At 43.2% G+C, this 144,179-nt stretch overlaps 2 protein-coding genes across 4 annotated transcripts in view; one reads left to right on the forward strand and one right to left on the reverse strand.

The window, feature by feature from the left end:
* The first annotated feature begins 18,994 nt into the window (after positions 1-18,994).
* TNFRSF19 (TNF receptor superfamily member 19) lies at positions 18,995-101,742 on the forward strand. 2 transcript variants are annotated; one of them, XM_039873045.1, is made up of 10 exons: positions 18,995-19,501; positions 37,323-37,425; positions 39,486-39,596; positions 50,118-50,296; positions 56,201-56,286; positions 88,871-89,035; positions 89,498-89,623; positions 93,479-93,581; positions 94,179-94,584; positions 99,067-101,742. In XM_039873045.1, the coding sequence occupies exons 2-10, from the start codon at positions 37,357-37,359 to the stop codon at positions 99,073-99,075; spliced, it is 1,254 nt and encodes a 417-aa protein (XP_039728979.1). In that variant the 5' UTR covers positions 18,995-19,501; positions 37,323-37,356; the 3' UTR covers positions 99,076-101,742. The 2 variants fall into 2 exon arrangements, with proteins under 2 accessions (XP_039728979.1, XP_039728978.1); XM_039873044.1 differs by lacking the exon at positions 18,995-19,501 and adding an exon at positions 27,591-27,753.
* A 41,515-nt stretch (positions 101,743-143,257) lies between these two features.
* The window catches only part of MIPEP (mitochondrial intermediate peptidase), a 156,718-nt gene continuing 155,796 nt past the window's right edge, over positions 143,258-144,179 (reverse strand). For both annotated transcript variants that reach the window (XM_039873047.1, XM_039873046.1), the window contains one exon: positions 143,258-144,179. This exon is cut by the window's right edge and continues 1,557 nt beyond it. The gene's annotated coding sequence lies outside the window, so the exon portion shown is untranslated.

Below are 144,179 nucleotides of genomic sequence, written 5' to 3' on the forward strand. Positions count from 1 at the left end.
AAAGTCTTTTCCTAAATATTGTACATGCAAAGGAAAATTCTTACTTGTTTAGGAACGAGGACCAATTCCCATTGGAAAAGGTTCCTGTTTCTGGGTACAACATACAACATTGCGCAATCAAACAGGCTAGGGGAGAAAAAAAAGATCTCGGACTTAAAAGCTCTGAAGTGCCTTTTAAAATCCTCTGACAGTAGATGCCACCACAGCAGTCTGCCTCTCCGTGGTTTCTGTAGGAACATTCCTTTGAGAATTTCTCTGCATCTCACCGGCAACTTCAACAACTGCCTTAAGTAGCAAGGTCTGCTTTGGAAAGTTAGCCATGAAGAAATCTATATTCTCTGTCCTCTAAAAGAAGGTTTCTATTTTACTTCTTAAAGTAACTCACAGTGGCTGGTTTTAATCTACAAACATCTATTGTCCAGGTAAAAATTCCTTAGAGAGCCCCGCTTTCTCTCGCATACATTTCAAGGTAATTAAGACACTGAGCTCTGTTACTGCTTGTGATGCAAAGATCTGAACTTCGGGGAGTAGAAATTTGGTCTTGAAGAGATAGCATTTCTCTTAACAATCCTCATGCGAATTCACATTAGGTTAAGCAGGCACAATTCTGAATAATACCCAATCTGTCTTTTTTGGATCATGGAGAATAGGACTAGGCTGGTAAAATTTTCACATGAAACTGAGAAACATTATAGAAAACAGATTTGGAGAATAATGCTAAAGAATTTATGGAACAAACAAACAAACAAACAAACAAACACAGAGATAACATATTACAAAATAACGCGTAGCTTAGAAAAGAGAACACATGCTAATCCACCCATTGAAAGAGTAACAGAATCAAGGGGATCGTATTTGAGAAACAGAAATTAGTCATTTATTTAACCAATTTCTATTGGCCATCTGCTGTGCAACACCCCATTTGAGAAGCTAAGAACGGCTACCAATTTATTTGTGTATGGCATTGATCCAGTCCCCAAAGGAGCCTTAAGGGAAGATTGGCCTCAAGCCAATTTAAGAAACACACAACATGACATTTATGTTCCATTTTTCTACTCCTCTTTTGGCAATCTTCTCCCAGCCCTTTCCCCCTCTCTATGGTTAATTTTCTAATTCTATGCACCAAAATTAAAAATGTATTCTAAGAAATATATATGGTTAGTATAGTTATGTCTCAGTGGCAATTCATGTATCCAATACCACTCATATTTTAAAGCTGATCTACTTCTACTGAAATGCTTGACTGGCTGCAGAAAAACAAATCGGAAGAAGGTAGAGATGAATCCATGAGCAGAAGATGACAATAAAGAGCCCTTTCTGTCAGCCCACAGCTAATGTGATCCCCCATTTTACTATCATTAAGAATTTGAAAGGTCAGCTTATTGAACTATAAGCTTGAAATAACTTTAGTTATGGTCAAAAAGAAAGTCTTGATAGGGGTCATATATTCCAGGAATACACACTATGGAACAATAAAGAAGTATGCTCTCTGCAATCTGCTTCCCCAAAGACTACAGTTGGCCTGTGCAGAGCAGTATTTGTTAACAGCGGTAAGCTGATATAGTCGAGAAGGTCCAGAGCAAGGCACCCAAATGATCAAAGGAATGACTTGTGCATTAAGATCAAAAGACGTGGCAGTGTGTCGATTGGCCAAGTAACAATGGAGAGGAGATACCTGGGCACTCGATAAGAGTCTACAAATATTTAAAAGGTGTTAACACTGAAGAAGGCAAGTCATTTGGATTACTTGGAGGTGACATAATGTGAAATGGTAAAGGTAAAACTAAAGAAAGAATAATGTACTCAGAATATCGGGACATAGTTCCAACAAATAACGCTTGAGGTTTTTGCAAAATTAGACAATGTGAGGCATGAAATCCACTATGCCCGCAGCAGAAACTCACCATGAATAACCTCCCTCGTTTGCCGGCCTCTGTATCTTATTGGCTACCTTGCCTCTTTTACCCATCATGAAATATTTAACTAACCCACCTTCTTCGACCTGTTATCTGAATCCTTCCATATCTTTAAATGTCCCAACAATGACATTGTACCTACTTGTGGGCAGAATGTGATTTATGTAGCAAAGTCATATAGACATATACGAATAAGAAAGCATCTGCATAGCTCTCTGTGTTCCACGCGTAGCGTCGTTGTTAATCAAGGAATGCGGAGTTTAGAATCGTGAAATTTCAATGACCAGAAGCAAACTTGAGGTAACCACTCTCATCGAAGGGGCTGGGTGATGCCTCTAAAATGCAGACACCTGGTGACCGAGCAGAGACTAAAATCCAGGTCTTCACCCAGGGGGTCCTGATTCCCATAACATGGAAATGCCTTTTTCCTTCCAAAAATGCAATGTTCTCTGACTCTGTGCGAGAGTCTTTCTCTCTCTATATGTACATAGATTTTCATATTAAGAGTGCTCTGTGTGTGTATATCATACATATTGTTATGCAACTTGCTTTTTTAAAAAAATCAACAAATATCATAGGTATCCTTCCATACATATCTACCTCCCTTTTTTAAATAGCTAGAAAGTAGGTATTTCCACCATTTATTTGACCGTTGTTCCATTTTAGGACAATCGGGTCGTTTCTGATTTTTACTGATTACTAGCATAATCCGAGTCACAACTTCCCCCTTATTTTGGTCCCATGGGAGGTGTTTGTCTGTCCGTTGGACGTGAGGATGGGTCAGAAGGTCATCTTTACAGCTGCTGGAGTTGGGGTCCTTTGCTGGCCTTCCCTCAGCTCCCAACCTTCCCGAGGTCTGACATTACGTGGCCCCATCCACTGCCCGCCCCTCTCTCAGGAAAGTAGGCCCCGCCCTGGAAGGCCAAGGCTGACGCCTCAGCCGGACCTCAGTGGAGGCCCTCTCTGCCCTGTGTCATGTTCTCATCTCTGGAAAGATGGTCTAGCCCTCGTCCCAGGGAAGGAGGGGTTACAGAAATGGGCATCTCTTGGTGTCTCTCCACCAGCAAAACTGAGGCCGATTAATCTCCTGAAGTTCCTGAGGAAACATAATTTACCACTAATCTACATGAGGGGCTTCCGGTCAAGCCTGTTTCTCCTATCACCCTGACTTAGACCCTATTCCTTACAAAATAATGGCCTCAGCCAAACTATGTCAAAGGTGCAACCTCTCCCCTGGCCTGATTACTGTTTATTACCAATGTCTTCACATTAGCTGGGCATTATCTGGGCATACTTCTGCGTGAGCCATCATGGCAAACGACACCACGAGCAACCCTGTTTTCTCTGATCTCCAAGTTTCTCCACTGATCTCCAGAACAGCGGCAAAGCTATCATTTCATCTGCCACACAGATAACGTTGAGATGGATGTCTTTGTTGATGACCCTTGCGGACACAGAGGGCACATTCCCCAAACTGGAATGGATAAGTACAGTCACACTGCTCTGTACAAATTTATAATTCCACTATCCGCGTATGACAAGTACCCTCCTTCCTACGCCTCCCCAGTAGTTTATCGGTGAAGGAGGAATTTGAAGGCAGGGATGGAACTGGGTAGGAAGGAGAGTGAGGGTACAAGGAGCCCAGGAGGCACTATTAGATGAAGCAGCACAGATGAGAACGAAATTCGTTCACGCACATACTCGCTCCCCGATGGATTTGACCAGTGTTTGTCGAGTGCCTGTTCCGTGCCTCGGTACGCGCTGCCAAACAAACACAGAGTTTGTGCTGCTGGGACACAAAGTCAGAGTTGCGAAGAAGTCAGGTTTACATTCGTGCCGATGTAAATGTTATTGTGCACTGTCACTTGTAAAGAAATCATTTAGACCCTGAGATCAGAGGTTAGATGACACGTACTCACAAGAAAGCTTAGTCTCCATCCTATAGGTAAAGGGGGGATGACGCCAAGCTGTGGACTGAGTGTTTGTGTCACCCCAAATTCATATGTTGAGACCCTAATCTCCGGTGCGATGGCATTTGGAGGTGGGCCTTGGGGAGGTGAGTAGGTCGTGAGAGCAGAGCCTTCATAACGGGATTAGTGTCCTTAGAAGGAGAGACAGGAGAGAGTGTGATTCTGCTCTCCGATTCTCGCCCCTTCCCCAACCTCCATCCGCCCCCATGTGAGGACACAGCAAGAAGGCGACCAGCTAGCAGCACCCCGATCTCAGGCTTCCAGCCTCCAGAACTGCAAGAAATGAATGTTTGCTGTGAAGCCATCCAGTCTACAGTTAATTGTGATAGCAGCCTGGGCTGAGTTGGACACATGACCGTATGGGAGGTTTTAGATGAGACAGACTGACCACAATAGGGATGTAGGTTGGAGAGGGTTAAGACTTAGAGGCGAGGTGAAGGAAAACGCCTTCACCTCTTGGGAAAATGATGAGCTCGTACACTTCTGAATCAAAATTAGAGAATTCATCCCAATGTAAAAACTTACCCTGCACTGTCATACGTAAAGAAATTATTTATACTTTGAAAAACAGCTACTTTAAAAATTTCTAAGAAGGCATACAAACTCTGAAAACCCTCTGGCACCGCAAGCACAGTTCTCTGAAGGTGACTCGATAGCTTGAGATCGCTGTTAAAAACAAGAACACTCTAGTTTGGAGAACTTAGGCTCCCCCATCATGACACAAAATCCAAAAATGGAAAGACAAGGTCAAACTTTTTCCTTTTGCATTAAGACGCAATGGTAGATAAGCAGAGGAAGAGAAGGGAAAGTAAAATTAGAAATGAGGACAGAAGAGAAAACACGTAAAATAAAATGAAGTAAAATACAATAGAATAAAACAAAATAGAATAATATAATAAATTAGAAGTCTGAACACAGATAATAAATAGTATGCCACGAACTAAGAATAATCCATTTGATTGATTGTGTTCTATGCATATACGCACACAGACAAGTTTAAAATGCAAGCAGACAATTTGGAGACAATATTGGCAACGTATATAATAGAAATGCTATTATAATATAAAAGTCACTGTTTCGGATAAATTGAAACATGTAAAATAATAGAAAAAGTTAGGAAATCACAGTAGTGAAAATACAAATGGCTAATAAATGTGAAATACTGCCTAACTTCTCGTATAACCTAATAAAGAATAAAGAATGCAAATTTTTAAAAGGAGGTAATATTTTTCACCTGCCTAGTTGTCAAAACACATTGGAAATACTGATAAAATGTAATGTGAGCCAAAGGTAAAGGCTGAAGAAAACAGTTCATTTTCATATATCCTGCCAATAACATCAATTGTTACAACCTTTTTGAGAGTAATGTGGCATTACCATAACATTTTAAATGCATGTGTTTTGACACAGCAATCTTCTAGTAATCTTTGCTAAAGAAATATTAGCACAACCTGACAAAGATACTAACTATACTAACTATCATCTACAATAACAAAATAATTGGAAACAATTTAATATCCACTAATAAGGGTCTATCACTGCTAGCATTCTGAAATATTTGTGTACAAAAGTACAAAAGTAAGTATTAAAACAATACAGCAGAGTATAGCATAGCCACCTTTTTGTTTAAAAAAATTAATGGCGTGTGTATGTGCGTGTGCGTGGTGTGTATTCGTGTGAGGGGTGTGTGTATTATTATTAGCCGATGGCATACGCAGAGGTACGCTATGGCTATATTATTGTAGCGTACATGGTGAAGTTTATTGTGTGTATATTGCGTATTATTATTGTGGTATATTATGAGGGAGTGGAGATCTGATTACTTTTGTGTGAAGTCACGAGGGTGTGTGTGCCAATTGTGTATTCATGTACTGAGGGGAGTGTGTGCATGGTGAGTGTGTGTGTGTGTCAAGTATGCTTGCGTGCATGAGGTGGAAGAGGGAGTCTGGATACTTTGTGTGCAAGTGTGAAAGTGTGTGTGTAATTGTCGTCTGTGGTATATTAATGTCTGTGGCGCATGATGAAGTGTGTGTGTGTATTATTCTGGTATATGGCCAGTGTGCATGGAGAGGGGTGGAGGAATTGCAGATACAGTGAGTGTGAGGAGTGTGTAGTGTGCATCCCAACTTGGCATGTGTGTGTGAAATACATAGGTGATGTCTGTGTGTGTGTGTGTGTCTGGTATGTGTGCATGGAGAGATTGAAGTCACCCGGATACTGTGTGTGAGTGTGAGAGGTGTGTGTAGCCAGGTATTGCATCGTGGTATATGTGTGTGTGCATGGTGAAAGTGTGTGTGTGTGCACTTGAGGTGAGCTGTAATGACAACCGCGAGGGGTGGAGAATGCCCGGATACTGTGTGTGAGTGTGAGGTGTGTGCGTGTGTACCCGCGCAGACGCACGTTTAAACAGTCTCCCATCACACAGTTGGCGAAGTTGTCCCTGTGTAATGGGATTGGAACGGAAGTGACGAGGGCAGGAGTTCATTGTCGGTGCACACATTTCAGTGTCCTTTGAGTTATTACGGACTCTTGCCCTGGTGTTCTCATTTTGGAGTCATGCTCCTCCCTTCACGCTAGACCTTTAAAGAGGAAAAGGTTCCATTTCTATTCGAATTCCAACACAAGAGACCTTTCTTTTAGGAACCTCACTTGAGGACAGTGTCTTATTTTGCAATCTCTCCCCGCCCCCACCTCCCCATGTCGGAGACATTCTCAATAAAGGGAGTGATTGTCAGAAACATTTGTTTCATAAAGCTTTGCACGTAGATACATTTGTGAGATAAAGCAGCAGCAACACACTTCCTGTATCAAATATCACACTGAAGTAGCACTTAAGATACCGACCAGAGGTTAAATAAATAAAAAAGGAAGAAACCCTTGGCAGATACTAGTGTTAGCTGCCTTCTCTATTCAGGATTTGCCAGTAAAGAAAAAGGCACTCACAAGAGAGGTGGCAATGATAGTGGCTGAGCTACATTTGTGTCCTCGAATCAAAAGAATATCATTCTAGAAGCATGGTCAAGCCGTCGACAGGAGTTACCTCTGAGGAGAGGACAAGGCTTCTGCTTCTTGCTTTAATTATCTAACTCTATATTCTTTTCAAAAGAAGAGTAAGTTAGAATTATGGGTGATTTTTTTTTTTTTTTACTTCATTCTTCTGTACTTATCTTGTTTTCTATAATAAATGCATGTTCTTCGGTGACTAAAAAGAAACCGTACTTGAAATTTAACATTTTTAAAAGGAGGACCCATCAGCCTCCTGTGGCCCAAGAAGCCTGCTTAATTTACAGAGGCTATTAACACTTAAGCTGGCAGGGCTTTCTACTTATGAAAACTAAAACGGCGTTCTAGAAACATTTAATTCACAGAAAACAATAATGAAATAGTGTGAGCTTGTAAAAGAACACGGCTTTAGAGTCATATACTCCTGAGATAGATTTTAGCCGTGTGACTTTGGAAAGTGACATAGCTTTTCTGACCCTTAGTCTCCTGGCCTGTGAACTGGCGAAGTTGATTACAAAGCTAGCTGGGTGCCAGGTTGAAGGGAGAGAGTTGACCAGGAGCTATTGTTAATAGCTCCGCAGAACGCATATGAAAATTGAGTTCTGCTGTGTTCCCAGTCTCTTGGAAATCCCAAATGAGCTGTCAGATCATCAAGGCATCCTAGGGAAGACTGGACACTTTCTGCCTCTGCTCATAGAACCTCTCCTGCCAGTGTCCCATGTGCCCTTGGCCCCAAGGTCTTTCACTTCTGATCACTCTCCTGAGTTTTTACCAGTTAGACACCCTCTTTTACCAGCCGAGGTCTTTGCTCTTCGCCCATGCCATGGGCAGCCCTTCGAAATCATACCCTTAGCAGCACAGGGATTTCCGTTTCTTCCCAGCACCTCCACATTTCTGTCCTCTCTCTAGGAAACTTACCAAGCCAAAACAGCACAACCGCCAAGTGCCGCCCCCGCCCTGACTTCCAGTTATTCCTCCCTGTCTCCATGGAGACTCCTGCTCTCCCCCACACCCTGAGCCTGTGCCCTTGTGAGGAACCAAGCATCCTTCTCTGTCCTGGGGAGCTCTGCCCCACCGATGGTGGAAAACTCGCTCACTATCTAGTTGTACCTGTATATGAAAATCCCTATCCATCATTGAAGTTCACACACACACACACACACACACACACACACACACACACACACTGAGTTCACTTCTTATTTTGAAAGAATCTTATTTATTATCTCATACATTTATCTAAAGAATGATACATCCTTAACCTTGAATTCTAACATGAACATGAAGTATCCCCTGAAGACCATCATGATACCCCTAGGACCTTTTAGCTGTACAGTACTGAAACATCACAGTAGTAATTCTTAAAAATCAAAGCTGTCCATTTTCAAATGCTATAAAACATGTTACTTGCTGAAATGCAGCATATCGTTTGGTTTCAACATGCGAAAGGCTTAGAAAAAGCAGAATAGAAAGTGCCTTTCTCTTCCAAAGAGAAACAAATTTTTCTTGCCTGTTAAAGTAAATCAGGAATGACATTTTCTAAGCAATACTGGAGCTGAGAGTTAACATGTGTTTTATTCTTACGACATGCCAGCACTATTCTAATGTTTACAAAAACCCTAGGGAGTAGGTACTCTTATCGTCCTCATTTTAGAAATAAGGAATCTGAAGTTTCAAATGACTTATTCACATTCAGAAGTTCATGTGGAAGTGCCGGAATTTGAGCCAACACAGCCTGATGCAAGAGACCATCCACCCGAGCAGTATGACCCTCTAACTAGGGCATTAGAAAATACAAAGTTGAACAGGCCAGCTTTCTTTTGCAGCTTTCTTATATCCATCAATGTAAGCATCGCTTACTTGCTTTTAATGATCTGTAAAGCTGGAGAATAAGTAGAAACTAAACTCTCGGGCTCATGTAATTGGTAGGATATGACCCTGAATAAAATTAGGAAAATTCCATAATGTAATCATTTTCTACAAATTAGCAATAGCAACTGTGCCATGGTACAATCTTTATTAAAAGTTAATTTACTATCAGGGGAAGAAATAATAGCAATTCTACACAAACTCTCCTCAAAAATAAAAGAGGAGGTAATACTTCCCAATTCAACATTACCTTATACCAAAATCAATCAAAGACATAACAGAAAAAGAAAGCTAGAAATCACTATCTTTTAAACATAAACGCAAAAAAAAAAAAAAAAATCAGCACCCCGGATTGAGCAATATATAAAAGGATTTATACATCACAACTGAGTCTCAAGAATGCCAGACCGACCCAACATTCAAACATCAATCAGTGTAATTTACCACATAAACAAACTGAAGAAAAAAATGTGTGATCATCTCAATAGATGCAGTAAAGCATTTCACAAAAGTTGCTATCTATTCTACGATCAAAACTCTCAAAATTAAGGCTAGAGGATGCCTCCCTCAAGTTGATGAAGAGCATCTACAGAACAAAACAAAACAAAAATAAAAACAAAAACAAAAACAAAAAACCCTACAGCTACCATTATGCTTAATGGTATAACACTTTCTCCTTGAGATTAAGACAAAGGCAGGGGTGTCTTCTTTCACCGCTCCAATTCGGCATCCTAATGGAAGTCCTAGCTAATGCAATCAGGCAAGAAAAACAAATAAAAGACACAGAGATTGGAGAAAGAATAAAACGATCTCCAATTGCAAACAGTATCATTGTCATTATAGGAAACCTAAAGAACATTTTTTAAAAATCCTAGAACTAGTAAATGAATCTAGCAAGGTGACAAGATAAAAAGTCAGTATGCAAAAATTAATTGTATTTCTATTGACCAGTGATAAACAATTGGAATTCAAAATGAAGAACACAGTGTAATTTACGATAGCACCAAAATATTAAATACTTAGGAATAAATTTAGCACAATATGTGAATAATATTTGCTCTTATGAAACACTAGTCAAAGAGAATCAAAAGAGAGAGAGAGATACTACTATGTTCATGGATTGGAAAACTTAATATTGCTAGAATGTCAAATCTCTCAAATAAGACCTGTATAGTCGATATAGTATCAATTAAAATCCCAGGAAGTTTTTTTTATAGATTTCAACAAGCTTATTAAACTTGTATAAAATTTTATAGATTTCAACAAGCTTATCCAAAAGAACTAGAATAGCCAAAGTAATTCTGGAAAGAAATGAAGTTGAAGGATTCACACTACCTGATTTAAAGACTTATTATAAAGCTACAGTAATAAATATCATTTGGTATTGGCAAAGTTATAGAGACATGGGTCAACGGAACGTAATAGAGAGCCCAGAAATAGATACACAGGAAATAAAGTCAACTGATTTTTTAAACAAAGCTGCGAAGAAAATTTAATGGAGAAAATGTAGCCCTTTCAACAAATGGTTGTGAAATAACTGGACGGTCATAGACCAAGAAATGAAACTTAATCTGCACTTCACATCATATTTTACCTAAAATGATAGATTTAAATGTAAAGCGTAAAACTATAAAACTACTAGAAGAAAATATAGGAGAAAATCTGCATTACATAGGTTTGTCAACAAGTTTTAAATAAGATATCAAAAACAGGATCCATTTTAGAAATTACTGCCTTAGACTTTATTAAAATTTAAAATATTTCCTCTGTGAAATATACTGATAAGAGAATAAAAAAGACAAGCCACAGACCAGATGAATTTCTTTCCAAATCGTATTTTTGACAAAGAATTCTGAAAACTCAACTATAAGAAAATGAAACACCAATTTGAAAATGGGCAAAAAATCTGAACAGAATCTTCACCAAAAAATATATATATATATATATATATATATATATATATATATATATATACAAGTGGCAAATAAGCGTATGAAAAGACGTTCATCATCACTAATCATTAGGGAATTGAGAGTTAAAACCACAGTGAGCAGCTAACACTACACACCTATCAGAAAAGAAAATTTAAAAGTGACAATAACGAATTCTAGTGAGAGTGTAGGCAACTAGAACTCTCACACGTTGCCGGAAGGAATACAAAATGGTACACTGTCTTTAGAAAACAGGAAGTTTTTTTATAAACTTAAATAGCTATTATACACCTCAGAAATTCCACAACTAGATATCCACTCAAGAGAAATGAAAATTATTTCGTTCAAACAACAACTTGTACATGTATATATTTAACAGCTTCATTGATAATTGCCAAAATTTAAAACAGATGTCCTTCAGCTTGTGAATGGATGAACAAATAGCGGTACATCTATTCAATGGAATATTACTCAGCATTTAAAAAAAGCAACTATTGATCCACACAGAAATGTTCCTAAATCTTAAATGTGTTTTGCTAAGTGAAACAACCAGACTTAAAAGACAGCATCTCATATAATTCCATTTATATGTTACTATGCAAAGGCAAAAAATATAGAGAGAGATAAAAAAAGACCAGAGGGCAGAGCATGCAGAGGAGGTGTTGAATAATATTAAGGGACGGTACGAGGATATTTGGGGGGTGATAAAACCAGTGCATGGAGCTGTGATGGGAGAGACAGGATTTTGCATTCGTCAAAAACCACAGCACTATACAATACAGAGTAAACATTCTGAATAATTTCTATAGTTTATCCGATAGTATCGTATAAAGATAGTATCGTATAATTTTAAAAATCATTCTATCGTTATGTAAGATATTTATGTATAAAGAAGCTGGGTGTCGGATATATGGAAACTCTCTGAACTATTTTTGCAGTTCTTCTATACATCTAAAAATATCTCAAAATAAAAACTTTTTTCAAAGGTAATTTTATAATAAGCTGATTATGCTTCGCTGAATGGAATTTCTCATACAATTAAACTCTCTTCTGTTTTCTATCGAACATATTAGAAGACAAAAAAAAATCCAGCCTTAGAAATTTTGTTTTAAAAATGTACTACAGACTGTATTTGTAAACATTCTCTTAAGCTGTTTCTCACTGTCTAAAAATGAACGATTCTTGATCTACTCTAGTGCTTTAATTTGTAGTTCACTTTTATTTAGCAGGACTATCTATTATACTTTTTCCAAAAACAAATTTTCTCTCTTCCTGATTTTAGTCAGGAATTATAACTATTCTGCATGTTTTATGCCCCTAATTATATGTTAGATGCTTTTTCAATTTCATAAATGTTCGCACCCCTAAATATTAAATATTTTGACATTAGATCAGCATTTCTTAAAGTAGTACTTTAAAGGGCAAGCCTGTCTTTATTAAACATTGTATTTCCTGATGAAGCCTACTCTCTCTCTCTCTCTTTCTCTCTCTCTCTCTCTCATGATATTATTCTAAAGATATTTCTTACTGTCTCTTTCTGTGTTTTCTCACCATTCCATTAGCAATATTGTTAACATCGTCAGACTCTACTGAGAACCAAGATTCATCATTAGTCTGGTGTATTAATCAGCACGAGTTTTAAATAGGCAGGAAAGGAAATGAAAAACATTTAATTAGTTTTGTAAAAAATAAATTTGATGCTTATCTGAAAATCGGCCCGGGCTCGGAAAAGTTTTTGAGGATGAGGTGACAGATAAGAATGGTTTTGGAATCTCTTAAGGAAAGGTGAAGAACGCAAGGTAGCAGAGCTGCAGCCAGATGATTTGAGGCAACTGCATCGTAATAAAAGACACTTTCCGTACTGATTGTGGGTGTGTATGTTTGCATCTGCTGAATTAATTTGCTGCTGCTGTTTTATCAGAATCAGAGCCACTGTACTGCAAAGAGTTTTATCAGATTCACTATTGATGGGTCACTACTTTAGAGCCTCTTGAACTTGACAGATTGTTTAATCACTCATGGCTCTATTGTCCTGTAATTATGAATGAATACTTCTAATTTCCAACAATGGATGAGGAACATTTAAAAATTAAAGCTAACAGTGCACACAATGTAAAATAAATATAAGGCTTTCAAAACTCAGTACTATTATAAGTAAAATTAATTTTGTTGCTCTGATAATAGAGAATACACAATATTTTCCTTAGAACCATGGTACCACAATATATTTTAAAAGTCACCAAAAAATCATGATAATTAACAAAAATTGAAATAATAGTTGAACATGCATTTTTAGTATAAAGAGAATCAAAGTAAATATTACCTACCTGGAAATGATGAAATCCTTTCTTAAACCATATGTGGTTCAAAGAAAAAATCAAAACCAAAATTGTTGAATATTTAGATAATAACGATAATTTCTAAAACACTGTGGGGTTCAAAGGACTTCTGGTTTTGGCTCCCGCAAGGAGAGAGCTTGGAAGACGACAAGGAAAAAAAGTTGAAAAACAAACTGAAAAACAATGACTTTTCTAGATCCATCAGAGAATTGAGGTCACAGGGCAAACTGCCACCCCCAAATCTGCAGAGACAGGCAAATATGGAGAATCAAAACAGAGATATGATTACTTGAAGCAGAAGCCACAAGGAGCCAGTAGCTGCTGATAGAAACACTGAAGTGATAATTTTGATGAATTTCTGGAGGCTGAGTGTAGACTTGTGTGAGAGTTAAAATCTCCTGGGGTCCTGGTCCTAATAGAACTACCACATTTCTTAGATTTTACCTCCAGGAACTCCACCAGCTTCCGGCAATGATGATCCGAGAGAAAAAACAAAAATGAAAACAAACAAAACAAAAAAACCTTGTGTTTTGGGCAGAGAGAGGAGAAAAGTAACTACTTTTACATATGCCCAGAACATTCTACATAACAAACACCTGTTCTCCAGAGGAAACAGACTTATCTGACCTGAAGGAAGAGCTGTAAATCAACCCAGTCCCCTCTAGCATTCCTGTCTCACATAAAATAATTGGCTTTAAAAGACTAAAAAATGCTTCACAGCTCAAGGACTCAGGCCCATAAAACAAACAAACAAACAAACAAACAAACAAACAAAAAACTCCTGGATCTAATAAGTGATAACAGCAAGTTTGCAGGATATATGTAAAAGTCAATTGCTTTTCTACATAGACGGAGCATCGAACAATTGAAACTTGAAATTATAAACATAATATCATTTATATTAACACTCCCCCCCCCAAAAAAACCCTAAAATACTTAGGTACACAATTTTTAATGTACAAGATCTATATGAATAAAATTATAAAATGCTGATGAAAGAAATCAAAGATCTAAATAAATGGAGAGATATACCATGTCCATGGATAAGAAGACTCACTACTGCTAAGATGCCAGTTTTTCCCAACGTGCTCTATAGAGTCAATGCAATCACAGTCAAAATCTCATGTATGATACATGACATTATGCGTAGATAATCCATAGAACTGTACACGAAGTGTGAACTTTAGTAAAAACTAAGGACTTCAATAATATATCAATATCGGTTCATTAATTATTACAATTATACCCCACTAATGCAAGATACTAGTAATAGGTTAAACTGTGTATAAGGCACTCAAAAACTTGTACACAAGTGTTCATAGCTACTTTATTTCTAATAGCCAAAATTGGTGTTCTAATTCCTTTCTTTAATTACTTTCAGTAACACTCTGTTTCACTCAACAGTACCCCTGAACTAGCATTTTGATAAAAGGAAGTATGACCAGAGCAGGGGACACCCGCAGGAGCTGAGAGGGATTTTTAGGAAGCAGATTATAGGGTGCACTGAGGAGGAGAAGGTAAGCCTTCTGAAATGTTGCGTGGGGGCTCCGTAAGAGCTTGCGAGGGCTGCCGTGACAAAGTCCTACAGACTGGGTGGCTAAAACAACACCAAGTGATTGTCTCTCAGTTCTGGAGACTAGAAGCCTGCAATCAAGGAGTTGGCAGGGTTGGTCCCTGCTGAGATCTGTGAGTGAAGCATCTGTTCCAGGCTTCCCTCCGCTGTATAAGGATGGCCATCTTCTTCATGTGTCTCTTCACATCATCTCCCCTCTAGGTGTGTCTGTGTCCAAATGTCTCCTTTCTATAAGGACACCAGCCATATTGGATGTGGGCCCTAGTGACTTTTTTTTAACTCAGTTTCCTCTGAAAAGACCCTGTCTCCACATAAGGTCACATTCAGAAGTACTAAGGGTTAGGACTCCAACATATGAATTTGGGGGAATATAGTTCAACCTATAAAAGGCTTACACCATTTTCTTTTCATGAGCATGCATAGAATGGTCCCAGATGGTTTAAGAACGGTCCCAGGACTCTGGAGGGCTTGAGGACATCTGGCTTACCCTGGCTTCGGATTAACCATACCTGGGAGCTATGTGACAACCTGCCCTTCTCCTTTAGAATATAAACCCAACTCAGATTTGTGTCTGTTCCCCCGATTAGTATTGGTGTCCAACATTGTGCTTTAATTTTCACATAGAAGAAAAAGGGGGGGGGACTTAGCTTTTCTATCTAGAGTTTATTCTGCTTGATGCTCTTCTTTTTTTCCAATTTTTTTATTGTGATAAAATACATATAACATAAAATTTACTAGCTTAACCAGTTTTAAGGGTACAGTTCAGTGCCATTGAGCACATTCACAATGTTGCAAAACTGTCCCCACCATCCATCTCCTGATCTCTCTTCCTCTTGCACCTGTTACACACCTCACCGTGACCCCCTCTCCCAAGCCCCGGACAACCACCTTTCTTCTTTCTTTCTTCCTTCCTTCCTTCTGTCCTTCCTTCCTTCCTTCCTTCCTTCCTTCCTTCCTTCCTTTCTTTCCCTTCTTTCCTTCTTTCCTTCTTTCCTTCTTTCCTTCTTTCCTTCTTTCATTCTTTACTCATTAACACTCATCTTTCGACCTCTCTTGCTTATAACCTTCATTCATTCGGCTATTCATTCCTTCCTTCATTCATTCATTCCATTCCTTCAGCTATTCTTCATTACAACAACATGTTTTCTCTTTCTTTCAACATGTTTCTTTCTTCTCTTTCTTCTTTCTTTCTTTCTTTCTTTTCTTTCTTTCTTTCTTTCTTCATCTCTTCTTTCCCATTATCTAGTGGCTCTAATCTCTATTCTCTCTTACTATGAGTTCAGTGGGCTTTTTTGTTTTGTGTTGTGTTTTTTGTTTATTTGTTTTAGATTCACGTATAAGTGAGGTTATGTACTATCTGTCCCTCTGTGTCTGGCTTATTTCACTTAACATAAGTCCTTCACATTCATCTGCGTTGTCGCAAATGTCAGGATGTCCTCTTTTTTTTTTTAAGGCTGAATAATATTCCGTTGTGGATATGTATATATCACATTTTCTTGTTCCATTCATCCATCCACAGACACTTAGGTTGTTTCCTCATCTTGGCGACTATGAATAACGCTGCAGTGAACATTGGTACGATGTTCACTTCAAGATAGGGATTTCATTTTCCTTGAACAAACACCCAGCAGTGGGATTGCTTGATGCTCTCTACGTACATTTCTTGTCTCAGTCACGTGAAAAAGATGGGTGCTCTTCCCTTCTCATAGGTCAGGAAGGAAGCTCAGGGAGATTAAGTGGCTTGCCTGAAGTGTCCAAGCCGTTATCAAGTTGCAGGGAATGAGAGATGTAAACCAAGGCCTTTCTGACTCCAGCGGCCATGCTATTCCTTAACATCGAGCCATTTCACGCACACAAGTGTGTAAACGATGCAATTTCTAAAGTTATTCTTCCCGATTTATGTATAAAGCTGTGCTTATCTGATATAATCTAGGCCGTATCCTCTGAACAGAAAGTTTAGAAAAGATGGCATTAGAAAAGAGTTCTAAGTAATTCCAAGGACTTTGGAATTGAATGGGAAAAACACATGCATTTCCTGAATCTATATCTCACAATCGTAGTAATTTATACTACGTAGTAATTTATACCATCGAGGTGAAGAAACAAAGGAAATGTGTTTCAAGTGTTGGAAAGAAAAACAGCCCTCTGTGGTGACAGGGGCGAATGTGAGGACCCACCCCCTCCAAAGAACCTCAGTAAGCCCCTCTGTCCTGTGAAAGAGACAACTGAACTGCCATGAAATGCGGCCTTTAGCTGCCCGCATGGGTCAGATTGCGGCCTCAGCCCCATGACACGCCAGGTGGCTGAAATGCGACTTGATGGAGATTGTAAAATAAGCCACTTCCACTGTGACATGGCCCTAGGAAGCATCAATAAAGTACTGTAACTTGGTGTTATTAAAACTAATAAAAATTATGTAGAGCGTAGTGATATGTTTCTTGTCATCGTAACGTTCGATTTAATTTCTAAACTTCTTGGAGAGAGAGAAAAGAGACAAGCTTTTCTTTGCGGTGCTGGTCCACAGTAGCCATAGTAACCATGGTCAAGGCCACAGTGGAGGGCGCTTGGTGGCGGGGCACAGCACCAGTGAGTTCACAAGGCAGGCCTTTAGGAACACTGTTGCTTGGGACAGGTGGGTCCCTAACCTCGGCCCCCTTTCATCACACACGTAGTGGGGAGGGGGTTCTTGACCACAAGGGAATCAATTCAAAATAATTTTCAGTGACTTGATGAATAAACTCATCCACTGGAGATAACAGATATAACATTAGGATTTACTTGCTGATCCAAAGAACCTAAGCAAAGAGCATCTAGTTGTTATGCTTTAATACGTCGTGTACTGGGAACCGTTATTGCTGAATGCAGTTTGATGGAATACGGATTTCATGTTCGTTGCAGAGTTAGACTACCTCAGATAAGAAAGACACAAACGCCCACTTGGAAATATTTTGTCCTTTTTGATATTTTCTTCGTATTCAAAGGAGCCCAGGAAACATTATGTACAGGCCAGGTATCACAGGGGTTTCCTACTCCACTTTGAAGAAGTCATGGAGAATCACACCTGAGCTCTGTGCATCTTTGAGAAATGGTGTCTGAGGTAGAAAAATTATTAAAGAAATGTCGAAAAATAAACATGACAATTGAAATGTTATGCTGAACTCATTAACTGTTCAAACCGTATAACTTGCTATTAACATTTGTTCAAGAATCATAGAAATCTGGAAATAAAGACATCGTAAACTACATTTTCAAATATCACATCAGGAATAATTAGATGAAACCAATTACAGAAGGAAGTTGCATAAAGATTAACTTTGACTGTTTTCTAAGTTTTGCAAAGATATTTTTAACTGACCTTCTAAAAGTTGGCAAGTTTCCAATACAAAATAGACATTTTCCTCCATTTCATAAAAGAGTAGTCTGGAATTCAGAAATGCACTGTATCCTGTATCATAATGAAGATAAAATTTCTTATTATCTTCTATTTTGATAAATACTAAAAATAAAATCATCTTATTTTATCGACTGTCATTGTTAAGGAACAGTAGTAAGAAAATTCTAAATAATGTGTCATCGGGTTAATTTTAAATTACGGAAAATAAGATTAATGTGGTGATTTTTAGTGAGTTAGGAGTTCCGACTCTGGATTTAGAAGACACAGCAGTAAAAAGCAAAGAACAGCCTTGGGTTAAGCACAGGGCAAGCGCTTTTTTCCTCTACATAATTCTCCTCTTTTGTGAATTGTAAACTGCTCAACAGGTGTTAATGAATTACACTTATCTAAGAACTACCCTTTGTTTTAAAATCTAATTTTCAGAATCCCAAACTAAGACCAAGGCTAAGATTAAGTCTCTACTCTAGTGCTTAAGTGAGAGGGTGGCAGATATCAGTCACTGATTAACTGTTGGTTATCTGCCCATTCATTACTTTAATTAAAACACCCACTGTTTCATTGGCAGTCAATTTTAATAATGGAAGCTTCAAGGAAAAGACAGCTTATTTAAAATCCTTAAAGACTTGTCACATCTAAAACAAAAACACATTTTTGAAGTGTCATCCTCTCCAACTGGCAGTGGTCTTACAGTGATATATAACTATTCTGATTCTTTGACAGTCTTTGTGAAAACTTGCTGATTTTCATCAACGAGGAGTCCATTAAACGCTGTCATTTGGAAACTGGATGGATCAGGGATCCTATCACGCTCCAATCATCACGCAACAATTGCAGACCTTTCCAGCTGAGGAACAGATAACAGAAATTGTCCTGCCTGAGGCACTATAGTCTAATGTGATTAGAAATCAGGCAAAGTCTGGCTTCACTTGAGCTGTACTCCCCCACAGGCTGAATTATAGCTCTCCTACCAGTCCCACGGCGCTGAATGATGTCATGGGATCTGCAGTTGAGCTAGATGAAAGGGATAAAGCAGAACCCGCTGGCACTAGGCAGCTTCCAGCACACACACTCCACAACACAGCTTGGGAACCGAAAAGGCTACGGATCCAGCCACTCAGCCCAAGCTTGGGAGAACCACCGGTATTGCCTCCTTGAAAAAAAAGAAAAAAGAAAAAACAAAGAAAGAAAGAAAGGAAAACAACGCGATCCGTGTTAAACAAAAGAATTTGTGGACTAGGAGGCGGGAGGATGGCTACCTGCTGAAAGCGAACTTTCTTGATATCCATGCTTATATATAAACCTAGCCCTGCCTTTGATCCTCTGCGACCGATCACCGATCAGATTACTGGCATTTCATCTCCCTGCTCCTCTGCCTTTGATCTGCATGCTTAATTTCATTTTCCTGGATTTGAAGTTTCGTCTGGGCTTGTGCTGACATACAATTTTGGGAAGGTACAAGCATTTGGCACAGCAGAGCTGCCAAGGAGAAACTAAGTTGCCGAAAGGGTGAGTACTGGAAAGAGTTCAGCACGTTGCAGGTACAGCATTTTATATTTTGTTGTGGCTTTCGCTTCGCTTTTGCCTGTGTGTCCTCAGGGGGAAAAAAAAAAGTGGTTCTAATCCATTAGAAACAAGCGTTTCTATACTTGACTACTACATTGGGCTACATGTCTGTATCAGAGTAAATATGATACTGGATGCCATGTTAGGAGTTTGTACAAAAGGCTTTGCAATGTGTCATGCAAATCTTACTTGGAAATAAGTTGTTCAAACAGGACAAAAAGGAAGAGTGCTAACTTTAGCCCAGGACGATGCTGCAGCGCCTGTGGTCTGTAAGCTATAATTGCTCTTAAGTATTTACAGGTTGCTTCGTTTAGCAAACAGGCGGTGGGACTGGATGCCAATGCTTTCCTTGTTTTCTTATATAAAAGAGTATAGTCCATCATCTGTGGCAATACTGTTTCTTTAGTTTATTTATTCTCTCACCTCCAAGACATAAACCTATCAAATGCATTTCTTTATGCGGTCTGTATCCTCGAGGGAATCACTGAAAAGGCATTCAAGTATGATTAAAGCCTTTTATGTGTAAAACTGAAGAATTTTAAAACAGTGAGGGTAAAGTTGCCTTAAGTTTGCTTTAAAAATCCTCTAGTGCTATTCTGTGACCTTTGAAAATAGCACAAGCCTGATTTACACAAACATTTACAAGGTTAATATTCCTAAATTAACATTTACTTTAAATTTATAGTGACAGCTGTTGTAAGTTACAATTTGCCAACAGTTTATGAAAACTATCTGAGTAATCAACAGTTATTATGTGATAAAGTTTTTAGTCACATTTCACTTTAGTTTATGCTCAACATGGCAAAGCCAGAATACATTGCTGGGCCGAATTTGAAAGTTAATTATTATGGGGTGTTTTTTTGTTTGTTTGTTTTGTGTGTGTGTGTTGTTTTTTGTCAGTTTAGTGATCTAACACACACACACAGAGTAAAATCTTTACATTGAGATGCAAATATTTATTACAGCGCAAAAGTAAGAGTTTCATGTTCACATTAGTTTATTTGGGTAAAATATTTAATCATCATCATAAGTATATTTTATGCTAGGCGAACCTCAAAGAAATTATGTGATAAGACCAGTTATTCTTTAGTCTGAAATTCTGATGAAACAGGAAAGGTCTAATGAGGCTCATTGCATATGTAATTAATTTTTCAGAGCCAATTAATTAAATTACTTTCTAAACTTGTCTCCTGATATTAGAAGGAGGGTAATTAGCACTGTTTGCTTAATTATAAAACTTTGATGGCTAAGTAGAGATTATTTAAGACTACTAAGCTGACTATATTTTTAAAATGTGTCAGTAAGAATTGAATCTAAAAGACTTAACTGTTGTTTATTAGTCATGCCGGGAGAGGCATTTAAGTTTTTGTTTTACTGACAGTGTAACAAAGCATGTTCACAATATTCTGGATCATCGGTTTAGGCTGATTTTTTTTTTTTCATTTGTTTGCTTAAAATGTTCTCTTTAGATCACAAAAGTAGTATTAATGTTCACATTCAGATAAAGAAAATTAAGCTTTTAAAGTAAAGAATGGAGAAGATGCCTAAAGAAATAGTGTACTTAGGAACTCCATCATTTAGTTTAGATTTGGGATTTAAAATGTTTATTCTGTTACTAGGTTCATTTTAACAAAGTCAGGCTCTCCTCAGCACAAAACAAAAGAGAGAATTAGCAATTATCTGATTAATTTAGACTTCGTAGAAAACTAGCTTGGGCAAGTCAAGTCCTTGAAAATCCACTTCAGTGTCTGAATTAATTCAGATAATTGTTTACTTCTCGTGTCTTCGTTGAGAAATGAAAAAGATTCTATTTGATGTTAAAAGAAAGACGGCTATTGCTGAATGTACAGGTTCAGTCTCAAAAAGCATTTCAACGATCTCAACTGTGATTTTAGTAGATAAACTCCATAATACTTCTACCGAACGAAACCCTTATATTTTACGTTTCAAAGCCCTTTCCTATCTATTGCTTCAATGGCAGCTTTGTTACTGCAGAAAGTCCAACTCTTCAAAAGACTTTTATTTCTAGTCATGATTCTGTCACTGATTAGCTATGTGACCTTAAGAGAGTCACTTCACTCACTACTCAGTTTTCTCATGTGTGAAAGGAGGGAATTGATCGGATCATCTTCGTGCAATAAGCAGGGTGGAATTTTTATAGCCACTTTACAGATGAGCAAACTGAGACTAGAGAAAAGTAATTTGACTCTCTTAACTAAGTTTACATGGCTAGTTTTCTAAGTCCTAGTCGGAAGTTCTTTCTAGTTCACCATGCATAGTCCTGTTTTCGACAACTGCTAATGAAATGCACTGGGTAGTTGATCACAGATCAAAGTACATTTGAATGACAAAGATAGCCATTTCCTACTGCAGTACATTTTTTTGTTTCCAGGATAGATATGTCAGTCAACTGGATTAGTCTGGTTATTTCGCAACTGTTCTCTCTGCTTCTGTATTTCTAAGCAGTCTAAACACTCTCACTGCTACACACAATTTACCATCACAGAATAATTTTCACCAAAAATGTAATATATCAACTCAGTGTGGAATTATATATATATATTTGTGTGTGTCTGTGTGTGTGTATATAGATGTATATAATTTTGGAATCATATAAGCACATCTTCGTGTGTTTCCAAGGAATTGCTATTTTCTTGGAAGATGTTAGAGAGGCTCCATGAAAAGTAATTGTTAATTAAAGGTTATTACTCCTCAGGGGAGAGTCCCAGTGAGATTTCCTGAGATTTCAGTTTGCAAATTCGATATGGGTTTGTACATGATGTGTGTTGTGTTCTACATTTGATTACATTAAGAATCCTTGAGCATCTTTTCATGAACTCTTTCTTTTCTTTCCTTGGAAAAAATGAATCTATTTCTTGTGAATAAATTTATATATTGACCGTAAAACATACACCTATATACTGTTCTCTAAGCCAATTAACAATCTGTCTCTCGTATTTTATCACCCTCATAAAGGTCTAATATAAAGCTTTATGGATGATTACTTCGTAACATTAACTCATATTTATTAGTTTGCCAATTATTAATTAATCACTAATATTTATTGAATACTTGTGTGCAAGGCCCTCTAACAGTATTTTTAAAGCCACTATCTCATTTAAACGTATAATTAAATTTGTCATGGCTATTATTCAGATGAGGAAAATGAGTCTCAGAGAGGTTAAATAACGTATACAAAGTCACAGGACTAATTAAGTGACATCACTAGAGTATACCTGGGTCCTTTTTTTCTAGGGTTAGGGAGTTAATTCTTTCTGTTCTAAGAATTATATATAGCCGAACTCTATTAGCAAACACAGCCAAAATTTTGGCTAAAAAACGGGCTCTGTTTTGTTTTTTTTTTCTTTCTTTCGATTATATTTTGTGAGAGTTATTAGAAATTTTTGATAGAGTTTTCCATCACTCGGCCTAAGATCTTCAGCCATAAAAGACCTCAGGACATAATTTGTTCTTCCTCTGCTTCAGGACTGGACCAAATTTAAGCATCCACCATTGGTTTGGCTAGAGTCCCCTGTGATGGCAGAACCAGTTCAAAGCACCCCGAAAAACAAATAATTCGGCGCCCCTCTAAAGAGTGATTCTTTAAAAAATCATCGGCCCAATTTAGAGGAATAGGCTATGTACATGGGGGCAGAAGGAAGGTCCTTGATGGCTGTGCTTAGTTTCTCTTCTCCTGTCACATGTCATTCAGCTTTGGCTCCAAATCCACCCACTCAGAAGTTACTGAGTCTCACATCTTTAGATTGAAAAGTACTTTAACACCATCCACTGTGATTTATCTTTGCTCTTTAGCGAGAAGGGTGAAGTGAGGCGTTGAGCAACTTTATCACACCAACTCTGCAGCATAAATCACACTCCCTCTGAGATGAGTTCTGATAAGTACAGCTATCTCTATCTTGTTAAATGTCTGCAATACTCTGGCAGCCCTATGGCATCGTGTCATGGGCTGCTGCCAAGCGAGCCTGCTCCTTAATTCAGCCATATGCAGAGGAGTCTGCCATATATACCCAGAAGTTGAGGAAGAGAGTCAATACCCATTTCTTCTTTCACTGAACACATGACAGAGTCTGGCCAACAGGGGTGTCATGAACTCACACAGACCAGTGCAAGTGCTACAACTTATATAAGCTGCTCTACAAATGTCACGAGCTGGACATTATATAAACTAAATAAATAACCTCCTTGGCCTTTATATATATTGCTTTATGCACTGGTGGTATGGCGAAGGGAGCTTGGATTTTGATTCTAGCTTTATTGTTAACTTGGCGTGTGACCTTGAGCATGTCACTCACTGTCTGGCTCCAGCCCTACACCGATAGCCTATACTTGGCAGCAATGGGTATTGGGAATTACTTAAGTAGCTGGGTCTTGGTTATTTTTCCCCTTATTTTCTTAACTATATTTGGCAAACTTTGTTAATCTTTGAGATTCCTACCCTCATTTATTAATTCATTCAACAAATTTTTAATGAGTAACTACCATGTGCCAGGCACTGTGAACTAACGGACAAAATTCAGAATTTTCATGTAGCTTGCATTCTACTCCATTTTCTCAAGGAATAGTGATTCACAATAGAAATTACCAAGAAGTCAAATAATTTTCCTATAACTTTTCTTCCAGTGAGCCAGGTTATCACTGAAACTGTTTTTCAAGAAGTCTGTTGCTTCATTAATTCAACTTTATTTTTGGAAAATGTTCTAAACACATATACTTGGTATCAGCTTAGATATCACTAAAATTAACTTCAGAAAACCAACCTTTAATGCAGGGGTCCCCTGGGCCAAGGACAGGCAAGAACAGGGCTGCACAGCAGGAGGTGAGCATCTGGGGAGTGAGTGAAGCTTCATCTGTATTTGCAGCTGCTCCCCAGCGCCAGCATCACCGCCTCGGCTCTGCCTCAGATCATCAGGCATCAGATTCTCATGGGAGCACCGGTCCCTGGTGCCAAAAAGTTTGGGGACCTCTGCTTTAATGAAATCTTAGAAACAACGCTTTTACCAAGATCCTCATAACAATTTAGCTTTTACAGTAAAAATTTCAACCCATTCATAATAGTGTTTTAAAGGGAGAAAAATGCTTGCAGCCCTAATTCCAAGTATCGATTTCATTCTGAATGAGCCCAGGGGTCATATGATTCTTTTTGTACCACCTCTGGTGCTTAATTGTGGGCCTGGGTTCTCCTTCAGATACTGTCTCCAAATCATATATAGACTCAAAGTGGAAAATATTTATTGACTTAACATGCCTCTTCTTTACAGTAAGGTACACTTAATAGCTAGAGCACAGAGGTCCAATGCTTTGTCCTCGCTGTCAAACATCATTTCTATAATCATTCATATACCGATGCTAGCTATCGTCTGCCCCTACAAAAGGTATATTGCTGCTAATAATTAATGGCTGCCATTGAGTGAACACTTACCATGTACCAGGCGTTGGGCTAAGTGATCTCAATGCCTTATCTTATTTAACAACCACCAATGAAATGGCTCATTTTATAGCTGAAAAATTTTAGGGAGATTAAGTAACTTTTCCAAGGGCATGCAACTAGTGACTGGCCAAGTAGCATCCAAGACCAGATTATGGGGTCTCTCTCTCCAGTGAGTCAAGAGGCTCACTGGGAAGATCAATCACATGCGCATGAAATGTTTCATTCAGTGACTAATGAACATAATGTGTCACTGTCTCTAAGTACAAAAGCTGGCCCAAGAAAAAAGAACATTTGGCTAAAGTCGAAGAGCTAGTTCCTGAGCCAGCAGATTAAATTCCACTCAGAAAACATTTATTGAACATTTATGTGAATGTTTGATATTATCAGAGATAAGCACTACTTTGAAATCCTTGAGGAAGAAAGCTCGATCACAGATAACTCTGACACAAGCAAGTGTATCATTGTAGGGAGAAGACCACAGACCTTGGAAAGACTCAACGACAGTTGTGGCTTTTGAGTTGGTCCTGAAATAGGAGTCAGGTTAAGTATGTAAGGAATAGAGAGGTAGGGGAAACAGGTGAGTATGAAGAAGACGCTTAGAGACCAAAGGGAAGGGCAAGTTCAGGGCACTTTGAGGCAAGGCACACAGACCAGTTAGGCCAGAATATAAAGTGTATAGTCTAGATGAGAGAAAGATAAGACTGAAAATGTGGGCGGAGCCCAAACCTGGAGATCTCTGAATGTGAATTCAAAGAGTATAGAAGCCACTCTTTACCATAAGGAACCCCTTGTTAATCTTTTCATTGGGCAGTGACAGTGATGACTGGCAGAGGGAAGCAGGTCCGCTGGACAGAACAGCGGGGAGAAAGATTTGCCAGTGGGGGCAATATTCAGGTGAAAGGTGGGCAGGGCCCGGACTATGGTGGGGGTGGTGTGACGAAGAGGAAAAGAGGAAGCAGGGGCGAACGTGGGAGACCTTACAAGGAAGATGTAATAATTCAGCTTAAAAAAGATGTGCCGAGTGGCCTATGTGCTAGCCTGGCTCTGGGATATTAAGACAATAACAAGTGCCCTCAGGAGATGGATATCTATCTAGTTGAGGAAAGAAACCCGGCAAACAGATAACTTCCGTATAATAACGGGCATATCGGGCAGCACACCGAATCTGCAGTAGCACTAGGTAACAGCCGCCAGGTAGAGAAACGTACACTCACGTTGAGGTTCAAATAAGCTAGTATATGTCACCTGTAGGTCGTTTACAAATAAGCCATTATCGTGACTTACATTCTCTCCGTGTTAGATTTGAAGTAGACAACGCCGCGATGTGACACTTGGGTCGATGATATTTTTAATGTATTTTTCACAAGTGCCGAGTACAGCAAGCACTGTGGTGTTCTCAGTATGGGATCAGGAGATGTGCTTGTCAATAGTTAAGTCTAATAACTTATCCATTCACTGAACAAATATTTATGAAGAGGCTGCTGTGGTCCTTGGGGTATAGAAAACGTAGGATTTAGCTCGATCGGAAGAGACACAGCAGTCGTGTGGAGAAAACAAAACCAACACAAAGGACATGGTGGGTGCCTCTTTGTACCAAAGTCATGCGCGGTATCTTGGGTTTGAAGATATTTTGTCCATTTATTATCCACTCACTGGACAGATGAAACAATAATTACATTACTATGGCGCTCTACTGCTGCAAAAGTACATTTTTACGTACATGGCTCTTTCACTGCTTCCAGTAAAAGTGCAAAGTGGGCACCGTTAGCTACCCTTCATAAATTTGCCAACTAAAGTTTAGAAGTTTCAGTGCCTTACACAAAGTACTGACGAAGGCAGGAAGCCCAGGCCCTGTGCTCTGCCACATCGCCAGCGGCTTTGAGTTTGTTGAGTGACCCTGAGAGTGGCACGGGGCTGGTCTGGGCGTGGGGGGAGGTAGCCACGATTGACTAGGAAGCACCCGTGACCTCTAGAGGTTTGTGTCAGTGAACGAGCCTTGGGTGAGTATCTGCTGGACAAATCCAGCAATGCATGAATGAGGCGGCTCTTGGTGAGCTAGACCATCATGATGTTGATCGCCCCGAGGAAATGTGCCACACCGTTGTCGCGAGGGCTTTTTGCTCACATGCAGAAGCGGGCGCTGGGTAGACTGTGACCCTGCAAGGGAAAGGCACAAAGGTCCTGAGAAGATACGTGCCGAGTAGAAACGAAGGCTCCCTCCCTTCACTGGGGCAATTCCCCCAACACGACCCAGCTCTCGGTGGTGTCGGTGTCCCTCTCCCAGCCCCAGGTCTGCCTGGGGGACGCATTCACTGGCTCCCGCAGCCGCGGGGGGCGGGGGGCGGCCAGCGCCAGCGATCGAGGCCGGGAGCCCTGGCTGGGCGGGCGGAGGCTGCGAGGGGGCGCCGCAGAGAGCCTCCCAGCTGCGCGCGGGTTGGGGCGGAGCGGGGGCCCGGGGCAGGGCGGGGCCGGGCGGGCGGGGCCTGGGGCGGGGCGGGGCCCGGTGGGCGGGGCCCGGGAGGCGGCGGCCGTTGCCGGGCTACGGAGAGCGCGGAGCTGGCCGCGCCGGGCAGCGATCGGCGTGCGCGCGGGGAGCGGACCGGGACCCAGCGCCGCGCCCCGCACCCTGCACCCTGCACCCTGCACCCGGCCCGGCCCCGCGCGCCCCTGCCCCCTGACCTCAGCCGGGACCTGGAGGGCCGGACGCGGAGCGCCGCGGGCGGGGCCCCCTCAGGTGACAGGGAAGGTGAGTGACCCGCTCCACCCCGGGTGTGCGGTGCCGCGCGGCGGTTCGTAGCCCTCACCCCCCGTGGATTCCCGCGGAATGGCGTCCCTAATGGGGGGGGGGCGCGGCGGCTGCCCAAAGGAGGGTGGGGGGCAGGCAAGGGCTGCTCACGTGCGGAGAAGGGCGGACTGAGCTGGGCGAGGGCGACCCCCGGCAAGGAGCGACAGCCGGGGGCTGCGGGGGCCGGAGGCGCGGGAGATGCTGCGGCTTCGGTAGCCGCGGCGGGAGGGACGGGAGGGCGAGGACGCCTCCGGATCTCCGTTGGCGACAGGAGTGACCGGACTCAGTGTTTCTCTCCAGGGATCTCAGTGTTTCTCTCCAGGGATCTTAGTGTTTCTCTCCAGGGACCTCGTCGGGCAAACGGGTGTGAGTGTGTAAGTGAGTCTGCGTGAGGCTTCGCCCGGGCCTTCCCCGGTTGCGCTCACCCCGGGCCCAGGCGCCGCCATCCCCGTCCGGAGCGCGCTTCTCCCGAGGAAGCTGCCTGCAGCCCGGGACGACCCAGTTGTAACTGGGCAGGCGGAAGAACATGTACACGATTTATAAGTAGTCCATAAACATATTTATTCTGCAGGGGAAAAAAAAAGTTTCACACGTGTCAGCAGTACTTCTTAGTATAGTGATGGGTAGAGCATGTAGTAGGTTAGAATGGTCAGCTCTCACAGCCCCTGTCAAGTTTCTGATGCCGTCTCACAGAATAGAAATTAAGCTAATACTCTCTTGAAGATGAAGTTTGGAAGGATCGAAATTCAAGGATCTGTTTCGGTGGTAGGGAACTATGCATCAAACCTACATTTACCATTGTAAGAAATCCATGACACTTTTTATGCATTTTAATAAAGGGACTCAATTCGCAAACAAAACCATAAGCATTGTTGGCTATTTCTTTAATTGAAACCATTTAACTCATAATGTTTATGAAGGTGTGGTTTTCCAGTCCAGCCAGTGACAGTTTTCCTTTACTAAAAGATGATTTCTTTATGTAAACAGGAAACAGTTGTTGTTAAAGGTGGCTTATGCAAACAGGAGAATTTATTTTAATATGTTGTGGGTTTTTTTTTCATGTTCAAATACTTTATGCAAAAGGAAGGATTATATTGCATTAGTTCAGGATTTACTCAATGTTTTCTGTTATGCAGTTTCACCTGAGGCATTTTTGCCAATGCTACTTTCATGTAGTTTAGAAATATTTTTTATTGCAAGCACTGCTTATTATCTAATTTGAAGATATGTAACTAGAGGGGTTGAGATTCGAGTCCTACTGTGGAAGGCAGTTTTTGACTGTCTTCACAGAGGTATGGTACTTATTAAAAATAATTTTTCTTTGCAAATTTAAACAGCTGTGTTTTAGAAATGGTTTAGCACAAGTCTCTTAGAATAGACTGTGATGTTTGAGCCCTTCCCCCCCACACCCCATTCCCTGATGCTACAATCGTTCTGTTTGTATTTTAGGATAAACATTTTTGAATTGGGGGAAAAATATCTATGTTACAATATGCTTGTTGATTAACATTTCGAGAACACTGTATGACAGTGATTTTCCTAAGGCAAAGATGGTAGAGTCTACAACTCAGAGAAATAAAAGGAATTAGTCTCACAAAACCCTATCCTAGGTTAAGTTCTGTTAAAAGTTGTTCTGAAAATAATACAAAACGTAGAGATGCAACTTCACTTTTAAAATATTGCCTTCACCTCAATGCATGGTACGTTATCATGAGCTCTGTAAGTTCTTTTTTTTTAACCCATGAAAATGTCTTGTGACATCTACTCTATTCCCCAGGCCACGTGGCTTTACTGACTTTAGAACTTTTTTCCATAGTAAGCGCTAACTCCGGGGTAGTGTGTTAGTATTTTCTGGGACATTCATGGAAGTTATTTGTTTCTTTGACAGGAATGTCTTTTGACTCTGAGTACAGGCTGGATCTTGAATATGAAGTTAAGGACATACGGAGGCTTTTTATGCATTTGAAATTGCAATGTAAAGTGCCTTTCCTATCCAGAAGACTAGGCGGGAAATTAATTGAGACATGTAATAGTCATATGCTGTGTTTAATGTATTAATTTAATTTACTAGTTATGGCTCTAATAAATGAATCTAGGGTATGACTTTTAAAACCTAAGTGAGGAATTCTGCCAGCACTCATTCGATTCTCCTTTTTCACCTATTTCGGCCTCTGAATCCAAGCTTAACCCAGTCCCCTACAATTGGTCCCACCATTCAAAAATTAACACGACACGAATGAAAAACTGCAGGCATTTTAATATGTGATAAAGCCAAGTCCTTTTAAATCCGATGAATCAGTATTTAAAGTTATGCATTTAAAATTCTGGAAAAGGCCAGCATGCTCTGTGTTGACCACAGGTTGAATAAGAATACCCACCTTGAATAAATGTACACCTAATAAATAGACAGCTGCTTATGTGATAAGAGAGCCAGGAACAGTTAAACAGTTAAATACATTTTTCTCATTGGCAGCTGATTATTAAATGTTCATAGCCTTCTTAAAGTAAACTTCTAGCTGAAGGAAAAGAACAGTAAAGCAGTATGAACACAATTTCTTTTCATGATTTACTGGTTGAGCAGTGAGTTCATTCATCGCGTTTTATCTGTCTAAAATGTTTACATTTAAAAGTAAGATGTTTAAACAGTACTGGGTTATCTTCTAGTCCACACATCACAAAAAATGTACCTCTTAAACTGAAGTTTTAAAACGCATGTTTTAAAAAGAGAACAACCACCTATCAGCAATTAGAGAAGACAAAAGAACTTGCATATCCGAAGATGAAATGTTATATTAGTCGGCTTGGCTGGGTCTAATATGAGGAAATTCTAAAAGAATAGGGGCTACTTATACTGGAGAAGAACACTACAGACGTTGCAGAGAGTGATTTTGGAATCGATCCAGACTCGCTTCTAAGATAAAAATTTGAACAGCTGTGTTTTAGAAATGGTTTAGCACAAGTCTCTTAGAATAGACTGTGATGTTTGAGCCCTTCCCCCCCACCCCCCATTCCCTGATGCTACAATTGTTCTGTTTGTATTTTAAGATAAATGTTTTTGAATTGGGGGAAAAATATCTTTGTTACAATATGCTTGTTGATTGAACATTTCGAGAACACTGTATGACAATGATTTTCCTAAGGCAAAGATGGTAGAGTCTACAACTCAGAGAAATAAAAGGAATTAGTCTCACAAAACCCTATCTTAGGTTAAGTGCTGTTAAAAAAAAAAAAATCGAAGCCTGACAGCGAATGGCCCCCAATGTTTTTGAACTTTGAGGGAATTGAAGATATTGTATTTGGCAACAGAACGTTTTAGAGCCTGTAGAGTTTTAGTAGAAAATATTTCATGACTTGAAAAAAGGAAAATCATTCTCATTTTCTAGCCAACAACAACATATATATATATTTTTTATTACAGTATACCTTTGTGAGCGTCTTAGGCTACAGAAAGGGCGGCCAACTCTATGATGTAGGAAGAACAATTTTCAGAATAAAGTGAAATTGAAGGCTAAGATAACTAGAGGCTAGGGTTGTTCTGTTTGGAAATAGAAGTACACTAAATTTCTAATAAGTTTTTTCTCTTAGCATATGGGACTGACATTATTTTTAAGCCATTTATTATTATGTTCCACCATTAAAACGTAAAAGGCTATATGTATATAGTGCTGATTTTATAAATTGTAAGCTTGCCAGTTTACTTTAATGTTGATTTCTTTAAAAAGTCTTTCAGTTTATTGCATATTGGAAAAATGTATGAGTTGAATATAGCTTCATTACATAATGTTAATATAGTTTTACTAGAAAAACTCTTACCTGTTGCGTGCCCTGCATGTCGGATAATAAATCGAATAGCTTTTAAAGCATGGAAAAGTAAAGAAATTAAATAATTTATTGTGAAAAAAATTATCCAGATTATCGAAATTAGTTTAAGAGTCATATATTTGGGCCATTTATAAGATCAAAAATAAAGATCCTTCTCAGAAAGGTTACCGATTTGTTAAAATTAGAAAGGTGAATATGAGGTCTTCCTCCTTAGTGACAGTTGTCGATATTATAGCTCTTTATTCAAGAACTGGGGTCCTGTCCTAAGCTGTATTCTTCCACAGTGACTTATATTTCAATCTCAAGTTATAGGTGCACATATTTTTCACATATATTGTTTCAGTCCTTACGACAACCCTAAGAGGTAAAACATTATCCCTAATTGACGAATTTCTTCATTCATTCAGCATGTATTGGGCATGTTGGATAAGTTACAGTTCCAGAGCAAAATCCCAGTTCTTGTCATTAAGTCCTCAAACTCTAACCTCCAATGGCTTGGTTGGTGATAAAATGAAGGAAAGAAGCCCCGTGTGACAATAGGGAGTGGTAGACACTGGAAAGTATATGCTCTTCTGTGTAAGGGACAGCCAATGCCCAGCCTTGGCTCATGCAGGACTCATGGGGGCCAGATTCTCTAATTTTTCAAGAAAATTCTTCATTTTTAATATTGAAATCTTACTTTAAAAATTAAGTGTTTTGATGACCGAACTAAATAATGCTGCTGGCCAGATGTGTAACACGGGGGCCGCACAGAGAGAGAAGTCGCTGGATAATTATGCCGCGAGGTAGAGATAAGTCCAGGATGCTGCAGGAGCATAAAGGAGAGATGCCCATGCTACATTTAGGGAGATCCCAGAGGAACTTTGACAAATTGGGGGGCAGGCATGCTGATGGAGTTAGGGTATATAGGAAGGACCCAAGTCGAAAGCGGGAATGGCGGTTGAGGGAAGTGCAGGCTGAAGTAAGCCCTGTGATGTGGGACCCAGCATCTGCCAGGCCAGTGAGAGGTGCAGCCTGCACTCTCCCTCCTGGTCACTGCTGCCCCTGAGGCCCTGTGCCTTTGTCCCTTTGAGAGGGGACACATCCATGTAGTTCCCATTCATTTAAATGAGCAGGCTATGCAGCTTGATTTGATAGGCTGACGCTGTGCAGCTCAGCAGAATGTTTGCCGGCTCTGGGCTTAGGGCTCCTGACTCTTCCTTTCTGCTTGCCTGGTTCTCCTGATACCACCACCCTGTAGGACATTGTCGATAGTGAGGCAGAAATCCCACACTCCTAAAATACAGTAAACCAGGCATCATTAGGCTTTCCGTACGTGTTTTGCAAAAAATGATTGCTGGATCATTAATAGATGTTGTTTAGTCTGTATTTGGCAAAGGATGACAAGCCCAGTGGACCCATTTTACATAACGATAATTTGTATGTCTTTGATAAGTCATTTCCAAATAAATAGAACACTGGAGCATGTAAAAGCATTTTTCTATCTGGGCCAGACCCAGAATGCCCAGAAATTAAAACCAATTTCAATAAATACCTTTTTATCGCCTTATTTTTATTTTAAATATTATTACTTAAACACTTGTCATTTCATCAAATTTTCCTTCTTTTTATGAATGCCAAAGCATTTCTTAAGGTATTTCGGCTTAGTGCAAGAAATCCAAGGTCACCCTTGTAACACTCCACCAACTAAACTGTTCATGTCTAACTAAACCAGGCCGTGTGGATCAGTCAGGAAATGTAGTATTTGGTTACATAGTCTCATTTTTGTTGACCGGTTTTGTTGATGCAGCCCTATTATGCCAAAGGGAAGGGGCCGCCGGGTGCTGCGGCATAGTAGGATACAACCCCAGGTCACCCTGGCCGAACAGCCGACAGTTGGAGTCAGCAGGCGTGAATTTGATTCGGTTTCCACTGTTACTAGTACGTGCGTCCTTCGACCCACAGTTTTCTCTCCCACCATATGGGGGTAAACGTCTACTTTAGAGGGTAGTAGTAAGGGGGGGGAAGGGCCTTATTCTGAGGCCTTAACACAGCATTTGATATTAGTTCAAACTCTGGATCGCTTCTTAGTCTTCGCGTGCTTTCCCCAGGCCTGAGCATCTCAAAGTCTAAAACCATCTGAATGATGTCTCGCATTTGCCTAACAAAATCAAAGGACTGTCACACGCACTGGATCCTTTGATCCTCGATAATATCATTAACGATGACAGCCGTCCTTGCTGACACTTATAGAGCACTTCTGATGAGCCAGAAATAGTTTATATGAATTAACTCTCCTGTAAGTGCCTGACAGCTGTTAAAATCAATTGCTCCTCATAGCCATCCCAGGAGGTAGGTACTGTCACTGTGCCCGATTTAGAGACGAGGAGACTGAAACCTGGGTTAAGTCTCTCATCCAAGTTCACACAGTAGATAAGTGGTCTCAAGAACGACAGCAACAATAACAGTGTCAACAACCATCATTCCGCGTTCATTCTGTTCTAGGTACTAGGCTAAGTGCTTCATACGCATTATCTCAGCTAATCCTCACCACACCCCTAGGAGATAGAAGGTTCTATTTTTAGCTTTATAGATAGGTAGTTTCAAAGTGACATTGCTAAGAAATGGAACCAAAATTCTGGGTGCTCTGGTTGCCATTTTTCCCTGACAGTTCCTGATGAAACCCAGGCTGTTATTACCCATATTGGGTAACCCTGGACTTAGATCACCCTGACTGCTGTCAGGACAATCTACCCCACCTAAATTGTTTCCCAGCCTCTTGGTATAAAAAGCGAGGATAAAAGGGAAGTCACAGAGAAGAGAAGTGACATATTTCACTGGCACATTTCAGTTCCCCATGTAAGAAATCTCCTGTAAAGAACTGCTTGCATTCTTTTAAATGGATTAGGATTTTTAAAAATACATCATTGTATTATTTAATGCTTCGAAGATGTAATAAGATAGTGTGTGCATATATATGTATGAAATAGAATGTTTATTCTGTTTGCCACAGAGGAATTAGGTCTGTCACGTACAATCAAATCTCACTTGTTTTCTACACTATATTCTTTATTGTCTTATGCTGCTTCGTTCACTTAATTAATTTGCAAACATTCATTGAGCACCTTTATCCGGTGTGGTCTCTATTTTAAAGGAGCATACAATCTGATGAGTAAAACTGACACCGAAATAAGCGTGATTGCTGTGCAATATGACACATACTGCACGTGGATGTCGAAGGGGCCGCAGGGGACACAGGAAGCGACTCCCTCCCCGGCGCTTAGCTGTGGACAACAGCCAGCAGGTGACAGTGGAGCTGGCTCTTGGAGAGATTCAGTAGGAGAAAAGCTCTGCAGACCGCAGCGACAGGCTGTGCCTGTGGGCAAGGTCCCGGGCGGTCGGGAAATATGAGCGTGGCCGTGTGGCTGAGCTGGATGGGCAGTGAGAGCAGTGACCAGTGGTGGGACTGGCAGGCCGTTGGGTGAGACTGCAGAGGGCACAGGGGCCAAGCTAATGAGTCAAGGGGATCATTTGTGGGGGCAAACCTACCTCTTCCACTGGAGATTTAGGCAGGCCAATGCTGTTTTTATATTTCTCATTCAAACTGTTCAATTTTAGTACGTGTGTTGAGGGAATAATACAAGTTAGCACATAGGATATAGTTCCCTTAATTTTTCTACCCTATCATCTTAAAAACTCTTCGTGATGCAAAAATCATAGTTACTTTATTTAATTTTCTCCTTTTTTTTGATCATGTTTATGTGATTTTTATCTTATCATCTCTTTTAATTTCTAAATTTTCAGGGGAAAAGACCATGTCAGTTACCTTTGGCCCCGAGAGCATTATACATATATTTTTTCATTTTAATGAAGTATTTTGACTGTAAAGAAATTTTAGGAAAAGGAGGGGAAAACTTCATCCAGAATGCCACAATCTGAACCTAACCATTGATAACGCTTTGACATAAAATAAGTGTATCTTACGAAGTCAAAATCCTATCGCCATGACTTCTAACTAGATGTGCATTTCAATGATCGCCTTTACAAGAAGATGCTACAGTATTTGTCTGTTCCTCAGTCAGGATCCCACTAGAGTATTCTGTCCAAACTAGTTGCTCAATTATGGTACGCACTGACTCTGTCAAGCTTGTTTTTCTCATATTTTGTGTGAATGCTTTGGTATTTATATCCTCTTTTCCATATCAGTTTAATTCCATGTAGATGTCTTTTTACTTTTAAAAATTAGCACCTTTAAAAAATTTTAGGACCACATCAAGAAATAACATGAAGCATACCTTTCACAGAGCTGTGATTTTTATCTTCTGACCCCGATCCTGTGTCTACACAAGCAACGAGTTGCACAGTTGGGTCACTGCCGGATGATTTTGAGATATCCAAGGGAGAAAAAAAAAAGTTATGACCGAGAAGCTGGAAAAACAATAAAAGCTGTTTGAAGTCACTAAAATTGGATCATTCATTCAACAAACATAAAAATTATTATTTATTGCCCTTATAACTGGACCCGCTCAGGCAGCTACAATGACCGTCTGGGTCGACCAGCTCCAGGCTGTGTTCGGGCGCTCTCCTGGCTGGCCGCTCGGCTAGCAGTGGCCACAGCGGCCCTCCCAGCTCTTCTTCCTCTGTTGTTATGGTTATTGTTTTTCTTGAGCTCTCTGGCCCACAGTTCTGGTTCTCTGGTCTGGTTTCTTTCTAAGTAGTCAGATTATCTGCTCTGGGTCTGTTAGTTTTGGAAGATTCAACTCTAAAGGGAAATTGAACCCATGTTTCTCTACCTGATAGGTGAAGCCACCAGATAAGTCTTCAGAAAGAAAGAAAAGAAAAACTCTTGTCATTACGTGGATCCGTACAAAACAACCAGATTTGTTTCTATATTTTAGATCATTTCCGGTGAAGATAAAGAGGCTTGGATGTTCTTTTATTGAAATGTCAGATTAGTGTCTCCAATTTTATCACCTGTAAATGATTTTCAGATGTTTTTAAATGAGTACTTATTTTTCTGCTCATGTATAGTTTGCACTGAACTGGTTTGGGGAAGAACTCACAAATGCCAGATGTTAGCTGCATCCGCTTCTTGGTGGAGCTGAAGGTCCATGATGCAAGCAGATCGTCCTGTAGGGTGTATGTGACACAGGGACACTGGAGCCACCCCACCTGTCTCTGAGTAGCAGTGTAACCTTGGGCAAGTGACCCAGCTCTCTTTGAGCTTCACTTTCCCCATCTCTAAAATGGGGATAGCCCTAGTATCGACCTTCTAGAGTAGCTGTGAGGATGAAATGCGTCAACATGCTGAGAATAGTATCTGGCACGTAGTACTTAGCAGGTGTTAATTGTTATTTTATCACTTTTATTATCCTGTTGGCACGGAACCATATGAATGGAAGGTTTAGTAGTCACTGTTTGAATGTAATTCTCCACTGGGTGAAGTACATTGAACACGTTAGAGCCTTGGGCAGAAAATAAAGGCCTGGAAATTCAAAGCCAGTGGGAGTTTTGCCTGTGGTATTCAGGTAGACAAAGCATTACCTCTCATAACCTAAATTATAAAGATTACATATTATATGCCTATTGTGTGTTTTTTAAAAGTCATTCCTTTTAAAACCTAAGTACTGTTACCCAGTATATGTATGCAAATAGTAAACATTATATAGTAAATACCGAGCACAGTCACTAATTGTTATTAATGTTAACTGTATCTTTTTACCTTTTAGGAATCTTCAACAATAAATACATTTAATAAGAGCAATGGCTTTAAAAGTGCTATTAGAACAAGAGAAAACATTTTTCACCGTTGTAGTTTTACTAGCCTATTTGGTAAGTCAACTCTACTTTCATAAATGTAGTGAAAGAATTCATCTAAGTAGTACCAAAACTATTTTCTATGTCTAATTCCATATTTCAAATTTCTTCTTTCAAATTTCATTTTATAATTGTTACATTTAATTAATAAGTCAAAGATTGCTGCCGATTCTGGATGTTTGTAATAATCGTTGGAATTATTTTATTTAAATTTAGATGTAGTCATAAAATCACAGCATTATTCACAGCCCCGGGACTGTTATCATTACATTGGGTTCACAGGCAAACACACAGCCCATCCTAGATCCTAACGAGACCGTCAGGTCTGATTTGGAGCCCACGACGGACACAGTTTGTGAAGTATTTAGAACTGATTTTTAAAAGTGCTGTTATTTTTTATATAGTTACTTATATCCTCGGTTCCAAAAAGCATTAAGGACGGATGGAAAATTCTCATGTTTGAAAGCTTGACACAAAAGGTCTATGAAAGCGTTCAAAAGCATTGAAACTTTCTTAGTTTGAAGATATAATCATGATCTACATCCATGAAAAGAATTACTTGCTCTGAATTATTTACCCAGCCTTCTTGGAAGACAAAGTGAGAGGAAATGGGGTCCAGTTGGAGTCTGAGATTCAGGCAGATGTAAGGAAAACTTCCTTTCTTTCCACTGAGGTCGTTAGGCATCGGAATGAATGTCTAGGAGGGAGGTCAGGGAATGGTTTCCTCAAAGCCATTGAGTCTCTGGGGTGGGAGGGGATCTGCCTCCCCTCAGACTGTTAGTCAGGGGAGTTAGAGAGGCTGGAAAAGATCCTCCGACCTTTAGCCCCACATCCTGTTCTAGTCCTGAACCCCACCTTGAACTCTCCCTCCTGCTTGCTCTAGAAGTTCAGGCTTTGATTTCAGGTGAGGACGCTGGCAGACGTCATTACACATGCTCTCGCTTCAAGGCTGGGGAGTTTGTACTGAATAATTGCTTATTATTATAACCATCAAAAACAATCTCCTCTGCACTTGTGTGTGACAGGCATTATCCGTAATGACAGTCTCTGTCCCCATAGTGCTTCCGGCCTTCAGCTTTCATTTAGGAAAACAAAATTATAGGCAGGAATGTCGTCGAGGGCTTTCCTGCCAATGATAAAAGGTTGCACGGGATTTTGTCGCCAGTCTGAGATTCCATTAATTCTAACATCTTTTACAAAATACTGTGAAGAAGCAGGTAAAGACCCTTTTGTAGGATGATAGTTTGTCAGGTGAACTTACCGTTTTTAGATAAAATAAGAAAAAAAAAAGGCTATATTTTGGGAAATGACTTACAACCTTTGTTTTTGCCAAAATAGATCATCTTCCCATTGAAGTCCTATGCTGTGAACCAAAACATATTGTTAGGTCCCGCTTAAGTGGTTAAATAATAATCCGTAAGAATTAAGTTTATATTTACGTAGCACGTACACTTTGGAGAGTTCAGAGAGTTTGGCCGCTTTCGTCATTTTCATCATCATCAAGAATTTTACCGATCTCACAATTGTCAGAATTTTTTTGAAAGACGATCTCTAAATAAATGCAGTTCCACTGAAAAAGGTTAGAACTTTTATATCAAAAGTGGGTGGGAGATATGTCTGAAGGGTAGTAGCAAAGTTCCTGTAGCTGTGATTTATTTCATATACTTATTTATTCAATTCATTTTCCTTGAATGTGCTTATATTTCTCAATGATCAAAAGTAGAGTTTTGAAATCAGAATTTTTCAGCTTGCAAAAGGACCTTGGGTCTCCGCATGACTGTTCTTTTATACATTCCCTTACTTATAGAAAACGACTTAGGAAGACGGAGATGATTCCAAGACCCCAGGAGACCTCATTCAGGGAATGCGGAGAAGAATCAGGCTCACCTGATTTGTTCCACTGACTGATTCAAAAAGTGCTTTTTCTTCCTCAGATGAAAATTAAACTGGTCTCACTCCGAATTAATGTTTACATTCAGTGATTGATGTGAATAATACTGATGATATTATTTCTTTCTTGCAAAAAACGTAATCAACTTACGTGGAGATAACGTTTCGTCAAACTTTTTTTGCAGGCATGTGAAGTGCTTTGTGAAACCGGGGACTGTAGACAGCAAGAATTCAGGGATCGGTCTGGAAATTGCGTCCTCTGCAAGCAATGTGGGCCAGGCATGGAGTTGTCCAAGGTATGGTAAGCATGGTAAAGCCGTAGATCTGTGCGTTTTAAATTCATTCTTTTAAGTTAAATTCTTCTAGTTAATTACTGGTCAAGATTTGGTCACCATGACAGAGTTCTTGGTTCATACATCCCTTTAGCTAAATATGGCACAATTCTCTTTTCAGTACTTTTGATTCATGTGTCTTACTTAGATCAAGGAAATAAGTTCTAATAACCAGAACTCAAAAAATGTCATCGTTTTATGTAATTTAGTCTTTATCGTATTTCATTGAAAGAATAGAATTATTAAGATTTATTTGCATTCATTGGAAAGAATTGGTATTCTCCTGAAGATTTAAAAACAAAGCATTCGTGTCAGAAAACGGTCATGCTACCGTTTACTGGGCCATCTTTTTCTCAGAATGAGTGTTGCCTTCACTTGTCAAGTAGAGGCTGACGGAGCCTTTGGTGATGCTGGCCCGATGTGGCACTTCTTCTCCAAACTAGGGTTTCGAACATTCCTTTGACGGCACAAGTGTTATCAACCTCCCCATGTCGAGCATGTGGTACTCCCAGGAAGCATTTTTAAATGTGTTCATTTTAGCCACTGTCTGTTCAGAAAAAGTGTGCCCCAGCATATTTCCGAGTCTCACATATTCTTGGGGCCCTTCTTTTCCACGAGTGTGTTCAGAGCTATATATCCATTTGCTTTATTTTCTGATCTATTAAAGATGTTACTAGTTGTGGAGAATTGATGTATCATATTTTTTTTTTGTTCTAAGCAAAGCATCAAAGTCTTCCTGTTAGAAAAGGAACAGAAGCGTTTTCTCTTTATTTAAAGTGACTCATGAATGAGAAGTCCTCTTCCCCTACAGACTGCCATTATTTAAAGTTGAGTCTTGGCATTCATAGATTTTTGATCTATGATCAACAAACAGCAGGAAACAGGGATTTCTGCATCCCACGAGTAATTCCCAATGATGGCCTCTCCGGTTGTTGTGTTGGATAAGTGGTGGCTTTCAGTATCCTGGGCTTTCCGTCTGGATTGACACTGTCTGACCTGCGAACTCTGAGTGATGTCTAGTTAACTGTAGCCTCCCAGGTATTTTTAAACCTGGATTGTAGTTACATGCCTTTTGAGATGTAGGCTTTGCTCTAGTGGGTGTGTAAAGATTCTTTATAGAAGACGTGCATATCTAGGATCAGTGAACAAAGCAGCTAGAAGTGTGATGCTGCCCAAGAGGAAAACAGGTGATGATGTCCGTACCCCTCGAAAGTTTTTCTTTTCCCAAATCTCTGTCAAAATATGAATGAAGCTGTACAGATGCCGAGATGAGCAAATCATTTCTAAGAAACAGTTCCCTAACCTTGATCCTTTGAATCCAGAGAATATAACCTCCAAATAATTTCTAGAGAATCAGAGGATGAAAGTCCTGTCAGCTTTAATATTTTTTTTATTTAAAAAAAGCTAACTGCTGAGATCAACAGATAACAATTTCCATATTTCATAATGTCCCATGGATATCCGGAAGAAATATTTTTCTCTAGATAGCAATTTTCCCTCAGCGTTGAAATAGCTGTCACATTGTATATGGCCAAAGAGAAGCAATTCAAATAAGTCTCCTTTGTGTACTTATTTTATTTACTTTTCATGTAAAAAAAGGACCTGGACAAATTGAATGAGAAAGAATAAAAGTAAAGGTAATGATGTCACTGAAATATTAGATTCCTAGGATCCACTCAGATACGCGAATGTGACAAATGTATACAATGTCCTCATGCGCCCTGCAGTGGCCACCCTGACGGCAGGTGACCTGCTCATTTGGCTTTCATCCTTACTGTGTCTAACCCTTTCCCCTCTTAGGAAAAAAAAAATGCAGCCGGCTGCATTTTAATTTGATTTAATTTTAGTGTTAATTTGATTTTAATTTAATTTTAGTGTTAATTTGATTTTACATAAACACGCTCTTTGAGGCCAAAGCGAATCTGACTGGTTTTCAGTGTGAAAATAAAATGTAGAAACTGTTCTTGGAGTTATTTCTAAACAGAACTTGTCTCTAATCCTGATGATCACGTACACATAAATCAGATTCATCAAATGAATCTTCGGCTGACAACTGTTCAAGAACGATGTTCACATCCCGCGTAGGAATACTGTGTTTTCTAGGATTTGACATTTTCGGCCATTGAGAATGACTATATTTTGTAAATGGAGACACCACTACTAAAAACAGGATGCTGTAAATAGAATGATGTCATTTGTTTCCAAAGACTCTCGATCTACTAGAGTGATGCAGAAATACTAATAAAAGCGAGGTGTTTCGCGGCAAACTTTGGGGGTGAGGTGAGGACCGTAATCCATGAGTTATCTCGGGGCAAACACAGCCGCCAGCGCCGCCAGCGAGTTTCCTCAGGACAGATGGGAAATCTAAACAGAGGACTCAGCTCCTAGCAGACACAGGGTGTAACCTGGCGAAAGGCGTGAATGAATGAGTCAACCTCATATCGTGTAGGGGGAGAAAAAGGGGCAATTAAATCTAGTAACATAAAAGTTAATGGATTTGTTTGTGTGTGTGTTATAAATAATATATTTCACCAAGTCTGTTATCTTGGTTGTAGCTCTTAGTAAATAAAATTAACAACTGAACCTTGTGCATGCACTAAGATGCACAGCCTAAGAGAGAGGCAAAGGAATCAAATGTGCCGATGGAAATATAAATGCATTTTTATTTCCCAGTTAACTAATTAAGGCAAAGAGCTTGAGTTTTTCATTAGCAATTACTTTGGGGCTAGAAATTTCTAAACCGTCCTCTCATAAATTTGCAGTTTCTTCTTTTCAGACTGCCTTTATTAAATTTTTAGCAATAACATGTATCTTTCACAGGAAAGAAAAGTAAGTTTTGAATATATTAAAATCAGACAAATCACTTAAATTAACAAATATCTTTAACTGGTCAATCGTCATTTCCATGCTTTACAAATCAAGGGAAAATTTACCCTTTTGCCTAAGACTAAACTTGTTTTAATTAAAGATAACTACATTTATAAATCATTTACTTTGACTCGGAATACTAAATGTATTCTAATAACATATATCATTCCTCTACTCCCTATTTAAGACATACTGGAACGTGGTTTGTGTTACTGAGGAACTGGATCACTTCTTTCATTTCATTTTAACTAATTAAATTTAAGTTTCACCACATGAGGTATGGCTGGCTGTTGTATTGGACAGTGCAGCTCAAACATGATGAACTCTCTTCCCGAAGTCCGGGCTTAGGAGCAGCTCCTAGGACAGGCGGCTGTCCCCATCGTGGTAGCCTCACGCACGTGTGCGGTGCAGGAGCTGGTCAGCCTTCTCCCTCTCTGGTCCGAGCCGCCTCCATCCTGGCCACTGGTTTTCATACACCGCCTGTCCCTGTTCCTCCACGGCTCCCGCTCCATCTTGCCAAGTGGGAGCCAACCCTGTGGTTCCCAGGGGTGCCCTCCGTGTCCTCTCTTGTGCCATCTTGAGCACAAGATGAGGTCTCATCCCATTAGCTCTTTTAGTGTTCCGTTCCCTCTCTGAAAGCCCCAGGCGTGTAATCGTCTCTCCTCATTTAGTAATCCAGCTTGGATTACTTGTTAGTAATCCAAGCTTGGTAAGTCATTTTCTTGTCTCTTTGGGAAAAAATCTCTGACCGGTCACTGAGCCATTTCGAGTTTGTTGTGAGGATTTTTATCCATTGGAGCCATATTTAGTTATTTTCCTCTTCCGCTACAGGGTTTAGTTTTTGAAAGTTTATGAGAGAGATAATTGATGATGTCTTTTCCCTATTTCTGAGGCAAAATATACAAAATATTGTCGCCACTGCCCCATAACTGGGACAAGCCGGGCATTTGGAGCGGTGAGTGTGGGCGGGAGTGTTAGGCGACCGTCCTTTTGGCTCATGAGAATAAACATCGTCGGGATGTGAGAGGATGACTTTTCATTTTCCCGAAGTGACCACATTAGGCTTTTAATTCTTACTGTCCACACTGCGCTGGGCCACCGGCCTCCTCCCGACCCACAGCGTGCTTTGAATGGGATGGCCCCGCAGTGCCTCAGGAAACCCGTTTCTGCGTGAACCACTTGAAACAGACTGCGGGTCTCTGGCACGATTTTCAGAGTAAGCTTTTCTAACCGATGATTGGGGTGGCTTTCGTTAGTTAGTGTGAAAAAAATTAACTCTTGTAAACAACAACACAATTTCTCTCCACATGGCTTCATATCTTTAAAGACACCTACTTTTTGGAAAACTGTTTTTGTCCATATGAAGAAAATAACACACACACACACACACACACACACACACACACACACAACACACAATAATGTAATTTGCAAGCATAAAAAAGATTCATTTTTGCCGTTTAATTACAGCGTCACTCACTTTATTTATGTTTAATTATGCCCAATGGAGCCCAGTGATGTTTGGCAGATATTAACAAGCTCTAGCTTGTACTTTTTCTTTAAAAAGCTCAAACTACAGATTTTTATAAACTGAAAGTCGGGGGTGGAATATGTCTTCGGTGTTATTTTATGAAAGGAAATTAAAAAGCCGATAGCTAAACGCCAGCCGCATAAATCTAATTTGTCATTTCCATGTGTGTGCCCTCGATTTTCTCCACAAATAACTTCTTCTCTGTCCAAATTGAACTTTTAAAGTTCAAAGAACCAGAGTTAATAACTTATGGGCTGTACAAATAAATAGCGCTGGAGACCTGAGGCCCCGGAATGTGTTTCCTGGACAGCCGGTGGCCGGCGAGAATCCCCTGTGGTCTGAGGGACAGCTCCTCCTCTGAGATGCCGACGGGCCCCGCTTGTGTTTTTGCGAAGTGCTGGATTTGCACAGGGAGAAGAGGGAGAAGGGGATTTGAGGACTGTTTACTTTGAGTCATTCTGCTACTGCAAAGCCACCAAATGTGGCTTAAAAATATTGGGCAGAGTGACAAGGCTACTGCGGCCGCCAGCTCGGGTGGAAGCAGCCCAGCTGGATCCTGCCCTCTCTTGCCTCGGAGCCACAGTAAGGAAGGCTGCTCACAGCCCCCATCCCCCCACGGCCCCCCACCTTCTGTCCCAACCCCCCACGCACACCAGCCCAGGAGGCTTTTGGCTTTACCAAGTGGGAGGCATTGCTGTGGCCTTTACAGCGCTTCGCTCCCTGGAATGAAATAATAACAGCGATCCGGAATAGAATAGTACTAATAATAACAGCCACCATCACAGCTTTAGGAAATACGGCCTCAAACGGCAGTTATTCTCCATTTGTTTATTCAGCAAGAACTTATTACTCGCCAACCCGTTCTGCACTAGTAAAGAAAAAAATATTCAGTGACACTTGGTGAAGATGGTCAGACAGACTTTATCAGGCAGATTTTGACCTTTGTCGCAATAAGTATCGGGACCACTGGGGTGGGATGTCATATGGGGGAAGAGATTGGGCTCAACTGCGAATACAGCCTGGGCGAGCCGGAGTTCATAGCCAAGGAGCGGGGTGGGGTCAGCGGATGGAAATTCCCCGAGAGGAAACGTCGGAGTAAGGGGGTTCCCGCTGAAGCCCACCTAACAGGCTGCTTTGCGGAATGCAGGCCAGGGCGATCGGACATCACCCGGGGGTGGCGGAGGGCACGGAACCCCACCATACGTTCAGGGCAGGGGGACGGGGTGTTCTGGCTGAACTGACTTAGCGGGGTCCTTGCCAAAGCTGGGTTTGGCAAGGAGGTGCACAGACGGGTCCGGGAGAAGGTTCAAACTTGGCTGAAGTTTGGTCAGGCGGAGTCCTTGTCAGTCCCCAGCGCCGTGACAGGCTCTTGGGCAGGAGTGGCGGAGGGAGACGGCAGATCCCACGGGTCGCTGGCTGGCTTACTGTGCGGCTCCAGAGGTCGGTGGCAGCCCGACGGCAATGCCTTTTCTTTGCGTTCTTTAAAAACGTATGTGTGTGTTTTCCCACCTCAAAGTTTATTAGTAGAAAGATCTTCTCAGGGATTCGGGGAAGATATTTCCTTCAAGCGGTTAACGTACCGGGTTCTAATTTCAAAAATAAAGACTACAGGATTATTTTCAAGTTTAAGTGTATCCCTACCATGGATACCGATGGCAGACCGTGATCCAAAAGGATAGAACACACGTATCTTATTCTAACGCCCAGACCGGTGACAGATTTCCTCTTCCCACCCTCCTTTTCCATCCCACGTATCCTCCCTCACCACACACACACACATGCACATGCGCACACACGCACACACACACACACATGCACACACGCACGAGAGGATGTTTCTGGCAGCTTAACCCAAAACCTGATAACAGTATTTGCCTGTGTGGAGGGAATAGGAAGTCAGAGACTAGAGATGGGCAGGAAGGTGTATTTTTTTATTTTATTTTTTTAAGTCTTGCATCGTAGTAGTTTTTCGGTATAAAAGGTGATAAAGAGAAAAAGGAAAAGAATGGTCTCTAGCCTCCTTTCTTTTTCTCTGCATAGTTATTTACTGAACTAAATGGGGAAGAGTTCAAGGCACTTTAACCACTTAGTTTTACTGAATGAAATAAAAACATCAAAGTAGACATTTATATTGGCAGTAATTTAATATTTACACTTGACCCCTGAACAACGCAGGGGTTAGGGCGCCGACCCCACACAGTCAGAAATCCGCATGTAACTAGTTGACCCTCTAAATCCACAGATTCCTAACCTCGGGTCGGAAATACTATTTACTTTATAGCCTGGATTTCAAATAATTACAGCGTCTCTATGTTTCTAGTGTTTAGAAATAGGACAGTCCTGAAAGAGGTGCCTGCCATGGACGCTCTACTGTGATTTAATTTCTGGGAAATAACTTCTCTGAATTTCTAGTTAATTTAAGGTTTCTCATTAATTTAAACATGTAGAATGGTCATCTCATAAATTTCCTAGACTATCGTGGATACAGGAGACTGTGTGGTTCATATATTTTGGCGTTATTTCGTGGTAGTAATAGATACAAAGCTTTATTCAACCCTTCACCTAAATCTACCACACAAATTACCGATACACAAATTGTCACCAATACACAAATTCTAAGCAGAAAGAGTAAGTTAACATTCAGATAATGTAGGCAAACTTTGATGGCATTTGGAGCCTTTTTTCTGTACATGATTCGAGCCAGTGTAAAATAGACCAAAAAAAAATTTCGTGTGTGTGAAATCCTCATTGTACAGAATATGATGACATGGAAATGACACAAAATGACCTATGGCAAAAATGCATTGATCAAAATGGTCCTTATGTACAATGTAAACTCTACAATAGTCAGGAATTGAAACATGAGCACAAAGGTCTCTCGGCACTAAAGTCTGTGCTTTTTCTCAAAAGAGATGAGACCATCAAAACACCCATTTATATTTCTTCCAATTTCACTTCCGTTTGGATCATTTAATCTAGTTTCTCAGGAATGGAGAGAGGAAGTGAATGGTTAGAGACAGCGATGACTCAGCAGGAGCAAGGCATGATGGTTGACTGCCTGGCTGGGTGTTAAAACAGCCGGCGAAACCGCCCACATACACACAGGGGTCCCTAGTTTTTAGTGTTACGGCAAAATGCAACTGTTGGCTCAAGCAGGTAAGGTTAAATTACTTTTTTATTTTATGTACCAGTCTTTGAAAGGCAGGTAATTACGATTCTTTTTTTGAAAAATTTTTGGTCAGTGAAAATGTTAAAACATGGGAAAGTGATGTTTCAAGTAACCTAGAAACAATAGGAGTCTGAAGATTCCCTGTTCCTCAGTGGTTCTACCTGAATCACGTAAGTTGGTTTATTGGGTTGTAGAAAGTCTAAAATAACGATAGTCATTGGTATCATTTATTTGATGAATGCCCACTCTGCTTGATTTACAGTTTAGAGACTTATTTAGAGACTTTATGTGTTTTTCTGAACATCCTTCAAAACGATGCTGTAGGGCAGACATTATTATCCCCACCTCACAGATGAAGAGACTGGGAACCAGAGAGTTCCCAAAATAACACAGCTGACAAGCAGCAGAGTTGGCGTTCAGACAGGTGTGTTTTGGGCTCTATCGTACGAACATACACACTTGTCCTCTGTCAACCTGGCTTGAAAAGCAAAACTTCAGACATTTACTCCCAGTTAACGCACTGGGAGTAAATGTCTCTTTCTCCTTTCTCTTTCCCTTTGTTTTCCTTTCCTCTACTCTCTTCCTATTTTTTTTTTTATTTGCTGTTTTAACTTGTCTATAAGACCCTTATGGTCCAAGCTGCCTGGATCAAAGCACGCGTCTGAAACATTGCCTCTGCCTTTGACATTGAAACGCTGAGCCTGTGAACAGCGAGGTTCACCGCCGAGCATCCCTCATATGCCTCGATCCTGGGAGACGGGGCGGGAGGCCCGCGGCCACGCTTAAGGAAGCCCGTGGATGCACGGGGCTCTCTCAACAATGAATGCTCAGTGTAGACACACTTCTGTCCCCGCGTGGAACCACATTGCCCAAGGATAGAGCACCAAAAATCAGTCAGTCAATCAATCAATCAATAACAAACGATGGCCTTCTCGCAGAGAGCTAGTACGTGTCCCAGGAAATTCTTTGTGGATATGTATATTTATTTTTTTCCTGATGACTAGAGACATAGATGCTTTTTGCAAAAAAAAAAATTATTACAAAATTACAAAAATCGAGACTACCTCATAATTCTACCAAATCTCCCTCCCCGTCATCCCTGTTAACAATTTTAAAGAAACTCTAATTTGTGAATTAGTTCTCCAGATCAGATGTTGTTTTTTTTTTTCCTCCCTCCTGTCTCTGCCTTTGGTTTGGACCACTGTCTGAACCGGCCAGAGCGCCGGGGTTAAGAAGGACGGCAGTCCTCTGCTGTCTTCTGTCCCCTACTCTGGGTCGTGCACGTTCAAGGTGAAAGACATGCAGAGTAACGGAAAAGAGGAGGCAAGGTTCCACTCCCCCGAAATGCAGATGAGCTCATCAGTAAAGGAAATCTGGATTAAAGTCTTATTACTAATATTCTTTATCGAGTAGAATACTGAGTCCAGGGAATACTATCCTTTGTGTTGGTTTTGGTTTAATTTGGGGCCACTAAGTATCGCTTAGTTGACTATGTAAATATGGATGAGAAATTAACATATGTCAGTTTTCTAGGAACAGGGGAATATTGAACTAGCTGGGATCTGCATTCTGGCATCTGTAGTTTGCAGATGAAGGGGCTGAGGCTTGGGGATTTTGTCGGAGCCCTTCCCTGCTCTGTGCATCCCGCCTTGTTTGGGGGTCTGCTCAGCCTGCTCTCGGCACACATGCTCTTCCCCCAGTTTTTAAGCTGCTGATTTTTTTTTTTTTAAATGACCAAGGTTACCGTCACAAAGTATAGGTAACCGGTGATAACATTTGATATGTTATCTTTCAGACATCTTCCTAGGTACACATCAGATAAAGTTCCCGACAGACCCCACCCACAGTGTCGTGGTGTGAAATCTGACTCTAGAATTAAACTTTGGGTAGGTTTGAATCCTGGTTCTAACATTAGCTTTATCCCCTTGGCTAAGGTACGTACCTTCTGGAAAGCTCCATACCTCTGTCTGTGAAATGGGAATAATGATAGTGCTTTTCTCATTGGGAAAGAGTATGAATTAAAGAGATAATGCACATGAAGTTCCTGGCGTAGAGTAAGCACCCAGTACATGTTAGTACTCATCATTAGTATCTTTGTGAGAAAGGGGCTCATGCTTCTAATTCTGTGTTATAACTTATTTTTTAAACTATCATGGGCACACATCCGCATCATTCCTTTTGTGGTTGCGTTATCATTACATGATATGATCCGCTGTAGTTTATTTAGTTCTCGAACTCGTGGAAAGGATGCTAACATGGGTCACACAGCCGTTCCTTTTCTCGCCCTTGGAAAACAGTGCTGTGTTCTGACATTCGAATCCAGAGAAGCTTAAGCCCTTCAGCACAGTTTTATCAGAAAACGAAAGTGGTATTCTCTTAAGAAATAGGTGAAGATCTTCCTGCTGTGGACAGTGTCCGAGTGCTGAGCATTTCAAGGTGCTCCCTCCCCGACGGAGTTCCAGGCTTGTAAGCTTCTGATATTTCTTGCGAGTTTATCGTTGTTTTCTTTGATATCAAAGAACTTATTTTCTGCCCTTATAAGTGAAGAAGTGTCGGAATACTTCCCTGACTTTTAGTTTCTAAACATTCACAAGAGCGGCTCAATTAGAAAAGCGGGAAGTGCCATAATTCTGCCATAAACTGCAATGATGCAGCAGCGAGGGCCCCCCCGCCCCCCGAGAAGCTTTATTATTCAAATACTCGTGGCTTCTTGAATAAAGGGGATGACTAAGGAGACTTCTCATAGTAAGAGAGATTATTAGCAGTGGGAGACACATTCGAACTTGCTGAGAGAGCTGCCTTTGAAGGCCGGCACTCAGTAATTACCAGACCAGGTCTTCGTTTCATCCCGGCGTCTTTCCTTTTCTTCACGCTCGCGGTGTCTGAATAGCTTTCTCTTGCCTGTTAATCCCCGCAGGAATGTGGCTTTGGCTACGGGGAGGACGCCCAGTGCGTGACATGCAGGCCGCATCGGTTCAAGGAGGACTGGGGCTTTCAGAAATGCAAGCCGTGCCTGGACTGCACCGTGGCGAACCGCTTCCAGAAGGCGAACTGCTCTGCGACCAGCGATGCCACGTGTGGGGACTGCTTGCCAGGGTATCGCTAAGTGATTTTTTTCCTCCTCGTAACTATTCAATGATCTTTAAACAGGCCTTTCTCTTCTTGTTCCTTTGCAAACGCGAAGGCGCACGGACGCTCCCCCAACACAGTCGCTGAGCGTGCGCGACTTTGTGTCTCCGCCGTCCCCACCGATTCTCTGTGCCTGTGTCATGCAGCGTGACAGGCGCCGGTTATAAACAAAATGAATAAACATACTAACAAAGGATTAGCGTCGCGAGCATCTAAAGCGGTTCTACAAATTGATAAAAGGGGGGGAAAAAAAAACATGGACAAGTGGACAAAAGAACGAACAGGTAATTCACAGAAGAGGAAACCCGTAGGGCCCGTGATCACGTGAGGATATCCATCCTCCTCGCGGATCAGAGACATGCAGGTCACGGCCGTTCAGTCATTTCGACAGATATTTGTCCAGCAGCCATGAGGCTTTCTTAGGTCGAGGCGAAGATCACTACCCATGTGGAGCTTATATCCTAATTAGGTTTTTAAAAAATATCTAAACACTATATATTAAAGAAGTAAATCGTGGAGAAAGGCAGAGGATGATGATTTCTACGGAAAAAAAGGAAACCTGTAGCCGCTGGATGGGGGTGGGGGTTAGACATGCCTGGGGAAATGGATATGCAAGTGGCAGCTTTAAAGCCTAGGCATTATCGAAAGGAGGCCAGCCGAGCAAAGACCTGAATTCAGGAGACCAGTTAGCCAGGGGAGTATGTGGGGGAGGAGCACTGTAGACAGAACCACAGGAGACAGGCCCCGAAGTGGACATGACTCCGGTATTTTTAAGAAGCTGCAAAGAGGCCAGTTATCTTCAGAAGAAGGCAGGAGCAGAGTAGAAAGAGATGGTGGAAGGGAGTGGACAGGTGTGAACGGTGAAAATCTTAAATGTGCACATTGAAAATGAACCTAGACCTTGGGAAGAAAGGGGACTACACCTGGGCCAGGTGGAGAGACAATGCTCAGGAGTTGGAATTTTAAAGTTTTAAATCCTCCTAGGTAACCGCTGGGCAGATACGCCAGATAAAACAGGCAGCTGGGGGACAAGCTATATGAAGACTGGGGACTCTGGGAGGCGCGGGTGATGGATGATCTGTTAGGAGTGAGAGGCATTACTGCCCAAGGCAAGAAGGGAGAGGCAGAGCAGAACATCAGGATACTTTCATGGGTGTGGAGTGCAGCCTGTTTTACCAACCAAAGACAGGAGAGAGAGAAAAACCAGAATCCTGGAGCCGTGGAAAGCAGGCTTCACTGCAGAGATTAAAACGACCAGAAACAACAGCATTTCAGGAGCAGCGAACGTTTATTCTTTATCACGTGCCAGGCGCTTGGCTAAGCCCCGCACGTGAGTCATGATCCATGATGTCCACAGTGTTTTAAGAATGAAGAAGGTGAGCCTTCTCAAGGTCGAAGGTTGTTCAGGCGAGATCACTTAGCCAGTGTGCGGTGGGGCTTCGAGCCACAGCCCGGAGTCCACTGCCAGAATCTGTGCTGTAGGTCACCACAGAGGAAGGACGCCAAGTGGACTCGGCCAGAACATGCCCACAAGATCAGGGAGCTTGTGACCAAAGCGCGCAGGGCGAGTCCTGGGGCTCTTGCTGCGGCGAGAGGGAGAGAACGCGCCGGACCTGGAGGGCCGAAGCCGGGCAGGAAAGAGCCTTGCGCCTCGAGCGTGGGGTTACACAACCACGCGACACAGAAACGGGAGCGAAACGTGGTGACCGCACACCGAACGCACAGGCGACCAAAGGAAAAATCGTCAGAATTTAATTAAATTTAATTAAGTTTAAATCTTCTGTGCTCCAAGGGGTACCATCCAGAAAGCGACAACCCACAGAATGAGAGAAACTATTTGTAAATCATATATGTGATAAGGGACTCTCTTCTTTAGAACGTATGAAGAACTCTTACAACTCGATAATAAAAAGGCAAATAACACAATTAAAATACGGGCAAAGGATTTGAAAAGATATTTCTCCTAAGAAGATACACGAGTGGTTAATAGCACATGAAACAATTCTCAGCGTCATTAGCCATCCGGGAAGTGTAAATTAAAACCACAAAATTCTTGCCCACTAGGGTGGCTATAACCAAAAGACAGACAATAACAAGCGTTGGTGAGGAGGATGTGGAGAAATTCGAACACTCAGACTGTTGAGAGGGATGTAAAATGGTGTAGCCACTTAGAAAATCAGTCTGGCAGTTCCTCGAGTTAAACACAGAGTTGCCACGTGACCCAGCATTTCTGCCCTTCGGTTTATAACCAAGAGAATTGAAAACACATCCACACAAAAACTGGCATACAAATGTTCATAGCAGCGTTATCCACAATAGTCAAAAGTGGAAACGACCCAAATGCCCATCAGCTGATGAACAGATAAACAAAATGGAGTGTATTCAAACACTGGAATTTTACTTAGCAATAAAAAGGGATGAATTACTGATAAAAGTGGATGAAGCTAGAAAACATTATTCTCGGTGAAAGGAGCCGGTCACAAAAGAGCTCGTATTGTATGATCCCATTGCTTGAAATGTTCAGAACAGGCAAATTTATAAGGACAGAAAGTGAATGTAGTGTTCATCCAGGGCTCGTGGCTAGGGCGTGGGGAGGGTAAGGGGGCGGGGTGACGCCAGTAGGGTTTTTGGGTATGAAAATGCAGTTTGATCATACTGACGGTTACACAAACCTGTAGATCTATTAAAGACCATTTAACTGTATACTTTAAATGGATGGATTCTATGGCTTGTGAATTATATCTCAGTAAGTCTGTTATTTAATTGAAAAAAAGGAATGGTCCATACTCTCAGAAGACAGGGATAGCGATGAGCATCATTACCCAGAGTTTTGACCTTGAGCAGATCTATTTGAGGAGCACATCCTGAACCTGGGACATGTCCTTTTTGTTCCTGTTCTGTGGTTTTGATGAACGCATGTCTGTGCATGTCAGCTCTCTTCATCTGGGGGCGGGACGAAGAGGAGGCCCACAAGAGGCAGGGCCCACCTTAGGCCTGGCTTAAGGGGTGGGGCTGAGGTGGCGGTGCCCAGAGAGTGTGGGGGAAAGCTCAGGACAGGGGGACTTTCGTGGGAAACCAGGATATGTGCTGCTGGAGTCTGGATGGGTACCTCTTTGGGGAGCTCCCAGCAAACGTCCATTCCCCTGCTTAACCTCATTCGTTGTCATCTGAGCCCACTGCTTTAGTTTCTACAGTGTTTGCTCATTCTCTAAATAAACGCTTAGATGTGGGAAAGTTAGAAATGAGTAGACATTTGAATGATGTTTCATAGTTTATTTATATGATTAGTTTAAAATTACATCCTTTCTAAGCCGGCATGAATGTATGAGGCAGGCAATAATTATATGGTGACTTTTACTCAGGTGTTCCAGAGTGTTTTGAAAGTGCTTATCCAGCTTAGAATATGATTTGCAAATATTTTCTCCCATATCGTAAGTTGCCCTTCACTGTCGATGGTGTCTTTTATTTTTAATCCCAGAAGGAATTCTTATTATTTTATTATAATTTAAAGCTCTTTTTAGTGTGACTTACTTTTTAAAAATCACTCTGTTGAGGTATGATTGACATATGAAAAGCTGTACATATTTAATGTACCTCAGTGAGTTTGGGTGTAAGCATACATTGATTATATCCTTTGATGCACAAGTTTTAAGTTTGATGGAGTCCAACTTGTATATTTTTTCTTTTGTTGCCCGTGTCATATATGCCTTTTGATTGCCTTCTGGTGTCATATCCAAGGAATTATTGTGAAATTCAGTGTCATGAAGCTTTCCTCCTGTGTTTTTCTCCAGGAAATTTACAGTTTGGGGTCTTTGATATAGGTCTTTAATTTGTTTCTAATTAATTTTTTGTATATGTGTAGGATAAGGATTCAACTTCATACTTTTGCACGTGGATATCCAGTTTTCCCAGCACTATTTGTTGAAGAGTCAGTCGTGTCCCCATTAAGTGGTTTCTGTTTCCTTGTCAAAGACCATTTAACTACAGACATGAGGGTTTATCCCTAGCTCTCTATTCTGTTCCATGGGTCTATATGTTTCTCTTTATGCCAGCACCATATTGCATTAGTATATAGCTTTGTAATATATTTCGATATCAGGAAGAGTGGATCTTACAACTTTGTCTTTTGATTTTGACGTTATAAATTCCAAAATAAATATCTTTAATTAAAAGTTGATGGGAAGTCACCATTTTATAATCATTTGGACAGATTTCATAGTCAGATGAAAATAGAACACTGTGCAAATGCTGAAGGTATTGGGCATTTGAGATAACTTACCTCGTTTCGAATGCAAATTTTGCTTCAGTCATAAATTATACAGATTTGTTATTATGTTATCCAGTTATACAAAATAATTGCATCTACCTGTCCTCTATATCTATAGACCTGATCTATAAATTTATTCTCCTTATCCTTATTTTTGTCATAGAAAGTCGAAAGTTTTCTGTATAAAAGAAAATTGCTTGAATTCTCACCATCTAGAAATAATCACTGTTAATATTTGATATATAATGTCCTTTCCATTTTTTAGGGCAAATATATTAACATAAATGTTTTTGGCTGCATTGGTAAATAATCTGAAAGACTCTATACTGAAGTCTTTTTCTACAAAATAGAATTATATTATTAACACTTCTTTTTTTTCACTTACTGATATTTCATGACTTAAAAATTATGCGTGATAGATCTGCATCATTGTTTCTAAAGGCCGCCTATAGTCCTTTGTTTTGGGTCTGCTGTGGTCGATCACGTTTAGTGTTGGATATTAGGACTATGCCTAATTGGCTTTTTTCATTTATATACAGTACTATGATTGCATCTTTACACATACAGCTTCACCCATCTGATGATTTCTTTAGGATATATTTCAAAAAATGAAATTATTGGGCCAAGGATGTAAACTATTTTATGAGTTCTGATGGCATATTGCTAAATGGACCTGCTGCAAGCGGCAGCTTATATTCCCACTGACGACAGATACACGTGCCTGTTTGCCTATGCTCATACCAATATTTTCTCAATTTTCTAAGTAAAAATGGTGCAATTTTCATTGCAGTTTATATTTACTTGATTAGTGATGAGGTTAGACATCTTAATGCTAAATTTTTTTAAATTAATTACATCATTCTTTTTAGTTTTAATTATGAAAATTAAAAAATTACGAAATGGTATGCTTTTGGGAATTCATGTTCTTTGCCTGTTTTTTGCTTTCACCATAATGATTTTTTAAGTTTAATGTTCTAGACTTAAGTTATAGACAACACTATGATTAGAACCATTTTTCCATTTTCTTTTGCCCATTAACTATATTAATGATGCTTTATTTGGTTTTGCTCTTGAGGAGTCACACAGTGTGTGTGTGTGCGTGTGTTCATTCAAAGCTGTTAATCTCTTCCGTTCTGGCTCCGGGGTCTCTTGTAAACACTACAAAGATGTCCCCATATCGAGATTACCTAAGTATCTCCCTACATTTTTCCATTGCTTTCATGGTTTGCTTGACTATCTTTGTCTCTTAATTTCAAATGTTAAAAACTAGTACTTTATTTATAAGGCATTTTATCACTCACCTTGGTTTCACGTTCCCTCACCAGCACCCCCCACCTCAACACAGAAAAAGCGAGACTGAGTAAAAGCCACAGTTACGTTTAGTGGAATCGGTATTTCCTAAGTGTTCACTGCGTGCTCAGAAGGCTTTCTAAGGATGTCTGTCTAAGATATTATTATATTTAAGCCTTTGAGAACCTTTTTCTTTTTTTTTTAAAATAGAACTGGTAATGGAGACTGCCAGTGATTTATGATGCAGACCTGTTTACTGCCATTGCGAGCTTAGACGAAAGAGCTAATGAGGATTATTTTCCTTTCTCTTCTAGATTTTACAGGAAGACAAAACTTGTTGGTTTTCAAGACATGGAGTGTGTCCCTTGTGGAGACCCGCCCCCTCCTTACGAGCCACACTGTGAGTGATCTTCACACAAAAGACATGGCTGCCTTTTTTTTTTTTTTTTTTTTAAGATCTTTGTTCAGTTGGCAAATGGAGCAAAATCTCTCTCTCCCGTGGGGCTTATAGTGTGCACTCTTTTCTCAAGCGTCCAGCAGGACAGAAAGCCCTTTTGTCGTGTGTCTCAGTCAGCAAACTGTGTCCATTGATTGGAATCTCAGAGTGAAATACAGACGTTTTGCCGCTGCTGTGTTCCATTCAGACTCTTATCTTTCATTCTAGATATTTGACCCAAGTGCATCTCCAGTTAACCAGGTGGTCCAGACCCTAATGCGTGCTGTCTTTGTGCCACGACCCCATGAATTCCTGTGTTTTCCCATCTCATTCCCCAGACACTGCCATGTAGTGTCTTCTCTGCCATTCCAGAGACATTCCCCTCCACGAATCACCCGCACTAACTAATAATGTATTGTTAAACGGAATCTTAGTTCATTTCGTTCACTCTTTTATTTTTCTCATTTAACAAATAAATAAGAGCAAACCCATTACGTGCTGGGAATATAACTATAAATGACAAAATCATGCCTGTACTCTTCATACTGATTATCACTTCATCTTTCTGGCCATACGTTTTTTTCTTAGCTATCAAAGGTATGAGGTTCAAGTTTGAAGAGGAGGAAGAGTGTCTTGTCTCTCTTCTCAGACTCAAGTGCAAATCTGACCAAGGAAAACCCATAGGCGTCAGGCCAGGAGAGAAGTGGGCAGGGGCCCCCGCCGGGGTGCTCAGGGCGCGCTGGTCTTTGCCAGGAGGGCTGCAGCGAGCTGCGCTTCTCTGTACGCAAGAATCAGGGGGAGGCAGGAGGGCGCTCCATCCCATGGCAGGGGTCACCGTGCCTTTCCAGGACTATTGGTAATATCAGTGTTCGTATCTAGGGGTTGTTTTGATAGAATTTTCAATGCATGGGATAGGTCCTCCTGCTTCTTTCTGTGACAGAAGCCCCCTCTGAACTAATGGAAAGTCGTTGCATTATTTGATAAGGCCACAAACATCATGGAATTTTGCAGTCTTTACCGAAATGTGTTACTTTCTATTTTTCATCGGAAGTGATAGAAAAACAATAATAATAACAATAATAATTATAGACTTGTAACTTTTATGGAAATGTCTTTTGACAGTCATTTTTATAATATGCAAACATTCACCAAATAAGTCGTTGCAATTAACAAATGCAATGTCGAATGGCTGTCACCGTAGAGAAACGATGTGCTTTACTTAATTTTCTCAGTATCGCATCATCAGCCCACATTTGTCAATGAGGACACCAGGTCCAGAGAGGTCAATAACTTTCCATTGTTGGCCAGTAATTAGCAGAGACAGGATTCAAACCCAAGTCGGTCTAACTCCAGATCGTGTGATCTTTCCACACTGCTTACTCCCTAAGGAAAAACAAACTATCTACTCTGTCCTCTGTTGGCCGATGTAATCTACTGCATGTTGACTTTTTCTCGTATTGTTTGCTTTAATGTTCATCATTTAATGAAAGCTCTGAAAATCTAACATCGAGAAGATCCCAAAAAAGCGTTGTTACACTATGCAATCCATAAGCCAATTAAAATGGGGGCAGCAACCCGGTCTGGCCCATGAGTCAGCTCAGCCATCATTTTACCCAAAAGGCAAAGATTATGCTCCTCACTCCAAACTACCATAAAAGATTTAGTCAATTGGTATTGCTCAGTTTAGAATTGGAAAGTACTAAGGTGGTTGTCGTTGTTGTTATTTCGTTTAATTTGTTGGGTTTAAATCAAATATAATCTACTCATAAGTCTGAGACACTGGAATTTTTTGCCTTTGGGGATCTGACTAAGTTTGGACATCATAAATGAGCCTTTAAAAGTGGATTTCACATTTAACTTTTAATGCTTTGTAAAGCCCCAATTAAGTTATAATTTGAAAAGAAAAGTAACTAGTTTAACTCATATGTATAGATATATTTCTACATATATGAAACATTTTAGAAGGCAAAGAAAAATAAGTTATTTTTCGAAGTCAGAGATGTGTGTGCACAGCTACAACTAGCCTTCTGAATCACAAAACAACAGCCTGGTGGTCTTTAGTGAGTGTCAAGGAAAGTTTGCTGCCTTTGGCACAGTCCTTGGGAGTACTTCTAGAACATAACCAATCTCCTCAAAAGTGATCTTGACGTCTTTGGGGGGAATTATGTTAGGCGCCTTACGTTTTCATTTCTTCTACTTTGTGCTTTTCAACTTATCCACAAAAAAACCCTGCTTCCTTGGTGATTTTTTTCCCCATGGGGAGCTCCCGTATTATTTAGATTCTTAGTTTAGCTATAAGGAGGTGACGCCACTCGAGCTGCCTCGAGTACTGGGGTTTGTTTAAAGGACACAGGTAGTAGTGAGAGAGGCTGGAACTTCTCAGAACCCGGGGGTAGCCCTTACTTGGGACCCCAGGCAGCCCTGGAGGCTGGGGGCCATGGCCCCCCAGCAGCAGGGGACTCTGAGTCCTGCGTAGTGCCACACAGCTGCTTGCTCAGCCTGCGGGCCTCTCTTCACACCTCCTGGTTACCCCCGATGTTGCCAATGGGCCGATTTGGTCTCCTCAGGCTCCCGAGGGAGAGAATCTGATGGGTCTAGTGAAATGGCACTGTGCCGCCAGGCAGAGCCGTTTCCGTTTACCTGTTGATTGAATATTCGGGTGTGGGGCACGCAACGGAGGACAGATTGACCCCAGTCCTTTTCTTCGTGGAGGGTGCAGCATCGTGGGGGCGGTCAAATAACGACTCACAGGGGAGACAGTATTCAGATAGGACGCATGTGGAGACGGTATTCAGATAGGAAACACGCGGAGGTGGACGGTGGCTGCGTAGTCCCATGCCGGGAAGGGTCGCCATGCTCTAAGATGACAGAATCGGTGGTGACGCACTAGGGCAGGCTTTGGGGCTGTGATTTAAAGGACCTGCTGGAGGAGGATGAGCCCGAAAAGGAGACTGAACAGCGGGGCCAGAGAAGCTTCAGGAAGCCAGGGAGCAGAGCGCGGCCGTGCGCACGGTGAGCCCGTTGACGCTGAAGGTGGCCTTTTCACCCTGGAGGTCTTCGAGGACACTGACGAGGGCCGTTTTAGAAGTAGTGGAAACAGAAGCCAGAGTAGCCCGAAACGAGAGGTTCGCCTGAGGCGAGAGTGGAGACGATGCTAGGCCTGTGAAGGCGACGCACAGGGAGGGGCTTCATCTTACTCAGCTGTGTAGGTGACAGGCACGTCTGCCTGTCTGCAGGTTGGAGGGAGGTCGGCTGTTATATGTGAGAGAACAAAAAGGCTGAGCAGGCATCAGGCTGGCTGTCCCTGCGGGGAGAGAGAGCTCCCTACTGCACAGGTGAGCTGGGCTTGTCACTCAGTGGTCATTCTGTGGCCGTAGTAAGGCATTGTTTGCTCCTCGTGTGACATCTGAAGGGCTTCTGCTCCAGGGATGACTCAGGCCACCTCTGAAGCGGCCTCAAGACATCCGTTAGTTGCACCCTAACTGTGCAGTGCACAGCAAGCTACCGACACGTCTTTAAAAAGGATGACTGTGTTAGTAACACAAAGAATTTAAAATGAAATGTTGTATTATATTTCTGAAGCAAACAAAAGTAACAACAGAAAACACAAGCTTGAGAACTCGCCGTGTACCTGCCCACTCTCCAGGGGCCCACCCAAGGTCCGTCCTCGTGTGTGGCTGGTGTCACTGGCCAAGCGACTCGCATAACTCCCCTTTTGTCCCTGTAAAATGGAGCGATGCTTACCTACTGAGGTTGTCGTAAGTGCTAAACTGTCAGTATACGTGAGTCTCCTGGCGCCGGGCCTGGCAGCGGGCAACGTCTCCAGTCTCTTGGCTCCAGTGCTTCTTGGATGCCGCGATCCTATCTCCTAGCACTCAGAGGGAGCTGCTGTCCTGCGAAAGGACCACATGTCGGCCCAGGGGTATGGCATTCGGCCAAGGCGGTGGCTCGAGGAACAGCCGCGAGCTAGCACGGAGCGTGCAAGTGCCCGCGCCACAGGAAATGGCCTAGCGGGTGAGCGAGGGAACTTCGGATGGCTTCTCTGCAGCTCAGATTTGTGTCTCGGAGCTTAAAGCACGTAAATATAAGTTTCTCTCTTGGAGGGTAAACCTTGTAAAGTGATTTTAAAAACAAGAAAGAGTTTCTATCCCTTTGACTCTTGAGAAGCCCTGAAGAGTAGGGTGTCTGTCAGAGGCAGCAGAGCAGAACAAGGCGTGGCCAGAAGTGTTGGATTCACATCTAGGCTCTGCCTCGTGCCCGATGGTGTGACTTTGAGCAAATCATCTCCCCACTTCGAACCTCTATTTATTCCTTGGAAGATGGGGATGATCACGCCCACGTTGGCAGAGCTCAGATGGAACTAACTGAAGTCATGTCCAGAAGCACGCCTGCCACAGAGCGAGCTCAGTGACAACTACCTGCCCGCCGCCTGCCCTCTTCCCCGTGATGGCGGCATCCGCCTGCGCCCTCGGCGCTCCGTGGAGGGTATGGTGTGGAGACTGGTTCCCTGCAGGGAGGACTTCATGATGCAGCTGGCTTTGACATTTGTCTTGCTTGTCCTTTACCTCCACAGGTGGGTGAGCAGCAGATTTTTTGTGTTTGTTCCTTGACTGGCTAGACGACCAGGATGAAGAGAACCCACTTAAGGTGGCCTCTCTCCCCTCTGTCCCATTGCCTAAAGCCTCGTGCTTTAAACAACCCTCCCCCCCACCAAATAATGTTGGAGGTGTAAATATAATTGATCAGTCCACCCATCAGTCACTAATAGCATCAGTTGGTGAGAATGACTGCTTGGACACCACAGCCCAAGGCTGAATGGCGACATCGCTGTAAATTGCAGGTGACTAAAAGGGACCCTTTCCGTAGAAATCCCTGCTTCAGGCTTGGCTCCTCCTCGTAGCTTCACTTCCTGGGCCCACTTAGAGCCTGAAGGAGAAGTAGGGAGAAACACACAAGAAATTTTAGGAGAACTGTATTCTACCCTGGGCCTGATAAGAAGTGCAGATTTTGTGTGATGTCTTTGAGCAATGTTTACTTAATGTGGAACAAATGGCTTTGAAAAAATTCAAAGGGGTTTTCACCAGAGTCCAGCTTTATTCAAGTGTGTTTAACCTAGATGTTTGCTTTGTTCTTGGGGGCTTTGTAGAACAAGCCACGTGATTCCAAAGAGATAAGCGATCAGATAAGTCGCCCTGTGGGGGAGAGTGAAAAGCAGAGCAGTTGGCTTGAAACAGTTTAGGAATTTTTCATGGCTTAAAACGCTCAGAAAAGAGCAGGTCTCGGTGCCAGTAAGTAACAAGTCACATTATTAAAAAAGGGATTACTTTTTTCCCCAAAGGAAACTCAAAATGTCTTCTAAATAACAAATCAAAGCAATTTCGAATTAAGCTTTTGAAAGAAATATTTGCCCATTCAAGATACTTTTCAAAGTTTGGTAGAAAAAAGAAATGGAGAACACTGTAAACGAAACATTTCCAACATCGGAGCATACAAAACAAAACACAGCGTTCTGATGGTTTTCTTTTGTCTTTTTTTCTATCTATACCACTGATTTAAAAAAAAAAAACAAAAAACTATGTAATTATGATGCACATATTATTTCGTATCCTTTTCATGTCAGTTAAAATTTTTTTCACATACTGTTCTCGGCATTATTTTCATGATATTGTTAAGTACCAACCATATAGGCATTGGGACAACAGTGTGGTTTTAAGGCCACATGCTCCCCACAATGCTGCTTTTCACATCTCTGTGTAGACCCTTTTCCATATTTACACACGAATGAATCGATACCCACAAGCGTGTTTATGGGTCTGCAAATATTAATATTTTTGTCTCGATGTGCAATGCTAAATTATTTTAAAGTAAGGGAGCCTGCTAAATACCTCTTTTAGAGAAAACAAAAACAAATTAAAAAGGAAGTAAATTGGAAGCGTTTTGAAATCCGTACCAATAGGACTTCTCAGGCTTCCTCTAAAGGAGGAGGAGGTGAATTACACCTGCTGTTTCGGCAGCTCAGCTCCCCAGGCAGGACACCAGCTCCTGGCTCTCTCCAGCAGGCCGTCCTCTGCATCCTGCTGCTTCCTGAATCTGATCACGGTCAACGCCCATCAAACCGGATGCAGAAGCGAAGCATGGAGTCCAAAAGTACTTCACCTCTGCTTTGGAAAAATTACGTGATTTTTGTTGTGCCTGTATGTGTTTTGTTTCTGCAGCAGAGTTCTGAGGAGTTTGCTAATATTTAGTGGCCTGGCCGCCCCAGGACTTACTGGATCTTCTGCAAAATGGGTCCACAAAACCAGTATATACAATTAAGGGTTCGGTCGACTAAAGGGTTTCAAGTAGCCTGTGGTCCTCAGGCCAAGACTCGGCAGTGTCCGGCCGGGGGATTGCTGCCCTGTCTTGTTTTGATGGAGTCTTGCTTGGGGACAGTTTCGGGGACAAGATGGGTGTGACCGTGCGTCCTGAACGAATGGCTAAGGCAGCAGAGAAGGGGATTTTCATAAAGAGAAGTCTCAGCAACGTGGCAGCTCTTTCCTGTTAAACTTTCGGGGTGGGGACAGGAGGACAATGCGATCGAAGTGAACTCCATGGCTTGTGGCAGACAGATTATTGCAAAGCCAGCCTTCAAACCAGAGATCCCTTCCATTTACACTGCTTTATTTATCGGGTTAAGGTACTTTAGCTTCCTCTTCCTTCCACTCTTAGAGAGCTCCTCGCTTGCCCTTTATATCACCCCCTACCCTTTTTGTCCGTATCATGCGATTTCATTATTTTATTGAAAAACAAATCTAGGGTGAGTAGCAGTCAAAGGCGGCTTCCGTGGAAACTAAAGAGATGGTTTCCCTGCAGTGTCCAGATGCTGAGCCCGAGAGGGATGCTTTTTAAGCCCTCCCGCGGAACCCGTTTATTTTTTATGGGAAACCTTGCTCTGCCAAACTCAACAGCCCTGGTGGGGGGACGGAGAAGAGAGGGATGAGGCTGATAGAGGCAGAGAAGCGGACGCAGCAAGGAGGGACGGGGAGGAGTCAGGAACACTTCAAAAATCAACCACAAGACCTGCAGGCACGCTGTGATTCCTGCCATTAAGTGTAGGGCTGACCCTTGAAGTTTTCCTCTCTGGTTCCACTCAGGACGATAATTATACTTCTCGTTATTATTCTGGACACGAAAAAGGGGTGGAGATGTTCAGCTTACGTTCGTTGCAGTCTTTGTAAGAAAGCAGAAAACCGTTGTGATTTATTTCAGAATGATTCCCATCGAACGTCATCCTCTTTTAAGCTTATTTGGTGATCGAGGTAAACAGCCGTTATCTGAAAATATGTTGAACGTTTGTTAAAGCAAAGCCCTCATTTTCCGAGGATGTTAGAAAAATAGCTGGGCGATTTAAACGTCTCGGCCTCTTTAGAGAAAAAGTGCTCTATAGATGCAACGGCTTTGGGTGGTTATTCAGCTATGTCAGATATTTATCTTTACGTAGCCCTAGTTTCATGGAAGTTACAGAAATCAAAAAATTCTTAAAAGAGTTTCTTCAATTCATGCGCTCTACATTCATTCTTTTCCCCTGATACAAAATGGCTAAATATTTGTAAACTAGTAACTTTGTTCCACGCGAAGAAAAGAAAAGAGAAGCATAAACGCTCGACTGGGCGGAGATGCTCTGGCACATTCTCCTTGGCCTGTGACTGTCTGGAGGCGGGAGCATCCTGAGCTGCAAGCCAGGCGACCAGAAGCTTTGATTGCCCTCCGAGCACGGTAGCAGTTGATTATTACCTAGTCAGCTATAAATCTAACTTCTCTCTGCCTTTATCTCCAGGCTCTTTTAGACATTTAAACTCAATGAGCTGGTTTAAATATTTACTCACGAAGAAACAGGTTGTGGTTTGTTAAAGGCCTTTACTAAATTAAGTGAACGTTAGATTAAGTACAGTTTATTTTAAAAATATGTAATCCAGCAGGCCTGTTCCATGAAGTTGTGGTCTTTTACAAATGGAACGGTGATTTGCGTGTGTACCCATTAAATGCTTAAAATAAATAACGTGGAAGAAAGCAATTTAACAGTTTATGCCAAACCTATAGTGGAAATACCTAGTTTAAGCTTGGAGATCACTGTCTTTCATACACAGATCGTTTATCCCCACGAGTTAACGTGAAAGGGCTCACGCTGTGCCAGGACACCTTGTCCTCTGTGAGCTGACATCCTGAAGGAGACTGGAACACATAGGCTTGGCGGGGAGTGGGACCCTTTTGTCCTTAAACATGAGTGAGTGGCTGGCCACTTCCTATGTCAACTACTTAAGGAAGGGGTTTGAATTTGAGAAACATCATTTTGAGGATGGAAAAGAGAACCACCAAGAGAATTTTAAATAGCAAACATTTCTCTTTGGTGGGCATATCTAATGCCCTCACTTCACGGCCAGGAAGCAGTTATGTGGAAGAGGAGACGGGATTCGAACCCAAGTCGGCCTAACAGACAAGCCGCACTCGGTACTGCCACCCCGCCGGGTGAACTTGGAAGGACCAGAATTAAGGACATTTAAAAATAACTTTAAAATTAAGAAAAAAACTGAAATTAGAAATGAAGTGTAATTGACTCCTCCTTCTAGGAAAATATAGTGTAAAATAAAGGTTAAAAAAGATATTAGTAAAAAGTGAAAGCTCAAAGTCAAATACCAAACAGAAATTAATTTTTTAAAGATAATATCCCACTTCCGATGTTGAAAACATTTTAACTTCTTCATCGATTGTTTTCACCATCTCAGAGGAATTATTTTAAGTATTCGTAAGTTCTGTCTGTATCACGAACCATATAGCCATTTTCTTAACTAAATAGTCAAGAAACATCTTTGCTCGATACTTATACAGTTATAATTAAAGGGAAGCAGTACATTTTTAGAGCTGTTTCAAAATAATTTTTTGCCTTTATTGAAATATAGTTGGCATACAAGAAGAGGTACCCATTTTAAGTGTACGATTCAGTTAGCTTTGATGGACACGAGGGTCTGTGTAATCATCATCTCCCCAGTGAAGGCGAAAAACATTCCTGTCATCCACCCCCCCCACCCCTCCAAAGCTAGATCGTGTTAAGTGGTGACTCGAGAGTGAACTCAGAAGGGTCTCTCTGTCTTATTTACCAACTGTCTCGAAAATGTGGTTTGGACATCATTTCATTCTGTTTAAAAAATTTTAAATTTTTTAAATTTTACGTAGGTGTATATTAGTGTTTTCTGTCCATGTTTCATTTTCTATCAAGAGACCGAAGGGTTAATGGTATAAAATATTGAATTTTGTCTTTAAATGATTTTCTACAAAATCTCCAATATCGACATTAAAAAAAAAAGTCTTTGAAAGTCAGTCATTCCTGGAAAGTTTCTCGTAGGAGGCATGCTTTTCTTTAAAATGAGAAAAATTACTTTTTACAGTTGTTAGTACTGGGCTGTCTAACCTGGGAAACAGAGAGTAGTACATTCTGAGGGCCTGATGCTAGTTTAGAGCATGGCGAAACGTGGCGTGAAAACATCTCTGCCGTGTTGCAAATTACCTGCACATGAGATTGACCCCTCGTTCATTGACAAATGAACATATCCAGTGCCAGCTCTGAGCGCTGATGGGGTCACTGGAGACCCCACAGTGACAGACACAGACTAAATTCCCAGCCCTCCAGGAGTTGACATTCTAATGCTCCAGAGTGGGGGTATTATTTAAAATCAGGTGGTCATGGAAAGCCTATATAAGGTGACCCTGGGACAGGGCCCTGAAGGAGGAGAGGAGAGAGCAAGCCGAGGGCAGACTGAGCAACACACTTCGCAGAGGCTGGTGGGTGGGGAGGCCAGACTTGGGGGGACAGTGTAGACCAAAGAAGGCTTATAGGCCATTGGAAAGACCCAGTCACGACTCCAAGGGAGGTGGAAAATGTCAGCTACAGGAAGGACACGATCTGACTGAAGTTTTAAAAAGATCCTTCTGGGATGAAGCTCCCCCAAAGGCTAGCCTTAGTGGCAGGCAGAAGGATCTTTTTAGCTGATATGATAAGTGTACACACTTTGAAGAATGGGCTTCCCACCCTTTCTCAAGAGTTAATTATTAGTTTAATTTAAGAAATTTAATTGAAACACATTTCGTTTAATTATTAGTCATATTAATAATATATTTTGCTCTGCGTGATGTTACAGAAAATTACAGATAAGCATTTGGTTGATTTTATTTCTAAATTCAGCCAAAACACAAATTTGGAAGAGGTTAACTTAAGATTTTACATCCTACCGTAGATTTTCCCTCCTCGTAAATGCTTTCTATTATTTTTAGGCCCCGGGCACACAGATAAAGATCTGAAAAATAAAATCGGGGAGTTTCTAACTTCTGAAGCAAATTAGCACTGAAGGGACATTTTCACATAACTACCTCATTCGATGGTCTCAAGACTAATGCAAACCAATATCTATTTGATGTTTTTCCTGGATTCGCTCATTGAATCTTCACTATGAAGAGGGCTAGATTTTGAGTCCTGGTCCTAACACCTGACTTTCAGACAAATTACTTAACTTTTCTCTGCCTCAGTTTTTTCTTGAACCAAATGAAGATTCTAATAATTTTAAAAGAGGAATAAAACTTTGGTTCAATTTCTGAATCTGCTTCATGTTCCAAGACTCTTCAAAAGTGTGTCCTTTCTGACCCAACCCAGAGTTTTGTCCTTTACCATTAAGTTCTGTCAACTAAAATTATAAGTAAATTAATAGCATTATCAAGTCTGCTGGAATAGGTGACAGCAGTCCAAATCCAGACTTTTTTTCCAGTTTAGACCCAGCCACATTAAACCGTGCATCGGCATACACACAATTTTTTTTTTTGGTGGAAGTGAACGGGTAGATATCATTTGAGTTTCAGCATCTTAGAATAATTTCACAGACGATTACTTCTCTAAATACTGCAGTGACGTAAATAAGAATTCTCCACTTTACTAAGAGCAGGGAACCTGAGAGTTACAGGATGCAGAGTCCTTGAGTGAAAGCGTACCTATCTCTTCGCCCTCTCCAGAGACGAGATAAAAATTAACAAGGTCATGCCTTCCTGGGGACATGGAGTCCAGGGCCCTAAGTGGAGGCCGGCACCGCAAGGGTTAAGCAGAGTCCAGGCACAGGAAGGGGCTAGGAGGGGCCCAAGTTTCATATCTCTGTCACAGTGCCCAGATGGCAGCCCTGTCTGTTAGTCCCGATCGAAGCAAAACATTTTTGAGCTTGTGTATCCTTGGGCACAGATGTTCAAGGCCATAATCGTGTGTTTCTTTTATGGTGTCTTTTCTGCTTCTTGGTGTAGAAGTTTAAAAGCTTCATTGTTTCATCAGTCAAATAAACACAGCAAGACCTTCTAGGACTGCGGGAAAAGAAAAGGAAGGAAAACTTCCTCGAAAGCAGGAAGAAATTCTTTTATTGTGTCATATTTGCAGAGAGATACTGTAGACGGTCTGCTGCCATTTTGTGGCTTGTGATTTTTTCAGTGTTAATTATGGTATTTAGCGTAATCGATGTGCCAAACAGTTATACTTTACAGTCCACCAAGTGCCAAAGAGGAATCTAAAGAAGTGAGCTCGCCGTTGGCATAGCAGACTTTCTCTGAGCAGCACGTGGCAGTGAACGTCTTTAGTCAATCCCATGATCCCTCGGTGGGCAGCGATGGCCTGTCACTCGCCTCCCCGCCCCCACCAGCCGCTCGCCTATGATCATCATCTTCTCTGTCTTCTCTTCCTTCAAAGACACGCACCACAGTATTTGACCTACACGATCCCGCTGGAAGACACCCCAGGCCGTGATCTGGGCTGCCGAATGCCCTTACAGCCCGTTTCCCTTTAGTTTTATCATCGCATTTCTGATAGGACATTTAATTACGTACACATCTCGAAGACTGGAAAACTCTTCGCCTTGTCCATCTGTCATCTTCTGTCCTGTTGAGAAGAAATACGGCTGTTCAGGTCAATGCCTGCTAAATATAGTCAATTTTCATTTTCTGGATAGAAACATTCATGTTTTGTACTAATAAATAGAACCCAAAGGCAAATTTAAAAGAAAATTTTTAAAATATCTTAGCCACTCACTGTCTACAACGGCATCAGCGATCACTGAGTCAGTTCTCCGTGATCAATGCTCTTGGGTGATGACAGGCCTGGATGGGACATTGGCTCAGCCTGTGCCCAGCCACAGCCACGACCTGGGTAGATCTGTCCCCGCCCCTGGTCTCCCTGCCAGTGTTAGGGGGGACACCATGGAAGATCACAGTTCTCAGAGTCCACTTGGTCTATTTCTTAGGCAGCTCCCCAGCCAGTACTGTGTGGTCCAAGCATGACAGGCTCCTGTGGCCGACCTGGGCAGCGGGGTAGCGGTCTGCGTGGCTGCAGGCCGGTCATGGGTTGATGATGGGCCAGAACCATGGAAGCGGCTGGTGGGGAGGAGGAGAGAGACCCAGGTATTCAGAAAGGTGGTTTTCAGAGCAGTGTACACTGCTGCATGTTAAAGGAGATGCAGTTGAAATACACAGTACTTACTATTGCAGTCAGAATGGATGATGGTAACTGCGGTGTTTCAACCTAGAAACAGAACAATACTATATCGGCATGGCAACAGTGCTTTGTACTTAAGTACCGTCAGTTTACTCTATAGTCTCCATTGGTGTTTACACTCATCTCATACACTAGCCTAGTGACGAATGGAGAAGTGGGCAGAGTGCTGGGCGGAGAAAGGAGCTGTCTGCCCAAAGCCTCTGTTAAAACACGCTGCGGGGAGGGAGCTGTTTATTAGTCGGAGGAGATTTGCAATGAAAAGTAATGGTCTCCGTTGGACAGGGAACCAAACCCATGTCTGCACACACCAAGTAGAGACTTGGTGACTTCTGCCTTATTTTTGAAAATCAGTTTTTGTAACCACGCGAGTCAGTAATTCAAGTGAGGAAGTGTTGCTAGCCGTGTTGACGAAAATTGAAACTGCCAGATTTCTACCTCATTCACAGTCAGCTTATTGCCAAATAAAGACGATCACAGACTTCCTTGACTACTAAAATATACCCAGCTCTGCGTGGGACTTTGACTCTCTCCAGGTGAAAACAAAAAGATAAAGTCAAAGGAGAGAAGAGGCAGAGGATAACATATCACCAACATCAGATTGATTTTCCGTTGCTCAGCACATCTTTTTGGTTATAAACACTGCGCTGGGCCGGATGGTTTTCCAGCCTCCGTTCTCCTTCCTCTCCTTACTTCTCCTTCCTCTTCTTTACTTCTCTTGAAATACTCGTCAGATAGGAGTATTTCTCTTCCCCTGTTAGCAATCCAGACATTAAAGATGCTCATCTGAGTGTCACCCGTCCACCCTCATGAATGAATTAAGTCACGTTAACTGGTCCACGAAGAAAATCATCATGTCCAGATAACTGGTCTTTTCCGCCATAATTTTGCAATAGGGCCAGACCATTTAAGCATTGGCAGTTAACTCAGACGAATATCTGTGTAGATATAGGTTTCTTCTCTGTCTTCCTTTCATACTATCATTTCTTCTTTTTCTTCTATGCCCCCTTTGCGTGTAATCGAAACAAGCAATTATTTTTGCTTAATGTTTGTCTCTGTTTCTGTTTATGTGCCGCTATGTGGTAAACAAGTCCAAATCATGGTTTTAATGCCCAAGGAGCAAGGGAGGAAACAATCATATTATTTTCATTTATTCTCTCCAAGAACCTATACCAACGATTCTTAAGAAAAGCCTTTGTAAAGGATTTGGAAATCTCGTACAAAAATTATCCTCAGTCGTGGTTCTGTCCGCTCGCGTCTCATCCAGCGCAGAATTCTCCACAAACGTATTTGAGGAAAAGGAAGTACAAGTCCTTTAAATTGTCGTCATTTGCTTCGGGTGAGAATATGAAACTCTGAGGTTACTACAAAGCCTCGTGAGTGCGTTTCAGCTCTATATTCTGTAACTGACAAGTAATGAACACTTTTCTCATTTGCCTGTCAAAGCGTTTTTTTCTGAAGGGTTTTCTTAGGAATGGTTTTACCCCTTTCATTTACAATAGTCTTCAAGATTTAGTTATTATGCTAATCATTGCTTATCGTTACGTAACTTTACCATAACGTTACCAATTAGGACATCGTATTGCGAAGACACTTTGCGATCCTTAGATAAAAGTAGTGGTAGCTATGTCTTTTATAAGAAACACATCTAAACTTCTGGGGAGATCAATTTGCGCTTGTTTTTATTAATTTTCCTCCTGAACTACCCAGTGCATTAGGAATGTGTTATGAGGATAGATGCACCAAGGATCGGTGGCAAATAGCCCGTTCCGTTAATTTAATCCATAACCGACCTACGATGTAGGTGGTTTCAACTGAGTTAAAAGACAATCCAGATTCTAATGTAGTAATAATTATAATGTCTCATTCCGAATAACAGTAGGAAAAGCACAGCTAACATTTACAGAAATTTTACCGTGCACGAGGTACCATGCTGCCTTTTTACGTGTTGACTTTTCATTCCATTCTCGCAAAAACCCTGTGAGGTAGGTTTCGTTGGTCCTGATCTTACCGACACAGAAGCTGAGCCGAGGGGGTTGTCGTTTGCCGGTGGTAGCACAGCTAGGAAGTGGCAGACCTGGGGTTTTAAGTCACACTGTCTACTATAAAGCTCTTAACCGTTAGAATCTTATGGAAAGTTTCAGCATTTTACAGGAAGTTTTGAAGCCAGGAGAAGAAGGAAGGGGAAAAAAAGATGAAGGCCTGACACATGCCAGTGGGAGGCTTCTGTCCTAATCCTTGAAATTTCATCTACAATCCTTCAGAAGCAAAGGGCTTAAGCTGATGGACAAGCATTGCTTCTGGTTCCAGCATCTGCCTTCTCCAGAGCCCCAGCGAAGAAGCAGGTCAGGCCTTTGGAGAATGCGTTTCGCTGCTTAAATTCTCACTTAGTGAAATCAGGTTCGTGTAAACACAGCTCAAATGGGCTCTATGTATTTGAGCTGTTCATCACAAGAATTTGCTCATTGTTGTTCTGTATATTAATTAATCTGGACGACCATCGCAACCATTTTTTACTTCATCATTAGTAGGTCTAGTTAAAAACAACTGTTCTTCTATATAAATAAAATATCGATATTGCGTTCTTATCTTTAACCCTTTGATTCGTAAGAGTTTTTTCAGTACCACGCTACTAACAATCGATTATCTTATTTCTTTTATTACCTTGTTCCACTGACTAGGATTTTCTAAGAGCAGAGATAAAGTTGCAGATAAGAACTAACAGAGCAAAGAACCGGTAGACAGTTAAAGAAGCTTCTACTTTTCTAATTACACACCTCTTCTGTTACAAGAAATTCAGAAAAACGATTTGATGAAAGCTTTACGGAATGTACTAAAGGGCTTTCATTCGCATCACCGATGTTTTAGTTGCAAGATTTGGACCTTTCCTTCTATCATTCAAAAGATAATAATGGAATGATTGGAACCATTTTAGAATACTGCTTATAATCATGTCTTTTTAAATGTCTTAGAGAGTAATGTTTATTAATAACCTAAAGGAAAGTATTATTTAAGTGACTCTTCTAATAAGAATATGAGAATAAACCTAAATGTTAAGACACTTCTACGTGCTTTAAATTTAAGACTACAGTTGACCCTCGGGCAATGCAGGGAGGGGCAGCAGCCTCCTGCACGGTCGTGAATCCACGTATAACTGTTTTTTAATTTAACTTTAATTTTTAAATGTATTGGGGTAACATTAGTTAATAACATTATTATGAATTTCAGACGTACAACTTAATAATACAACACCTGCGTACCCCATTGCATGCTCACCACCTGAAGTCTAGTCTCCGTCCATCACCATGTATTTGACCCCCTTGAACCTTTTCATCCACCCCACCCTTACCCTCCCCACGCCCGCAACCACCATTCTGTTGTCTGTATCTATGAGTTTGTTTTTTATTTGTTTGTATTTATATTTTGCTTGTTCGTTTGCTGCTTTACGTTTTATATCCCACATATGAGCGAAATCATACTGTTCTTGTCTTTTTCCATCTGACTTATTTCACTTAGCATGAAAATCTCAGGCTCCATCCATGTTGTTGCAAATGGCAGTATTTCATCTTTTTTTATGGCTGCGTAGTAGTCCACTGTATATGTGTACCGCATCTTCTTTATTCAGTCATCTGTTGGAGGACGCTTAGGTTGTTTCCATGTCTTGGCTATTTTGAATAATGCTGCAATGAATATATAAGCATGCGTGTACCTTTACAGATAAGTGTTTTCAAATTTTGGGGGTAAATGCCTGGAAGAGAGATTGCTGGGTCATATGGTAGCTCTATTCTAAATTCGTTCAACTCAACAACAACAACAACAAAACAAAACAATAAAAAAAAATGGGCAGAAGCTGAATTCAGAAAATTCAGAACCTGAATAGACACTTTTCCAAGGAAGATGAGTATAATTTTTGACTCCCCCAAAACTTACTTGTATCTGTGCAGGATTAGTTCCAGGGCCCCCACTTCCACCCCCTGGGGTCACTCAAATCTGCAGATGCTCAGGTTCCCTCTCTAAAATGATAGTAGATCATTGCAGACAGTTAGCCCTCCACATCCTCAGGCTCCCAACCATGGATCGAAGATGCCGTAGGTGTTTATTGAAAAAAATCCATATATAAGTGAGAATTGCTGGATGGGGAGAGGGCTCAAAGATCCTCCGTGGGTGGCTGAGGGTCTCTAAATCACCTGATAACCTCCATCTCATAATGCCACAGTCGGAGAGCCTGCCATCGCCATGGCAGCATGCCATCGCCATGGCAGCATACTGTGGATCTCCGGTTCTGGGGCCATGCTGTCACCTTTTACATTTCATTTCATTTACACTCACTGTCCAGCCCTTAACCACATGGGAAATAAAGATATAAAGTTTACTTCTTAGGTGTGGGATCTGCTTATAAGCAAACCATCTTTGTGAATCATCTGTATTAGTATTAAAAGAAAGCTTAGGGCAAGCTTAGGGCTGTCTTGGGGTTCTGCTTTGGTTCACTCGCATTTAAATCATGAAAGGACTGCTAATTAGGGCAGTGCCCAGAAGGGAACTCAAAAGGAGAAATCAAGCTCAGAAGTTCTGTATTTGTAAACAAAGGTTACAACTTCGCTCAACAAAGGAAAAATGCTTGCAGAGCTGCACTGTTTTTGATGTGATCTCTATTCAAAAAGGAAAGTACAAACAGTTAGGAGCACTAATTTAAACTCAGCACTCCCAGCGTGTCTGAAGACTGGTCTGACAAGGTGAATTTACGGTTCTGTGTGCGCGCAACTGGCTGTCCTAGGTACAGATGTTACAAGTGAGTCTGGCCACCGTTTATTAGTCTCAGATGCTGGTAAACAGCTGTCGAGCCAAAAATATATATACTTATTTGGGTGAAGCTTCAAAAGTAAGGTCAGAATGATTCTTTAGGAAAAGGCGCAAATCCTGGTATAATCCTTCTGTCGTTGATTTGAAAAATGGTACTTTCTTAATTTACATAATCTCGTGTAAGTCACGTTCAACAAAGGAAAAATGCTTGCAGAGCTGCACTTCATGATAAACTCCCACTGAGCTTTGTTCCTCTTAGTTTTGTGATTTGTCACAATTCAGAATCACATTTTGATTTCATTTTAATCCAAACATTTATTCGACAATAAATCTGTATGTAGGCAGCTACAATCGGCAAGGTCATTGATTTTTTTTTTTTTAAAAAACACATATGTTTAACTTTTCCTCCAGAATTTCAAAATTACGTTTTATAACTAATCCCCAAAATAGGATATTCTTGTGTAGCCTAGCTATTTAAGCATCAGAAGAATTCGATCCCTTGCACTTTATTTTTACTACTTCTTCCCTGAAATGCTTCCTTTTCTAGGCTTCTTGACACCATTCCTGCTTCTTTTTTCTTCCTGTCTCAGAGGCTGGGTCCTCCTCGTCAGATTTCCTGATTTCACGGTGGACCTGGGTTCTGTCCTCGGTCCTCATCCTCATCTGCAGCACGCACATAGGTGATTTGAACAGTCCCCTGGCTTTGGACTTTATGCACCCATGATTATCAAATTTTTATCTCCAATAACAATCTCTCTTTTGCCTCGTCCGGATATCCCAATGCCAGCTCAACAGCTCTAAGTGGAGAGATAATAAGATCTGAAACTTAACATTTCAAAACAAAAGTTTTTATTCCTTTCTTCCTTGCTTGCCCCCAGATCCACAGTCCCTCAAGCTTTCGCCATCCCATCATAAATGGAACCGTAATGTGTCTGGGGTTTGCTCCACGCTCGAAACCCTGCTATCACTTCCTAGTGTTTTTTTTATTATTGTGATAATATATATATAACATAAAATTTGCCATTTTTAATTGTGCGATTCGGTGGCATTGGTTCCATGCATAATTTTGTGCAACCATCACTGCTCACTACCTTCTGTCACCCTTTCGGCACTCTAAACAGAAACTGTGACAGTTAAGCAGTAACTCCCTGTCCCCTTCTCGTCCCCGGCCCTGGGAACTTCTAATCTACTTCCTGTCTCTATAAACTTGCCTATTATAGATATTTCATACATGGAATTATATCAATATTTGTACTTTTATGTTTGGCTTATCTCACTCAGCATAATGTTTTGAAGATACTTCCAAGTTGTAGCGTGTATCAAATTTTTATTCCTCTTTAGGGCTGAATAATATTCCACTGTATGTATATATCACTTTTTTTTTTTATCCAATCATCTGTTTCTGGATGATTGGTTTATTGCCACCTTTTTTTTTTATTGTAAATATTGTTTCTATGAACATTGGTGTACAAGTATCTGAGTCTCCTTTTTCTATTCTTTTGGGCATATACCTAGGATTGAAATTGCTGGGTCATACAGTATTCTATGTTTAAATTTTAGAGGAACTGCCAAACTCTCCTTTGCTGTCACCTTTTACATTTCATTTCATTTACACTCACTGTTCAGCCTTTGACCAAGTGGGAAATAAAGATATAAAGTTTACTTTTTAGGTGTGGGATCTGCTTATAAGCAAACCATCTTTGTGAATCATCAGTATTAGTATTAAAAGAAAGCAAGCTTGGGGCTGCCTTGGGATTCTGCTCGGTTCACTTGCATTTAAATCATGAAAGGACAGCTGATTAGGGCAGTGCCTAGAAGGGAAGAAATCAACTGGCTCCTGTCAGATTTCCCTCCCGCAGTGGGCAAGGGTTACAGTCTCTCCACATCTTCACCAACACTTATTATTTTCTGATCGGTTTTTATTATTGTTATTGTTATTCTCATCACCCTATAAAGTGGTCTATAATTGCGGTTTTGATTTGCATTTCCCTAATGACTAATGATGTTGAGTGTCTTTTCCTGTGCTTACTGGCCACATGCATCCCTTCTTTGGAGAAATGTCTATTCAAAGGCAATGCCCACTTCATGATTGGATTTTTTGTGTTTTTGTTGTTGGGTCGTAGTTCTTTATTCTGGATATTAAATACTTAACTTGGTGTATGATTTGCACATATTTTCTCCCATTCTGTGGGTTGTCATTTCATGTCCTTGATGGTATTCTTTGAAGCACAAAAGTTTTTAATTTGATGAAGCCCGATTTGTTTTTTTTCTTGTGTTGCTTATGTTTTTGGTATATATTTAAGGAACAATTGCCAAATCCAGGGTCATGAAGATTTCCCCCTGTGTTTTCTAAGAATTTTATAGCTTTATCTCTTAAATTTAGGTCTTTCCTTCTTTTTAGTTAATTTGTTACTATCGTATATGAAATAGTATCCAACCTTATTCTTTTGTAGGTGTATATCCAGTTTTCCCACACCATTTGTTGAAGAGCCTGTCCTTTCCCCATTGACTTGTCAAAAATCAGTTGATCGTAGAAGCAGAAGTTTATTTCTGGACTTTGAATTATGTAACATTGGCCTATATGCCTGTCGTTATTTACGCTTTGCTCATTACTGTAGCATTTATAGTAAGTTTCGAAATCAGGAAGTGTGAGTCCTCCAACTTTGTTCGTTTCCAGATTGTCTTGGCTATTCAGGGATCCTTAAAATTCCACATGAATTTTAGGATGGATTTTTTTTTTTCATTTCTGCAAAGAAAAAGCATTGGGATTTTGATAGAGATTGCATCTAATTCTGCATATCACTTCGAATAGTGTTGTTATCTTAACAATGTTAAGTCTTCCAATCTATGAACATGAAATGTCTTTTCATTTATTTGGTCTTTTTAAATTTCTTTCAACAATGTTTGCAGTTTTCAATGTATAAGTTTTGCACCTCCTTAGTTAAATTTATTCCCAAGTATTTCAGTCTTTTTGATGATGTTGTAAATGGAATTATTTTCTTAATTTCCCTTTTGGAGTGTTCATTACTAGTATATATAAAAATCTAACTGAGTTTTTGCATATTGATTTCGTATTCTAAAACTTAACTGAATCTGTTTATTAGTTCTAACAGTTTATTGTGGACTCTTTAAGGTTTTCTGCGTATAAGATCATCTGTTATCTTTGCGAACGAAGATAATTTTGCTTCTTTCTTTCCAATTTGGGTGCTTTTTATTTCTTTTTCTTGCCTAGCTGGGACTTCTAGTACTATATCGAATAGAAGTGGTAAAACGGGCATCTGTGTCTTCTTCCTCATCTCAGGGGAAAAGTGTTCAGTCTTTTACCGTTGACTATGATGTTGGCTGTGGGTTTTTTATAGATGACATTTATCATGTCAAGGAAGTTCTCTTTTATCTCTACTCTTTTTTCTCTTTCAGCCATTCCTTTTCATGTACAGTTTGTGTTCAATACAGATCAATTCCATAACATGAAAAGTTACTATGAATCAAAACACAAATACATAAACATAATATACAATCCAAAATATACAGACAGCATCCAGGTATCGGGGAAAAAAGGAAATGTTCATTCACTCACACAGTAGCTTGAGATCTGCTGGAGGTGGTTGTTCCTATGTGAGTTTCTAAAGATGGAAAAAAAGTGATTTTGGTTATGAAGACTACTATGGCCTTACCAGACACTGGAACATCTATCTAGGCATCATTGTGTGATCATGCAAGTAAAAGACTGTAGGCAGTATCTATTTTAAAAAAAGGTTTCTGTGCATTGAGGCAGGTATGAAAAGATTGACTTTTTAGAATTAGGCCCACTTTAGGCTGAGGACCAAGATGTAAATAACTAAAAATATTGACTGATAACAGAAAGTGTTTCAAGTGTAGCTATTTTTATTTGTAGAGTTTGTTGTAAATATTTACAGAAAGAATATAAAAGTTTTACTGAATGTAATGCCTATTAGCTTCCAGTCTTCATTTTCCAAATATTTGATTTACAGTTTTGGCTCCTTCACATATTCGCATTTTTAATTTCAAGATTTGTCCATTTTCTCTTTGAAACGTAATTTTTTCAGAGTTGTAAAAATTATTCAACATATTCAGACATAAAAAGGCGTTTTAAAATTTGTCGAGGGCATGCACGCCTACTATTAGAATTCGTTTAGCTAAATGAATCCAGTGTTCTTATTGCATAGGAATAAGTGACAAGTATAAGCAAAATTTACTCATCATAGTTGGATTTGGGCTAGATGCCAATCCATCTTTGCCCTGGCACCTGTCAATTACCACATAAAACATCAAATGCTATGTCAAATCCAAAGCCTCAGAGGAAGGAGTTCCGTTCCCAAGAGAGCAGTGATAGCTTAATGTTGCAACACGTTATCTAGAGTATATCAGCGTCAAATTAGTACCATGAAACAATAGACTGAGGGTCTGCAGTAGCACCTGGCAGTTCCTTCTAATGTACGTGTAAATAGAATCATGGACGCTTTTTATATTACTTGTTTTATGGCCTTATGGATTTAGTGAACCACATGGAAAGTGAGTCTCTGTTCCATTTCCCATCCTTTATCTCTAGATAAGGTAGAATCTATTCTTATTTTCTATCCTTCTTAAGTCACCTTTAAGAAAATCATATCTTAGCTAATTTTGGATGTTATCTCTCTTTATCCTGTACGTGAAACTCCACCAAATTTAATATTGGCATTTATCCTCTAGTCAAACCCTTCATATGCTCTTCAAACCAATTGAATTTGGGATCCTCTAATTTTTCTGTGTCAATAAAATAAGGTGTGGAATTAGCAGATTCAGTGAAGTCTTGTTCTGTCCTTGCTACATTGGACATCTAGGTGCCATTTGGATTGGGTTTAAAAGACGGGGAAGTATAGACGTTTCTTGGCCTGAGTCTCTTAACAGTAGAGATGTGGAAGGGAGAGCAGGACCATGAAGACAGTGGCCGTTAACTGCAGAGCACTGCCACTTGCCGTGGTGGCGGCATTTCAGGGATTTATTGAGTGTTTTTATCACGAAAGGGTGTTGGATTTTGACAAGCGCTTTTTCAGCATAGTTGAGATGATCGTGTGGGTTTTCCCCCTCTTATTTTCTTATTGTATATTAGGCTGATTGATTTTTGTATGATTAATCATCATTGCCTTCCTGGGATAAATCTCACTTGGTCACAGTGTATAATCCTTTAATATGCTCTAAATTAGATTCACTACTACTTTGTTGAGGATTTTCGCATCTATATTTATAAGGGACCTTGATCTGTATAGTTTTCTTCCCACGTAGTGCTTCTATCTACTTTGGTCAGGGTAATGTTGGCCTCATACAGTGATTTAGGAAATATCCTCTCCTCTTCACTTCTTGGGAAGAGTTTTAGAAGGATGGCTGTTAATTTTCCTTTTTGGTGGAATTCATCGGCGAAGCCATCGGGAGGTTTTCGATGGCTGATTCCATCTCCTTGTTATGGCCTATTTTGATTTTCTATTTCTTCTTGTGTCAGTTTTGTTGGTTCATATATGTCTAAAAATTCGTCTATCTCATCTAGTTTATCTAATTTGTTGGTGTACAGTTTTCACAGTTTCTTTATAATCCTTTTTATGTAAAGTCAATAGCAATGTTTTGTCTTTTATTTCTGATTTTAGCAATTTGAATCTTCTCCCTTTCTTAGTCAACCTGAAATTTTCTCAATTTTGTTGATCCTTTAGAAGAACCAACTTTTAGTTTTATTGATTCTCTCTATTGTTTTTCTATTCTCAATTTTATTTGTCTCTGTACTGATCCTTATTGTTTCCTTCTATCTGCTAGCTTTTGAGTTAGTTTATTCTTCTTTTCCTAAAGTCATAAAGTTGAAGGTTAGGTTATTGATTTTAGATCTTTTTAAATATAGACATTTAGTGCTATAAATTTCCTTCTAATACTGCTTTTGCTGTTTCCCATAAGTTTTGGTATTTATTTTTATTTTCATTCATCTCGAAATATTTTCTAATTTCCTTTGTGATTTCTTCTTAACCCATTGATTATTGAAAAGTATATTATTTAATTTCTGCATGTCTGTGAATATTCTAGTTTTCCTTTTGTTAATGATTTCTAGTTTAATTCCATTGTGATTGGAAAATATTATTTGTCTGATTTCAATCTTTTTATATTTATTGAGATTTATTTTGTGACCTAACATATAGTCCATCCTGGAGAAAATTCCGCATGCACTTGAGAAGGACATGTACTCTGCTGTCATTGAGTGCTTCCTATTATTCTTAGAATAGAATCCAAACTCCTCACTAAAATTTGTAAGTACCTTTATGAACGGACCCTGACCAGCTTCCCTGGCACCATCTCCCTCTACTCTTCACCTAGTTCTTGCTCAAGAAATATATTTAGTTCCTGATTTATTAATTAACTCAATGCTTTATTATAATAACACTAAATATATGATTGACATATTAATTAACTTAATGCTAGTGTAATGATAATGTATCTTTTGATTGCATGTGGAACAATGCCTGTGTATCTTTGTGAAAAGTTTAAAAACATATGGAAAAAAGCTTGTCCGTGATTGTTCATAGTAACATCATTCACAATAACCAAAAAGGTGGAGACAGCCCAAATGCCCAGCATCTGATGAATGGATAAACAAAATGTGGTACAGGTTTCCCTCGCTATCTGAAAGCAAAGCGTTCCTATGAAACTCTTTTAAGCCGAAATGGCATGAAGCTAAGAAGTGATTGCCTTAGGACACATCTTGCTGACAGATGCACAGAATAAATGGCTATAAGGCACAGATGCTCACAGACACAGCTCTGAGCTCTGGTGGCCTGATGCTGAGATGCTGAACGTGGTCCCCGGGAAGGAGCTCGGTGGGGCCACTCTCACTGCCCAGGATGCTGCCGCCTCTATAAGGGCTTCCTGCAAAACAAACGCCGAATGCTAGTTTTGCTTCTTGCCTTTTTTTCATAAAAGCAAAGTTCTCTTTGGATTTCTTTTGGTTAGCAAAAATAGGTACTAACATAGGTCTTTCATAAAAGCAAAGTAGTGTAAGACAAACATTCAAAGAGTGGCGGGGGTGGGGGGTACCGGTGTAGCCATACAGTGGAATGTTATTCGGCCATAAAAAGGAATGAAATTCTCACACGCGCTATGACGTGGATGAACCTGGAAAACATTATGCAAAGTAAAAAAACTCGACACAAAAGACCACGTGCTAGTTTATGATTTCGTTGATATGAACTATCCAGAACAAATTCACAGAGATAGAAAGCAGATTAGTGCTTGCCGGGAGTGAGGGAAGGGGACATTTGGAGTGACTGCCTAACGGTTGGGGGTCTCCTCTTCGGGTGATGAGAATGTTCTGGAATTACAAGTGATGGTTCACAATATTGGGAATGTACTCAGTGTCACTAATGGTAAATTTTGTGTTACATATTTTACCACAAAAATCAGTCCACTTTTATTTGTTTGTTTGTTTGTTTATTAACTGTGCAAACAGAAAAAAAATCTCATTTTGGAATAATATCACTATCAGTTATTGAAAAACAGACCACATAGTTTTAAGACCAGTCTAAAATGACTACATACATCCAGTGTCAGTGTGCTTGCTGTAAAGTGGATAAAAAAAAAAAAAAATCAAACCGTTTTGTTTATTGGCAGACTCTTCTGTGGTACATCTGGAATTCATACGTTGAGTGTTACCATAGATATTTTTATTTAACCAGTTTAGATTAACAAGCTCAGACTCCATAACTGTACCTTTGCCTCAGTAAGATTGCATAGAGTTCTTTGTTAAAAAAAATTTTTTAATTAAAGAACATGGCTAGAGACAGATTCGTCAGGTTTTAATTTTGTTAAACCTTCGTTTTACATGGGGTTTTTTTGTTGGTGGTGTTGGTGGAAGAGCATAGAAGTTTTCTTGAAACAAATATAAAAGTCAGAGATCAGCTCTTTTACTGAACATATTAGAAAATGTCTAAGTCATACGTTTATATTCCAGAACTAATCGTTAATTGAAGTGTTCCTGCCAAAACATGGTCATCAACAAGTAAAAATGCCACGTTTCCAATTTTGTTGGCCTTTCCAATGTGACATGTGATACAGAAGGAAATCTGATGCACTGTGTCCTGTGCCAAACTCTCTGATAAAAACACAGGGCATTAGTGAAACTTTAGAAATGGGAGTCCAGACAGCGTAATTAATTCATTTATAACTCGTTCTTCCCCCCGTATTTATTTGCTACTCATCTAATTATACTATGTAGACCATAAAAATAACATTTAAAAAATAAATTTAAAAAGTCATATGTTACTTCTCATTGCAATAAAATGCAATACCTCTTTAATCTTAAGGGTGAGACAGGTTGAGTTTGTGAAGCTATCTTTGCGTTTTAAAGTAGGTCAAATTATATTGTGTATGTTAACTGATTAACTAGAGTTTATTGGCTTGTACAAAATTGGAATCAGTAACCCCTCACACTATAGTATGTTTTTTGCTCTAAATGATTGGAAAAACCATAGCATAATTTACAGGGGGAAAAAAGAGCGTAAGTTTTAGGGTCAGACAGACCGGACTCAACTCTAGAACCAACCACCTGAATGTTATTTGAAATGAAAAAAGTATAGATAGGTGTAGACTTCTTCATCTATAAAACCCTTACCATAAAGGATTATTTTGACATTTCCAAAGTGAGTAAGTGAGGGGCCGGCCTACTGTAGGTGTTTGCATGTGGTGGCTGTGATGGTGTTCATGATCGTTGGGAACTTTCCACGAAAAATCATTACGAGCTCCTGTTGTTAACAGTCCTCTAGATGCTCGTGTCGTTTTCTCCGTACTCCTACATAGTTTTAGGGGGGCGGGGGTACACAAAAATGTAAGACTAATATGCTTAATTTGATTTTAAAAAAAAAGATAGTAATGCTTAATTGTTCCATTTATCCAATTCTCCCAATCGGTTTCTGAAATTAACACGAAAGCAGCGTTCTTTGGAAGGTGTGATTAACCTCCAGAAGGTTCGTCCCTTTTCTAACTTCTTCGATAACTCATTAAAATGTGCCATCGCCGTATGTGCATTGTTAACTGTGATTACATTTGGCATATAAGAACTAAAGTAAGATCCCTTTGTGGTGAATCTATGGGATGCTAATTAAAACTGACTAGAGAAGGCTAAATTTTTGTTCCGTGTTCGTTCAAAGGTTATACTCAATAATCTTCCAGGTTTGTGTGTTGTTAAATCTGAGCAACCCTTGCTTTTTCGCCCATAGTCAAATCAACATTAAAGTAAGCGCATGGAAATGAATCTGTTATTTGCCTCACTCAGCTATGACCAGCTGCACTGTCACCATCTACAAAGCCAGAAGTGGAAGGACAGAACACAGACCTGTTGTTGACGTGCTCTCGTCGTACCGATCGGACGATTCTCCATTAAATGAAATTTTTGGGATACTTAAGGTTTTCCAGTTTCTTTCACAAGCATTCATTTATTTCATTGTTTATCAAATACTTATCAGTCACCAACTCTGTGCCAGGAACTCTTATAGTTATTATAAGTACAGGAGTGAACAAAACTGGCAAAAATCCTAGCCGTTGTGAAACCTATACTTCAGTGAGGGATGTAATTGGTAGGACAGAGGCTAGACTGTGTGACAAGGAAACCCTAAAAGGTTGTAGCCTCAGGTAGAACTTCCTGTCTCCGTTCTGTGACGACTCAGTCGGTTCAGCCTGATGGGGCAGCTCTGCTGCAGGATGCCATTCGGAGGCCCAGCTTCCTGTCCCCTGTCGCTTTCCCAGCCTTTGAACAGCTTCCTCATCCATAGCGTCAAGACCGAGCTGCTGCTACCTCCAGCTTCCAGCCCACAGCGGAGGGGGAGTCTGGGGCAAGCAATTTGTCCCTAAGCTGGAGATGACACAGATGCTACACACATCACTTCTACTCAGCCGCCCATTCCCTAGCACTCTAATTTGGACATATTATCACACCTAGCTGCAAGGGAGGCTGGAAAGTGCGTCCTCTTGATGATTCCCGCCTAAGCACAAGCCAGGTAGGTGTGTTCGGAGAAGCAAGATGGATGTCGTTCCTCTCACTACAGGGAGAATGACAAGGAGCACACACATTAAATGTATAAAGTGGCACATGGCGATAAGTGCTAGGGAGGAAGAGAAAGCAGGGAAGGAGGGAGGAAGCGCTGGAGAGAGATGGCGATTTTAGAGTCTGATGGGGCGGCCTCGCTAAGTAGGGGGGTGACATTTGAGGAAGGACCAAGAACAGCTGAGGGAGCGTTCCAGGCGGCAGCCTGGAGAGGAAGGTTGCAGACGGAGGGAATGACAGGTAGCAAGGATTTGTGGGAGGAGCAGGGGTGTTTGTTGGGGAGGGAGTGGGTCTGATTGTAACAGCTCATTGGTTGGCTACGTCGAATTTAAGATGCATCTCTGTCCAAGTGGAGGTGTTCAGCAGGATATTGGATGTATGAATCTAGCATTCAGAAAGCAACTCCACTGGAAATATAAACTTCTGAGTAGTGAAATACCACATCCTGCTTCATCTTCTTATTTAATGTGAAGGCTGCGCTCATTTCTGTGTGGAGAAAGCCAGGCCGTAGAGAGGTCGGGGGACTTCCAAGCAGCAGACCGGTCCAAGTGCGCATGGCGCTAGCTCCGCACGAGCCCATCGGCCCTAAGAGAATTTTCAGTGTCTCCTCATGGTGGATCTTGGTGTCTGCGCAGTGAGCCACTGTCTCATCTGCCCTGTGAAGAAACTGAGATTCAGAGAGGTTCAGAGTCCTATGCAGGGCCAGGTGCAAACTGGTGAGAGCTGGATTCTGGAGATCAGTTCCCTTCCTCCCAGGCCAGCCCTTCCTGACACGGCTCTTCGTGGGGCGTTTACTGCGGAAGAATGACCTTGCGTTTAGCAGGTTTTTAGACGTAGCCTGCTGGGAAATCGGGAATTCAGAGCGAACACGTAGGAAGCGTCGGGAGCAGAGCTGTGGTTACGCAGAGGAGGGGGCCACGTTCGCAGGCAGAGCGCACACGAGCCTGACACTGCCGTCGGGTGTCTTTGCACATCCTTTCCACCTCTCTAATCCAGCCTTTCCGGATCCAGTCACCTCCAGAAAGCTTCCTGTCCAGCCCACCTCAGCCTCAGTGACAATCACAGCTCACAGCTCAACGTGCCCTCTGCCGGCTCGCTATGTGACACTGAGGTCCCCACGAGGCAGAGGGGCGCCGAGACTGTCTCTGAGAGCTGATGCGCGGGCGCAGAAGCCGGCACCCTGCACACTAAGTCCCCCGGCCTTTCTTTCTGCTTCTCGGCTGGCATCTCCCCACAGAAATGAGGCGTGACCATCACAGAAACAGACAGGAGCCACGCTTTGCTCATCATTATCTCACAGAATGTTTCACCCTCTTGGAAGCTATGTGTCCCCATGGGACTGTGGGGTCTACTGGAAAGGCTCAAAGGGCCCGATTCCAGTTCTCAAACTCCCTCCGCTTCGCTGTGTGACCTTAATCAGATCACTTCAAGTCTTGGTCTCCTCATCTATGGAGTGCGGGTCAGCAGGGGACTGTCAGCACTTTGCCTCGGTGTGCGGGGTGGGGTGGTGGGGTGGGGGGTGAATGCAGTGTCCAGGTCTGAAAGCACACAGACGTCTGCGGAAGCAGGTGTTCACGTCTCAGTCAACGGTGTGGCCCGCGGATGGGGCCGGGTTTTGCTGGTGACCTCCGTTTTCTTTGCTTTTCCTCTTCGGGTTCTCATTCAGCTTACCGAATGCCTTGGAGGAGACTCAGTACCTAACTGTTCAACTGAGCTGACCTCCTAGGGAAATGTATAATACAAAGTTGAACCTGAGTCATGTATGCAGTGCAAAATCTGAGCTCAGACAACGGTTCTTACTCTGAACTAAATCGCCAACGGGGAGTGCTGAGATTATAGTGGGATTCGATAACTTAATTGGTTAGGGTAAGAGATGCCTTGTATTTCAGAAAAGTTAAAACTTTCCAAAGAATGTGGGTTTTCCTGTTCCCGATTCTTCAGCATCCTCATAAGGTATGAGGGAAGTTCCTTGCAGGCATTCGGCATGCTTGGTGAGCTTGGACAGGGAATTTCATCAAGGCATTGTGGGTAGAAAGAATCTTTACTCTCAATGATGTCACAGCAGCCACAGGTCAGCAAAACAATACTTTATAGTTTGTAGTAGATAAATTCTTTTCTGAGGAATTCTCAGCAACATTTCAATTAACCAGGACGTAATAGAGTGGAAGCCACTTCACGTAACTAGTACCAACCTCCTCCGCCGCTCCCCCCTCCTTTTTTTTAATTTGCTGCTCAAGTCAAAAAGAAAATTCACAGAAAAGAGAATTTGTATGAATGAGTTTCTGGGGTTACTCTGAAGTCAAATGACATTCAGCCCAGTCTCCCGTAGCTTCCATGTTGACGTCTGTACTGCTGTATGTGACAATTGAACCTAAGAATGATGAACCTATTTCCTGTAAAAAAGGTTATGTCTGCTCTAAGTGTTATCATAAACTCGTATATATAAGAAAGAATCAAGCCCGTGGTTTCCAGACCTCGACTTCCCATGGGGACCCTCTGAGAGGGTGTTTGATTTAACACACCCTTTCTTATATAGGTGTCAAAAACTGAGATGTACAATGGCTGTATTTTTCTTGTTCATCTTCAGATGCTGCTGCCTGGGAAAAGTATAGAGAAGGGGCTCATTTCCTTTAAAACTGATGTTGTTACGGCCACTCGATCTTACTGCAGTTATAGTGTTAGTTCCCTACCTTGGAAAAATATGAAGCAAGACTTTTATGATTGGCTTGGGGAGAATAAATCCTGAATCACAACCGTCAAATTAAAAATAAAATCCCCATTTGGGGGCATTTTAGTTCATGTATAAATTAGAAACAGTTCCTTTTACAAGAAGGCAAACAAGTCGACTAATACATTTGAAACATGGAGAGCTGAAAAGACTGTAATCATTAACCTGTTCTTAGTAGGGTTTTTCTGAGTATCCCGTACCATGTTAATTGATTAGCTTCAGGTAACAGTTGCAGTGGGACTAGCTAGGGACTTTGCAGTCTTCCGCTCGTGTCACGTTTTACGGATCTTTCCGATGACAGCCATTGCTAGAACCTTGTGTTGAGCAGAGCCGGCCCGTCTGATGGACAGTTTAAGCGAAGGGACCCGATGGCCTGTCTCACGAGCGGGAGTGAGACGGCAGCCTTCCACAGCTCACCGTCGGGTCCACACGGATGAGACTTGTATTTCCCAAGTCACTTCCACTGCAGTGTGGCCTCTCGTTTCACCGGCAGAGGATGTAAATTCCTATTCGGTTATTTATTTGTTGGTGTTTGTGCGGCTGTGCCTGTGTTCATACGTCCCCTAGGGGATTTGTCCACTCGCAGAGGCTGTTTCAGATTAAGATTTAATCTCTAGCAGGTCTGGGATGTAATTTGTTTAACTCACTGTGTGATGAGCATTTAATATGTGCTATTTGATTATTATAGTATGTCTGTATAGCTGTGTGATAAAATATATTTTATGATTATTAAATATGTTTATGAACAAATATTCTTTAAAATGTGTGATTGGGTTATGATACCTATTCTTCCAAGCCCAAGGCATATAGTTTCTATAAATCCCGAATAAAAAATTGTCTTCCCAGGTAGCAAAAAGGTTTTATCAGTGTGGCTAGAAATACTGAGACTCAGGGTTCCAAGATGACCATTCCTGCTGTATTCATGATTCAGAAACATCAACCCAAAAGTCTCTCTCTCGTTCCGGCCTCAAGTGTCATACAGTGGTACACAAACGTAGATACCGGATTTTAATCTCTAGCGTTGCGGTCCATTATGATTGCCATCAGCCACACATGGCTAACGAGCACTTGAAATGTGGCTGGTCCAAACTGAGATGTGCTGTCAATGTGAAATCACACCCAACTTTGCCGTTTTTGTACAAAATAAAGAATGCAAAAGATGTCAATAACGATCTTTATATTGAGTGCATGTTGACATGGTAATATTTGAAGATCCATTGAGTTAAGAAAACTAGATTAATTTTACCTGTTTATTTTTCCTTTTTTACCGTGGATTCTAGACAACTTAAAATTACGTGATGTGCGCATGCTCCCACCAGGCCGCAGGGTCTGGGAGAACCCTCAGCAGAGGGGATCTCCCGCTGGGTGGCCCTAAGGAGCTGAGAGCAACGAAGGGCACAGGATGTGGTCCCATCTCAGCTCACGGGAGTTACTCGGAGGAAGAGAAGGCAGAGCTGCCCCTCGTTTTAGGTTTCTACCTCTCAAATTCCTTTGAAGTTAGTTAAATAGAATATGATGTGACTCCACTGGATATAGATTTCGGAACTGAGTTTGTCCATCCCAGTACTGCCCCCCCCTCCCCCCGCAATAATTCAAATGCTAACTGTGGTCATCATCGCTAGGATAGCGATGGGCACAGGAGGCCCCTTATAAGTGCTTTCATGGTCTCAGCAGCCAGGTGAGACAGCTGCTGTTACTACCTCCACTTGAACAGATGTGAGCTTGAGACTCAGAGATTAAGAAATTGGCTTAAGGTCACACATCTGGAGGTTGACTCAGGAAGCAGAATCCCAGGATCGGTGCCCTTAACGCATTGCTATGCCTGCCTCTCCATCATACAACAATAGTATTAGTCTTTTCTCCAAAACGTAGATGTTGTTCGGTAATTTAACAGCTAAGACATTAAAAAATGTCTGCTGTCTCAGAAGTCGGGGGCCTCGTGCAAGGTCGTGGATGATCCAACTGCTTGTTTTTCCCTAAAGTCGCCCCCAAAAGCATCCCTTAGTTCAGTCAGCTTAAAAATGTAGATAGTCTAATTACAACTAAATAACAAATATTAAGTACCTACTATGTGCCAAACACTGTGCCAAGTACTGGGGACACGGAGATAAAGATGACAAATTCCCAGCTCACAAACGACTCAAGTCTCAAGACCTAAAAGCACAGTCCTGCAACTCCGTGTGTTGAGGGGTGTGTGTCCAGTGTCGTGGGGACAGAACCCCACATTTTGGGGTTCAGGGTGAAGGTGTAATCATCTAGAAATCTTCTGAGAGGAGAGAGCACTTGGGTCATGCAGTATTTACACTGCATGAAGGCCATTGCTAAAGATGACCGTCAAGTTCGGGGTAAGCGTCTGAGTTCCCGGCGGTGGAGAGTGGGCTGATTTCATTCTTATGGTTCCCAGGTACCAGCAAGGTCAACCTCGTGAAGATCCCGTCCACGGCCTCCAGCCCGCGGGACACGGCCCTGGCCGCCGTCATCTGCAGCGCCCTGGCCACCGTCCTGCTGGCCCTGCTCATTCTCTGCGTCATCTATTGTAAGAGGCAGTTCGTGGAGAAGAAACCCAGCTGTAAGTTTTGAGCTCTCGCTGTGTCTTAGCATTTTGTCGGAGTGCGTTTATCGTCATTGTCATGTGCGTGTCCCACAAGAGAGTTGAGCTGAGACAAGAATCAAGGAGCTGTGAAAGGGACAGAGGGCACGTGAAAGTGGATCCGACAGTCCTCTAGTCCCAACGAGCCACCGAGGGAGCGGACTGATGAGGACAGCGAAAAGGTGGCGACGTCCCCGTGCCACTAGGCAAAAATAAAAACTCTTCTAAGTTCTGCCAACATAAGCACTCTACATTTTGAGTCTTGTTGACAAATTATTTCATATTTATGCCTCCGTGTAAGAAATATTTTAAAATGTGAATGATGGCCTTCCTTGTCTTTAAACGTGCAAGTCAGAATGGTGCCGGTCTGTGTCGTGACGTGAACGAAGTCCTTTGCGGAGGACGTCGTGTCCACTGACAGGATTCTTGTCCCTCGTTTAGGGTCTCTGAGAGCACAGGCCATTCAGTACAGCGGTTCTGAACTGTCGTGTTTTGACAGACCTCAGCTCGGCGACTCCGCTCCCAGAGCGTGTTGTCAGTGCCACCGAGACTCGGCCCAGACCTGCGGTAAGTTCGGCCGATCCAGAGTCCGTGAGGGGACCCGGAGGGATGACACTGAACTGTTCCCATTTGTCCCACAGCCGGGTTCTCTGTGTGGTTCTCTGCTGAAAACCAGCCTCATTAAACAGTCACTCGCCACCGTTCCCTGATGTCGTAGGCATGCTGAGTCTCTTAAGTACCAAAAAGAAAATAGTCATGTCATTAAAATCCTAGAATTTTCCAGCAACTTGCTGAGCAAGTTTGCCTTTGTTGTTTTGAATCAATTGGTTTCAAATAATGTCAACCTTTCATACAGTAGGAGTCTGTCTGCGTCCTTTCTTGTCTGGTGGATTCACACTGAACGTTCGTGTGTCTGTCGTAACGTCCTTTGAGATTTCTTAAAGAAGAGGAAGGAGGACAGAGTTTTCCACAAACTATCACTGCCTCCTAGATAACTGACAGAAAAGAAAGTTCAGGGAAGTAAGCAAATGGAAATTGGCTTCTAATGTGAGCGAAAACAGGCAAAGTGACGTCATACCAACTATCTTTGCCACTCATATATATTCATCAATACGAGATTTCCACACTTACATTTCCCCTCCCATCCCCACCGAATGACCTCACCTCTGCAAAGTAAAGTTCCATGTGGCCAGCAGCCCGCCCCAGCCCCCGCCCTCTCCCCTAGCTCCTTTGGGGCAATGCTGAGAGCACCATTTCGTCCCCCATGACCGATCCCTAAGTGTAACCCAAGGAGAATGACACATCCTCCTGCAACTGCTCAGTCTTCCTTTGTAAGAAATTGCGGGATTCAGCTTGTCGATCTAATATTTCAACATAATTCCTTCTCTACCAATCATGACTGTTCTATTTTAGAGATTTAGGGATCGGTTTAAGAGTGAAATATAGGGCTTTTGTGGTGCGTGCGGATCTGTTTCTGCCTCCGCCCACATAGGCAATAGACTCTTAGTAGCCCCAAGTGTTCTGTTTCTAGATGCTGCACCATGACGTTGCCGCTAGAATCAGAGTGAGGAGGAATAGTTTCTTGGGAGGTGAACTCAAATTTTAAATGTAATAAAAATCCAGCTTTGTGCGAACTCTGCCTCATCTTAACTTCTATCTGAAAAGGAAGATTAAATGCACGTTGGCTTTGCCGCATCGCCTCTCCTCAAAACGCTGGGCTTATTAACTCGCGGGCCACAGCCCAGGCTCACTGCAGCTTATCATGTAGATCGCTTCGTCCTTAATCACGGCACCTTTATTCTTTTCACTTCTTATTTTGAGGTAATTTCAGAATTACAAAACTGTTGAAAGATTAGGACAGAGAATTCTCACCTACTCTTTACCCAGATTCCCCAAATACTCCCATTCATCTCATTTTCATTATTCACACTTCCTTTATAACATCTTTATGTCTCTAAGTATGCCGTGTGTGTATCTATATATGTGTGTACATGTTTTGTATATTTTAGGTGTAAACACACATTTTGTGTACGTGTGTATACACACACACACGTTTTTTTCACTTGCCACTTAAAAATCGTTTGGAGATATGAGGTCCCTTTATCCTTTAATACTTTGGTGTTTGTTTTTTAAGAACAAGAATATTCTCTTACATAACAGCGTGATTATTAAAACCAGGAACCGCTATTATATAATCTACAGAGCATATTCATTAAGTAATGCTATTACATGATCTACATAATGCTATTACATAATTTTCAGAGCACATTCAGATTTTCTTAATTGTCCCACTAATGTCCTCTCTAGCAAAAGAAAATCCCAGATAACACTGTGCGTTTAGTTGTCCAATCTCTTTACCCTCATTGAATCTGGAATAGTTCCTTCATCTTCCTTCGCGTTTCATGACACTAATAATTTCGACGAGCACAGGCCAGTCATTTTGTAGAATGACCCTCAGTTTGGGTTTTTCCGACGTTTCCTTATGGCTAGATTCAGAGGTACCACAGAGCTGGCGTTGATCTTTCTCTGTGCCCCACACCAGGAGGCACAGCGCGTCCATCTGTCCCATTCCTGGCCACGGTAACCCGGTCCCTTTGTTAACGTGGTGTCTGCCAGCTTCCTCTGCTCTGCGGTTATTGGTGTTCCCTATAATTAACAAAAACCTTGCAGGCGATTCCTTGAGACTGTGTAAGTATCCTGTTGCTCTCCCAACTTTGGCCCAGTAGCTGAGCATCCTCTGGTGATTCTTACCTGAGTCGCTTATTATTGGGATGGTTCACATGCTGGTTTTCTAATTTTATCATTCTTTCTACATTCGTTCGTCGTCTTCCTCTGGTAAGAAGGAACTTCCCTTCATTCCCCATTTATTTATTTCCTTTAATTAGTGTGGACGCGTGGACCCCATTCAACGGTTACACTCTTTTGCCGTCGTTATTTCGATCATTATTTCGATCCTCAAATTTTCCTAGACATGGCCAGTAGAAGTCCTTTCAAGCTGGTTCAAGTGCTGTTTGGACATATTTCATTATTCTTTTAACACTTTCTTACTTTCTGGTACAAAAAGAAGTTCCAGGCTCACCTTATAACTTTCCTTGCTTGAGCTCTAGAACCAACCATTTCCACGAGGAGTGGCAGTATTTTTTGCTTTTAAATAATTTTGAAAAATTCCCCAGTAGACATGACACACGTTTGTTGAGTTCCTTGGTAGTGAGTCCAGGTGAGTTCCCATTGGTCATAGTAGTAAGCATTTGGAGAACTCAGGATGGCGGCCTGCGTTGAGAAAGATTCAGACAGAGGTGTATTGGGTGTCCGCTCTACTTAACATTCGTTTGCAATTGTATCTCAATATTTAATGTTCCTTTTTTCCAAAAGGGAAATACTAGTTTCATAATGTTATTTTCTGAGTATAAAAGTAAAGAGATAATACTCATGAAAAGTTTGACTACACACACATATATATGTATACATAAATATATAATTTCTTGAAATCTTTTTTCTAAAAATACGTGTGTATATTTGTATTGCCTGTATGCTTTAGTATGTTTATAGTTTTTTTTAAATCAGCGTTATATGTTTATGCAAATATAGAGAAGTCTAGAAAGCTGTTCGCCAAATATCGACGGTGTTTATTTTCAGTTTATAGAGTGCGGGAAGATTTATTTTTAAATTTATCTAATACCTGTCCTTATTTTTAAATTTTTTATTATCTTCATAACCCAAAATACGTACTGCTTCCGTGACCAAAATGGTTTATAAAGCTATGTACACATATCTAGTTATTCCTTAAGTTTCACTCCTAGCAGTAAAAACAAAAACAACACGTGTGTGTGTGTGCATGTGTGTTGAGCTGAAGCAGTTGAACGTTTTTGTGTTCTTATTCTGCATTGCTAGACCACGCAACAAAAATGTTCCGTCGCCAGTCAGCCGCACATGGCCGTCATTTCACATACCCTCCCACAGACTGCATCATCTCATTTCACCCCTTATTTTAGTGTGGTGAGACAGACGTAACATAAAACTTACCGTTTTAATTATTCGTAAGCGTACGGTTCCGTGAGCTAAGTACATTCACATCGTTGTGCAGCCATCGCCGCCACCACCGACTCCAGAACTTTATCTTCCCAAACTGAAACTGTCTCCGTGGATCGCAAACTCTCCATCTCCCCAACCCCCAGCCCCTGGCACCCACCCTTCTGCTTTCTGTCTCTCTGAATTCGACCACTTTAGGTACTTCATATCAGAGGTTCATTGTTTTTTACAATAACAAAAAAAGAGAAAAAAAATCAGCGTCGTATCCCCTTTTCCCCAAAAGTTGCCCAAATGGAAATCGCTAAAATTTCAAGAACGGTCTCGAGCTGGTATTGAAAGAGAACATTTCCGGAAAAAAAGTGTCGTGCCTCACACGTCTGCTCGTCTTCCTAGGGCCTGTTCACTTGATCCCGTCCTTGTGCTGTGATGACGCCTGTAGCCTTGACCGCGCGGCTCCTGGTTGTCGGGTGCAGTCCAAGGCCACGCTCCAGGAGAGGTATCCGGGTATTTTTAAGAATGTAATTTCATATTCCCGTGTGCAAATATGCACTCTACTCATTTACCAATTTCCGTGTGAAACGCTTGAAAATGTTCCAAGGGGGCATCACTTTTTTGATATCGTTAATGACATCCTGGACATTGGAAGGGCATGTGTTTGGCAAGAATTAGTTGAGTGTCTCAGAATTACTGATACCCAATGCAACGTTTTTCATACTTTATACTCAATTTTATCTTTGTCTCATATTCATGCTTTGTGACACTTCTGTCATTGCAAGTAATTTTTAACATGTCATGTACTCAGACTTTTAGAGCAGCCATCAAACTCAGTTAAGACCCAGGAAACTTTTCGCATATTTTAAACATCGGATTAAATATAACTATGTTGATTAGAAGTAGAAATACAAATTAGCTCTTAGAGTAAACGGAGTAACTGAACTTACTGTGTTAAAGCAAGTTCATAACAACAAGAAGCACTAGAATTCTGACTTAGTAAATTGCTATTTCATCTAGAAAACGGAAACGCGTACGTTGCTTGGTAGTGGGGTGTTTTCTTTCCAGGGAGCCCTTAACGGTCTTGTGAACATGTGTTCAGAAATGCAGGTCCAGTGGGGGACACGATGCCGGCCCTCTTCAGGTCCCTTTCTCCGTCCACCTGTGGCGAGTTTTCAGATGCCTGGCCTCTGATGCAAAATCCCATCTGCGGTGACAGCATCTCTTTTTGTGACTCTTACCCGGAACTCACGGGAGAAGACATTCGTTCTCTCAGTCCGGAAGATGAAAGCTCATCGTCCTTGGGTTCAAACCGTGGTCAGGGTTCGGTTGGTGGCGCTTTTTCAATTCAGGCTCCGTCCGAAAACTTTACAGAAACTGCAGATTTATCTAGACGCAGGAGCTCGCTGACAGAACCGGTGCTGACTCAGGATACACGAGCCGTTAGCAGCCGGCAGGATCAGACGAGTGGCGATGTCATCAACCTAACCGCTCAGATGTGCCCCCAGGTAAGGCGATGCTTGACGTCGGAGTGGACGTAGCATTCCCCGCGGAGGACCACAGGGAGTGGAACCCGATTCCCACCGCCAAATGCGGGGGAAAAGGCTGAGAAGTTTTCCATCTTTCGCAACTTCTTGTTTGTTATAGGAGAATATATTTTAAATTAAATTTCTCGAGTTATTTTTTTTTTGACAGCTAATGTGTAAGGCCAGAAAAGACAGCTGCATGTTCTTATTCTTCTTTGTAAATCCCATTACAGTTGACCCTTGAACGATGTGGGGGTTGGAGGGCCATCCCTCTTACAGTCGAAAATCTGAGAGTAACTTTCAACTCTTCAAAAACCTAACTACTAATATAGCCTGCTATTGACCAGAGGAAGCTTTATCAATAACGTAAACAGTCAATTAATACATATTTTGTCTATTATATGGATTATGTACAGTCTTCTTATAATAAAGTAAGCTAGAGAAAAGAAAACATTATTAAGAAAATCATAAGGAAGAGAAAAAATATTTACACCACTTATACATATTTACTGAAATAAATCCGCTTAGTTCAAACTCGTGTCATTCAAGGGTTGACTGTACTTAGCACAGCGCCCTAACTGCATTCGTGATTGAGAGAGATGAACGAGTTATGAGGGCATCTTGTCAACAATCCCTCACCTTCGTTCGTCCTTGAGATAGTCTAATGCCCAATACTTAAATGAACTTCATTCGATGTCAAGTTCATGAGCATTTGGGTCTCCTGAAGCTACTCCTTTCCCTCCTCTCTTTTGCTGTTGTTTTCTAGATCACTGTGCTTTGACTGATTGATCAGTTTGGTTGGAAATTGATTGTCAGCTGTGATCTGGGACTAAATGCAACATGAGAACCTTCTAGATAGAAGGGTTTAAAAGCAGGTTTTGGGGGTGGGGGATGGTGACTGCAGACCTAGAAGCAGAGAGGACTCAGGAACACCTGGCATCATCCCTGCTTTTTTCCTCCAGGTGAGGATGTGGCCTTGGCTGAGTTCGACTGAACGTTTATAAATATTGCTTTAATGTAAGCACGTATATCGTGGGTGTGCATCCTTCTGGAAGAATGATGCCAGCCTTAGGCATCAAAGAGCAGAGTCACAGCAAGTGGGAGGCTCCCGGGCCCTGTGAGACCAACACCGTTCTCACCGCTTGTCCCTCCTGCCCCAGTCAGGACCCTGGGGGCTAAGACAGCCCGTGACACGTGCCCCTGAGCGCGTCCTTGTCTACTCATATCAAAAACGGTCTAAAGTCACAGTACGGGTGGAGATGTGTTCCTTTTAAGAATAGTATGCAGGTTATATATTGATCTAAATCCTCAGTACTTTCTTTTAACTACAAAAATTCTATAGAGAATTTATAGGGAGTTCCGTACAAAAGCATTTGTTGGCTTTGGGTTTAGAAAATGTTGGTTTTTCTCAAAATAAAGGAAATGAAGAAGAGATAAGTGAAGGGAGGAAAAACAAACAAATTAGGCAGTTAAAAAAAAAAAAACATAAAATGCATACCTCTGTAGCCGGGAAAGGTTGTTTACCGACCTTGTTCTTTTGACCCACCCCATAATTGTTATAACTTTCATGATAATAATAAAAAAAGACTTAAGAGTTAGCCTGGCTGAGTATAAGCCTCAGGAAAGGCTTTTGGCCCACAAACCATTGGGGCTGAGAACGCCCAGCAGCCCAGAGCAGGTAACCGGCCCTGAGCACAGGTGAGAGATGCAGAAAACAGGATGAGGAGGACACAATCCCTTTCACAACTAATCCCAACATCCCAATCGGATGCCTTGCCACCTACTTCAAAATAAAAGTATTAGGACTCTTAAAAATTCATCTGAGTCACATCCTCATGACAAGATGCTGAAGTTTCTTATAGATCAAGTCAATTGTTTTTGAGGACAAACTTACTTTCAGAAATACGTATGACTGCTTCCTGCACACCATTGTTGGGAAAGTCTAAGTAACAAGAATAATTATGCTACCAACTGGCCAACTACCATTCTTCAGAGTATCGCCTGCAAACAGAATTACCGCTCATCTAAATTTTGTACTTTGTCCCCAGTTTCGTGAAGTAAATTCCAAGACTAAGGAATGAAACGTTTTGATTCCAAGTCATATCGTAACCAGCTCACTCTCTGCCTTTTTCTGTTTGCATTGTTGGTGAGGTGGAGGCAGGGTCGATGAGTGCTATCATCACAGCTATGTGAATTAATGTTTTAGAACTAGTTTTAGAAAGAGTGGTGCATGATGACATTCATCCCATTGCAGAGACAGTTGTCAGGGTGATTATGATCTACACAAAGATACTTTCGCCTCAAATTATTGTGAAAAGAAAGTTATAATTACATATAAAAGAATGAGAAAACATTGCGTTCAAGTTGTACAATGTAATTTATCAGTGAAAGGTTTTTATTAGCTTTCCAAGAATGTTATCTTATAATTATTAGATAATTTTGATAAATCTAAATAAGACATTCTTAATTCAGGGAAGGAATTATTAAAATGTAAATCATTGCAGTTTTTGCCCTAAAATTAAAAACAGCAAATAATATTTTGAGCCCATTCTAAGAGACAATGTTTCCAGATTCCAAAGATCACTTTCTCTTGGCTTGCATTTACCGAATGTGTGAGACTTAGTGAATGAACCTTGATCTTTAAGAGAAAATAAGAGATAGCCACGACTGTGCATCTCTGGGAAATTTACCCTCTTCTTTATTTCAAGGGTCAGCCAAGCACGTAACTTGTTCAATCTATTAGACTCCAAAAAGCATTTCAGACTCCCCGCAACAGGCAACTTCTCCGAGGTAAAGAACATACTTTCTTCTAATACAAAAATTTGACTTCAGCAGCTTACTATTATGAACCGAAGCAAAGGAACTTCAGGTTCTTCAAGGTCATGTTTAGTCAGCTTGGCTCCCTGGCATGGGATCATTCATAATTCAGAAAAGCACTGTGTTTCCGTTTGGGGGATATATAAGTGCAGCTAATGCCGTAACAGCCTTTTTTTTTTTTTTTTTTTTTTTTAAGGGATGATTTTACTTTAAATAAAACCTTAAACTCCGCCCCAGGTCTTCACTTATATTTTCAGTTTGTTGACCTCTGTCCACTCTTTTTTCCACAGCTTCGTTGAGATATAACCGGCATGTAGCATCGTGTAAGTTAAAGGTGCACGATGTGATACACGTATTTATCGCAAAATGCAAAACGGCACGTTTGTCTTTCCTGGGTGCAAGGCTCAGATTTCTAATGCATGTTGCAGTCGTTTCCAAAAACTTTATTTTTGCACAGTAGTTATCTTGTGGGTGGTTCGAGACCACCCGGAATCTGATGATAATCGTTACAGTTCAGGATAAAGCAAATGAGTGTGAGAGCCGTCTCTAGTCTGTGTGACAATTTTAATCGAATTTTCCCTATTCGCACCTCCCCCAGAAGGAAACAGAACTAAGATATTTGGAAGAAAGACTCTAGTCTTTTTACTTACAAGAAAAGCTTTTTTGGTGGTGTTTTTTAACCAACATTTTAAGTGTCGACACGAAATAATGGAATGGTAGGAAAGTTATGAATTGACCTGGGTTCTAGTTTTTCAGTCTCTTAAAATCTCTGTTTTCTTTCTTATTGGCAAAATGAGTATAATTTGCCTCCCACGGTAGCATTAATGTGGTTATTATTTTATTAATTGATCAACATATTTGACAAAACTATCTCTTATTATCGAGAGTGCCTCAGAAGTTTCTCTTTCTACATAATCTCCTGAGACCTAAGGGAAAAAAAAAATTTATAAACTTATCTGATATGTCACCAATGCCAAATTGGTGGTACACAAGTTAATGAAGGGCCACTGAAGGTTTTACTCAGTCAGAGAGTCAGTTGACGCCTCACCAGTGACCTCGTGAGGTGAGGTCACTGGTCTTCTGTGATAAGGACAAATCTAGCAGCTTTGTCCTTATTAGTGGAGGACGTCGGCCCTGTGGATGGGAGTATTCCAGAGAGATCATTATAAGAGAAATCTCATTCTCAAACTATTTCTAAACTGTCTCCGATTGTTTCATATAAGTCTTAAATTCAAAGACCAAGAATGGCACTCTTCATTAATCATCTTTGTTCTTCTAAAACCACAGGGCTCCTAAGACCTTTATCTACAGTGCTTTCAAGGAGAGCAACACAGAAACAAGCTTTAAATGTTTGAACGAGGTTGAGAATCAGCAAGAATTGTTCGTTAATGCATTTTGTTTGCTACGTGTTACATTATCATCTTTTAAGTACTATCTGCAAATATTGAGTGACTAAGAGTTGTTATGAAATCGTTTATTCTCAGAGCACATGGGTACCTGGATATTTGAATGCCATTCCTGTCCATATGTCATTAAATTCATGTGTACTGCCGGTAAAAGTTATGTATATTAATTTTTTAGCACGAGTATTGCAGCGTTAAGTCGTAAGGTGTGGTTTTTAAAGTTTCCCTCCCGTTGATGTTTTAGGAGGTTTAATGGAGTCGATTCTTGCTGGAACAGAAGTGCGCGTACAGAACCCAAGGGCACGCGCTGCCCCGCGTAGGCTGGACTGAGCAAGGTCTGGACCCGGCATGGCGTCTGGGGGAAAAAAGTACATCCGAACCAACCCGATGGCATTTTACGCCTGTCAGCCAGTTGCTTCTGAGCCAGACCGGCTGTAAGCCGAAACCTCAAGGAATAACAAGAAAAGACTGCAGGCTCTCCCGACGCTTTTGCATCTTCCCTAAGCAAGAAGCTTCCATGCCACAAGCCTGACTTCAAAGACCGATGCGTCGACTTTGCAGCCTACAGGATTACGGGCCGAAACAAGAACCAGAAATACGGTCATGCTCATTTTCATGGTGAACGTGGTTTTACAAGACCGAAGACCCAGAGTCTAAATTTTCATCTGCATTTTCTTTCCGAAAATGCTTTCCCGTAGCCGACTATCCTACTGAAAGTCAATGTCAGATTAGTTCCCTCAGTTTTTACGTAGAATGGGTTTGAACGTGAGTGTTTCTCTTTGACGAAGGTCACTTTTTCATCATCTAAACTAATTAGCTTAGAAGGTCAGAACCGACTTCACACCGCCTGCCTCAATCTTGGGTTCATTGGGCGAGGTCAGTTGGCCTAACCAGGAATCAGAGCGATAGTGTTGGAGCTAGAACGAGAGGATGGAGTTAGGAAAAGAGGAGGGAGAGGGACCGTCCGTCACTCTGCGTCAGAAACCACTTACCACACATATCCTAGAGACTTGCATGCAACGATGAGCGTCTTTCTGTGAAAATCAGTGGATATGGAAGCGTTTCTTACTCGGTCCCTGTGGCCGGGCTTAGAAGATCCAGAATTTCTCTTGTATAGAAAAGTATTTAGGAAAAGAATCTTCTGTTCTTCCCCACCCCACCCCTCTCTGGCAACCACCAATCCGTTCTTTATATCTGTGAGCTTGGTTTGGGGGTTTTGTGTTTGTTTTTGATTTTGCATCGTATCTTATCATAAGGGCTTTAGAAAGTACAACCTATCAGGATCCCCCGCTACTGAAATGCATCATCCGGTGAGTAGTCTTATGAGACCACACTACGTATTAGAACCAGAAGAAAAAGCACAATTCGTCGGCAGCGTTTAGCCCTCGTGTAGTTTGACCAGGACATTGTAGTATCTATCGCCCCTGGTCCTGTAAGCTTGGTTAGGACGGTAATGTCCCATCTTAGCCAGATGATGCTGGGTTTGAGCCTGGCATTTCTGTTCGGGCTCTCGCTCCATCTCGCCCTCGAGGTATTTACACACCAGAATTGTCTCTGGAGCCGACAGAAATGAACCCGGTTCATTTGCTCTTCGTCTTTATGCCCTGGAGAGGGATTAATTGAGCAAGGTTTATTTTTTTTCCTACTTGATCAGATCTGGCCTTTGTCTTTTCCCTTATTACTATGAGCTCTGTCCCCTTTGCACTTAAAAAAGAAATAGATCTTTGAACGTCGGTGTGTTACCGTGTGCTAAAATATTTTATTTTAGAATTGCCCCACCCAAATCAGTGTCTTTTACCTAACATTTAAACTGAACATTAAAAATCCGTCTTTCTTAGAACATCTTTGTCTTCTCACTTACTACCCCATGCTTTTCTCTCTTTGTAAAACATTAGTGAATCCCTGTGGCTGGAAGTTTATCCATAGTTTCAGGCTCTGATGTGTGTATATTAGCTTGCCTGGGTTTGGTACCTCTCGTGACCACAGTCCCTTTAACTGACATAGGAAATCAGAGTGCCTCATGGTAACCCACAATCTTTTGTGTCTACTAAGTGCCCAGTCACGGCTGAACGACTTTGTCTTGTCCTTTTTTAACATAAACCAGTGGTTCTTAAACTTTGATACCAACTTTTATGAGAATTGCCTTTAGGGAACTCAGGCGAAATTGTTAGGATTTGACCACGAAATGGCTTTAAAAATGCAAGCAGAGTGTCCCTGAGGGCTTCGCCGTGATTCACATACGTGCGCCTTCGTTTAAGTCTGATCATTTTTGTTATGACAGGGGGATGATCAAAGTCGGCTGGGGTTGTGCTCATTTTCGTAACCTGAATATATCTTCCATATGTAGAGCCCTCGTTGATTTTAAAGACAAACACTCGCTGGAGAAAGCTAGATTGATGGGAATGAGACTCGGGCCCCAAATCCTGAAACATCACTTTTGATCAGTAGAGAAATACTTCGGGTCGAAAGTCGATTTGATGTGATACCGCGTTTGAGAAATCCTGGTTTATTTTTTATCAAGATGAAGACGTTTTACCCCCACCTACTATAGAAACATACAGTGTTATATAATCTGCGCTCTTTGTAAGCACTTGAGAGAAAAAAAAAAATCCATTTTGCATTTCACTTTGTTGGAATATCCTGCAGCCCTCACGTACACTCAGCTGCTAGGGCACCAATGCCAGGAAACCATCAAGTGACCACACGGCTGGCAGGGCCCGATGGTGACTTTGAATGCTGTACCAACTCATCCACAAGAATAAGACAGAGGTTTGGAGAGCAACCACGGAAAAGCATGGGTTTTTCTAATTTTGTGTATACAGAATATATTTTTCAAATATAGATGTTTCTACTTTAGATAAAGTATAAATGTTGCTGTTACCTAGATTGAGCACGATGATGTGCTAGTAAAAAAAAAAAAGATGAGAAGGGTAAAAATTCGTCTCTGCTTTAAGGTAGCTTGAATCAATTTAGATCGCATCATTACCGTTTTGCCTACTGGAATTTATAAATTTGTAAATCTTCGTTTTCTTATATGAATAGTTTTGTATCACTTTTTTTTTTTTCCTATTTGTGAATAAAATTGTCATCTGGTGTTCTTAGTTGCACGTCCCGTAAGAAAATGATTGATGGTATGAATGCTAAGTTCTGGTCCTTCCAATGTGACCCTCTCTGGCCCCTCAGACTTTATGGGGGACATTTGAGATCCTTGCTGGTGACCCGGCTATATTTCTCAGGCACGTCAAGCTATTGAAAAATGCTTTGAGTTATTTGAGAAGCTTCGGCATCCAGATTTTATTATGATCTCGTTTCCCCGCCACCCCCTTCATTTTATGACACGAAGAGGGGAGGAACTAAAGAAGGAGAAGTTTTACGTTCATTCTTTGTGGGGGTCAGGAGGGCATTCCACAGAGGAGGGGTCTGAAGACGCAGAGCCGGGCCGCCCCCCGAAGTGTCCATTTCCCTTCCTAGCTTCTCGCACCTCTCCTTTCTCAGCCCTTTTATTATCCCTCCTTCCCTTCTTTTCCCCTCAGTAATGCTTCCAAAGCTGTTATTAGATTTCGAGAGAGGACTTTAAACTTCCTGGGAAAAACTGGGTCATCTTAAAGCGACAGCAGCTCTCCAGCTGGTGAGTCGGTGGTGGTAATGGATAGCGTGGCTTCCTCGGGGCAGAGGGGTCGGGGAGACTTCGGCTTCTTTCCCCCTCCCCCACCCCCACCTGCACCCCAGGCCCTCGGCTCTGTGGACTTTGCTGGTGTCCACGAAGACTGGCTGGGTTTATAGGGGCCCCAACTCTCTGAGAAAAGTTAACTATGAGGTTCTAGCTGGCGGTCTCAAGTGTTCTATAGCCCCATAAATGACACATTTTCATTAATACCACTATTATTAAGGTCTCTTTGCAGTTGGCTGTTTGTCATTCTGAATTTGTCTCCTTGTCTCATTTTAACTCGAGAAGATACTGTATGATTTTTCAAAACCTGTTTGGCACCGAGTAAAGTTGTAAACGCAGCTTAAATGTATTATTCGGTCATCTTGAAACTGAACAGCAATCCGAGGACTTCCAGAATCTTCTGTAATATCTAATAAATTTCAGTAAGACCTGGTATGTGATTCTAAAGATGTAATTACACCGAATGAAGTCGACAGTTCACAGTAATATTGCTTATGTCACAAGATTTCTGCTGCGGAGATTAAGCAGGCCGGGGGTCAGGTCCTTTCAGAAACCACCAGTGGCATTTGAATTAGTGTGATTTATGGCTGCTTTCAACTTAGCCTCTCCAAGAGACTTGAATTGTAAAAACTTAACCAGCAAAGCCCCTTTCTCTGAGATCACGGGTGGTCTTCTGAAGCAGATGTCAATTATTAGTGTATGAAGACAGAGGAATCTTTCTTTTCATCTTAATTTCTAGTGGCATTAAGGATTCTCACTGAAGGCAGAAATAGCTGTGTTCTATCGGTTTTGTTCGGGGTTGAGTTTAGCCAGCAGATCTCCGTGGAGGGATTTTCCTTACGTAGTTTGACTATTTACAGTAAATAGAAGATCTACAGAACCTTCTGCTGGTAACCCTTTAATAGCTGGTTAAGGAGGCGGGTTAGGGAGGCGGGTTAAGGAGCCCGGCTGCCCCACCATGAGGCTCACATCACACACCTTGATGCGCCCATCTCATCCGATCGCTCCTCTTGACGTTCTAAACACAGGACTAATTCCCCACAGAAAACTCTAAGAGGCCCATTTCCTACATCCAGCCTTCATTCATCTATACACCGTACATTCAGATAGCAGCATACGGTACGTACTTGGTAGCGAATGCAATGCCAGGGGCGACGCGGACGCTACGGAGTAAGGGAGAGACACGCCTGTTAAGGATTCGTAAAATAGGTCTTGATTGTAGAGACACAGGTGCAAGTTCACCTGGGACCTCGGGAGCTGGGCCGTTCTCGGGGAGTCGAGAAGAGCACAAAAGCCGGATGGTATTCGGGTAGGCCCCGAAGGATCGCAGGGGGCTTGGCCCGCAGCGGGAGAGTGGAAGGCGCGGGCACAGCACGTGCAAAGGCCCGGCTTATTCTGAGAGCGGCGAGCAGCACGGTGGCCGGAGCGTGGGGAGCAGGGGACACTGCTGGGCCCTGAGTGCCAGCTTGACAGGTGTCTAGTCTGCCGTGCCCTGGGCGTTGAACTGAGCCTGGAGGGGGTTTACTTGCCTTTAAACAAATGGATGACATGACATAAACGTCTAACGTCTCTAGTCTTTCAGAAGCTCGGAAGGTAGAAAACTAGGCGAGGAGACCTCGCTCCAGAAGCAGAATAATCCCAGCAATGGAGAGGACACAGCCACCTGGACAGTGGGCAGAGGTGGACACTCAGTCCCTGGCCGGGAAGTAGCCTGTCTGTCATCGAGGTCACCTTGGTCCCATCCTGATTTTGAAGGGGGACAGTGCCAAACGTGAGAAATATGTTTAGGACGTGGCCAAAGCAGCTGCCCACGTCAAATCGACATGCAACCCGAGCCTCTGAGACGACCAAAGCCAGGGGTGACAGTCCACCCACCTTTGCGGGACTGGGGACAGCATCATACATCTCACCCCAGCCAGGGCTCAGACTGAAGGTCCTGCTCAGCCGTGAGCGCCAAGCACCTCGGCGCCCACATCCGAGTCAGCCTTGGGGGTGAACTGTATTTGTCTTTTCATTTTCCAAATCTTAGCCAGTCACCTTCACCTGTGGGCTAAAATCACCTTCACCTGTGGACTAAAATCACCTTCACCTGTGGGCTAAAATCTCACTTCTTTTCTCGGCCCCTTATCCTTATCTGAGAAATGCTGCCACTTCGGCTGTTTGTTCCCCGCCTGGCCGAGCGGCCTCCCCACAGGAAGTCCGTGGGGCAGGGGGACTGGTGGCTGGGCCGGGGCGAGCAGTTGGGCCCCGGTCTTTCTGCTTCTTCGCCTTCTGTCACTTCTGCTCACGAGGAGGCCTCGTCTCCATGGCTGTGCTCACACCCCTGCAGTGATTGAAAGCCACAGGCCACATCCAAGATCTTTTTAGATATTTTGACCACAAATAAGTGTACTGAGAGGTAAATAAATGGGCCAGCAAGGAATAGGGCCCAAGCATGAAGTTGGGGGAGGGGTCACCCAGAAAATTCCAGAATCCTCCCCCAGAACCCTGCTCTCGTACTTGAGGGTGTCACCCCACGTGCTCTCCAGATGCCCAGAACTAACTTGACTTTCAGGAGAACGAACGTGTTAATGCTCACGCTGCTAAAAGCTGGCTTTGGATCTTGAGAGAAAGTGGGGTTTACGCAGTGTTTTTTCAAATGCAAGACTTAGAAAGTACAGGGTCAGAGTGAGGAGGAAAATTAGAATTGGTGCTTGTAGAGAGGAAATGTCACCTCCTTCAGTTACTGCCTGCTCCTTCCTGTCATGCCCCTCACTGTGGGACCTAAAGTCCTGGTCTCCAGCTTTCCAGCCACACAAGTTCCAGCAAATCTGTTGTCACCTCGGTCACCTGACAGCCACTGGCTGGATTCATGCGGTGGCACCCGAGATGAAACAGGGAGCAGAGCCCAGGGTTGCAGTCCAGTCATGTCTGGCTGTAGACTTTGTGTTCCCTAGAGGAATCTCAGGTTAAGAAAATCTGCACGGGAACACCTGAGTGCAGCTGTCAAACCTGAGGACAGAGGCAGCTTCGCAGATGTCCTTTCCTGAAATGTAAGTTTGACGAGGACGTTATGGCAGGTCAGGTCCCAGTCGAGGCCTCTTCAGAGAATGTCCTCTCTCAGTTTATAAACCTGTCAACTACCCACAACTCTGTGGAAGGCAGTTTTTTAGATGAGATTGACATTTAAATCAGTCAACTTCTAGTAAAGCAGATTACTCTCCATAATGTGGGTGGGCCTCATCTGATCAGTTGAAGGACTTAAGAGCAAAGACTGAGGTTCCCTGAGGAAGAGGGATATCTGCCCCCAAATGGTCTTCAGATTCAGCTGCAGCATCAACTCTCTCCTGCTGGCCTGCCTGGCAGGTTTCAGACTTGTCAGCCCCCACAATCACATGAGCCAGTTCCTTAAAATACCCCCTCTACGTGCACACACACACACACACACACACACACACACACACACGCACACACATTGGGTCTGTTTCTCTGGAAAATAGACTGATAATACAAGGGCGAATTGGTCAATCAATCCCCCAAGCTAAATAGATACCAGTGATCAAAGCTTGCAGAGTGGCTGGTAGAATCCCAAGAATTTCTTAAAATGTCACATTAGGAGCATTGGTCTGTAGGTCTGAAACTTCTGGAACTTCTTGTCTTCTTCGGGCACAGTTTCCTTTGCTCCTTCCCTTTCTCTTGCCTTCCTCCTAATAATTCGGATGGAGATCCTAACCCTCCACTTTTCTTTACTCTGTAGACTTTGCCCGTCATCAAAGATGAAATCCTCTATTAAGGGAAAGGCCTGGCTCTAGTTGGTTTTGGTATGATGACTAGATATTAGTTCAGGGACCATAAGCGAAAGAAATCTATGGTTCTATTCTGAAAAAATGGCCCCAACGATTCCTTTTGAAGTGAGCCCGTGCATTGAAACACAATTGTCATTTGTTATTAGACGTGGAAAACAGCCCGTAAGCATGATGTCAGCTGCCTCAGAGCTAGAGACCTTTTAATTAGTCTCTCTCTCCAGCAATTCAGGAAGCAGGAATTACTTTACTGTAAAAAGAGTGTACACGGAAAGAGCCCGAGGTCCCCAGTGACTCAGACAGAATCAAAGAAAGCAGCTCTGTCATCTATAGTTCCCAAGCATCATTTTCCTGAGTCCAGCAGAAGCTTGTTCCCCAAGACCCAAAGTCCCTGCAAGCATAACGTTTCCCTTCCTCAAAGCCAATCCCACCTACGTCATCTTATAAACCCACTTCGGGGGACCAATCTATGTTCACTATAAAGACAGGTTCTGCACTGTTTTCTAACACTGGGGTTCAGGATCCTAGGAGTGGCACCCCAGAACATTTCTCTCCCTGGTCTCAAGGTCCATCGTGCCATTTCATAAGCAAACTAATTCAGTTGCCAGTTTCCAATCTTCCTCAATCAAATGGTAGAATTTGCCAGTGTAGACTAGGAGCCTCGAGAAAAATCCTACATTAAAAAGTACAGTAGAATCTGCCACACAAGAAAACAAGCTCATGGTCTAGGTTTTTCTCATTTTTAAACACATTTGAGTTATGTAGGTTGATCTGCCTATAGATCTATTCATATCTATAGGCAGATCAACCTACATCTATAGCTCTATGGGTATAATTATTGGTTTTTCCACCAAAATTTAGCCCACTGAATAGAATTATCCTCACCAAGAATATACCAGCTTTGGAGAGAGCTCCAAGAGATACATTTCAAAGAACTCAATTAACAGCAGCATTATCAGAATAACAAATTACCCAATCAAATGACGTCTTTGAAGGTAATATTTATCTGAATATTCAAGGTTTTGTTTTTTTTTTTAAGATCTCAATACTTAATAACTAGACTTTGTACATTGGATGTTTCTGTCAGAAGTGATGAATATACTTAAAAGCAGACTTCATTTGGGGGATCCACTGATAATAATACATAACATTTGAAAACAGCTTATCTCTCATTGAGCTTTTACATCGATTATTTCATTTGATATTCGCTTCTGTCCCGTGAACGCTGTGACCAGCTTCATCTTACAGACAAGGAAACAGAGACTCAAGGAGATTAAATAACCAGACTTAAAGATAATAAATGGTAGAAAGGTGTAGAAAATATGGCTTTAAAAGTTTCAGCCAGTAAATGGGGGAGCTGGCTTTTGAACCCTGGATTTCCGACCCCCGAAGCCCTGATCTTTCTGCCACACAATGCATTTAAGAAGTGACTTTCCATACTGAAGTAAAACGAGAGGAGATTCGGGTTTCATGACCATATTTATGCAGGAGAAGGCACAGGATGTTACGACCGAGCAGAGGACTCCTCGCTTCACCTTGCAGTGCTCGGCCAGAGCCAGGAGGACTCTGAGAGACCATTTGCGCTGGCAGCTCTAGCATGTTGAGCCGTGGCACCCAGAGTTCTGAGGGGGCGTCCCCAGTGAGACAGAGCCTGGCTGGGGTCCCGTGGAGGCTCTCGGTCCTACACCAAACACAGGAACATTAGCATCTTCGTTTTGCAAGTGGAGATACGTGAACCCAGAGATTCCCAACTTTATTCTTAGTCCGCTAGCTCCAAATCCACTGACCTTCCTCCTACTCCAGGCTGGATTTCATCCCAAAAGTCCCCTCTTTTCAGTTAGTAGAGGGGTCTCAGTTCCACATTACCACTGCCCGTGGCTTTGCCGATACCATCAGGATACGATTATCCTGATCCGGCCCCCGCTCGCCAGCTCAGCTTCATCTCCCGCTCCAGCTCGATGTCTCACCATCCCCACCCCAAACCTACGCTCTAAGCTCACCAAGGCGCCCGAGCCTCCCACACACTCTGCTCGCTGACGTCCGTACACAGCTCACTCTGCGCATAGCCTCTTCTTCAAGCTTTCGCCTCCTGGTCTCCTTGGGGAATGCGCACTGCAAGTCACGAATCATAACGTAACAAACAACACACATAACAACCATCGACACACAAAATGAATCATTGCACATAGGTAATCCCTACATAAAGTCTTCCCTGAACTCTTTGCACGGTTTATTCTTTCTACTAAGGTGTCCATTGCTGTCCCTTTGTTTTAGCAATTGTCATATTATGTCACGATTGCATGCATGTCTTTCCTCTCACTAGGCTGTAAGTAAAAAAAAAAAATTGCACAGAAAATTACATTTCTAGCCTAGAACAGTGCTTGACATATAATAGGCATTTATTTACTCATTATTTGTTACTATATATAAATATTTTTGTCTAATTATTATTCGTTAATTATAAATATAAATGCAAATATGCATTTATTGTATATAATGTAGATAAATGTATTTGTTTACATTTACTGAATGAATGAATAACTCTGAGATCCCTTGAAGCCCCGTGATTCTTAGAGTAACTTACGAACCCCAAACTGGCTGTCGAGGCCCCGCCCCACCTCAGCTGTCTCATGTGCTCTCCTGCTGGCTTCCTTCTTTTTGACACTGGGAATTCACACTTATGTTTCCCTTAGACTGTGATGGCTGATTGAGTCTCACCTGAGGACTTCCGCTCAGGTGCACCCCTCCGAGAGCCCCTTATCGAAAATGCACAAGCCCCCATCACACCCTGTCACCTAATTTACCTCCCTCCTAGAGCGCAGCATTCGTGAATGTATATGTAGCATTTACTTATTTGTCTGTTCACCATCTACCTCCCAATATAATGACTAAGTCCAAAATAGGGAAGAAACTTTTCTTATTCATCATTAAATTTCAAAACCGGATCATTACGTGGCATATGGTAGATATTTAATAAACGTTTGTTGAACAACTGATTCAATGAGGTCAGACATCTGGTTGATCAAGTTGCTGGCTTACTGTTCCTCACCTCACCATCTCCTGCTCCTGAAATATTTATTCTGACCTTCACTTACATTTTCTGAAATCAGTTCAACATCAGACTAGACAACGTGTCCTCTCTTTTATATTGAAGGATGACGTAGCGACCTACGAAACTCGTGGGGATTTTTCCCCAGAAGAGGGGATGGGTTTAGGCAGAGGCCACACAATCTAGTGGTTAATAGCAAGGGCTCTGACGTCAGAGAGACTGATGGGAATCCCTCTACATTTAACGGTGGTGGGACTCTGTCAGTGGAGACAATAAACGTCCCTACCTCAGCGTAGTTGTGAGAATTAAATAAGAACTTAATGCATGAAAGCCCATGGTTGGCGTTCAACGATTTTCCGTTATTATTATACATCTTTTCTCCAGGTCCCCAAAGACCATAGTCCAAATGTCCGAAAAGAGAGGCAATAGCTTGATGAAAGTGGACGATAAGACAAAAAAGCCAAGAGACCAGATTCTAGTCTGAGTTCCGCCGCCAACGATCTGAATGAGCCTGGGCACATAACTTCTCTGGACCTCATTTTTCTTCATCTGTAAGATAAAGGGAGCAGATTTCGTAAGCTCTTCCAGGCCATTGTGTTCTGAGATTTGAAATCACGGGTCGTGGACAGAGACGACCGTGCTGTAACATCACCTGCCCTGTCTCTGCTCTCTCCCACGAGCTCACCGTCCACACCTGTCACATTTCCAGTTCTGACCCAAGGGTGCCATCTCCCTATCATTCCAGGAAAGCAGCAGTCCTGGTTGTGGTCTGTGCCCCTGCCCACCCTTCACCCCATCGTACCATTTCTGAATAACATTGGAGCAGAAACGCTCCAGGCTCCAGAGCACAGAATGCTAGAGCTGCCAAGGTCCCCGACCAAGGTCCCCGAGAGCTCATCTAACCCCGTTTTCATCTCTCAGAACAGTGTATTCATCAACAGATGAATGGATTTTTAAAATGTGGCATAGACATTTGACGGACTATTATCCAGTCATAAAGAGAAGGGGATTCTGGTCCGCGCTACCACACGGATGCATCTGGAAGACAATGCGCTCAATGCAATTAAGGACACATGTATGATCCCACTTGTACATGGCAAATCCGTAGAGACAGAAGGTAGAATAGAGATCACAGGGGCTGGGGGAGGGGTGGGGGTTCGTGTTTAGTGGGTGCAGAGCTTCTGTTGGGGCTGATGAAAAAGTTCTGGGTGTAGAGGGTGATGATGAGTACACAGCATTGCGAACGTATCTGATGCCACCGCGCTGCACATTTACAAATGCTTCAAATGGTAAATTTTATGTTATGTATATTTGACCACAACGATTTTAAAAAATGTAGTCTATCTCTAAATCAGGAACCCCTGGGGTCCAGCCCAAACCACGCCAGGCTCTCCCCGTGGGTCCCAGCAGCTAGCTGCACGTGACACAAGGTCCCTTGGCAATTCTAATGAAACTGAATTTGGGGACCATTCATTCAGTCTTCCCCGTTTACAGATGAGAAGACTGAGGCCCAAGGCGTGTCTGGTCTCTAGAGAAGGACACTTTCTCTACACCCTCCCAGCATGCATGGATTTGGGGAACGGCGGAAAAGGCCCAGGGGACAGGAGGTGGCGGGAACCTGTCCCCGAAGTGTCTGGCCGTGAGGACACCTGTGCGCAGTGCTCCCACAGCCTAGGCCAGCGGGGCCCACCAGGCATCTGGGGACGGGTGAAGGACTGTTACTTCCAACGTCGCTTGCTGGGTCTCCACCCAGGGATCCCCGCTCTGGCAGGGCTGCCCCGGCCACCATGGGACAGGAAGGAGCAGTGGGGCCGCCCGGCTCCCCGCACATCCAGCTCAGCGCAAATCCCCCAGTCCTGGGTCAACTGACTGCGCAGCGCGGGACGGGATTCAGGCGCGCGGGATCCCAAGGGCGCGTGGCCTCTGCAATCTGTGTCACTGATGGCCGACTTTAAAAGGGAGCAGGTTGGGAAGGGCTCCGGAGGGGCCTGGGCTCCCCCCGTGAGGACAGAGCAGGCCGGTGCGGGCTGGTCCCTTGGCGTCACAGGGCCCCACCGGAGCCTGCCTCCGCCCAGCGCACCCCCACGGCGGAAACGGTCACGGTCCGCTCACGCGTGACACGCCACCGCCCTCATTCGTCTGGTAGTGACAGGGTCTGTGCTGCGCTCTGAGACAGACGGGCGAGTCGAAGGTGAGTGATGCTGCGAGACGGACGGGGGAGGGACAGTCGCGAAGCGGGGCGGTGGGGACAGGCGGCGGCTGGAGGTGAGGGTGGCCGGACGTGGGGCAGAGTGGGGTCAAGGACCGGTTCTGCTCCTTACCTCATCCAGGGACCCGAGCAAGTCATTTAACGTCTCTGATTTTTTTTTTTTTAAATCGTGGCAAAATATAGCTAATGTACAATTTGCCATTGTAACCATTGCTGTGTGACCATCACCAGCGCCCATCCGCAGAAGTTTTTCTCCTTCCAAACTGAAGCTCTGACCATTAATCAATAACTCCCCAGCCCTGACACCCACCGTTCCTTCTGTCTGTGAATTTGACGGCTCTCGGGGCCTCACGTAAGTGGAAGCATACCGTATTTCTCCTTCTGTGACAGGTTTCTTTCACTGAGCATAATGTCCTCAAGTGTCATCCATGCCACAGCATGTGTCAGAATTTCATCTTGAGTCTCTTTAACTACTCCAGTACAGAATGAGGATGGTTTGGAACATTCTAGAAAAAAATACAGTAAGAATCAGAGATAAAATATGTAAAGCTCTGACACAGAGCAGGTGCTCAGCAAGGGAAAGGTTTTATTTCTACTCTTATTGACAGTATAAGAAGGTGTGGGAAGAGTCTACAAGCAAAATGGAACGAGTCGAAGCCGCCTGCTCGTCGGGGCCTGTGAGGTGTGGGGAGGAACCACAGAAGCTGCCCCCGGTGGCGTGGAGGTCGGAGAGAGACTGTGGCCAGGCTGCGGTGTGGGGGCCTGGCCTCGTTCTCCCCAGGTGTGTGTCAGGGAAGGTAGACAGGGTATGTCTCCTCCCCTAGTCTGTGATGATTTTCCAACACTGCTGAAGAAACAAACCCCTCTCAGCCACCACGGGGATGAAAGACCCGCCGGGTGCCGAATGCAGCCCCACGGGCTGTGGGAGGAAGCGAGTGAGGCATCCCAGGGGACTCTCCCAGCACCTGACATCCAGGAAGGCGATCACAGCAATGAAAGGCCATCACCTGCGGGGATGCTGCAGGCTCCAGATCGGCAGGTGCAAAGGAAGGGAGAGTCACGGGAAGAGACAGCAGCCCGCCTCGAGCCGGAATCAGCAGGCGGGACACAGGCAGGAGCGCGTCTCCGAGAACTTGCCGTCAGCGAGCCACAGTCTGGAATACTTGTTCCACGAGTAAAGAAATGAAAGAAGAAGAAATGCAAAATTACGGGAAAGCAAAACGAGCAGATTTGGAAAAACAAACAAAGAGAAATTCTAAAAATGAAAAACATAGTAACTGATATTCAAAACTCAAAAGAGAGTTCAAAAGCAAAAGAGACACCGTTGAAAAGAAAATTAGTGGAGTGGAGACTGGACCCGAGGAAATGAAAGGGATGCATGATGGGATCCTAAATATCAAATGAGAAAGTCATATACATGTGGAGTTATATACATATATAATAGGAGTTCCAGAAAGGAAGAACAGAGAAGATCATGTGTGATTAAGCTGCCAAAACGATGCCGACGTGCTGGTTTTATTGACTCAATTGATTTATACCAACGAGGACCCCACAAAAAGTACTTGTTCAGGGCCCCACACATTCTACCATTTTTCAGTCACAGGAAATATCCATGAGTCAAAACATTAGTGGGCGCCTACAGACTGTAAATGACAAAGCATCTCTAAAGCAATCACAGAGGAAAAACGGCTGCCCGCGAAGGAATGACAGCCACCTGGCCCAGAGCCCCTGATAACAACAGAGATCAGATGGCTTTCAGACAATATTTGCAAAATGCCGAAGGAAACTGCCAACCTAGAATTCTGTATCCAGTTGAAACTTCATTTAAAATCCATATCCGGGTAAAATAAAGACACCTTCAGACCACATTCATGGAGCCTCCCTGAGGAACCAAAAGTTTTTATTCGAGAAAAAAAAATTTAACCTGGATAGAAAGAGTAAAGTGAAAGCAGTAACGGTGAGCAAATAAATAAAAATGAAAAGTAAGTATCTGCGCAAGTCAAAAATGAATTTGCTGTATAAAATAACAACGATTATGATGGCCGATAGAGGGTTTGAAAACAAGGTGGACATTTAGTCTCCCGATTTTGGTGAGGTGTGTACACATGTTAAAATATATCAGATGTTACACTTTAAATATGTCAGGATTATTCTTGTTAATTATACCTCAATAACATGGACATAGTTACATATTATTCATTAATTGGCCTTCACAGTGGCAGATGTTAACACATTTCTCACAATAAATTCAACGAAGCTCCAACACCAGAAAAATTCTGATCATTTTTAGTTGATAGCGCTGATTCTAAACTTTTTCTGGAAGAACAAAGGTCGAGCATAGCCAGTGCAGGAAAATTCGACAGGTGACAGGTGGCACTGTGATCACAGGGTGCCGAGACAGCGGGGCATCCGCATGAAAAGTTTAAATACGGTCAGAGATGTACCGCACGCCCCACACAAAAATAAATTCCATGAGAATTAAAAATCTAAATATTTGAAGCAAAACTCGAGACTTTTAAAATAAAATCTTTTCATCCTCGGGTAAGGAAAGATTTTTTTTTTTAATGAGACATAACAAACGCAAACCGTAAAGGAGAAGATTGACAAATTTGCCTACATTCAATTTAAAAACTTCCCTATCACAAGAGTCGCCAAATACAAATTGATCAGACAAGGGGAAGATACTTGGAAAGCATACAACCAATAAAGGACTGGTCTTCCGATTGACGAAAAAGAGGAAAAGTAAGTTCTCACGATGGTCCATATATTTACGTTGCAAGAATAAGTTTGGGGAGAGGAATGGGGGGTTGAGATGGGACGAAGAGGAAACAGTAATTTTTTTTAAAGACCTCAAGAAACCGTAGAACTTCAGGCCAAGCCTTCTTGGGAAGAGATGTTCTAACCCTTGTAGGGAGGAAACGTTGTTTGGCTCATCGATCCGTTGGTTGGTTGATTCCGGTTTTCACGGTTTTTTATGTCTCATCACGGCAGGAAAACCTGGGGAGCATTCGGAGAAATCCAGCTGGTCCCTGACCTGGTCGTAGTAGGGTCTGCGCTGTTCCCGCCCCACGGGGAACCTGACCTCTCCCCCGAGGATGTGATGGTTTAGAGATAGTGACCAGCTGTGCCTTGGAAGGCAGCCGAATTGCCTATGGGGGCCTTTCCCGAGTGACCTGTCATCGGGACATCCTGCGTCTTGGGGCCGCTTGGGTTCAGGAGGGCCTGGGAGCCCACCGGCTCTGGGGAAGCTGGGGTGATTAATCCAATAGCAGTCACCTTGGCAGGGTTGGGGAGGGGAACAATTTCTTCTTCACTGTGGTTTGAGGGCCTTTGGCTCACGTCCCTACAAAGTCCCTCCAAGCAACGGCTGCGTGAGCCACTCCCGCACCCTTCCCTGATTCTGCCGGCTGAAGGTAAGATTTCTACCTGCAGCACATTCCGCCTGAGCCACTGCTGCGTTTTGTCACCTGAACAAAGACCCTCAGAGCAGGCACTGTGTGTGCTGGAGGAGGAGGCAGGGGTCGGGCCCGCGTACCCCGTAACCAAGCCTCAAACGGCCCCCTGCGTGGGCAGAGGGCAGCGTCTTCCAGGTTTAGTCTAGGCCTGAGTGTTGACAAGCGTGCCTTGGCCTTCCCTAGGCCACAGCGCTATTTGGGTGGCGTCTTGGGGTCAGGGCCGGCTTCGAGGTATGTGACCTGTGAACCACCTGCGGCCCTGTGCTCAAGAAGGCCCTGGCCTTGGCTCACACTCTGCTCGCTGCACCCTCTTGAGACTCAGTCATTTTTTAAACAAGGGACCCCACGTTCTCATCTTGACTTGGACCCCGCAGTGGGATAAAGCACCGGGACTGCACTGGAGCATTTCCATTCGACTGGCAGGATGAGGGCGGTGACCAGACAAGGGGAGACTGAGGGGAAGCGTGTGACGGAGGCGAAATAGGGGTGGGGGGGTCACTCCGCTGTAACGAGCTGAACCGTGGGTCCCTCTCCCCGCCTCTCCCTTCCCTGCAGCCACCTCATCCACATTTCTCGCTTCAAAATACCTGTCGTGCCCACTGGGACCCAGTGTCTGGAAGTGGGTGAGACAGTCCTGTCCCCAGCAGCTGAGTGACCTCCTGCCCGGGGCACAAAGGACGGACATCACCGCCTCTGGTTCCACCGTGTTCAAATCACTGGAATCTGAACATGAGGATGACACTTCCTTTGGAATTCCTGATACGACCTACTGGGAGACAACCCGGCCCCGCTACGTACAGGGAGAGCCACAGCGACGGCTTCCGAAGGCTGGAGTCGCCCTCCAGAGATGAAGAACCGGGTGGCATTTGCGCTGCTCTGAGGCCCGAGGTCCAGGCGATCTTAAGAATGCCGGACTGGTGAGTCCACTTCCTCCGATGGCGGATTTATGCCAACCTCGGTTTAGGGGGAACATGGGGCTCCGTCTCTACTTCCTGAGCTTTATGAATAAAGGGGCCTGTGGGGGAGGCGGGGGGCAGGGGCAGCAGGGGCAGCAGGATGGCGTGGGGGTCGGGAGGCCTTCCAAAGGGAGCACTGGTATCCCACTTCCTGTGGATTCAGTGCCTCCGCTGATTGTTTCTCAAACAGAAAAAGGTTGAAAAAGTAGCACGTTAGGGAAAGCGTAGGATTTTGAAAACTCCACCCGTTCTGTGAAAATCCACCCATGTCTGTCAGCCTGGGTCTGGGTGGGGGTGGGCGGGGTGCCCTCCGTTGCCGAGTTAGCCCTGTAGAAGGAAATCCGAGGTCCGACAAGGACCTTCTGTGTGATGAAATCTGGAATATAAACGGATCGAGATGGGAACGATGAGGCCCAGAGAGGGAAAACAGCTGTCTGAGGATCGTTTCTGTCATCACATCATCATCACCGTCATGCACCAGCATTTTCATCTGTTCCAATCACCTTATCTGGCACTTCTCCTGCAGGTAGCAGGCGGCTGGCGGGGCGGGGAGGGGGTCAGTAAGGCATTGTTAGCGGTACAGGGATTCAGTTCAGTTTGTCCCACCGACGAGACCCCTCCCCCACCCAGGGTTGATCCCGAAGCTGTCGGTATACGGTGGGGGATGAGCTCCCGAGCGGGCGAACGCGTGGAAACCATTTCCACGTGAACCGCTTTCAGAGTCTGAGAGGAGACGTGTGGGGATCAAATACGGTTCCAGGATCCAGAAGGCCTGTTGGAAACCTGCTCGTTTGCAATTCGCAGCGTGCTCCTAACCAACCCCCGATCACCTAAAATACGCTGAGATAAGCGGTTAACGTAGAACAGAAGAAGGTTGCCGAGAATAATGTCCGAAGGGCTGGAATCAAAGCCAGAAGATGCCGATGGAGTCTAAATGTAATAAGGATCTCATTTTACAAGGCTCGGACTAGAGCCCTCGGTACCACCGAACAACCCCGTTTTATTCTGCGATCGGGAAGACAGCCTCCCTCCCACCCCTGGAAGTCTTTTGTCACCCCCTCACCCCCACCAAGGCTGTGCCTCGGGATTAACTATGAGAGAAGCTTTATCTCAAATCTAAATGAGTCCCTTATCCCAGGACTAACTCATGCACATCATGTCAAAGAAATGGCTCATCTCTGTCCTTGATGTAATAATGCCTCACCCACAGGAGGAAGCGCAGCTGGCTCACTGCATCTACCTCCCAGCGAAGCCGTCCCAATATTGCTACACGTTCTCATCAGAGACCGTATCTCTGAGTCTTTCCGTCAACTTCCCCGATGGCCCCTGGGTGGCAGGGGTAACGGAGTCAGTAGCTTTCTATGAGGCAGGAGGAGGTGACTGCCATCGGCTCTGCGGCAAACATAATTCTCTGTGACACTGCCTCCCTGTCGAGAAAGCCGGGGTCGGCGGCTGTCCATTAACTGAAACTAAATAAACCTCCCACTCAAGGATGAGAATAGGCTACGAATCGAAAGAGGAGATGATTAAGGGGCAGTAAATAAAAGGAGCTCCGATGTGGGAAAAAAAAAAAAAATGCAGGGAAGACAAGAATCCCAAACATGGTTATTAATGGCAAGGAGATAAAGTCTTCGGAAAATACAAACACGGAACGAGACCTCAGGGGAATGAGAAAAAGGCCAACAAATTATATGTGCGCTGGTAACACGATACAGCCCAAACGACCACACGAAACGCAAGTCGTCCCGAATCGCATAGTTGAGGGAGCACGTCATGGACCAGGGACGAGCGAGTTCTCCCTGAGCTCCCAGAGACCACAGCCGGGGGCCTCGGACGGCAGAGATGTTTAGATGAGATGGAGCTGGAAAGAAGGCAGCCGCCCTGGTTTCAGAGAATAACCAGGAGAGCTTGTCCGAGGGGTGATTTGGAACAGTGCGGGCCGAGCACCAGGGTGGTAGAGAGGCCTGCTGAGGGCGGCGGCCGCTGGACATGGCAAGCCGACTAAGCGCTGGGAGACCGCATGAGGCGCCGGGAGGCCACGGGCCCACTGGCCGGAGTGGCTCTGCTAAGCATGGAGGAGGCCAGGGAGCATGGCAGAGGGGACGGTCTGCACGGCAGCCTGGTGGTGGAGCCCCTGAGCGCCTTGGGTGTGCCAGGACCCCGGCCTCTGTGAGAGGCTGCGTGGCGAAGGTTATTTCTCACTGGTCACTCTCCTACCATGCCTGATCTTTCTATAATCTCTTGGGAGCTTTTTATCTGCCCATGTTTTCATAAAAAGCCTAGAGAAGAGCCAAAAGCAGCATGAGACAGAGGAGACAATGGATAGAGATGCAGAGAGGTTGGGGCAGGCTCCGGGGCAGGGGGACGGGGCGGCAGGAAGCTAAGGTGCTTGTGCGGCGGCCTTGTGGTCCAGGCCCCTGGACAGCGGCCTGCGGGCCTGGAAAGCTTGGGCAGAAGAGCCAGCGGCCTTGTCAGCCTCCGAGGGCACCGGAGAGCAGGCTAAAGGCAGGTAACATCCCCAGGGGCTGTGCCCGATTTCAGCCACAAGCGAGTCTCTTCAGTCACATGGTGCACATCAGTCTTTCAACCTTCCACAGACACATATCATGCCCGTAGGCCCCACAGACTCTCACGGGCCAGGACGAACGGCGCAAACCTCGGCGGGGATGCAGGGCTGGGGCGACAGACGTGGAAGCGCGTGGCCCCTGAGAACCCAGGTAGGAAATGAGCCCCCAGAGCCCTGGCTGCAGAGGGCCGCCGGAGCCGACAGGGAGGGCGTTCCAGAGGGAGCGATGTGTCACGTGGGGGACCGTGCCGGATCTGCTTGGTCTGTATCTCCAGCCATGTGACCTTGGGCAAGCCAAGGTCACATGTGCCTCAGTTCCCTCCACTGTAAAATAAGGATGAAAATGGTATCTACCTCCCCGTGTGGTTCTGAGGATTTTACGGGCTAATGTAAAGCCCTTACTTAGAGCCCCGTCTGGTACAAAGGAAGTACTCGTTAAAAGTGAGCGATGGTCTCCCCATCACGTGTCCAGAGGACTTGGAGGAATTCAGGGACGGGGCAGGGCGGGCTTCACGCTCGCTCAGCAGCAGGGCGGCTGGGAGGATTGGCAGGGAGGACATGGCGGGACGCTGCCAGGCTCAAGGCCCTGGGGCCTTTGGAGGGTCAGATGAGAAATAGCTTTCTACTTCTGCTTTGTATGGATTTGAAAATATATGACTTTTTTCATTATATTTGCAATCATTTTCCAATTATATGACCTACGAAACTAAAATTAAAATGCTTTGGTATTTTCGTATTGCATAATTCGAGAGCTGTAGGAAGCTGTTGCTTAAACATGTATTTACTTGTGGCCAAAAGAACAAACAAAAAACAAATGTCAGAGTTTAATGATCTGGCTCAGAATGCTGGGGCAGCATAAGGAGAAACCAAAAAAAAGAGTTCTACGAAAATAAATTACCCAAAATAGTCAAATTAGTAATCACAGCAAAAATAGTTGACATTTTAATGCTTATAAAACCCTTCGCCTGAATGAAAGGCTCCAGTGTCCGGCCGTCCCACCGGGCCAGTGGCCGGGGACAGAGGGAATGAGGAGCCGATCCCCGGGGGCCCTGGGCGAGGGTGCTTGAGTCAGCGGATGATTCCTACACTCAGGCCAATCTCTCAAGCAATGAAGAAGACACTGATTTTTTAAGTTAATTTATAAAACTTCACCCACACTCCTTAAAAATATGCATGCCTTCCCCCAAAGCTGTATTTCTACACGTGAAGGGTGAAGAGGTCCAGGCCTCAGGAGGGGACATGGCCCTCTCTCCTCCACTCTTCTGGATGGAGCCTGGAGCAGGTGGCCTGGGGCCTCGGTCGGCCCACACGCCCTGGGGAGCAGGGCGGGCTGTTCAGAGCCCCTCCTTCCCCCGATGCCCGGGGGCGGTGAGCCCCTGCTGGGCCTGGCCGGCCCACCCTCCTCCACGCTCCGCCCCGTGACACCCTCACGTCTTCCTTCCATTCAGCCGGCTCAGGTTTGGCTTCTAAAAGCCATCAGAGCCACCCAAGCCAAAGCACGCGTGGGGCCCTGACCACAGCTGGTCCCTGCAGCACTGGACGGTGTCCCTCCTTCGTCACCTAAGTGTTTGGGACGGGGACGAGACAGGGACGTGAAGGATTCTGGAGAGCCAGGCTCCCCCGCGGCCAGGCAGCCTCATCCACCAGCCCCGTCCCACGTCCCCACCGCGTGAGTCTGTCTCAGCAAACCAGGTGCTCCCTGCAATGACCCAGAGAACGTAGTCCCGCCCTCCGGTGGCCGTGCCATCTGCTAGGCCTCCCTCAACGTGGAAGCCACACCGCAAGCACTCTGTGCTGGGCAGTGACTATGACTTAGACGAATAAGGTGTTCTAAACATGAGACGAGGGATGGAATGGACATTATCCAGGACGGGGGAAGGAACGCTCTCACCGCAGGCCCAGGCCAGCTCTCGCCCAAACCCTGCTAAGTCTCCAGGTGTCTGACAAATGAGGAGCCGGATCCAATGGGACCCAGGCCTCTTGCAGGATTAATGTCTCCTCCCTCCCCCACCACAACCCCGTACCGTGTCCCACACAGGCTTCATAAAAATTCAAGCTACTTCATCAGGGGATGCTCAGGAATCCTTGAGGCCTCTGAAAACGGGGAGGTTTGGAGAAAAGATTCTAGAAGGGAGGGAGGTAACTGAACGACTATCAAGTTGGCAATTTATGGGCAAAATGCCAGATGTCCTCACACCTTCAACGCACGACGCGGCTGCTGAAAGAAAGAGGCAGCAGCTGACACGTAAAGAGTTAAAAAAAAAAAAAGGGGACCCGAAATTCAACACTTGATTTCAACAGCAGCGTTCCCTCTGCCCACACATTCCCACTAACCCACCAGTGACAGGCTGAAGACCTTGCCAGATGCCACTTGAAAGAGAGTGGTTTGCTTCGTGTTCCCCAGAACTGCAAGTCTGCAAATCGAGAGCCTTTGATAAATATTTGACGATGCAGCTCAGCTTAGCGCCCTCCCTCTTGGCCCGGGAAATGGGTTTCCTGGGGTGGAAGGGGCAGCTCGTTCCCACCCTGGCCTCCACGTGGGCCGGCTGTACCCCTGGCCAGGCCCCCCACCCCCCACTCGATGGAATCACAGAGGTCTGGGTGGTTCTCCTCTTCACACCCATGTGCCTAGCCCTGTGCTGGGAACTCGATGCGAATCAGCCATGCGTCAGCCGAAGCAGCTGAAGGCCTCTGATGCCAAATGCCACCCTGAGTGCTGGGAACACAGCGATGAGTAAAAGCACGTCTTTGCCATCAAGGGGCTTAGGCCGGAAGTGAGGGAGATGCTCCCGGTGATAAAACAAGCAGGTGAGTGCCATGAAGAAAGCATCCCGGGGACATAGGAGAGGTGACCACGTGTGGACAGCAGTAGGAGGGCCAGGAGAACAGGGAGGTGCTGAGCTTCACGGTGATGCCTGCTGTGAGGAGTGGTCCCTCGCAGGTCTGTGGGAGGTCGAGCGAGTAAAGGTCCGGGGACCGGTGTGGTCGGAGCCTCAGGACCGACCCTGGGGTGGTGAGAGATGCCTCTGAAAGGCAAGAGGCCCCAGTGGGGCCGCAGGGGCAGGGGCGCGGGTTTGGGGACCCTCCCCTCACTGTGGGTCCCCACAGCGCGGCTCCACAGTGACCATGGATGATTCCGTCCCGTTTCGGGGATGGAGGGCGTGGGCAGACAAGGATGGGCAGTGGACGCCTCCCTCATGGAGCTGAGCCGGGATTCACGCCCATGTCCACCTGTCACAAAAATCCCTGTCCTCGCCATTGCTCTGTACTCAAAAGACCCAACACGACACTGACTTCTGGTCAAACGACCCCGGCCGATGTTAGCCTCGTCGTCACGTGACAGGGGCAGGTGCCTGGGTGAAGGTGGAGTGACTGGTGTCCGGCGGGGTTGGGTCAGGGGAGGGGTCCAGGAGGTCGGAAGCCCAGCGTGCAGTGCAGGTGGCCGGAGCGATGGGTCCCGGTCTTGGCGTTTGCCCGTTTCTGTGGCGTGAACGCTCCTGCTGTGACCAAATCCAGGTTCCCACAGTGACGCCAGCGAGCGTGCAGCTGGGGAGAGGCGGGCACAGCTGGTTCCTGGGAGCTGGTCCGTGCGGGCTCCAGCTCTCCGCTGGGAGAAAAGCGGCCCCTCTCCGAGGCTGCATCGTGTAGAGGTTAAGGGCATGGATTCTACAGCCGCACAGACTGGACTCGAATCACAGCTTTGGTGTTGGGTTGGCTGTATCATCTCAGACAAGTTCAGACAAGTAACCCAACCTCTCTGTGCCTCAGTTTATGCCCCTGAAAAACGAGGACGATAGTGTCTACCTCAGGATGGCGATGAGGCTTACGTTTATAAAGCATTTTGAAAACACCTGCAATATAGTAAATGTTATTGAAATGTTTTCCACATAAAATATAGAAGGTTGTTGCACAGCGGTCTGAGTTCATGTTGGGGTATGTTTCTAAGTCCAAGAGTCAATTCACAAACAGGTGCTTATGTTATAAAGGCACGGGAATGTCAGGTAATAAGCGTGAAAGAAAACCCTTTGGGTTTTCGCTTTTTAAAATACATCTTTAAAAATCACTTAGCAACACTTAGTGCTTGAAGTTAGCTGTCTGCAGCATCCGAAGGGTCAGGCTTATTTCCACCTCAGGGCCTTTGCATGTGCCGTTCCCGCTGCTGCTGCCCACACATCTCCTGGCTCGTCCGCTGTGCTCTTTAAGTCACTTTCTCAGTGAGGCTGCCTCCGACCGCCCAGTTGTTTTAAATTGCGTACCTTCTCTTTCCTCTTTTTCCCATAGAAGGTGTTACCTTTTAACCCATTACTTACTCGTTTTATCGTCTGTCATTCCCTCTAAGATGTTAAGTGCCGGGAGAGGAGGTCGTTTTGACTATTTATCCCTAGTGCCCCAAAAGTACCAAGTGCACAGCAGCTGGTTAATAAGTATTTGCGACATGAATAGAGGAATGTGTCTCTTTGGGATCGGCTACATTCTTAGAGTTATTAGCATCATAACAATTGTGCCAAGTTGCGCTGTAAACTTTAGCAGTCTGGATTTTAACTCAAATATCAGGTGGTCCAATAAGACTCATCGATAAGATTGTGATGTGCCCATCGCTTCAACCCAGATAACTCTCCATTTGTGCCTAATTATTTCTTTGAACATTTATCTTATAGACTTTTTTTTTTTAAAACACTTATCCTTCTAACTGGACCTAGACATGAATTACTGAATACCAGGCACTGAGGAAATAGATTTTCTATAATTGGTCAGGGTAGATATTAAAACCCTAGTTTTCCATACAAGGAATCTGAATCCGTCCACGGAGGCACAGCTGGAAAGGGCTGATCCAGGCATTTGCCCGGATCCATCTCACCGTAAACCTGTGTTTCTCCTGCTGTATCACGTGGCCTTTGAGCATGAAGTCAGCTTACTCACTGGCTCACTGGTTTTATTTACTTTTCTTCCACAAGAAAGTTGAGTTGATCTATTCAAAATTCAGTGGGCTTTTTTTCTCAGAAAAGATACATTTTAGGCATCTATAATTAGACAAATGTTATAGTCCACTTTTCTTCCATTTTTCATAGACCTCAAGGCCTTTTTATCTTAGTGGTTTTTTTAATGTACCTGTTTATCTTGATAATTAGTTGATCTATCTCTACTTGGCATTTATCGAGTATTAATATGCACGAAGCACTGTTCTGATCACGGGGTACACAGCCATGAGCAGCGCAGTGAAGTTCTCACAGTACTTTCACCTAAAAGTGACCAAAATCACCTCTAACTGTCACCCATTCAATGAAGTTTTATTGTATGTTGGTGGTGGGTAGGACATTGTGTTAAACACAAGAGAAACAGACATGATCTTTATCCTCAGGAGACTGTTTTATGCAGTAGGAGATGTGTGTGTATGTGTGTGTGTGTGTGTGTGTGTGTGAAGAATTTAAAAGCATGTTGTAAGAAATTCTGCAGATTCTCCAAATCAGCAAATTAGTGACAAATGGTAATTACCACTTAGGTAACAGAGACCTCAGCGATCAGAGCCTCTGAGATACCAGAAACACACACACGCACACACACACACATGCGCGTGCGCACGCATTTGCACAGTAATAGATCAGATCAGGATTCCATTTAATCTATCGGAAGAACTATGTGCACACTTCATTTCTGTGTACATACTCTTTCTGACACATTCTTAAGACACTTACGGTATCTATAAACCCTGTGCTTATGACCTTCAGACATGGGAGCGATGATGAACCCTCTCAGTAATAACCATGACTAATTCATAATCGTTTTAATCATTCATGACTTCTAGGAAAGTCAGACCCACATTCCCCGTGGCGCATTTCACAATGCTTTTGCGAGATTTTCGTAACATCACACAATAGCCAAATTCGAACCCATGACCCGACTGGAAAGCATACTCGACTGCCTGGGTTTTTAGAGGACTCTTCTCCTGGGGTCCACGCCTGGGTGCATCTGGGCACCCATGGGATGCTCGGTGCTGGATGGGAAGCTGACCACATGACCGCAAATATTCCAAGCGATTCGAGAGTTCTTAGAATATGCCCAGGTGGTCGGGGTTTTTCTTGCCAAGTTTAGGCAGGAAGAGGCCACAGGGCCAGTCCTTCCTTTTCTCTTCTGCCTTCTCCTCTCCCCAGAACGTCCGGGGGCCACTGTCATCACGGCCACCGTGCTTGGCTGCAAGTGACCCTGAGCGCCTCCCTCTACTGACCTCTCGTTGCAAAACCACCTCTTTCATCCTTGACCAGCCAATGGGGTTTTGTTTTTTGTTTTGTTTTGTTTTTTTAAGAGTTAGCTAGAAACTAAATCAAAAAGTGATAAAATTGCCACGGGCGACAAAATGGGATGTGAAGGAGGAAACGCGACACCACGACAGGGTTGAGCACAGGGCGCAGGGCCGCCCCGCGAAGCCCTCGCGGCCTGAACTCGCCTTCCCGGTTCAGAACTGGCACAGTCTTTAAGACGTGTCAGAAAATTCCAAGTCCAATTTCTAGGTACGGAGGACTTCGTTACTCCGTAATCCTCTGGGACTTCCTGCGCGGCCTGAGTGTGGGCCTCCGGGGGCGCCCTGGACTCTGCAGGCAGCAGAGGGAGGCCTGCGCCCCACGCCACCCCGACGGCCCTGCCCCGATGCCAAATAGTGTCTGGTGACGAATGTGTGGTTCACAAAAGGTTCTTTTTTCCTGAGCTTTCATTTTTTTGCCTAGCCCACAACATTCATCTTAACGTAAGGGATATGGGGCAACTTTAGTCTTTAAAAAAGTCTGACTACCTAAAGTGGAGAATATTTTATTTAATTCCACCCCAAATCTCTCTGAGGGAAGGAAAGGCTGGTGTATTTTCATTATGGGGTGATACCTGAATTGTCTGAAGACCTGTTGCATAGTCAACGGTTGTGGTTGATACATTTGCCTTTGCAGTGCTGATCGTGTCTGTGGGAAACATCCAATATCAGGAAAATCACTTACATCTGAACGGTCAGCATTCTGTACGCGGAGTGTTTTGAGTTTCACTGACCAGGAAAGACCTTCCCCCGCCCTTAATGAAGTAATAATTCAAATCAAAATGTTATCGCCTTGAAAAGGGTTCTTTCCAAATTCTGTGAGGCAGACATGATGGCAATGCTCTTGGAAGGGGCGTCATATGATGAAAGTGAGTTCTGAGTGTGTGAGTGAGTGTGTGAGTGTGTGTGAGTACGTATATGTGTGTATGCATGTGTGTGAGTGTATGTGTTGTGTGTATGTGTGAGTGCATCTGTGTGTATATGTGTAAGAGTGTGTATGTTTGTGAGTGTATGAATGCATCTGTGTGTGTATATGTGTGTGAGTGCATCTGTGAATGTATGTGTGTATGTGAGTATGTGTGTATGGGTGTGTATATGTGTGTCAGTGCATTTGTGAATGTATGAGTGAATATGTATGTGTGTATGTATGTGACTGTGTGTACGTGTGTGAGTGTATGTACGTGTATGCGTGTATATGTCTGTATATGTATGTGAGTGTGTGAGTGTATGTGTGTGAGTGTATCTTAGTGTATGTGTGTGTGAGTCCATCTGTGAGTATAAGTATGTGTGAGAGTGTCTATATGTGTGTGTATGTGTATGGGTGCATCTGAGTGTATGTGTGTGTATGTCTATATGTGTGTATGTCTGTGAGTGCATCTGAGTGTGCATGTGTATGTGTGTAAGAGTGTGTATGTACATGAGTGTATGAATGCATCTGTGTGTGTGTATATGTGTGTCAGTGCATTGTGAATGTATGTGTGAATATGTATGTATGTATGTGACTGTGTGTACACGTGTGAGTGTGTGTATGTGTATGTGTGTATGTCTGTATATGTATGTGTGTGAGCGAATCATAGTGTGTGTGTGTGCGTGCATCTGTGAGTAGAAGTGTGTGAGTGTGTAAATGTGTGTATATGTGTGTGAGTGCATCTGAGTGTGTTCCTATGTGTATGTGTATGTGTATGTATGTGAGTGTGTGGGTGTATGTGTGTGTAAGATTGTGTATATGTGTGTGTTTGTATGTGTGCAGGTATAAGTGTGTGAGTGCATGTGTGTGTATGTGTGAGTTCATCTCTGATGATGTGTCTTGAGGTAATGACATGTGTATGTGTATGTGTGTGGGTGTGTTGATGCATCTGAGTCTGTGAGAATTGCATCTGTGAGGTTATGTGTGAAGTTTGTATATGTACACTTATGTGTGTGTGTGTGTGTGTGTGTGAAATTGTATGGAGTGTAATTGCATCATCTGTGTATATTGTGTGTAAGGAAGTGCATCTGTGAGTATACTATATTTGTGTGTGAGTATATATGTGTGTGTGAGTATATATGTGTGTGGGAGTGTATCTGAGTGCATGTGTGTGAGTTTATGTATATGTGTGTACGTGTATTTATGTATGTGTGTGTTTGTGTATCTGTGAGTATATGTGTGTGTATATGTGTGTGTTCGTGTGAATGCATCTTAGTATATGTGTGTGTGTGTTTGTGCATCTGTGAGTATATGTGTGTATGTGTGAATGCATGTAGTATATGTGTGTGTGTGTGCATCTGTAGGTATATGTGTGTATATGTGTGTGTATGTGTGAGTGCATCTCAGTGTATGTATGTAATATTAATGTCTAAGTGCATCTATGTAGTATGTGTGTGTGAGAGTATATGTGTGAGTGCATCCTGATGTATGTGTGTGTGTGTGTGTGGTGCATCTGTGAGTGTATCTGTGAGAAAGTATTGTGTGTGTGTGAGTGTGTGTGTGTGTGTGTCGTGTGTGGTGGGCAGTAACTGACAGTTCAGGAGATCGGAGCCTGACAGGTCACGCGCAGCACCTTCTGTGCCCTCCAGGAGATAAAAGTCATCGCCACAGGCTACGCCGTTGTCCAGAGATTCAGCTCTGCTCGGCCCCCTTCTGCCTGGAAAGGGGCTCACTCTGATGTGTCTTCTCCCCTGGGGGCAGGGGCATCACCTCCCGCCATCATGCATTTCCTGTGGCCCTGCACACGGGGGCTTGGCCATTGTCAGCTCCCACAGTGCTTGTTGAAAGAAAGCAGCTGACTTTCAGGTGGCCCCGGCCTTTGGCCGTGTTAGTGTCTGGATGATTTCTCACCAGCCTAAGGGCAAACCCAGATGAACATCGAGCAAAGAGCCCTGTCGCCTGTGGAGCCACCTGAAGGATTCGCCGGTTAGTAGGCGATTTATTTACAGTTGTAGTGTGCAAATGCTTAAACACGTACTTGTGACAGGTGGTGAATTTTATAAACCAAATTTATTTCATAAACAATTAGATGTGGGAGTAAATAAACATCTAGTGCTGTTTGTGGCAGAGACTCCCCACCGTGAGAGAGCGGACGCTGACACATAGCCGGCACATCACACACATGCACACACACGTCACTGATAGAAAGAGCGCATTGGTCAGATGGCACCAATGACATCAAACTCAGCAAGTCCTTGTTCCAGAGACCAAGGCTGGTTCATTCTCTGGCTTTGTACCTCTGCATTACAAGGGCGGCTGTCTGCCTCAGCTGCTTTGATTTTCTGTCTCTCTTCAGGCTGCTATTGGTCTTCAGAAGGGACAGTTGTATGTTGGTTTCCTACCTTCTTTTCCTTGCTAACATCCAGAAACAAACAAACCAACAAGATTCTGAAACTCTGAGCCAAGCAGCTCCCAGAAAGAGGTCACGGACGAGCCACCCGAGCTGGGTCTGGGCCTGCCTGCTGCGGCCGGGACACCCATGGCCATTGGAGGTGGCTCCAAGACCTTTCCTAAGACGTCTGTCTGAGGACAAAGGCGAGTCATAGATGGGGAGCCCAAGTCAGACAAAGAAGGCAGCGAGGATTAGCGGGCACTCCCGTCTCCGGGCTGGCCTTTTACTGGCGAGGGCGGAGACCGGGAAGAGCTCACTGGACAAGACTCCACACAGGTGTGGGCGCACACCCTGACGATCCTGAGAACGTCACCACCCCCGCCAGGTGTGAGGGACACAGGGTATGGAGAGGCATGCGAAGGGCTGACGGGCCAGCTACCAGGCGCTAGAAAGGAGACCTCCTGAGTGGTAGTCTGGTCAGAAGCCCCCGGATGCCAAATCACTGTCGATCACCCCTCTTCTGGGCGCCACCCACCGGAAGTGGATATACACACAAAGGCAAGAGGGAGAGGCGAGGCCCCGCTTCTGATTAATCTAACTCCCACTCTTCCCCCAGAGGCTATAAGACGATTCCGGAAGGGTTACAATTTATTCATTGTCCACTGCGGGCCAACCAATGACTCATTCAAAAGGCAGGGGCTATTTAGTTCCATTTAATGATGACATTCAGCCTCGTCTTGCCCCAGGCCCCAGCACTACTAAGGAATTCCATGTGCCCGGAGTTATTCTCTCTCAGCGTCACTATAATTTCATACCCCCGGCATTAGAAAATGCGATCTCTCTACAAAAGCGAAGGACTAGGGATGATCCCAGGGCTCTAAGCCTTTGAAAACACTGCTCAGTCTCTTCAAGCCTCTCTCGCCCTTCCCACCCCCTTGTCCTCCAGGAAGACTCCATTAAGATCGCTCAAAATTGAAATAACACTGAGGTGCAGATCTTTCACCCATCAGATTCACAAGGACCAGTATCAACAATCCGGACTGGGTGTGGGTTAAGAAAACACGTTCCCATAGACTGCTAGTGGTAACGTCCGTTGACCAACTTTCTAGAGGGAAATGTGGCCAAGTGCATCAAAAGCTTTAAACGTGTTATATAGTATTTGGCCCAGAGATTCCACTTTTATTTGGAGTCGCATCAATTTTTGGGTTCCTAAGACCGATGGAGGACCTTATCTTAAGGAAATGACCACATATGTACACAAAGATTAATTACGAATTCATGTGCCTCTTCCTTAGCCTCTACTTCTGTGCGCTTTTCCTCAATGTATTTGGCTTCTTCCACCCCCCCACCCCCGCCCAATCCTCCTCCCCAGAGTCACAGTGATTGCTGAGTTACAGGCACGGGGCAGAGGTGATCAACGGGCCTCTGCTTAGAGAAGTCGCCCCGCCTTCCTCCCTCTCCGTCAGGGCCTTGGGATGCTGGGGACCCGGTGCGTTGCCTGCTTTTAGCTTTCTCTGGAGTGGGTTCTTCCAAGGTCTGACCTGAGGGTCAGAGTCGGCAAGACCAGCTTGTTTCTCACTGTGAGCCATGCCTCCAATGGGGCCTTGATTAGGAAAAAGGGTGATATTTTTGGCTCACCACCCGCTGTCTTATCTTTCCATTGATTTGAGTGAGAAAGATGGGTGCTACTTATTGGTCTTTCTCGAAGACCCTCGAAAACATTCAAAAGAATACTATGTTGTCTTTAAAACTAGTACAGAAAAATGTGATTAAAAGGGTCCTACTTTCCAGCAAAAAGAAAAAAAAAAGCAGCTTACACAATAATTTGTAATACGTAGCTGAAAAAACTGAGGGAATACCGATATATTGCATTTTCTTCTTCCGCATTCTCTAAATTTTTTACACTAATTTGTTTATTTTTTAAAAATATAAGGACAAAATCTGTATTTAACAAATGACTCTGCTCAAACATAATCTGCCTGAAGCTCTCCTTGACCTGACTCCCTGGCATCGCCACGCCTCACACACCCTGCACAGGGACTGTGTATGATAATCGTTTATTCTGATGACTCTTTTCCACTAGGTTGAGAGCTCTTGAGGGCAGGGACCTTATCTTATCCATCTCTGTGACCACAGCAACCAGCAGGGCCTTTGGCTCATAACTGGTGCTCAACGGATGCTTGTCCAATGTATTGGTGAGCAAAAGATAAATGATACTTTAATAAGGTTCCCGATACCTCAAAGGGTGGTGACAGAGGAAATGGTGAGCAGCTGGTTCTTCTTGGAGACTGGAGAAGGGGAGGGCTGGAAGTAGGGAGGTGTAATAAGCTCTTTTCAGTGGCAAGAGAGGTTATGGCTGTGAGGGAAGGCAGACCCTTCCCTCTGCTGATAGTGAAAACAGAAAGCCTATCATCCAGCTGAGGACGCTGGGGTCCGCCAATGCCTGAAGGCTCAGGGTGGCCTAGGGGAACGCGGGGCAGCCCTCCCCATCCTGTGAGCCCAAGGGTAGACAAGTGAACCTTTACGGCTCATGATATCACATGGAACAGCCCCACCGCTCAGCCCACGCGTGCCACCTCTTACATGGCAGTTGGCAAATGTGCCCGGGTGAATAGAGATCTCGTGCGTAGGTTTCACAGATCTCTGCATCCTCCGAGTCCTGCAACCCACCTTATGCCTCCACCGCTCCCAGGCTCTGGAGAAATGAATGGCTTCGTCTCAATGCTAAAATAGAGCAGCAGCAGCTGGACACTTTTCCGTTCCAGAGGACCTTGGCTTCCGGCCACGCCCGGCCCCTTGCGGTCAGCCTCGCTCTGCCTCACAAAGGCACCACGTCATCACCCCTGGCCCGTGGTCGCGAGCATCCGTTTTCATCTGCTCAGGGTCCCCTCTGCTAACAGTCACGGAGGGCGACCTTTCCTTTCTGTGTATCCACGCTCCTTCCAGCTCAGACCACCCAACTTCTGGGTGGACCGCCTGCTTCCGCCCCCATGGTGGACATGTGACCCACACCTCACGTGATCCTCACATGCATGACTCACGCGTGAGAGCGCACAACCCCTCCAGCTACAGAGCTTTGCACAGCGGTGAGCACATGACCAAGGCTGGTCCCATCAGAACTAACCCAGGGTCTTGCCTGCGCTACCTCGAGTTGGGATGCTCTCTGCACTGGGGGGGATGCTGTGGGATGGAAGCCTGCAGCTGCTAACGGCCCTCTTTGCCCCAGTGGGGCCGGGGATGGTAGGGTGCTGCCCGGGAGTGAAAACTCCAGGACATAGATAGTAGCTAGCTGGAAAGAATAGCATTTGGAAGTTGATAGTTACTTTTTATTGGCTTTTTGATCTGACACATTTAAATTCTGTAAGCTTATCTTTGCTTAATGATAGTTATGAAGTGCTCAGGTGAGGATCAGATAAATTAATATACACAAATCAATGTAAACTGTAAAACGCCAGTTTCATTTAAAAGTTAACTGATATTGTAATGTCAGTAGAAGGAGAAACTCGAAAGGGAGAAGAAAAATTGTTGAGACCAGATCAGTCCTCGCCCCCCACCCTACCCACCCCCCATAGCACCCAACGTAGCAGGATACACAGCATTAATTAATTTTTGTTAAGTGAATGCATGTGGGGCAAAAGAATTCATTGCAATAGAACAACGCTTTCCCTGCTTATCAAATCTGGTGCAAATCTGGTGAGATTGTTCATGGTTTCTGTGGGAGCTATATATTTATATAAATGGGTTATATTCAAAATGTGCTGTTCAGATCTTCAAGAGAATCTGCAGTGGGGATTACAGGTGACCAACGGCCCCAGTTGCTAACCCCTGGGGTCCACCACAGGATTCTTGGGTCATGCTTCCCCTGACTCCTCTAGTCAGTGACTGAACTTGGTGAGTGCTGGACCCTTTAAAAATTTTTTTTAACAGCTTAATTGAGGTATAATTCACATACCGCAAAATTCACTTATTTAAAGTATATAATTCAACAGTTTTTAGTATATTCATGAGTTATGCAACCATCACCATGATCTGATTCTACCACATTTTCATCATCTCTAATTGAACCCCACACCCATGAGCACACCGCATTTCCTTCACACCCAGCCCCAGGCAGCCACCACCCTGCTTTGTTTCTACAGATTTGCCTATTCTGGATATTTCACATAATTGGAATCATATAATCTGTGTCCTTTCTTTTACTTAGCATAGTATTTTTGAGATTCATCGACATTGTAGCATATAACAATATTTTGCTCCTTTTTACTGCGGAATAATAGATTGTTTTTGTTATTCCACTTATTAGTTGACCTGTGGGTTGTTTCCACTTTTTGTTTACTACGAATAAACTTTCTACAGACATTCATGTACAAATTTTTGGGTGGACATATCTTATATAAATGGGTTATATTCAAATATATTTATATAAATATCAAATATATTCAGTATAGTCACCTTTCATTTCTATTGGGTATATATCTCGGAGTGGAATTGCTGAGTCATATGATAACTCCATGTTTAACTTTTTGAGGAAATGTCAAATTGTTTTCCAAAGCAGCCGCGCCATTTTGACATTCCCATTAGTAATATATGGGGGTTCCCGTTTCTCCACATCCTCTCAACACTTGTTATTGTCTTTCGTATTCTAGTACCATTTGTTGAAAAGACTGTTCTTTTCTCCCTGTTGAATGGTCTTTGTACTCTTGTCAAAAATCAATTGACCATAAATGCAAAGCTTTATTTCTGGGCTCTTAATTCTTTTTCATTGGTCTACATGGTTATCCAATGTCGCTATCTTGATAACTGTAGCTTTGTAGCGAATTTTGAAATTTTTGAGACGTGTGAGTCCTCCAACTTTTTTTTTTTTTTTCCGAGATGGTTTAGGTTATTCAGGGTCCCTTTACCTTTGCATATGAATGATGGATAATGTCTGTGAGATACAGGATCCCTCTTCCAGGCAGTTTTGACTTGGGAACTCCCCATTAGCTTGCCCAAAACTTTCTCAGAGCTCTGCTGAGCTGAGATTCTTCTTGATGGATGGCCTCTCCCCAGGCCCCTCCTTTCACAGGTGACGGGGCCTGCATTGATGTCTAAAAGCCCTCCCTGCCTACTTCTGCTACCTTCTGTTTATCCTCCATAGGTATTTCTCCTAATAAATCTCCTGCATGTCTAATTCTGTCTTGACATCTGCTTCTCAAAGGACCTGACTCAGTTTTATAAGCTTTAGGGTTTTTAAATCCCATTCCAAGCCCTTTTGATATACTCGTAATATAGGGAAGAGGCATGAGAACTAAATGTTACATAAAGCTATATTCAGAGCCTACAATGTGCTGATCAGCCCTACAGCTAGACCAGGAGGAAACCTACAGCTAGACCAGGAGGAAACCTATAGAACAAATGAAGATTCCTGCTGGGATTACTAACAAACCATTTACCTCTACCGTGAAGGGAAAACAGTCTTTAAGTAGCACCCTACACAAAATAAACACAAAACAAATATTTCCAATGGCCAAAAACCGTGGGGAACCCATGGAACAAAGGCTGGGGATTGCTAGCAGGCTTTCCCATGCCTTCCGTGCTACAGTACCCTTATCTTTCACACCCATATCATCAAAGGAAAATAGGTAAACAAAGTCTTTAAACTGTAAATCGTAGAGGTTAAGAATGATACATAAACTGAATTCCCTGAACATTCAAGTTCTTCTGTTGTCTTTGTCTGTCTTTCGCTTTGTCTTTTTTCTCAGTCCTTTCTCTCTGTGTCTCTGTCCCTCTCGGCTCTCGCCCTTTGCTCTTAGACTGCACTCCGCCTACAGAGTGTCATCCCCTCTCTAACAGACTTCGCTTTTGTCTCTAACTCCGGCAAGTGCTCGAATTCTTTCCTGCGCTCCGTCAAGAGCCACCTCAGTGCAGGACCTGAATCTCCACTCGGGGGGATTCGCTCCGTCCTGCATCGCTTGGAAACATATCAGTCAACTAAGGAAGGGAAATTTCAACCTCTAGAAAACACCCCTTCTTTTAAGAGATAGAGGCCAGTATCCTCTTGATGAGGAGAGCGGCAGTCACAGCTCTGACTGTCCCGACCTGCAGCCTTTCTATGGCCAGTGTTTCAAGTGAAGGTGAAGTAAATCTTTTTGGGCTGTTTTTCATTTGATTACCCGTAACCATATGACAAAACAATCTTTTCCTTGTGGTTTAACCCAGTTTGACCCTAGATTTAAAATTTTTTTTTTAATTTTCAAATACAGTGGACATATAATAGTATATTAGTTTCAGGTGTGCAACATAGTGATTAGACATTTACATAAACAAAGTAATCACCCCAATAGGTCTAGTAGCCAAGTTTGATTCTAGATTTATCTTATTTGCAGCCAAAAGCATCCTAACCACCGCGGACAGTCTTTGGGTGGCTGTGAGACATCCTACCAGTGTGTCCTTTTATGAAATCCACCATTTCACTCAAGTTGGTTCAAGTTTGCCTTCCATCATTTGCAATCGAGAGAGAAAACAAATAAAATGCTCACATTTCTAAAAATCCTGCAGGAAAAAGATAAATTTATGAGTTATATGCATAGCAAGAGAAAATCTTCATTCTAACTTTCTCTACATGACAATATTTCATCTGTCGCTGAAGACGTTAAAACTAAATAAAAAGTGGTTATGTAGACATTAAAAAGAAAAGGAAGGGAAGTAAGATTTACGTAATAGATATTTTTAGGAAGTTACAGTTTCATAACAAAATGGAAATGTTTCATCAATCCAGAAAGCCAACAGAAGAATTGCACTTCTAATTAAACATTCTCTTTTGAAGCCTGTCACCTGTATGAGTAAGGAAAGGAAGTAAACATATCTACCTGAGTCAGGAAGAAAACTATTATGGTAAAAGATTGTTTAGCAAGAACTTGCTAATCATAAGAGAAACTTTAATGAAGGTGCAGCCAGCTGAGCTATGATACACCACTCTATTATTCGCTCAGTAATCAGTCTTCTGTTCTATGCAGGGCTTCAACTGATTGGAGGAGGCCCACCCACGTTATGGAGAGCCATCCGCTTCACTCAGTTACAGATTTACATGCTGATTTCATTGAGAAACACTTGGACAGAAACGCCCAGTATGGTGTCTGACCACAATCTGGGCACCGTGGCCCAGCCAAGTTGACATGTAAACTTAACCATCGTAACATCGGTGTTGAGCACGTGGTGCAGAGGCGTGAACACAGCCAGCTGGACGGATGCGATTGCTGAGGGGTACGCGTCTCATCACCTCGCACCTTTCACTCTCATGCGGACTGGCCCGGGCTCCATGCTCCTCAGAGGCAGATGACTGTGAGCTCAGATGTGCCTCGCCTGCCATCCCTCTGCCCTTCTTCTCGTTATCCTGGCCGGGTTTCCGGAAAGAACGATCTATACGCATTGCTTCCATGCTCACGTCTTTTATTCCTTTGTCTGGCTTCTCTCTCCATCCCCCTCGTCCCCAAATTCAGTGGTGGCCCAGTGTCCCCGACCCCCCCACTGGACACGATCACTAACCCCTCTGGAAACCCCTGGCCATGCTCCCTTTTGCCAACACGATCCCTCCCGTTCAGTTCGATAATTTGTGATGTTGGTGTGTCAGGCACTGCCGGGGACTGGGGACAAAGGAACCGCCCAGACCTCATTGCCGCATCAGTTCACTTGATTCCTGTCTCTTCAAGCTCGTCCCTTTCAAGGCACAGAAGAAACAGCATGGTAATATGTAAATTGCATAGGAACTGCATAAAATATACATTATCCATTCATTAAATACTGAGCTGCCATAAAGTGCAAGACATAATGAAAGGGACCCACACCACAACGAGTAAGATGTGGCCTTTCACTTTAGGGAATTAAGGGGTGATAAACATGTTCACAAATAAATACATTATAAAGTAAAAAGTGCAAGAGCTTTGAAAAAGATCTAATTATATACTATAAATCACGATCAAAGGAAGGAAACCTTTTGGCAAACGACGTGTGAGTTGAACCCTGAAGTGAGTGCGGCATCTGGGCGCGTAGGACAGAGGCGGGCCGCCCCAGGCAGGAGTGACCGCAGGGAAAAGGTGCACCTGCGGGAGGGGAGGAGGCAGGTGCACGGGGCAGATGTAGGCAGCTGCCAGTTCCACACTAAACGGTCTGGCATCTTTTCAGATGGTCAGCAAGGACTCGGGGCCGTGATGTGACTTGGTGGGCAACGTGCATTAGAGGGGTCTTCCGACCGCCACTCAGATGACCCGGAATGAGCAGCAAAGGTTGCAGTCCGGGTGGCAGGAAAAGGGGCTGAGTCGGAGGGTTGCTGGAAGAGAGGAGAGGAGGGACTTGGAGGCCGGGCAGAGGGACTGCTGGGATGTGGGACAGGAAGAGTCGGTTCTTGATTCAGATTTTCAGTGGCTGAGATGGTGCTGCCTTAACTAGCAATGGGGCGTCTGGGGAACGATGGGATCCAGCAGGAAGAGAGACATTTTGCCTGTGTTCCGTTGGTGGAAGACGCACCATTGATGAGATACACTCCTGCAAGACTAGAATGTCAGTGTGTAGAAAGCCACCTTTCTGCCCCCTCTGCCTGGTTCCCTGCTGGTGTGTGTGTGTGTGTGTGTGTGTGTGTGTGTGTGTGTGTGTGTGGCAGGCGGTCAGCTTCAGCTTCCCGTGTCCATGCCCCCATGTTCCGTGTGGTCAAGAGGCTTCCTGACCCCTCGGCCTCCTTCGTGGATATATCTTCTTGAACACGTGGCTCCAGGGGCAGCATCAGAGACAGTAGTGTCCAAGTATTTTCTTCTGAGAGTCTTCCTAGCAAGTCTGAAAGCACCCCGTTGCGGGCTGAATGTCTGTGCCCCACAATTCGCACGTGAATCCCTAACCCAGTGAGATGCTATGCGGAGGCGGGGCCTTTGGGAGGCGATTAAGTTACGAGTGTGGAGCCCCGTGGTGGGATGAGCGTCCTTACAGGAAGCCGGGGAGCTCGCTCTCTGCCATGTGAGGACACGGGAGGAGGCACGAGGCCAGGCTGGCACCCCGAACTTGGACTTCCGGCCTCCGGAACTGTGAGAAAGAAACGTCTGCTGTTTAAGCCGCCCGTTCGTGGTATTTTGGGATGGCGGCCGGAGCTAAGACACAACTAATAGCCCGGATTAACCCTTTCCTGCTCAAGATGCCGAGCAGGTCTGCTTCCTTCCCGGATCCCGGGGACCCCACGTGAATCCTCGGCTGATGGCAGAAGCAACGTGGGAAACCTGTGCCCGAGCCAGAAACAGGGACCCGAAGGAGGGACGGGAAATGTATCAAGAAGGGTGAAGGTGTGGTCTGTCAAACACAGGGGCAAACACAGCAGAAAAAGTCGGGAAGGCGAGAAGGAAGACACAGCGGATGTGCAGACTGAACGCCACCAAGGAGAGCACTGTCTCAGGAGGGGCAGAAACCAGGCCGCAAGGAGGATGCAGGAGATGGAGGCAGAGCATCCGGGCGCTCTCTCCAGAGGTTCCTGAGGGAAGCGGTGAGGGGACAGTTTACGGGGGCAGCGGAGGGGCAGATGCAGTGTCTGATTCGAGGAGGGGGAGAGGAGGTTACAGCAGCACACAACTTACACTTGTCACAAATTACAGCTACTTAATCGTAACCATTCAAAACCCAAATAGCCTTAGAAATTTATAAAATAGGAACATCCCTGAAAGCCCCCCACCCTTAAATTAGCATCCTTTAATTTGTAGAAGAAATGCATATAAAATGATCTGCCTAATTTCGAGTCTCCCCGGTTCTTCTGAGCAATCATCGCTTTTTTTAAAATTTTGGAGCCTTTTGTTAGCTCATCTCACAGAGATGCACCTGCTCACTTCCAAACGGATGTAGGCAAATCCGTCCAGCTGACGTGCCCGACCTTCATTTCAGTTGCTTCCAACCTGTCACTTACCTCGAGCTCTTCCGGAATGAAGACGCACTTCCTCTTAGAACCTTTGGCTTGTGACATCACACTGAACTGTCCTGGATTCCTCAGCGCCTGCCGACGACTACACCGCGAGCGACCGGAGGGCAGGACTCAGATTTCACTCATCCTTGGCAATTGTAGCACACAGTAGGGTGCTTAACAAGGGAGCAGTAAATGATTCAGTCCCTGAACAAACAGCAACTGTGTTGACTCGACCCACCGAGAGGTGTGAACGAGACAGGCACACGCACGCCACCGGTGTCGCGATTTGCATCACGTGCATTCCCTACGCGTTCCTTCTAAGTGACTCCCGGGACCTCGGCTGCTGCACGTGCCCGAGTGGCGGCAGGATGTTCACGCTGCTCTCACACAGGGACGCTCATTACCGCCCCAGCGATGGACTCCCCTGGCCTTTGACCGCTCCAAGGCAAAAGGGCTCGCTAGGTATTCCGATGCACTCACTGTTGGATGGTCCCGCTGACAGCCATGTGGCCGATGGCGATGTGAGCATCCCCCGTCTTCCCGAAGACGTGCTCCCGCCACCATCCTTTCACGTATGCGACTCGCCGCTCCGGACGTGCTGTGGGCACGGTGTGTAGTCCACTCAGGCCACTGTGACAAAACACCTCAGACGGGGTGGCTTTTCCAGTGCTGGCGGCTGGCGGTCTGAGGTCGGGGCGCCAGCATGGTTGCGGGAGGGCCCTCATCTGCAGACTGATGGTTGTGGTATCTTCATGGGGGGCGCTCTTGGAGCCTCCCGTATCCGGGCCCAGCTCCTGTTCGCGAGAGTTCTGCTCTGGTGACTCACTTCCCAAAAGAGTCCACCTCCTACAGCCATCAGACACGGTGTTAGGGTTTCACGTATGAATTTGGGGAGGACCCAAACATCTGGACCATGGCACATGTCTGGTTTTCTTTTTTCTTTTCTTTTTTTTTTTTAAATTTCTAACCTGGAAAGTAAAGGGCCTTTGAAAGCAGACAGTGAGCCATAAGTTTGCCAGTAAAGAGCCATCTGTGGTGCGGACCCGGCTCGTTTAGTAAACAATCTGCAGACGACAGGAGCACGTTGAGAAGCACATGGTCTGTGGAGAGTTGGTGACACTGCTCATCTTCAACCTTCCTCGGCAAAAATCCTCTCTCCGTGCACATTTGCGATCTGTGCTCTCAATCCACATGCTCATTCTCCAGCGGTAACATGGTTAACCCAAGTCCTGCCTCTTCTAATGCACGTGTGTCTCACCCTCTTTCCCGTCCGAGCGCGTCCTGCCTCGCGAAGAAGCGTTTGGAGTGTCTTAGAACTCACGGAATAACCCGCGCTGCCCTCCGCATGGTGGCAAAGTGCTTGCCTGGGGGCTTCATTTTTATTAAACTGTGTCACTTACAATGCCCGTACTGAAAAACGGCTCTGGTTCAATCTACTACCATGGCCTCTACCTAGCTATGGCAGCCAGCAGGTCCCCGACAGGCCATCTTGCCGAGGGTCACCTCTTTCCTGAGCTAGGAAAACTAAGATGACTAAGCCTTCTCCCTGCACCCTACTTTTTTTTTTTTTTAATAAAAATAAGAACTCTTTCTACCGGGTAGGCATAAGCAATTACCAAGACTGCATGTGAAGAGAAGCATCTGAATAAATCTAAATATAATTTGGCACTAAATATAATAATTTTTGCTAAACTTAATGTATTTTAATAAATGAACCTTAAAAATACTTTGAGTTGAAAAGCCCAAATGGAGCTCTTCAGAGCAGCTCGGCCTCGGAACACGGGTGGGAGGATGGGAGAGGGCTCAGTTCTTTCTCAGAAGGTGCTTCCTGCCTGCTCAGCGCTTGCAGCCCCCGCTCCCCCAAGGCTGGTATGAAAGAGCAAAAATAAATTTGACCTTGATGCGGAGTCAACATAAAAAGCTGTGAAAACAGCTTCTTCCAGGACGTTAGTGACGTTTGCTTCCTCGAGGCTTCCCTCTTCCTGCTGAACATGGGACGTTCGCCTAAGACTCTATTTCGGAATTAAACGAAGACCTGGGCTATGCTCCCTCCCAGCGAGCAAGCCGCTTCTCTGATGAGCCACGTGAAGTAAACTGGAAGAGAAACAACAACACAAGGCCGTGTCTTTCCTGGCCTGATGTTGTAACATTACATCAGAGTTCACTCGATCTGTCCACAGGCATTGGCTTCCTCACGCAGGAAGATGGTGTCGGGCCCTGTGGCCTGTGTGGGTCACGTGACCACTCAACAATCTACGTCAGTGACTAAACGTATTCCCGAGAACCTGCAGAATATAGCACGGCATCTGAGGACTTGCATGAAGTGGAAAGGGCAGTGGCCAAGATGCTAAAAGAGCTGGCTTTGGTCTTGCATCTGCCAGGGACCAGCTCTGTGACGCTGGGCAAGTTACCGAGCCCGTCTGCCTCACTAGTGACACAATTACGATCCTCCCTGCCCTGTTACCTCACAGGTGACGAGCATCATATAACTGGATGACAAAGTTCTTTGTAACTGAAAAATGCTAAACAAATGTCAAGTATGTCAGCATTACTAATATTTTATCTCAATCACTTTTACCAAATCAGACTAAACCTTGGATATTAATACTAAAGACAACCACATTAACCTTTTATTTGTTATTCTCCAGTTCTTTTTCTACATTTTTTTTTTTTGGTGTTTACATATTCATAAGTACTTTAAATTGGCTTTTTGGAGGCTGGTGGTAAATCCTAACCGCAGCAGAGTTTTCCCAGAGGAATTTCTGTGTGCTTATGGGTTTAGTCTCATCATAAGGAAAAGCATTCACAATAAAATTGTTTGCTATTATGATTTATCCAGCTGTTATTGTGAAAAGAGACAGTGACCCCTCTGCATTCTTGGAAGTTCTTTAGAGATTTTCTTTGCTTTGATGTTTGGTCTAAATTACTAATTCTTTTAGCAATTTTTAAAGAAGGGTACAAAGCTGAGATGCTTCCGGAGCCCTCGTATATCTGAGAATGCCATTTTGCATCTCAGCCTTTACCTCTCAAAACTCGTTTTTCATTGTCCTTTGACTTTTGATGGCAATGCACAAATTACATTTGTACGATTACGGTAATTCTGGGATCACTGTAATTTTTGTTCCTTTATATGTAAACTTGTTATTTCTAGCTGAATGCTTTTAAGAGTTATTTCTCAGTATTCTGAAAAACATCACTAATAGGCACTCTAAAAAGCGGGCAGGGTCCTATAATCAAATATGCTTAGGCAACGTCGGGTCGTAAACACAATGCTATATATGTCTGGTGACAGTAGGGTTTGCTAATGTGCTCAGTGAACCATCAACACTTACTTGGCTTACACCCGTCCCTCGAGTTATGTGGATTATCCGTTCCATGCGCCTTTTTTTACGCAGAAGAAAACTGCATAAAGAGTCCACCAGTACGGAAAAAACACTAAAGAAATAGGCCGATATAAGTCATAAAAATATTTATTTCACATATTTTCACAAAAAGATGCTAATGAAAATTCGGAAAAACCCAAATAAATTTTATTTGCAGTTGGTGTCTCTTCTGGATCTAAAGCATTCAATCTTCCCTTTTTGACTGGCACAAAGTCACTGTCTTCATCGCTTTGGTTTCATTGTTTATGTTTATGTTTTTTTGGATGATCTTTTTTCAACTCCACTTTTTGCTAAGTTTTCACAAATTCTTCGATATTCACTGCAACAGTTTTAAAATCTGTTAGAAATTTAAAGGCTCGTTGGATGTTTGGATCAATATGTAGAAGTGCAGTTTCCAGTTTTGTGGCCAATTGAAGAGCTTTGTAAATATTCTCTGTGGTGAATGAAACTGGTTCAAGGTCACTGCTGTATTCAACAGCAGGATAGGTTTCAGCTGATGAATTAAGTAAATTAATTCATTATTAGTTAATCCACGATCAACCAGTAATTCATTAATATCATCTACATTCAAATTGTCAGAGCCTTCTTGAAATTTATTTAATAAATTAACAATGCCAGTTAATTCTTCTTTGGTTGTTGGAATCATATTCCCTGGTACAACCACTTCTGGCCATATTGCTTTCCAGCCAGCATTTAAAGTTGACAGCTTCATATTACTCAAAGCTAGAGCAATATTCTTGATATAACTTAAAATTTTATATTTATTCCAGGCTTCTGTAATTGTAAGTGATCTTTGAGTTTACTAAAAATATCATTAAAACTCCATTTAATATAATTAATCTTAAAGGTGGAAATAATGCTTTGATCTAAACGTTGGATCAAGGAAGCTGGATTTGCTGGCAAACATATAACTTTTATATTTGGATGTTCTAAATTGTGTGGATGACCAGGTACATTATTTAAAAGTAAAAATATTTTAAAAGGAAGACATTTTTCTTAATTTTCAGCTTTGACAGCAAAATATTTGTAAAACCAATCCCGAAAAACATCGGTAGTCACCCATGCTTTTTTATTTGCCATTCAATGAACGGGAAGATCATTAATAATTCTCAGTTAATAAGTATTAGTTCTTTGTACATTGCTAAGTTAAGCTATTGTTTTTTTAGAAAGAGTAATCGCCAATAATAGAAATGAAAAAGAAAGAACTTCATAAAATGAGACCACATAAATGGAAACTGCGGATAAAGTCTGTGTAAATGGCGGTGGGGTGGTGGGTAATAGTTAACATGTGTAAAAAAACATGTAGAAAAAAAATACCACGTAAATCAAGAGATGGATGCATTTGACAACAGGATCCTTTTGAGTTCGTGGAACGGTGATTAAACAGCTTCTGGAAAGTATCTGCAAAGCCCAATTTGGGGTACGCTGGCTTATAGTGTTAATTACATTTCCATTTAAACTCTCAAAAGAAAAGGCAGATTGTGTCTAGACGAGGGTCTCTTTTCACTGTGCCACTTGTTTGTTTTGGTCTGAAACACAGGATTCCTTTTCCTAATTAAAAAACTGTGGTAAAGTATATGTACATAACAAAATTTACCATTTTAACCATTTTTAAGTGTATATATAGTTCAGAGGCATTAAGTATAGTCACATCACTGAGCAACCATCAAGGGTTCCCTTTTAAATTGCACACTCATTTTTTTTTTTCTCATCTCAAAGAAGTTTTCTTAAATTCACTGAACAGCGCGTGTTCACCAGAACACCGCCAATATGCTACTCGCCATTTTGAGCCCTGGGAATACAGTGTTGCAGAAAAGTTGCGAAAATCAGACCCGTGAGAAACCAAGCAGCACTCGGAGAGTTGGAGAACTCAGGTTTATTACACGGTGGTCCCAGAGGAGCTAGCACTCTGAAGATCTGGGCCCAGAGCTCAGTTGCAATATTCCTTATGTAGAACTTATCTGGCATGGGCTGACTGGTTAATTTGTCTTCAGGTGGCTACAAAGCACTGAGTTGCTATGGGTTGCAGGCAGTTACAAAGAGTTACAAAGCGAGGTTGTTGCTAGGGGGTACAGGCAGTTACATTTGATGCTTAGACAGAACAAGCAAAAGAGAAGATAAGTCTTTAGTTACTAATTTCGAGTATGGCCCAGGCAGCAAGCTTATCTACAGAAGCAGAACAAAGAGCTGATTAGCCTTTTGAGTGAAAATTCCTCTTCAACTGGAGGACATGGAATTCGGCTTCTGTTACTGCTTTCGTTTCGGTCGTCCTGGTCCCTCCTCTGGAGGTGACTGCCTCCCCTGCATCTGTGCTACCAGCTCGCACCTCAGCCCTTCGACCTGCATTCTGTTCTCAAGTTCGCCCTTGACGATTTTGCTCTTTTCCTCCTGGATCATGTTTTAAATCGCGGCATTGAGTTACGGTTCCTCTGCCTTTCTTTCTTATTCTGCCAGTCTTCTTTTTTAGTTTACCCTATAATTTTATTTCTGCTTGATCTTTCTCTAGGGATTTCAGCTTCACAGAGGCCGTGTCTTCACCCACCTCCCTAAGAACAGAGAGGTTTCTACGACGCCCCACGCTTCCTTTACAAAGTCATTCTCCAAGTTACGCTCTTCCAGCTGATCTTTCCCTGTCCTTTTCCTGAAGAATGTTTATGCATGGGCTCCATACAGATTCTTCTCCTTACTCACCCTCGATCACTGAAAAGGGACTGTTAAAGACCCAAGGGTCTGTCACTGTGGTGCACCGGCGAGCTGGTTAAGGCACCTTTTCAGATGCGCCT

The sequence above is a fragment of the Pteropus medius genome, unplaced genomic scaffold, assembly GCF_902729225.1.
Source record: "Pteropus medius unplaced genomic scaffold, Ma_sr-lr_union100, whole genome shotgun sequence".
In the NCBI taxonomy this organism is placed as follows: domain Eukaryota; kingdom Metazoa; phylum Chordata; class Mammalia; order Chiroptera; family Pteropodidae; genus Pteropus; species Pteropus medius.

Bases quoted from the DNA above. Each gene is read 5' to 3' on its own strand.
- TNFRSF19 (XM_039873045.1), top strand. From the start codon at position 37,357: ATGGCTTTAAAAGTGCTATTAGAACAAGAGAAAACATTTTTCACCGTT. The intron at 39,597-50,117 runs GTATGGTAAGCA...TAATCCCCGCAG, and splicing joins CAGGCATGGAGTTGTCCAAG to GAATGTGGCTTTGGCTACGG. The intron at 89,624-93,478 runs GTAAGTTCGGCC...TCGTCTTCCTAG, and splicing joins AGACTCGGCCCAGACCTGCG to GGCCTGTTCACTTGATCCCG.